The sequence below is a fragment of the Lepeophtheirus salmonis genome, chromosome 8, assembly GCF_016086655.4.
Source record: "Lepeophtheirus salmonis chromosome 8, UVic_Lsal_1.4, whole genome shotgun sequence".
NCBI lineage: Eukaryota > Metazoa > Arthropoda > Copepoda > Siphonostomatoida > Caligidae > Lepeophtheirus > Lepeophtheirus salmonis.
In genome coordinates, this window is record NC_052138.2 from 34,269,177 (window position 1) to 34,413,355 (window position 144,179).

A 144,179-nucleotide genomic window follows, 5' to 3' on the forward strand; every position below is an offset into this window, starting at 1 on the left:
GCAGTCTGCTGAGTGGTGTGCAGACGGAGAAAGCCGTCCAAAGACTCAAACATCAGCTGGGAAGGCCACTGTATTTTGGGATTCGGATAGAATTTTATTCATTGACTACTTGGAACATAACAGTGACTATTATACCGGTTTGTTGGATCGTTTGAAGGCCGAAATTACACAGAAAATACCTCATTTACAGAAGAAAAAGGTGCTCTTTCACCAAGACAATGAACCGTGTCACAAGTCAATAAAAACAGCCACAAAATTAGTCAAATTGGGTTTCGAATTGCTACCGCACCCACTATATTCTCCAGATCTGGCCCCCAGCGGCTACTGGCTCTTTGCAAAACTCAAAAGATGCTCTGTGGAAAGAGGTTTGGCTCAGTTGAGGAAGTGATTGTCGAAACGGAAGCATATTTTGAAGGTCTCGATAAATCGTTCTACCCCTTGGGATCGAAAAGCCAGAGAAATGTTGGAATCATTGTATCGTTCTAAAAGGAAAATATATTGATGAATAAAAATGAAATTGGAAGAAAAATGTTGTTTTCCTATCTAGGCCCGGGACTTATTAAAATAAAATATATAATAAAAGGTATTACAGGGATAAATTTTTAAGGCCTTTTATTTGTTGGTTCCATTTTGACATTCATTTTTGCTTATTATTTATGAACAAAAGGTTTGTATTCTTATAAAACCTGCTTATTTCGGCTTTCTAAATATGCGATATCGACACACATCATTTTTTAGTCCTTAATGGAGAATTATACGATGCTATCACACCTAGTAATAAATATTGCACAATTTCCATCTCTTTTACTGAAATCAGATTATCATTTTAAAATGGTACATTTCATAATAATCAATCAAATATGAACTTCTTATGTTTTCTCTTAACAAATATACATTATTCATGTCAATGATAAATGACTCTTATTAATGAATGTGCATATTCTATCCATTTACAATAAAAAAGATCACATAATCTCAAAAAGATGACATAAAAAGCATGAGTACGAAGTAATAGTTCTATTATATAATATTTGCTAAATATTTGCAAATAAATATTTCTATATATTTGCAATACTCAACTGACTCACTTCTAAATGATAATCATGATGTCAATTTATATATAAGCGTAAATCTTGAACAGTCATTGTATTATTAATCATGATCTCAGCAACAAATATGGGAGTCCTCTTCTGGTTCTTGATTAGACTAGGACAATAATCCGCGTGAATTAATTGCACAAATTTATATGTTTGTCTTTTCCCCGCTCTTTTTACTAATTGTTTATTTGATAGGAGTGAAAAAATATGTTCTAGAACAACTAATCCCACACAACTAAATAATAAATGCTTGCATCTTACTCTAAATATTATATTTTTGATAAGGTTTACAATAGTAGAGATTGATCTAATCGATATCGTGATAAAATGGAATGAAGATGTTCTTGTGACCTATTTATGTTTTCTGTAAAATATGTAAGCATATACAAAGTAACAAATAAGTTTTCCTCGTTTAAACTATTGGATATTTTTCGGATAACATAAACTTTTTTCATTTACTTTAAATATTTGAGAGAAAAAACATTAGATAAGTTCTACAAAAATATCTAAGAATAATTAAAAATGTATATTAAATAGTTGTACCTATATTTGAGTTAGGCATATTTTAGCATCGAAAGAAGCAAATATGCACATATTTTGTTATCATTAAAAAGTCTTATTATTACTTTTATTTTGTTATTTATCTCTAAAATCATTTAATTCCTTTCAAAATAAGCATAGCATGTAATACACCTCAAATACTGAATAAAATATATATTATTTATTTCGATAAAAACAAGGATATTAGTCAAATACGGTTTGTTTAATGTATGCAACTATATAATATAAAAAAAAAAGTTATAGCATACATTTGAATAATTAAGGTCATACTTTTTAATATTAAAAATTGTACTAAGATCATGATATCAGTATAATGCATGCGTTTTATGATCATTGGAGAAATATCAGAAGAGTTATCCTATAGGCTATTCTTGCCCATAAAACTGAGGGGTTGAACATTTTCTTGATTGGAGCAACCTATAAAAATAAATAAGTGTTTAAGTTAGTCAATTTGATATAATATAAAAGATGAATTGACTCTTTATATTCAACATTAATTTGTCAACTGAGGTAAGAAAAAGTATAACTATAATTATAATTATATCTATTATACACAATTTGATATTTTTATTTATAAATAAGCTACAATAATATCATGGATTACACGATACTTGGTAAGTGTGATGTTTTGAATAAAAAATGCTTGTTTTTACTTTATTCGAGGAGTTATAAACTCATTTTGGGGTATCTAACCTCAATTGGGCTAGAGCAGGGATGTCCCACCCGTTGCACGCGGGCAGCACTACGGCCCACTAATCATTCTCACTTCAAGTAGTATTGTTTAGCAACATTGACATAATATCATCAAAACGTGTAGAACGGGCATAATACGTACAAACCTTGAAAAGTATTTCCCAGTAAAGGAATATTTGAAAAATTATCTCTCTGGGTAAAAAATTTTTAATGGGAAAACAGAGAAAAAAAATTTATTTTTCAAAGCTGTTATTAATATTATTTGATTCTCGAAGATAGAATATTTAAGTATAAAGTAATGTTACTATAAAAACATACAATCAGTACTGCCACATGTAAAAATAACTTTAACTTGTGGTGCCCTTGTAATAGTTTACCAGATTAGATATCCTACTGCAGTTCGTCCTGAACGTGTTCAAGGGATGGTACATTGTTCATCCAGCGCCCGATATCCAAATTCATTAAGAAACTGGAGAAGCTGGAGACGGAATGTATTTGAAAAGGTCGAAAATTGTCCAAAAGCTGTGTCCCCTCAATTATAAATTGAGGGCATTCATACACCAGATGAAGTGGGTTTTCATCGCTTAAACCACACCCACGACATAGTGGACTAACTTCCTGGAGGATAAGGGGATATTATCGCCGTAGGAGACATGTATAAAGTAATAACTAGTGTTAGTGATCTTAAAAGACTGAGTGACATTGAAGGTTTTTCTCTAAAGTTATAAACGTAAGTCCTTGTTGGACTCTGGGGTAGAATTAGAGATGGACATCGGATTAATTTCCTCCTAAATGGAATAGAATTTGTGTTTATTTCCTTCCTCTTACGGCTACAAGCAGCTGTTATAATAAAACGTTATGACAGCTAAGCTGTTCTCCTCCCAAACATTCTCCAAATTTTCAGGGTTACCACATTAATTTACAGTTTCCTTTATTCTTACATACCGGCAGGGCATATTTTATGCATTTTTGCTTATAGATTATTCAAAATTATTATCAACAGCTGCCCCTCCCATTTGTTTCGCTACCTGAACTTTGAAAGGCAGTTGGAACTTTGTCAAGTGCTTCAAATACCTCCTTTATAATGAGCACTGGCAATAAAGTCAAGGGCCCAGAAACAGTAGATCCCTTCTGAAATTGATATAAAGACAAAAATAGTCAATCTAAATCACTAAAGTAAGGTCTTCTTAACTGCATTTTAGAATACAAACACTTCCAGGATACGGATTATAGGTCGTTATCAAAGATATTAGTTACTGTACTTATTCAATAGTTCTTTCATATTTTCCCCGCTTTAAAAATAGTAATATGTTTAAAATTGTTTAAAATAAATTGAAAAGGCATTAGATATGCAATGCAATGTCGATAAAACATCATCCATCTGAATTCATTAATAAGCATGTTCTTGCTATATTATATATACAGGGTGGTCCAGATAAATTGGGAAAAAATTTAAAGGCTTATAACAAACGAACTAGAAGGGGGAGAAACATAATTTTTTCAATATTTGAAAGCTACATTTAAGGACATATAATGAAATCCGCCTTCCTTTAAAACCTCGTCCACACGGCGCCGGAAGATTTGGCAGGTCCGGGCGACCTCGTGCGGATCCAGTTTTGCCATTCGATAAGACATTTTTATGTTAGTAGAACAACACTAAATAGGCAGCACATTGCCAGGTATAAAAAGTATTTTTTTTTACATTTTTTCTAATTATCAAATTTTTTTATAATTATCAAATTTGTGAAATTTAAAATTAGTATAATTAAAAATATTTTTTTGTTATAAATATTTAATTTTAGAGTACATTTATTTGCATATTATATAGAAAAATAGTGTTGGGGTCCGGTCTGAAAATCCTAGACCAGTCTTAGAGTATTCACAGGAGAATAAGAGCTTATTCTAATTCAACCAATCAACGTTTAAGACAATTATTACAGAAAAGAAGCAGAAACTTCGACAGCTAACAACAAAATACATTGTATATTGTTGTGTTAGTGAGTACTATGGGTTAAAATCAATTCTTTAGATGCACTGTTGATGATTTCAGTTGTGTTTTAAAATTCTGAACATCAATCTACAGTAACGTCACATAAAGTTAAATGTGTGGTATAAATCATATTCATCCGACTCATAAATCAAGAAAACAGGGTGGAAAATCAGCTCATAGATTGAAACTCAAGGAATCGGTTCACAATTTGAAAACGATTCATGTTCCGTCTTCGGTCTCAGATTGAGCTCAAGATCTAAATAAAAAATCGTAAATTTTACTTAAAACCGAACCGGAGGGAAAATTCGACCTTGGACCGAGTTTCAACACTTATAGATACATGAAGTAACTTTATTCCTTACAATTTAATTTACTCTCACACATATTCCTTTCGTCCTTACAAAAAAAATCAGGTGCATTTCTTTCTTGAAAAATCTTTTATCCTCTTATGTATTAGGTACAATGTACGTTACAGCTGACTATAATAAAGTACATAGTAAGTCATTTCATGTGTCTGTATTAAATATTTTGTTAAAAAAATAAAATAATATTACAAACATATTTATTTTTGTGCGTGTATTCTTCCTTTGAGCAAAAGCTGCATTTGATTGTATGTTCAAGTATGCAAATTTTGTTTGTAATTTAGAGTTAGTTTTTTTTTGTTTTTGTTTTTGCATTGAGCATCATATCAAATATCATACACCTACTATACCTAAGCTTTTAGAGTATTAGAAAGCTACGCAATATGATTGGAAGAAGAGTCCCAAAGAGTTACTTAATTGAAGGGATGGAGAAGAATACGTAGACGAAATAACAAATAACAGTTTACAGATTAGAAGCGAAGCACGGTATGTGTGTGTGGGTGTCAGGTAATTTGCCCTAATCTATTTCTCCTAATGACATTTTGACTTAAACCCTTTTACATTTTGCTTTAAATCCATTTTGCATCAGGATATTTTGCTTTAATCATCAGTTAGATCAAAATAATTTTTTTATTTTCGCTTTATTTCAATGCTTTATGGGAAGTGTTACAATCATCCGATTTAAGCCAAGTATGCCATCTTATTAATGCCCTGCTCATAGAAGCCCTTGTCCCAAAAAAACTCGGACAGCCAATTTTTACAGGCCTCTATTGAGGCCAAATTTGTACCTCTAAGTGTGTTGCCCATAGACAGGAACAGGTGGTAGTCAGTTGGTGACATGTTGGGAATGTAGGGTGGATACTTAAGAAGTTCCATCCCAGCTCCCAGTGCTTCTGACGCGTCATCAAAGATGTGTGCGGCCTTGCATTGTCTTTATGCTATCTTGTTGTCACCTATTCACCAATGCTGACCGCTTCTGTCCGATTACCAGCTTCAAACAGTCAAGTTATTCACAGAAGGTGATAGAATTGAGCAGAAAGAAAATCACTCAAACCACTGTTGTGCAAGACGAACCATAAGAGTATCGACCCTGTATGCATCGCAAATTTTCTTTGTCGCTTTCGACGCCTTTTTCCTTTTGAGATAGTAAAAATGTAAAATATGTCGAATTTCTTCCTATGAAACCTTCATACTCTACGCACAATAATTCACGACATAAACATCCAAGCGCAATACCGTCAAAAAGCGTTTGTAGTATACACTCACTTCTTTACAAGTCTTTGTCGTATGATTTGATGTGACAAATAATACCTGTTGCGACGAAACAATCTTTACACCTTAAATCTAGGACTTTATCAAGATATATTTCAGCAATCAGTTGTAATAGTGTATGTTGATAAAATAAAAATAACTACGCCAAGGTTGCCTTTATTTTTATATATGAAAGGATAAAATTTTAAATTAATTTTTCATGAGCATCACTGCTTCTACCTCCCCACATATCATCAGTGTTTCTCTTCATCTTCATGCTAATATGATGTCTTAGCTACCCTAATCATCGATGTAGCCCCCTCCCCCTTGGCATCAATGATCGCTTCTAGGCGGCCACAGAAGGCTTTGCACCCATTGCATATATAGTCCTCACAGCACCCAAAAAGTGAAGTCCAATGGGTTGGCATCTGGTGAGTAGGGGGCACATTTTCTTTGGCCAGAAAGTAAGTTGTCCTCCAAACACTTCTGGGCCTTTTTGGACTTTTTGAACACTACGTTCATGTCCAAGTAGTTGGTCGGATCCCCAACTGCTTTGAAATCTCTGTTGGTTTCTTGTCAGCGTCCAAAAATGCACGGACCAAAAAAATCCGTTGGTCAAGTTCAGATGATATTTTCTCAGCTTCTCAGACATTAAGAAAGATCTAGTTTTTCTTATTTGCTTATTTCATTATATTTTTTTTCTTTAGTATTTGAACAGAACTATTTTACAAAACCTTGACGTATGTAGTAACAACGAAATGTAATGATTTTTTCGCCACACCCGATACTTAGTTTTAAAAAAAGAGACGGGAGATACGAAATTATTTTTCCCTTATATAAGTATATGATTTTTTGTTTATTTTTGATTGAAATTGATTTTCATTTTGAATTTTTAAATCAAAATATGCAATATTTATTACCATAAAATGCATTACATGTTTGTTTTTTATTGTAATATTAATTATAGAATTATGCAACTTGCATCATATTATTATTGTTCGTCAATCCATTTGTATTTTTTTAGTATAATTCATTCATCATGTCTAACAATAATTAGGAATTAATTTATTTGTATCGTTGCCGTGTTTGTTTGTTTTTCCCTGCTTATAATACTAATTTTATTACATATTTTGTCTCTGGTTCGAATTCATGACATAGCGAGATTTTGTTGGTGTATGCATTGAAATATTAGAGCACAATTCTATCATTTTTCTATGAGAAAACAACCCCTTTAAAGCGTTTTATAGTTGCACACATTACATATTTTGATTACAAAATTCAAAGGAAAAATTAATTTTAACCAAAGAAAAACAAAAACGACGCATAAATCTCTTTTATTAATATATTAAGGCGAAATATCATTGAATCAAAATGGCTTAAAGGCAAAATTTCCTAAGGCCAAATTTACCATGCGCCGTGTGCGTCTGCTCTTTATTGTTTATTCTTTAATAGATCATTGATGTGTAGGGCTGGGCACAGGTGTTGAAAAAATAAGCAGCTATAGAATGAAACGTCATGACAAATAAGCTTCTCTATTCTCAAACATTCTTTAAATTGTTAGAATTAACCACATTGTTTTTTTAACATACCGTCATTTAATAATATTTGAATCTCTAGCTGGACATATAGGTAAGCATGAGGAGAGGGCTGGAGCGAAACATATGGTACTATTGATAAAAGTTTATTAAAAAAAAATACCGATTCCAATTCTTTCATATTAGAAATAATAGTTAAAAAATACAATTTTGCTATCAAGGCCTCCACAAGATTATATTTAGGGAAGGGCTTGTTTTTCAGATTTTTTTAAAGTTTAAAATATTAAATTTTCTTGTCAAAAGCAGAAAGTTCCTCAATTTTGGAGGGGAATTTTTTTTTTCATAACCTAGAAAAGTAATAAATAGTTACATACTAGTAATAAATGAGAATCAGAGTCAAAAATTAAACATTATTTTCCCCGATGCAGATCCCGATTCCAGAAAAAGAAAATACTATTCTCCGATTCAGATTAATTGCCCCATCACTAATTACAATTACTAGATCTGACTTAGGACAAGATACATATTTAATTTACATTTCCTACATTTGAAGCAATCCATGGAATTACAAATACATGGAATAATCACAAATGCAACTTACCTTGTTTTTCTTTATTTTACCTCATGAAGGAAAGAGTAAAAATTGAATTTGAATCTTTTTTTTTTCTTTTTTAAATCAAATCACTCCTTTTATGTATCAAGTAGGCTGTATGATTATTCCATGTTTCTAGAATTTCATGAGCGACCTAATTACATTTAATTAAAGAGAATAGTTTTTTTCGAACACGTAGTCCATTGAGCCATGTCTCTTTTTTATATAAATAAAATACATTATTTCAATTATTAAAATTGGTAAACATCACTTTAAATTTTTGACATTTTTTAATAATGTATTTCAAATTTTGGAGTTATTCCTCAATTTTAAACATATAGACAATTGATTTTTGACAACAATCACTGTTGTCAGAGTTGGGCCATTTCCACCTCCCCGCTGTGAATTATTTTTCCATTTAAAGGGAATAAGGAATTGTTCAAAGCTTAACAAGACATAATTCGAGTTCAGCCAAACAACTTTGTACTAATAAATTTGACACTTGACAAATGAATACGGTTTATTTTAATGTTGTGCCTGAACGTTGATTTGTTGAATTCGAATTAAATCCTTTAAAAGTGTGAATATATCTACTGTGAAATAGGGAATAGCCTAACTAGCTGTATTTACTAGCTACCCGTTAATTTTAGGTTTTTTTTATATCTTTTTAGAGTAACGGTTTAAAGATGCGATGATGTTTTGGTAATGTTTTTCGTTGTCTCAGAATTCAAACTATATCTTGTTCAACAGTGTTAATTGGTTAAATCCTTAATGTTATCTACTTAATAAATAATAGTGTGAAAGTATACGGCGTAATTGCAAGGGTGGGCTAGACGAGATGTATCCCCCCTTCGCCCAAATTAAGGAATTTTTGCTTTTTACAAGATATCTTTCATGGTTTTTCATAGGTATGAAGTTATTTTTATCAAAAACAACATCATTTAATTGGGTTTGCTATAATTTTCAATCTGATGTATTGTATCGACTGCTGGGTTAGACAGGCTGATTTTACAAAACACACAACGACTCTTAGTCTATGACGTTACTATTGCTAGAATTTTCAATTTAATGTATCGTACCGACTGTTAGTAAAGAAAAACAGATTTTGACAAAACACACAACTACTTATCTACTATGACGTCAATATTAAAAGCGTGGTGGAAGTCAAACATCAGTCGTACACGCGTTATGGTATAACTTTGTATTTCTATTAACCCAGGCTTATAATACATACTTTAAATACTGAAGTGTTTTAAACACCCCATCGACTCTAATGACTGTAGAGATGGGATTTGTTTAATAGCGCGAGGACAAGATGGTAGTGATACACATAGTATTACTGAATTAAAACTCTTTTACATATCAGCTGCCTGTTATATGTTTTTTTGGGGGAGAAAATAATTTACTGCTATAGAGAAGAGAACCTTCTAATTTAAAATAGCATTATTTCAGAGAAAATATTGATATTATATTCAATTCATCCATATTTATTTTATTATGCATTTTTGAAACAATTATCACCAAAGATTGACGAGAATGCTTACTTCAGAGGGAGAAGTTAACACACCCCACCTTCTTCTAGCCCTCTTACACAAATCCCATCTCTACAGTCATTAGTGCCTACTAATAAGTAATGATTAGGTTATTGTACGACATTACGTAGCCAAACAGGCTAGATACAGGCTACTAGCCCGACTGATTTTTTTACTAACTACGGGTTAGTTTGGCAATTATAAATACATAAAGTTAAAAAAAGTGTCAAAAACTGAAAACGCAGTCATCTTTATTATCCTCCTATTGCAAATTCTCAAATATGAACCAATTCCATTTAAGCAGTTTTATTTCCTCATAAAAACAAGCATTCATTTCCTTTTAACAACCAAAATTACAAATTTGATATTTAAATGCAAAACGGTCTAAACGAAGAAAGAAGGAAAATCCCTTAAAAATACTTTTTTCTTCATAATCGACAACAACAACGTCAGTATAAAAATAATATTTCAATTATCCCCCAAAGAAGAATCATGTTGAAAAATAAAAACTATTATAAAGCAAGGGGTTTTAATGCTACACCAACGTTTTAAGGAGACATTAAATCTACAGAATATTTTGCTTTACTTACCAATTGAGAATCGAGGCATTTCACATTCTTCACAATGATTAAGAGCAGGATGATTCAAAAATGTACATTCTGTACAGGCCCATTGAGCAATTATATTGTTCGAAGAAGATTCGGAGTCATTGATCGGTGAATTGTTATTATTATTATTATTGCCTTTATCCTGATCTAGAGAAGTAATTAGCTTTGATAAATTATTTAATGGTTCTTTCGCATCTAAAAAAAAAGTAGAGAAAATAAATTATGATTAATCAGTGAAATAACTTGTGAAATAAAGTAGATATATAATCTTTAAGTAATATATTGAATAGTAAAAATATATTGGTAGGATTCAGACAGGATTTATAGGCAAAAAAATATATTAGCCAAATTTTTGTTATAAGTAGTGGGAATAATATTTATATTTTATAGCTTTTATTTGATTATTATGAAAATAATTACGGAAGTTTGTTTCAAAACAATTAGTCTCACTCTTTTCACTTAGCATATGAGGCTCCTTGACCCTTAATAAAGTAATTTTGCAGGAGGTTTGATTGTTTTAGGGCTATCAAACTTATTTATAAACAGACAAAGAGTTTTGATCATAACTTCTGTATTTTTTTTTATTAATCAGACTTCAATGATGATTAGATATATCCACAAAGGGGTCTCAAATGTTGTTCAAGCAGGCCTTCGGGGAGGAAAATTTTTATTCCTTCTTTCTGGGATTTTAATATTTTCTTCATTTCTTTTTGGGTATTTTGACAGAAGTCTTATGGCCAGAGTTGAAATTTGAGAAGAACAGTGGTCACCTTTATGGGGCATAAAGGTAAGAGCTCGAATGATCCTCTTATTAAACACTTTTATTCTGTTAAGTTCAGGGACCCAATTTATCTGAAGCCATCACTTGTTGGTACATATCCCACTAACTTGAAAATTTACTCTAAATTCCTTTCTCAGCGTGTTTTTTTTACCCGCAAGCTCTTCAATAGTTTTCTGAACAACGTTGATTGGTTAAACTCGAATCAACTCTTGTTCACATTGAGCTATTTTACCCATTCTCAGCCTTGATTGTCAAAAGAGAAAAGAAAAAATAGAAAAAACATTTGCTAACTGGTCTTCTATATTTATCTTGCTACTAACAAATAAATATTATATACAAGCTCTAACTTGTACAAGCAAATTGTAATAGCTACAAACAAAAAATAAGATGGTTAATTTTAAATGAAGGATTTACAGTACGAAGAAATTGAAACTTTTAACATTTGCATCTACAAGTTGTAACTTATAAATGGATCACTTAAGTAGTTATTATTGTTAAGTAATCCATGCTATTAAAGACACTGCATATATTATATTATAATATATATGCTTCGTTCCAGAAGGACAAGAATACAATCTCTTGTTAATCCCTTGTAGTCATATATTTATATATATTGACCATTTTATTATTTATATAAATAAATTTTGGCTAACAAAAAGAAATGAATAACTACCCTTTTAATAAAATATTAAGACGATGATTAAGAGAAATAGCTCTTGGTATGATTGACTTATTTGGCTAACTGCAAGATGGTTTTGAGTCTTTATTTTCTTTTCGGAGGTAAGGCTGCGTTCCTTTTTCAGACTACCCACATAATACTAGAAACCTGTAAGGAAAGACTCAAGTTCTTGTTGATCCTTCGTCATTTATATATACGAGTATATTAACCAATTTATTATTTCTATGAATAAATATTGGCTATCATTCACAAATACGATTGTATAGTTAGACTTTTAATAAAATATTACTAATAGTCTGGGAGCCTGCCACGGAAGATTTCACCCCATAAGATACAGAAGGTTTGACCTGCTGGCATTACTGATGTCCCCTAGAAAATTATTATTATATTATTTTTTATTAGCCTGACCACCCCTACGAGTCTGGCCTCCAGACCCCCTCAAATATCCTCTGGAGACCCACGGAAAAAACTTACAGCAAAGTTTTTGTACAATGACAGGACATCATAAAAAACCAAGACTGACAAAAAAATTCGGTCAGAAACTTGAGGTCAACATTAATTCTTGTTCTGGAAATGCTCACAATCCAGAAGATCCCAATAGAGATTACTAATGACCTCAGGATCAGCTGGACGGCCGTGTATGGTATAAAAAGCGATTTTTATCACAATGAATAGCTAAGCTATCTTTTTTATTTTCTTCACTCATAGCTAGGATTAAAGAATATAGGAACCAAAAAAATAATGAATGATAGCTAGAAGGTACAATAATACGCTCTAGCCACACGCCTCCTACTTTTAACTTCAGATATCTTGTCTCTTTGAAGGAAGTTATGAATTAAGATGAAACTTGAGAGACGTACTTACTACTAAATACGTCATTTGAGCTTTTGTAGTTTCCATAAAAACCCGATAAGGACCGGTCCGAGGACTGCAGTCTTTGTAGTTTTTCTAGACCGATCCAATATTAATCGTGATATATCATTTAACATCTATTTCTGTATGTAATAATGGGATTTCTTTAGAGTTTATTATTGTCTCACACAAAGTCTCATGGACTGCCTACTCCTATACTAACATACAAAATATCTAATTCGTTTGAATAACCTTTCTATCTGTTGTTTATTTATCATAAATGGGGGGAAAATACATGATAAATGAGCTAGAACGAAACAAAATAAAAAGCCAAAGGCACACATTAGATATAATATATATTTCTTAGCGTGAGACAATCTTCACCCATCCAAGATAGAGAGATAGATGTAAAAAAATGATATGTTTTTTTGTTTTGTTTTTTGTGTAGTAATATATTTTTTCAATCAAAGAAAAGGGTCACATGTATATAGATTACAAACATCACATTTTACTCAAGGACAAAGAGAACAATGTAAGCTGTTGCTCTACATATTGTATTATACAGGGTGCACAAGCTATCTATCCCGTCACTTTGGGAACTCTCTTGGGCACACCCAGGCACTAAGGTCGATGATTATTTTTTTTTTTTTGTTCGATAGCTTTTTCAAACTTGCACCAGTTGGAATCTATTGACGAATTCTTTTTCCCACGACTATTTGGAAAAGGCACGGTATCCCTCCTTGGAATTCGCGCCGGTAGTGATAACATAACAATTGCTCGAACCCTGGTACTCAGTGAAACGTTTGTTCACAAGATTAGGATGGAATTTGACGCCTCTAAAGGTGATTTTGAGATAACAAAAATGTGGGATTAAGTTAAAGATCCGAAGGCGACGTCATACCTCATCATGTCTTCCCCCAAGACCTCAGGGTCAACACTGATCCCGACTTGGACGTACTAGAGACCAAGGTGAAGCCCTGGATCGACATGGTTGCCAATATGAGAACTTAATGAGGTAGCAGGACACATTTTATTTATAAATAAAATCAGAATCCATCAAGATATCTGGTTTTATTTTTTTAATCTGATAACTGGCTGGAAACAAAACTGCATTGGAGAAAAAAATCATTTTCACACCACATATACCTTGTGCACCCTGTATACTGTGTCCTAGTTATAGGAAGAAATAGGAACAGGAAAAATTCCAATTCAAATTTGTATGAACCTACATAATACATTCCATTTAATGTAGTAAAAAATATGTATTAAAATAAGTCAAGGACAAACTATTAAAACATGAGAATATTTGCACCATTCAAAAAGAATTTTGTATTTAACATATCAAAACATCAAAATCAATTTTCATCCTCTGTACCTGTGGGTCGTGACCCCGAATGGAGTCGCCTGACAATTTGCATCAGATCACCAATGGCCTTCTAAAAAGTTGGTCCATGACACCGAATGTCCTTTTTTATTACCGTGTTAATATCAATATTCTCTACTTGTAATCGTCAACTAAACTAAAATTTTATTTGTAAAATTTCAGATTGCCCATGATGAATCGAGAGACAAGTATTAGGGAAATAAATATAGTGAGGAATTTTTAAAGTATGGATTTAATTTTATAGTTAAAGCAGGAATTGAAAAACCATTATGTGCCAATTGCAAAATTATGAAATCAATGAAGTCCAGCACAATCAAATGCCATTTTAACGCTAAACCTACTAACCAGTACTTTAAGAACAAAGCTGATGGTGTCAAAAAACAGGCTTGATTTTGGCGGCAAATACAAACATCAAAATATGGCAGCCATTGAAACTTCATATTTGGTGGCTCTCAGAATCGCCAAAGCCAAGAAACCTCACACCATTACCGAGGAGCAACCAAAGACATTATTCAAGTTATGCTTGGAGCTGAATATGCTAACAAATTGAATAGCCTAATAAAACCGTCACTAGTTAGCTCCAAAAATACAGTGAAGGAGGATTAACTCAACTAATTTTGTTTTTTAAAGGCACCTCAACTGTGCAAATATTATCAAGGGGTCACAGTACCAGAAAGGTTGGGAACCGCTAGTCTATATAATAATAAAAAATGTGGAATTTGTACTATTTGAAAACTTTGGCCAAAACCGAGACAGATACAGACTTTATGCATAAAATAATAGTTTTGCAAAATTCTGAGTTACATCTAGTAGGCTAGATTTAATTCTGATCAGACCAAATTCCTGGGTTCTGGAGAGCAAACTAGTTTTTTTCTCAAATGAATTGATTTCTTTGATAAAACAAGATGCATTCCTGGTGTCTTAAAGTTTTTATTTAAAGTATGCGTTGTAGCTTCGAAAGTGCACCAAAAAATGTAATAAAAAGAAAGAAAAACTCTCAAACTACTATCAAAACTTAATTCTTAAAAAGTAAGTTATTACATTTTGTTATAGGTTTATGTCTTTTAAAATAGTGTACTTAAGATATTTAGCAACTAGGAATGTATTTTTGTAATTAAAGCTGTAAGTATCCGTTGAACAATTTTCATTCAAAAAGTAATGCTAAAATATATTTAAAATGAGAGAAGGAAATTAGGCAAATGACTACGACAACAAAAGCCAAAAAAGAAGATATAGAGATAGAAAGATAAACTCTCTCTAGTCAACTAATTAACAATAAATTAATTTGATTATGTAACATTGGCTTGCCTAGATCTAAGTAATCGTCTTATTAATAAAACATAGTTTTTCTGTGTGTATAAAAACAGTCACATGGTGCTCCCTCATGTATATTATATACCAATACATCATAAAAAACTCACATTAAAAAATGGAAGTACCTTATATAAATGAATGTCACTTTAGATGAGGTTTATCAATGAGCTAAAGTACTCCCTGTACTGATATTTAGTGTTGTATCGGTTCCTATTTAGGACGAAGGACCCCAGTCCAGTCCCACCAACTCCAGTCCTACTTGTCAGTCCTTAAAGAAGATAAAATTGATCTCTCGTGACGTCAATGAGAGTGTTTTCATATTTGTTTAGTTATTGTCTTATATATAGAATAAAGTATGTAACTAGGTAAGAATATAATATGCTCGTATTATATTGTATTACACTAAAAAAAATAATGCTTTTTTGCAAGATATGTGCAATAACCTTAATAAATATTTCATATATGTTATTTGGATTAATAATCCATCGATAGTTCCATGAAAAATTTCAAGAACCAACAGTTATGTATTGTTCTCACGGACCGGTCCCAATGAATTAAGACAACACTACAGTCATATTATTAAGCTGTGTTTATTATTTTCTTATTCTTGAGGGTAGAGGATTTGTTAGGGAGTTATCTTTTATATTATTAAGGCAAAATTTGTATGTTCGCCGACGTCTAACAAATCCAGACAGTTCCTGGTAATACTGTTAGTAGATACTGGTGGTGTGTTAGTCCTTATTTATTCGGTCTATTCCTGTTTTAGGACTGGTTCTATCGGTCCATTAGACTTTTCATCATTGGAGCCGGTTTTTGGAATATTTTACAAAAAATATCGATGGATTATTAAGACAAACAAGATCAATATATGAAATATGTATTAAGGCTATTGCAAATATTTTGCAAAAAATCTTATTTTTTTCATTTTAATAGTATTAAAATAATTTATCTGAGTGTGTTTGTGTGTGATGTACGTCCCACTTAGAAAAATATTACGACAGCTACATAAATTATAGATAAAATACAAGTTTTTCAGAATTTTGAGTTACGTACGTAACACATTGTTTGATACTGATCAGACCAGATTCCTTGGCTCATGAGGGCAAGTTTGATCTTTCTCTAATAATTTGATTTTGTTCATGAAACAATAACAATTCCCCGTGTCTCAAAGTTTTTTTTTGAGGTATGGGTTGTCGATTCAAAAATGCACCAAAAAACTTTTTAAAAAACCCCAAAAAAAGGAATTATTGTACAAACAGAAAAAGGGAGAACGTATATTACATACGAATTAAAAAAATGAATTAGGAATAGGATGAGCGAGTTGATCTTAGTATGTATCTTCGATCTTCATTATGGTTGAAGAAGAAACATGGCAAGTTAGCATTGGCAATGACATTAAATAAATCATATGGTGAAACATTTGAAAAAATTGCTTTCTTTTTACAAAAATCAGTATTTTCACATGAGCAATTAATTGTTGCATTTTCAAGAGTGACAAAGGGGATGCTGGGGAATAAAAATTAACCTATTATACAATTATAGTTTACAGTAAATCGTTTTCGTATAGAATTTTAACATAAATAAGCTAAATATAAAAATAATGGCTATCTTTAAGATAACGTGTTCATGCTTGTAGTCATAATAATTTATTTTATTAAACAACGGGGGGGAAAAGAAAAACGTCAAAAAGGATCGATTTTACTTTCTTTGAGGACGGACAAGTGGGACTGGACTGGATGGGACTTTACCGCTGTCCTCTGTTCTAAATAAGGGCCGACACAACACTCTACTATAAACCTCCAATGCAATTCCAAGAAGAAAAAAATGTCAAGGATCGGGAAATTGTGTAAATCTGTAATATAATGCAATGTTTACACATAGGCACCTCTTGTGAATATTGAGCCAAAACGCCACTGATTAGCATCATTCAATTAATAAATCAGTTATCATCCTCCTCAAAATTTAAAAAAATAATATGATGAACCCTTTGGAAGTGCTACAAATTACAAATCAAAGAACCTATATTTGAAATACTATTTATTCAAATATAAACGTTATACTAGAGGTTCTTTAACTTTTTAAATTTGGTACTAACTGACAAAATATCAATATCTCAAAAAACACCATTATTTAAAAATTGACTATTTTTGACAGAATGTTTTGGGAATAAAATTGAATCACCTCTTTTTTAAAGAAATTTTTTTATGATTTTTATTTTCAATCCGACACCTACAAGTGTCAAACCTTATTTATTCGATCCAATACAGTCCAATCTTCAGACAGATATTTAAGAATGTTGGTCCTTCGGACTGTCAGTACTAAAACTGATTAAAAAAAGAAATAGACTGAGACAACACTACCTACAGGGAGTTCACGTACCTGTTAGTGTGAGAGCTCCTGGTTTAACCAAATAGGTAAATTTCTAGTTTTTCTCGAACCAACACATAAATTTGAGTATACACCCATAATTGACAGTAACAGTCCTATATAAAATAATATAGGGCCATTTATATTTATGACTTTATGTTAATTTTTGTGGAAGACTGCTTTTAATTTGACGTATTATCTGTATACAATTCATTCAGTTCTATTATGTTCCAATTTAATCACCTGAACACACTTAAAAAAATGATCATGTCTGACGATTAAATATGTACGCACAACTGTTCACGTCATCAATATAAACTTAAATATTTATCTTTGAGTGTATACAAAGCAAATAAAGTCCAACGATATTTATAATATGTATAATGTATAGACAGAAACGAAGCAAAAATAAAAATACACCTGCATATGTACGTATATTTGAGTATACCGCATTTGAGTTAATATTTCCACAATAAAAAAAATTGACGTTAGCAAAGTTTGAGGTCCTTAGGCTATTTAAATTTGACTAAAAATGGAATTTTTTAGTCAAAATTAGTCCTTTTTAAGCCTTTTGTACCTTCTTTTTTATAAAGAGACGCAAATTAGCAAAATTTAACTAGAATTGAAATGATTGTATTGGAACAAAACGGAGGAATATCATCTCAAGATATAAAAATCTATTAAATGTAAATATCACAGTTGTTCAGCATGTAGAATAGCGCTCCCAGATATGTATATCATATTCATATTTTTGATCTAATAAAAACAACGTAGTCAAATTAATGAGATCTCGCAAGCGTTTTGCATGTAGCATCGAGCGTGTATATCGGATGCACTGTATATAGTGATCCCTTATATATATCATATACATATTTTTGATCAAAGAAATAACAATTTACTTGTATAAATAAAATATCCCAGGCGTTTTGCATGTAGCATCGAGAATGTATAAAGGGAAAACAATATATAGTGCTTCCTGATAAATATCCTATACATATTTTTGATCAAGAAAAAATAACAATATAATTGCATTAATGAAATATCGCAGGCGTTTTGCATGTAGTATCGAGTGCATATACAGGGAGAACTGATTTTATTAGTGAGCTCTCAGATGGATTATAGTACTCCCTGGCTCATTTGTCATCACATCCTATTATTATTTTTTTTCTTCAAGCACTTATTATTCATCTTTCATTCTCGAGGACAGAACACCTATAAATTAATATAAGTATTGAGTATTTACGTGTGAGCGCCCTCATCAAAAACAGAGAGTAACACAAATTATTTATTGGGGAGTTATCTTTTATATTATTAAAGCAAAATTAGTCTCTCAGCCGACGCCTAATTACTCTAGACAATGCCGAGTACTAGCACTATTCTTTGACAAAATAGGGAACCTGCAAATTATTGAGCACATAGTAGACCCTAATATGATTAAAAACATAATATATTTTACTGATATCCCGAATATTAATACTAGTAAAGAGTACCATTTTTGACTCATACTTGCATAATCATATTTGAGACGATACAACTGACTTGAAATTGACCCAAAAATCCCACTTTTTAAATTAAAATCCTATATTACACCAAAAATAGCCTGACTTTTCGAAAATCAGTTTTTTATTTTTCCCAGAAGGGAAAGGGGGAATATCTACCTGAAAAATAGATAATCTAAATAATGTATATCGTATAGGTATAAAGATACATAAAACTTTTAATTATTATGATGAATATAAAGAGACTATTATGCAAAACGTATTTATTAAGTTTTACATTAAATAAAACCTCAAAAGGCATGATGACATAACATAAAAATGACATTATTATTTTAAGGAGTTAATAATAAAAAAAACTGAATGGACTGTTAGTTGTAAAGGCAAAGTAACATTTGTAAGTCTAAACATAAATAGAAAACATCAAAGAAAATGATGAATCTATGAAAGATAATCTATTCACAAATTGTATTTCAACAAATTTTACTTTTTCTCAAATAATAAGTTGTTGACAATGTTTTGTCAGTATAAAAAATAAAAAATATATTCAGGCTGTTGTGTTTGAGCTAAATAAAAGCATACTTTATCAAGGTCAAATCTATCAAAAACATAATAGACAGAGCATGAATAAAGAAGATTCTAAGGTTCGCAATATATTTAACAAATAATGAATATCATATTATGTAGTTGAACAGTCGTAATAAATTGTAACACAATGTATCTACTAGTGTTGAGACTCGGCCCAGCACCGATTTTTTTTTCCAATTCGTTCTAAGTGATTTGGACTGATTTTTCGATCTCAGACGATGCACCTATTTTTTTCGGTCTGACTTTGTAGACCGATTTTGATTTGCTTTCACTTTATGGACCGATTTTTTTTGGTCTCAATTTATAGACCTTTTTTTTCGGTATCAAATGTTATGAGAGACCATTATTTTTTCTAGATCAACCATCATTTATTTTTTTCAAAAAAAAATCTCAAAAGTACACGATAAGTCCTATAAAAATACTGAATAAATATAAGAGACGGTGGGATCAAAATTAATCCGAGCTATCTCTGTTTAAACTTCGTATAACGTCATTGTACTTGAAAAAACACATATGATGTCATGTTATTAACAATTTATCTGGGCTAGAACGATGTTTTTGTGACCGAACTCGACCGAATTTTTCCATTGGAACGATCTAGAACGAATTTTTATATGAGACTGGTTCAACAAAAAATATAACGGTCTCAGACCGGTCTAGGATTTCAGACCCAAACCCAACACTAGTATCTACATAAATATATAGATTGAGAAATTTATTTCTTCTTTTTTTTTTTCAAAATACATAATTAATTGATTCTGCAAAGATTTAAACATTTAAAAAACAAAGGATTATGGACATTTTTTTTACAAACTTAATAAATTTGCAAGTTGCATACTTATACATTTGTAAAATAATAAATAGAAGTAAAAGCATGTCCTACCTTTAATTTGTAGTGAAGGTTTCTTATTATCTGACAATTTGGGGGATAGGAATCCATAAAACTCCACATTCGTTTCTCCTAATGGGACTGCAAAAAATATAAATATATATATAATTTGTATAAATTATGCGAATTATAAATTTTACCTCAATGTACATACCTTTTCCTTTTGTAATTTTTGTAACTTTTGCAGCCAATGTATCACAGGAGTATCTCAAACTCTTGATATCTTTTTCAATACCCTCATTTCTCTTGAGCTATGTATTAAACAAGATCCATATATTAATTATAATTATCGTGTAAAGGGAAACTTTCTTTCTTCCTGCGAAATTATTACCTGAGCATTTAGTTTTAAAAGGCGTTTTTTGTTCCGTCTTTCTTCAATGAGAGCTATCTCTTCACGAATGTTATTAAGTTTGCTTCTCTCGGAACGCAGCTCTTGATCCAATTTGAGACATTGCTCCATTTGATGAGTGAGTAAGGCTATAGAGAAAAAAATGTTATATGATTAGCATTTCGACTAGACATATGTATTATGTATGAATATTAGGGAGAAAACGGGATTTGAAGACATTATTAGTTTGGACACAAGATTCACTCATTTTTAAATAAAGTGAATACTCAAATGAAAATGAGTTAGAATAGTCACACAACATGCTTTTGGTATCTGATCATGAACAACACACGAGGAAATCATCCAGAGGAGAAAACAATGTTCAAACAAACAAACTAAATTTACCACGAGTATAAGCCAATCTTTTTTCCTCATCAGCTGGATTGGACTGAAACTCTTCAGGATAGTAACATGTAAGATGATTTAAACCATTCATATTGAGATTCGGCAATGAATTGTAGCGTGGAGAGACAATTGTAGGATTATTTAATTGCGTGCAGTATGCAGAAGATGGTCGGGCCACTACACCATGAGCAAAAAGGGAATTAAGATTTAATGAGGCAGGACGAGAAGTTTGAAATGAAGGACCATTGCCTCGTATAGGTTTTCGTCTCTTAGGATCAGGAGAATTATTAAAATTAGAAGTTATATTGAGAACTTTGCCTCCATCTTCATATTGTAGATGAAAAATGGAAGAGGATGAATTGGATAGATTATTAGTTAAATCCGTGTGAGTAGTAGTAATGAAGCTCTCAGTTTTACCAAGAGACACTTCGAGATGTGACTCGACTCCTTCTTCAGAGTTTATAGTGCTAGTAGCATAGTGAACCTTCCCACCGTCCACATTCATTTCCATCTTTAATCGTCGTGAAAAATGTAATTACATAGAGTGAAAGAAACATTTATGTATATGCAATGAACGGCCATGAATAATTAATAATATTGTCTTAAATTATGTAAATTCATATACTTCAAGAATAAAATTCTTAAGTTGAAAAGGATATTGATTCTCCTATCATGTTAAAATATGAAGAGCTGAATGACAAGCCCCAAGTATATGGATATATAAGTAAATGGATTAAGAAAATATACATAGTATTATTAAGACAATAAATCATGAAAACAGCTCTAACCTTGTCGCTATTGGCGCCTAAGCTACTCCCCATGGAGGAATGACCTGAACTATCATGATGAAGATGATTTAAGGAGTTTAATAGTGTGAGAGCTCCAGGCACTGCTCCCTCGGAATCATGCCGAATAATAAAGGGTGCAAAGGGTTGAATATTAGCATTAAGGGTAATAAAATTGGCATTTTTATCGGGAGCCTTTTTCTTCATGTTAAGTATCGAATGAGACTCTTCTCCACTTCCACCATTACCATCACAGAGTGAGCATTTTCTCCGCCAGACCAAATTGGAAGATGAGAAAAACCGACTATCCTCCTCTAAGCTGCCATTTGTTTCACAAAATTTTTGATAAAACATTTTCCTCCTGGCAAATATTTTACTATAAGGATTTTCTCGACAAGAGCGATTACATTTTGAAGTTTGTTGAACGATAGTTGCTTTAGCAGAGGTTGTAGTAGAAGTCAAAAATGTGGAACTTGATGACACAAGAATTGAACTTGAAGAGACCATGGCGGTAGTAGTCTTACCTCTTTGCGTTGAAAATTTTCCCTCCTTCATTGCTCTCTTGGAACGTGATAGAAACAGAGACTGGGCTGATAATTCCCGGATGCAAAGTTCCTTATCCCCACAATACTGAAGGAAAAATATATTATCTAATAGTAGAATTTGAATTTATGTATGACTTGAAAGTACCTTTATGATTGTGTCCTTTACAGCCTCATCTGGGACATTAGGATACTCTGCCTTGAGCTCATGCATAAGTTTCATATAGAAAATGACATTACTATTATCTGATGTCATTTTCTACTTCTCCTGATTTTCTTGCAGTGGTTTGGATTGAAGGAACATATGATACAAATGCAATGATTGATGGATGTTGAATATTCGCATATTTTCTTTCGTTTCTACATTTCAAAAAAGCAGATCCTTTTTAAGGGCGTAACCTACAAATTTAAAAAAAGGGGGGGTTATATTATATTTTAGAAAAGCATAATATAGTATAATAATTTTCCAAATAAGTACTAATCAAAGAATCACTTTTATTTAAACAGGTGCAACATCATGATAGAGTTGAAGAAAAATAATAAGACATAGAATAATCATAATAAATATCTAAATGTATACCTACGTATCCATTGTATCCTCAATTTTAGGGGGGGTTTGAGAGCAATCCTTGAAATTTTAACAAATGTGTACTTTACGAGAGAATCACTTTCTTTCTTTCACAACAGCAAATAATAAGTGGGGAAACTGGAGCATTAGTCCTAGTCCTTATTACAGATTTTTCTATCAAAAGAAATAGTTCATTACGTCATTATAAATGTGTACATTTGTATGAATGATTATATCATCATCAAAATACAATAGCATCCTTCTATGTACATCACCCAATCGAAATTTATTCAATGCAATTGATTGCAAAAAACAGTAGAGGTTAGTAAATCAGGCTATCAAATGTATTACTATCATTTATTATTACATTAAATCCGAATCACAAATACACACACTTGTCAAAATAACAAAAATAGTAGGTAGGTTGTTGCTACATATGAAGGCTCAAAGGTACACATAGTTTTTCCCCCCTAAAGATGAATGAGCAGGAGGAGATTACTCGAGAAGTGAAAATGCGCATCTCATATTCTGGCGTAATGGGTAGCAGCCTCCCTCTCTCCTCCTATTCTTTCTTCTTCTTTTTTTTCCCACCTATGATTTAAAAAGCAGAGCAAAAAAAACTCTCTAAAGCATGTAGTGCTAGGTTTTGCTTTCTAACGTCCAAATATGGGCCAAGAAATTAACTAACTAAGGGGAAAATGCATTTTACCGTACTAGAGTATGTCGTAGTACTTTACTGCCTAATTTATTCTAGAGAATATTTAATATGTAGAAGAAGATATATAATAGTAATATATCTTCGCAAACTCACTCCACTCCATAGCGTTTACTCTACTCCCTCCCACTTTTTCTGTACTATATACCGGGTGGAAACTTGAAACTTACACAATTGTATTATATTGATTTGAGATGTTCTGTGTGATGAAATTAGAAATGTCTATCATTGTATAGGTAGCCATGTACCTATCTCAAGCATGGCATCGCAGCGAGATTCAAGGCTTAAGGCATCAACCGTTCTTCGTGCGGTTCACACTCCAACAGAGGTGGTCAGACTGAGGGGAATGACTCGTACGACCATCTATAATATTAAAAAGGGGCTATAATAAATCAATTTGACATTGGCTATGTATCATAAAAAGATAGATAAAGATTTTTGTTAAATGTATAATTAAAGAATGGTGGAGTATTTCCTTTTTTATTTCCAATTGTGTAAGTTTCAAGTTTCCACCCGGTAGCATAGGTACTGCCTATATACAAATAGTAAATATATTTATCTGCTTCATCGTTTAAGCAAATTAAAATAAGACATAATGAATCAGGCGAAGGTCAATTTTGATAGTATTATTATTATTATGATATTTGTTCTTGGGGCTTGAGAAAGAGAGACAATGATCGATGGAAATTACAAAAGAGATTGTTACAAAAGAATAAAAGAAACTTAATTAATTGTATTATTTGCATATTATGTGATACGTCAACATAAACGCAATTTGTAACACTAATTCTCAATTTATTTATTTTTACTTCTTCAGTATTAACGACTCAATATTATTTAATAAGCTTATTTCCATTTATACACAAGAACTTAATAGTACGTATATTCATTTGTAAATAAAGCGAAAGAGAGTGGCTCCGTCTTGCCGCAAAATAATACAACTACTTGAATGATTATATTATTTAATAAAAAATAACATACGTAAAATTCCTCACAAAGACGGCCCTATTAAAATTCTTCTGAGCATAGGCCATTTTTTAAACAACAGGCTACAAACTGTCACACCACCTTACGGATAGTGTAGAAAGTGCGACAGGGAAAATTTTCACCGTCAAGAAGCAAAACCTAAGCCTTAATAACTTTTTATTAGAAAAGTATAATGAAAAATGTTATTGAAAAAACTTTTCCCAGTCAATATTGCATGAATTATTCAATATGACCGCCTCCATCCTCTATCACAGCATCCACACGAGGTCGAAACATGGCACAAGTTTTAACAATATAGTCGGCAAACATATTGGCCCATTGCTTATTCATGCTGGCCTTGATCTCCTGCACATTTCTGTGTTATGTCTTCCCAACCTTACTCTTTAAGACCCTCCACAAACTGAAGTCGAGGGAATTGAGATCAGAACTAGAAGAGTGTCAGATGATATCGTCCCAGAAATTAGGAAAGTGATCCTTGCAGAAGTTTTGTGTCTTCAAGCCATATAGCTGGGGGCACCGTCTTAGGTCCACACATATTTGTTCTCTGGATATTTAGCCTTCAGCCAGTGTAAGATTTTCACCTCATGACCTTATAGTGGAACTCAGCCCCAATTTTCTCATGGGGCTTGAGGAAGAAGGGATCCATTTTGATCTCCTCAGAGGTCAAGACTCCCAAGCACATTGTTTGGGCCGGATGTTTTGTCCTGAAGGTGTCCTGAACTTCCTCAAGTGATGCTTATATAAAACTGTCGTTTCTGGGGTTTAAAACCAGGTCGACTGTCAAGATCTTCACAGTCAACAGATTACTCTTCAAGTAATTAAGGACTGTTTTGCATCTCTCAAGCATAAAGACCTTCAACCTGTCGGTGAGGAGATGTCTTTAAGTCGTGAAACCCCTATAAAGACCAAGGTCATGATGAACTGCCCTCCTGATAGTGATCTCGTCACTCGTCAGCCAAGTGGCGCATTGATGCTGTTAGATCTTCCTTGATATTGGCCACCAGGAACTTAGGAAATGTTTCATTTCGGTTCACACAATTTCCTCCACATTCTGCCTTCCTTATAACTCTTTTCCCATTCTCCTTGACCACCTTGATGTTCCGGACTGTCCTCAGGGTCACGCCGACAATTTCTGCAATTCTTTTTGGCTTAACATCCGCGTCAAAAAGATCCGAAATCCTTCGCCTTTTTTATTCCTGTTCACTCATTTTTGTCCGATTTTGATTCTCAAGAAAAACATCACATGTATTGGATCATTGCTTGAGATGTCATTTGAAACCTTAATTAGCGCAAAAAAAATAAAATAATACTAATGACGCGGAAAATTTCACTGTCGTACTCTGTATGTTGTTTTTAGTTTGTTCATGTACTATTCAATAACATCACTAGCATCTTTTTGATGGGACTTTAGCCCCCCTCCCATAAAAAAAAGTCATATATTTCAAATACACCTATTATCTAAATAGCATTGTTGGACCCCCCGAAAAAAAAAAAAAGTTATGAAAGCTCGCAATACCCCTGCTCAAATTAATGTTGTAAATTGAGATATTCGAACATATATATTTAGCTAGGGATAGTTGATATTTATAGAGGCTTTACTTGTATTCTTTATGGTACTTAAACCATATAATCAATCATATTTTTTATACTTAAAATTGTGACATTCAAGCACAATTTGAGACAATCCTGAAGGCTTAATTAGAATGATGTATTTGATAGTAATTGAATAGAATAAACTTAAATATATATATATTTTATCCATAAGGTAATGTGAGTTTCTGTTGCCTGGGCTAATATAAGTATAGATTGTTTGTCACCTCTATGTGATAATGATCGTTATCATTCAGGAAGTTGTATTATTTTGTCACAATGCAGTGCCACTCACTCTCGCCGTGTTTACAAACTAATATAAGAAAACACAATCATGATCTATTCATTAATTCGTTGAAGAATGAAAATGTTTTGAGAAAAATGACACAAGTTTGCTTTTATCACTATAATTTAGTCTCATAATATGTTTAGAGAAAGATAATCTTATCCATTAATAGATCATTTTCACAGACGTCATAAATTGCATCATAATTGAAGGAAACGCCATCGCAGGGGCTCAAAGTTGTTATTTTTAATACGTTAAATTGACAAATTTCCAATAAACCTTAATAAAATTCCATAAAATGGCTTTTTGAATTAAAAAAAACTTAACACATGCACTGAATACTACATAATGCTTATGATAAACACTGATATTTAAATTTTATCAAAGTACTAGTTACTGAAAATCCCTAAAAATGGTCAGACTTGTACAATTTTTTAAAAAGTTTTGATAGATTAAGGACGAGAAAAAGATTGATAGTTATATAAAAATATATTATAATTTCCATTATAATATTTAATACATATCCAAAATATAGAAATAAGATTGTATAACGATGTATTAACATATTTTAAGGTCAGATATGTAATAAAACTAAGCATTCAAATGGTAAGATGTAGGTCCTATTATTCGTTGTTCTTATTTTGACATTCAATAGTTGACAATTTTTCTTAATATAAATGAAATAAGGGTTTCATTGCTATGAAACTAGATTGTTTAGGCCCCCGAAATTGTGACGTCGCACGAAAACGCACAATTCATGATTGACCTACTTCTTAAGTCTAATAGATTATAATTATAATATAATTAATAATAGAGTAGCCTAAGAAATAGGATTAAATCTGTGAAATTCCTTGTCGACTTTGCGAAATACATAAATAGATAACCATATAAATAATGTACTAAATTTCACATATTTTTTATCTTTTTTTTAAATTTACTTTAAGTAATTAACATTTTCCTAATTTCATTTCAAGTTGTTTTCTTTATAAGCAGAGAAAATATATATTTGTCTTAAATATGCCTCTGCACTCTACATAGAAAATAAAACCCACACAAAACAAAAAGACTATAATACAAAGACGTTTATGTCTTTATAAGGTTATAAATCAATAGAGAATAGACCCAATAGGATTTTTTTTTTAAATAAGTTTCTTTTATAAGGTTAAGTGAGAAAATTTGTAACCGATATTTGCAAATATCTATAAAATAAACAAAACTATAATTGTTTATATATAGTATTTATAATAATTATGAATTTATATAATAGCAAATCATGATAATCTAAATTATTAAGATTAATTATCATTACTCATTTACATTTTCGACGAGTAAATTAAGGGATGACCTTAAATAAATAGGATTATGTACACGACATAAGTAAGTAAGCAAATACATGTGTACTTTTCCAGTATTGAGTTAATATATTTTTTTTTCTACACAAGAACCTTTTCTGCTGGTGACAATAACAAACTGAGGACTCTCAGGCTATTTTTTGGTGTACAGGTAAATTCCTTTGAATTTGAAAAAATGGGGATTTTGTTTCCAAATTAGCCTGTTCCCCTGTTTTATCAAAGACTATGTTCCTCCTTTTGGTTCAACAACTATTATTGCAAGTAGGGTTTTTTTTATATATGTAATCTATATTAATAAATAAAAATTATATGTCTGCATGAAAAATAATAAAGGGGTCACTTTATATGGTGCTCTCTGATAAATAACATATACCAATACAATATAAAGAAAAAAAGGTGTATAAAATACAGGGAGCACTGTATAAAATGAATCAAATCTTGCAAGCGTTTAGTTCAACTCATATTAAAAATAGAAAAAAGAGAAGTACTTTATATGAAAAAATTTTAAATGCGACTTTAGATGAGGTTTAGCGACGAGCTAATGTACTCATTGGCTCATCAAATAGTATACATTAACAAAGTATACTGTATTAATGTCATATTTTATTAAAAGCGTAGCTATACATTTGTAAATCCTTTCTTTAAAAAAAATTATTTAGCTTTTGTTATGATTTTTTTATTCTTGCAGAGAGAACGTCTAAGTATTGGGTGAGTAGCTACGTGTGAGTGTACTCATGAATTGTGATGAAAATATTTCGTATAATGGGGATGTTAAAAAAAGAAAGCAAAAATCAACATGGTAACTCTGACAATTAGAAGAAGAATGTTTTGGACGAGATCACCTACAATTAGCTGTTACAAGGGAGGAGTTTAAGAAGGACATAAACAAAGAGATTGTTAAGAATAACTCCGATGTCGATCATCAATTCCACTCTGAATCCAACATACTTACAATTATAATTCTGCAACAAATCCTCAAGATTAATCTCCGTCTTTAATGAGCACACACGAACGTTTCATCAGGCTTGGAATAAAATTGAATCTATTTAGGAATGAAAGTTCAGTACTCAGAAGTTAAATAATAAAGAAAAAAAAATTCATTTTCCAGATTACCAATTCAAAAAAAACAAAAAACAGACCAGCTAAAAAATTCACATGATTTACATCACTGCTCATGAAAAACGGAGATAAATATCAAGGATTTGTTGGGGATTATATTTTATATTATTTAAGACAAACTTATTTGTTCGTCGATGCCTAATAACTCCGGAGAATGCTGGGTACTATCGCTATCGTGCTACCTTTTTTTTACTAATAAACCAAATACTAAATGCTATAAAAAGTGCAATTTTTGACTCATAGCATCATATTTAGGTGGTACATGAGAGTTTAAAATGGCCAATTTCGTCCTAAATTTCCTTTTCAAATTAAATGTTCTGTAATACACCAAAAATGGCCTGAAAGACTTCCAACTTCGGCAAATAGTTATTTTATTGTCTTTACAAGTAAATATCTGTGTCTACGAGGGGGGGGGAGGATTTACTAAGAAAACGGCACTAGATAATGTGTGTATAGAATCATTGTATGGCGAATAGTTATAAAACTATTAATAGCCTGAAAATCATGAATTAATCTTCAAAAAGTATGTAAGTACTTCTACTGTTCGTTACACAGCTACTTTTAATAATAGACTTTTCCTCTGTTCTCAATCACTACTAAAACAACTGTAATAAAAATTACACGAAATTATACCCATGTAACCGTATTTCATTATGCAATAATATATAATCTAACTCAATTACTTCAAAAGTGTATAAAAACACCTATCACGTCGTTATCTTTATTGCAGCATGCAACCTTTCTTCCGAAAAAAATCGGAAAAAAGGCTAAAAATCAGTTGTTATTTTGACAACTCTTTCTAACTATGGAGTTACTGTTCAATAATTTTTGGGTATTGTTTATAGCTACTTAACAAGCGATAATTCAACCAATCAACGTTCAGAACACTGATTAGAAGGGGAAAAGTAGAAACATAGAACAGCTGACACTAAAATACATATTATATTTTTGTGTTCGCGAGGTAACGCCGTGCTACATATTTATATTTAAATTGAACAAAAATAAGTGTAAATTATAAATATATAGAAAAAAATAAGTATATATTATGATATCATGTCTCGTGTAAAAAAAAGCGATTAAGAAGACTTGGATAAGTTTCATAAGAAGCTTTGTAAATAGATTTATCCATTTATAATCGGTTAATAAGAATCCAGATAATAAATAAGATTTTTTTTTTTTTCATTTAATTAAAATGGAGAAAGGATTACAGTTTTGTTCTCGAGGATTATTATTCATTATGTAATTAACCATAAGTTCTTCTTCCACTGCAAATGTATAGATATGTTTGGTGATAATCAGAGTACTTTTTATTTGATTCCAATAAATAAATCGTCAAAAATTAGGTAAATAACAAAGTTCATTATTATAGGTTATAATTTAGTTAAATAAAAGAAATTACAAATTAAGAGTTAGTTTATTCCATCATGAATATAAAACTAATCTACCTACTATTTTAATCATTTACATAGCTTTTAAACATAATGACATATATATGTTTTGAACAAGTTGCGATTTTGTAAGAGGAGCAGCTTGTATAAGCAAATTGTACAAGTTGTAGCCTAAAAATGAGATACACTTTTTTAAATGAAGGATTTACAGTACTTGGAATAAGGATAATTCAAATCCTGAATATTCCATGGATAATCGAGATATGGTGTCATTTTTGACTATTTTCTAATACATACAAATCACTAAAATATAAGAATTATGTGGCACATTATTAAGTTCAAATGTCAACAGTTACATTACTTGTAAATACATAATAGCCTTGTAATTTTAACAGATCAAAATGAAATGATAATATCATTAATAGTTGTAATTTTAAGTCGAAGAAATTGTATTGTGTTTATACATGTTGCAACTCGTACAGAACTCGCATTTTCCACAACATATATACCAAATCAAAATTTGGCATTCCTCAAAATAAAGGAGTCGTATTAAGGGAAATGAGCATTTCTTTTTTTAGAAGTCAATATTTTAAATTCAAATTATGTAAGACATTAGTTCTACAGTCAAATTTCTTATACTTTATTGGAGTTTTTATCTACACCAGAGACTGAAATATCCTTGTAATATCGTTTGTGTATCTTATTCTGCCTCCATCTATTATGTAAATTCATAATTTATCATATATCCATTCTTTTAGAATGGTACATCATTCGTTTCTGACCCATTAACAAATTTTGGAATTAGTTTTCGAGATTTCAAAGAATGAATTTTATCCATTCTTATTATTTATTTAACAATGAATATGAAAAAGATAGAGATGTCTTATTCCGTATAATATTTATTAGTTGAGAAATAGTCTTTTCTCAACAGTCTACTATTTTGGATTATGAATTCACAGGAATCAAATATAATATTAAAAAGTATTCAATTGGTGCAATGATGTTTATCGTACCATATGCAACAACTACTAAACGTAAATAAAGTTTTATATTGTTAAAATATTCATTTTAATATGGACATGAATAAACACCCATCCCAGGGAAGAAATCATGCTATATTTTAAAGAAAAGTAAAAAACGGTTAAGAGATACTTACCAACATATATGTAGGGGGCTATAAAATATAAATTAAACAAATGTATGATAATTTAAGTATCTCAGTCATGTTCCAACATCATATATTAAAGCAAATCAACTCATCTTTGTAATTATCTTATAACGCTCTAATGTTATCAGGAATAGCAATAATTGTTTTATCATACGAATAGACTCCCAAAAGGGAGAAGCTACAAACCCCCATTTGGTTTACAATTTAGTCACAACTTGGGGTTGTGATTATTTATGTTCTTTCATATAAAGGATAAATGCTTTGTTATTTTATTTACATATTAAAGAGTCAGAATAAAGATTAGTAAAAAGAAAAAGTTTGATAAAAACACAAAAAATAATTAATGTTCTTTACAAAATTACAACTAATAAGGTATATTGTAGGTAAGATATATTGAGACATAATAACAAATTAAAACAATAAAAAATGTTGTTTTATGATAATTAATTATGCAAATTTAGGAATTATTGTAATTTAGTGTTATAATGTATTGTCAAAACCCTATTTGTAATAACAATTTGGCTATTTATAGTCAAACGACTATTCAATTAATGAAATTATGAAATATTGTTGAGTTAATAATAAGTGTTATAATTCGATATTCGAATGAATTCCAGAGTGCTTATGATATAAATTTAAATTATTTTTTCAAAAAATGAAATAGGGATTATTAATTAAATGAAAAGAGTATGAAAATACTGCATGCAATAATGAAAATTAAATCTGTTTTTTGTTTCATATTTCAATTAAAAGGATTAATTATTGGCTAATAAGGTTATTTGACGGTTCTTAAAGTTAAAATTATAATTTCACTAGTTAACAACTTTATTTATCCTATAATTTATAATGTAACTGAATGAGAAAAAGGCGTAGAAATGAAAAAGATCGATCTCGATGACGATTTCTTACGTAAAGCCAAGAGCACTTAGTACATCATTATTTATTCATAAGACATATTGCTGTTACATATTTATTGTTTCAACTCTCTCTATCAAGATGAGAAAGATAAACGCTCATAATAATTAATATATAACTATTAATAATAAATATAATATATGGAATTATAACATAAAATAATTATTAATTTTTAAAGATATTGTAAGAAAATTGTATTACCTCGAATGAGTAAGAGATGAATTATATCTATTGACTGAGACGGAGCAGGGCTTTAGGACTCCTTAGTACTCAAATGGATCTGAATGGAATTATGAAGTTATGTTAATAAATATTATAATAGTACTAAAAAATTAATTGTTATGTTATTACTTATTATTTATTATGGAACAGTTGGAGGTTGCGAGGAAGTGTTTGTATAGGAATGAATTGACGTCATAGACTAAGGGAAAGAAAAGGAAAAAGGGGGAAGACTTGCAGCCTGTAGGCGAGGGAGGGCAAGAGGGATTGAGAGCAAGAACATGCGTGAACTGACAGCCAGCAGAGCTACTCGAGGCTGGAAGGCTGCACTGCTGCTCTGATGGAAGGAGACAAGAAAGAGAAAAAGGAAGTGAAAAAATAGAAGAAAAGTCCTAGAATAAAAAATTTAATGGATGAAGAGGAAAGAAAGAATCTGTCATTACTCATTAGACAGTTGAAGTTCCAAGTGGCAAGAAGACAGAAGAAATGGATTTCTCCTCCCTACTGGGCCTAGCTCAAGAGAAGCAGAGCAACAAGGTTGACATCAAGCGCTACTCCACCAAAGTGACAGGACCTAAGAAGCTGAACCCCAAGGAAAAGAAACTGTCTGAGAATGTTCGTCGATTCATGGAGAAGAAGGAGGATGAAGAGCGGAAGAAGAGGTTGGACGCAGCCGACAGGACGAAAGCCCTGCTGGCTAAGCGTTCCGAGGACAAGAAGTCAATGAAGACGATGAAATCCATGCTGCTACGTACCAAGTCCGCCAACAAAGCCGTGGTTCCCGTTGATAACAACAACACAGCTGCCACTTTGGCCGGAAGGAATCAGTGCGACGAAGACGACTACGGCTACGAGTCTGGATTCGCCAATAATTACTATGATAAGCTCATGAAGAAATATGAAGCCACTCAAGTGGACCCCATGGAAAAGTATAATCGCATTATGAAAACGCCCAAAGAATTACGATCCACTCTGAATCGCGTCAAGTCCGCGTTGGAGGAGCAAGAAGAGCCACATGTGAGGAAAAAAAGAAGTAGTAAAAGGGCTGGAGATCCTTCTCCTCCTCGCCCCAGTCCAGTGGAGTCTTGCAACACATCCTCCTCATCTACCAACAAAACACGTAAAGAGAAAGAATTGGAAGCTCGTAAAATCAGATTGAAAAATGCTTCCAAAATGCCTCCTTCCACCTCTTTTCATGACCTTATAAAAATGGCACAAGCCAAAGCCTCGGGTCAACCCATTAGTGACCCCCTGTCCAAAACAAAGTCATCAGCAGCCAAGGATTTTGAATTCCATCGCCCCATGACGAATAAAATGAAAGAAGAGTTCAAAAGAGAATATCTAAGTAAAATGCGAAAGGCAGGAAAGTTGCCCATGGCTGCTAAAAAAGAAACTCCTGAATCCAATGCCAAAAGTGTTCATCCTCCAGTTTCATCCCTCAAAAAGTCCAACGGGGCATCTGAATCTTCTTTATCAAGTTCATCCAAATCTTCCTCTGTTGACAAATCTAAGAAAGATGTTGAAACAAGAAAGACAGTTCCTAAAGAGCCTGTGAAACGAGACGTAAATAGTGTTAAAGCTCGTGAATTTATTGGAGAGAAGAGGATTCGACCACCTACACCGCCACCTACTACCTCAGTCCGGAAAAGTGCACCTTTTAATCCTAAGATGAAGCCTCAAAAACGTAATAGAATTGAATCTGAATCTGAGGAGGAGTATGACTCTGAAATGGATGACTTCATTGATGACACGGATACTGCTCTTGACATATCAGCTCAAATTCGTGGTATTTTCGGTTATGATCGTAGGAAATATGCTGATGAGGCTGATTTTGATGATCGTAGTATGGTTGCTAACTATTCTACCATAATGAAAGAGGAAGTTAGAAGTGCCAAAATTGGCAAAATGGAGGATCTTGAAGACATGAAGAGAGAAGAAGAAGAACTTCAAAGGAAAATGGCCAGAAAGAAAAAGCGTTATTAAATACAACTTTCTTCCAAGAAATACAAATTCATTCTGTTCGTTTATATATATATATTTATATTTTGTGTAATGCGTTTTGAAGTAATGATTTAATATGTAGCTTATTTATCAACCGAATGTTATTTGGATACCAATATCTCATGGAAACCCGTATCACAGTGCACACCCATTTTTTAAAAATGATTATATCTTATATATCCTTATATTAAGGGTGTATTCATGTACTTTGTGTCAATATTATTATTTATATCAGAAATTCCTAAACGGCATTTTAAATCTTTTTTTTTTTTTCATTTTGCCGTTTATCTTACACATGTATGTATACATTTATTGAACAAATATTTATTTACAGAAATTGCGGATGCTTGCAAATTAATTCCTATTCCAATTTTATGGCTATTTTTTAAATTATTTTTATAACTCAATTATGTAGTTAAGAACTGCAGTGTTTGTTTTTTTCTATATAATTTGCTATGAAGCAAAAAATCATCCACTTTTTCTGGGGGAAAAAAATATTTTTTGCCTTGCTTATGTATTTTGTATGTAATAAATATTATTTATCTTATTAAAATCAATTGGAGTTTTAATTGTTTTTTTTTAGGCTAGGTCTTTCTGAATTATCAAGTTTCATTTTCCCTATAAATAACTTAAATGTCTTTCTGAATTCTTTCGATTTCCAACGAAGTCCCAATGCTTTTTGTCGCTATTCTTTCTCTCCAAATCCTCGATATTGTGTTTAATTTTCCTTACAAATTTTCTGTCTCTTACAGATTTATTGCATATGGCGTACTATTTTTTGAAATATTTTGTTAACTCATGATGTTTAACATATTATCTTGCCACCTTTGAATATAAAAAGGCATGAATACTTATTTGAAGACATAATAAATAGGCATTTGTATGAATTATCTTGCAATGGTTTTCAGCATAAGTTCTTTTGTTCGGTCTAAATGACAAGTCAGAGAATTAATGTCTCTATGGAATTGTTTGATACTTTCTACCTTTATTTTTATTTCTGATGATCTGTCATCAATATTTGAAGTTAAATTTACTAATTTATCAGTGTATAAAGATCTAAATAATATGAAATTATGTGTGACACTCAATAAGATTGAATTGAACGTATCTAATTATCTGGGGGCTTCCTTTTTGATTTGATTATAATAGTCTATCTGACTTTTACTTAATGTAATAAGTTAACACAATATATGTTTTGCAAATCGTTATAGTAAAAATAGAGTGGGTGTATTTTAGTTTTTGGTTCATAATTCTTCATTTTCAGATATTATCAACTTTTCGATTCAATAATTAAACGTAGCCCCCCTATGGCCTATCAAACTTTAAGTTTTATCAAATTTATAACTTGAATGTATATCTTTTTGTTCACTATATAAATTTATATAATTAATGGAAAAAATTACATAAGTTTATGTTCTTGAAACTCAAAAAAGAAAATTAGATTTAACTTTTATATAAGCTAATTGAATAATTTAGTTTCAGGAACTATACGTATTTTTTTCTCTATCAAAATTAAGTTAACTAAGAAATCCCTTTTTCTAACGTGGAGTCAATATTAAAAATGAAATTAATATATGAACATGTCAAAAATACATAAGGTGTACCTCAAAGATGGATTCAAGCCCTTAACCAATTAGTTTTACTAATATCTGGAGTGGAACAAGGCTTAGTCACTCAACCTTGTGTATGAGGAAGTGTGTTTTTGTGGTTTAAAATCAAATGGCAAAACTTAACTGACTTTGTACAAAATTACTCACTTCTTATTTCATCACATCATGTGAGAATCAAACTGAAGTCACGTGCTACAATTAATATCTCTTCCACGAAGACAACATTTTTACATTATTGAAATAAAAAAGTTTTTGATTAAAAAAACTTGCGTAGAGTAACTTTTTCAATCTGAGAATGCTACAAATATTACCTATAACATTTTTTTACAAGTGAATTATAAAAAATTGGCAAAGGATTGACAATATATTTAACGTAAATCTTTAATATAGAATAAAGAAAGATCTAAACTACATTTTTGGTATTTTTTTTTTTTGTAATTGACTCGTAGAAAAATGTTATCCATCACCTCTTTCCTTAGATTATCTTTAGGGAACACGATCTACAGCAGTAGATGTTATACTTACTGCACTTTATTTTTAAGTGCAGCCCACTACTCATTCTCACAATAGCATCAAAACGCGTAGAACGCAAATTATTTCAAAAATAAAGGAATTTTTAAAAATTATCGCTCTGGGGAAAAAAACTAATGAGAAAACAGACAAAAATTTTAAAGATGATTTTAATTTTTTTTTTAAATATCAACAAAAAAATAACCCTGGGTGGGGTTATTTTTATTTTTGAAGCAGTTTTGTCTTGAGAAAATAGATTTGACCTAAATTTGAAATAAATGTGTATTTAAGTTTTGTTCTATGAGGCCATTTTTCATTCAATTTAATTTAATAGATTCTGTGGCCCATTGAAATATTTCAAGTGACAATCCGGCCCATTATATTAAATGGTTGGACATCTCTGGTATAAACTCTATTCATCCTCTTCAAGGACCTCCTGATTAATTGTAGAATGAAACACTTCTAAAACATGAAAATATCTGGTTCCCTTGAAGTAAAGTTGCGGAGATGTCAAAGTAGATCATTCTCAGAAGACTCCAATACATTTTATCTGATTACTGGACATAATTTATGACCCCAGTGGCAGTAAATCAACTCTAGCTATATCTTTATGAATACATACACCACGTTGTTATCTTTAGTGTATCACGCAAACTTTCCTCCAAAAGAAACAGAAAAAAGGCCCAAATTCATCTGGCAGTTAGCCAAACAAGTCAATCACACCAATTGTCATTTATATCTAATGTATTTCCAGACTATCACTGTCATATCATTTCTTTGTCATTCTTAAAATGAATTATATATTATTAAAATCTACATAGAATTTGATTCGATACTCTATTATAATATTGCCTTGTAATATTTTATTAAAATAATAGTATTCATTTGTGTTTGTGTATGATAGCCAAAATATCTTCATATAAATAATAAAGGGCCAATATGTATATATATATTATATAAACAATGAGGGATATACAAAAAATTGTATTCCTGTCCTTTTGAAAACGGAGCATAAGTATAGAATAACTTATTACTTTGTTTATTTATCAAAAAAATACATTATTAAATTGACATGACGTATCAAGAGAAGGGAGGGAATCCAGAGGTGACAACAAAATTGTTATGTATTCGTGACTCCTTTCCTATCTTCTCATCTTTTAGTTATTATTATTATTTAATAGATGTATTAAGTAGTATCCTCATTATTCTTCTTATAAATAGGCGTACATTTGTCAGAGTGGTAATGATTATGTATTCATAAGAATATATACGTGGTCTTATTAAATGACATTGTTGCCTTATTCCTCCACGTCTCTTTCTCTGCTCATTTCTATCGGTCGTCCTGGATTCCTTTATTGAATAGTCTCTTCAACCTCGTTAAGACCCAACAAAAATACATAGGGTATTTTTGTGTTAGCAAGGTAACGCCGTGACACGAATATATTCTAGCTAGTACCTACAGTTTTTATTTCTTGAATGTATAAATATTAGCAAAATATTGCCTCTAGCTAGCAAACAAAAAAATTAAATTTTGACTGATACATTTTTCAGCTATTGATCACGTGGGTTCTCGTTTCGCTACTTGGTTTAAAGGATGCAGATAATATAATTTATAAATGCAAATTGCAAAAGATAATAAATTGTGCAAGGTAGTTGTTCATTAATTTTGGGTTGATAATTAATTTGTAACTGACTCATTGGATTTCAAAGGTACTAAGATACAATACCTATTATATGTTCTCTGCACTCTTTTGCTATCGTTATGGGACATTTCGTAGCAAAGAAACAAGATCAGGGCTCCCATTGATTTAGCGTTACGGACAGTTTTTGATGTTATAATATTGTCATATTGTTGGAGCAATGTGCTAAAAAAGTTATTACTTCCTTACTTTATAATAGCCAATGATGAAAATCCAATATGTATAATGGGCATGTTAAAAAAAAAAGAAACCGAAAATCAACATGGTAACCCCAACAATTTTGAAGAATGTTTTGGAGGAGAGAAAGAATAATACTCATAATGTTTAATTAGATCAGCTACAATCAGCTGGGACAAGAGAGGAAGGAGAGAAGGAAATAAACAAGGACAACTTTGATAGAATTACTCCGATGTCGATCCCTAATTCTACTTTGAGTCCAACAAGGACTTACGATTATAACTCTGCAACAAATCCTCAGGGTTACTTTCTGTCTTTTATGAGTATACACGAGGTTTTGAATATAATTGAATATATTTAGGAAACGATGTTCTCTACACAGGAGATTAAAAAAAATGACAACTGCTAAGGAAAAGAAAATTACTTCATAATAATACCAATTACAAATTAACGGGCCAGCTAAAAAAACACACCGGATTTACATAATTGATAATAGTATTGTGATGTTGAATTTAAGTTCCGTATGAGTACAACAGTATATTCACATTTTTTATTATTATTATTTTAAACCACTCTCAACCCCTGGTCTGCAGTTAGAAAAAGGTAAGGGACCACAGGTGTAATGAAACAAAATTAGACTATGTTCCAGGAGTGTCTGCAGGGAGGGAGGGGGGAATTGCTAGAGGAGCGATACCCCCCATCAAGGAATTTATGTCTCATAAAAAATAATAGATTTATTTTCCAAAAAAAGGACATGTGACAAAATTCAGGGATCTCTTTAGTAAATAATAATTTAAAAAAAATATATAAACAATCTTGTGGATGCTCCAGCACTTCTTCATGTAACTATAAATTATTGTTTAGTTATTTTTGTTTCGAGTTTAGAAATTATATATAAAGAATTTTTCAAACACTTATTCATTATTTTCGACAATAAAAGACGTTTTTGCTATGATTAAAAATATATAAAAACCGTTTTTGTTGTACATGTATGTAAAGCCTGTTATTTTAATATGATTAGAAAGAAGGAGAGCACCTATATGCTCATCAGAATATAGTTAATGATGAAAATCATGTGTATTTTTGGCGGTTTCAAAAAAGAAAACGCAAATCAGTATGGTAACCCCGACAATTTGAAGAATGTTTTACACGGTGTTACCTGGCTCACACAAAAATACCCTAAGTATTTTGTTGTCAGCTGTCGATCCCCTTTTCTCCCTTGATACGTTATGGCTATTTCATAATTTACTCTTTTTGATACATAAACAAAATAATAAGCTGGTTTATACTTATACTCCGTTTCCAAAAGAACACTAATACAATTTCTTGTTGATCCCTCGTCGTGAATATAATATATATATATTGGCCATTTTTTTATTTCTATGAAGAAATTTTGGCTATTTCTCCAAAGAAATAATATAATAAAATATTTCTAAGCAATATTATAGTGCAGAATAAAATAAAATATATGTTGATTTTTATAATATGTAATCCATTTTTAAAAATTGTAAAGAAATAATATGACAGTAATAGTCTGCGATTATATAAGATATAAATAGCAGTTGGTATAATTGACTTATTTGGCTAACTACCAGATGATTTTGGGCCTTTTTTCTCTTTCTTTTTTGGAGGAAAGGCTGTATGATATAACAAAGGTAACGACTTGTTCAGAGGAGATCAGCTTGGCTATTATGATGCTTCATTAGATCAGATACAATCAACTGTGACGAAGGAGGAGGGGAAAAGGAAATAAACATGGACTTAGGCAAGAATTACTCCGATGTAGATCCTCAATTCTAATCTGAGTCCAACATTGACTTTCTATTATGAATCCTCCTTACCAATCCCCAAAGTTACTCTCCGTCTTTTATGGGCACACATTGGTGTTCTATCAAGTTTTGAATGTAGTTGAATGTCATAGGAAAGGAATTTCACTACTCAGGAGTTAAATAATAATGACAACAGCTGAGGAATAGAAAATTCATTCTTTAGATTACCAATCACAAAAAAAAAAATGGACAAGCTAAAAAATTCAAAAGATTTACATCACTAAATATAGTTATATTTTAACCCTTTATACGTGTACGTCGTAGTATATTGATGTTCTACCATCACCTTCTGGTCTTGTCTTCTATTCAAGTTCCTCACGATGCATCCCCGTGCTCATGGCACATCATCAAAGTGGTTATAAGAATATAATATAATTACGGGTATCTACTGCAGATATATTAAAATATACAATATCTTTCTTTTTGTTAAATAATACTTTAAGGATGTTTGTCTTGGTTGTAAGATCTACAAAATTCTTTTATGTACGAGAAAATACAGTAATTTTTTGAACAACAAATTGCCGTATATTGCGACTATGAATTATAGATTATTTATTCGCAAAATAACTATAAATACATTCCGTAAATTCGTAATCAGAAGAAAAAATTAACCAGTCTCCATGACGATTGAGGCCATTAAGTAGACTCCTACAACGCTTCATAGGGAATTATTGATGCTTTTGAGTCAAGAATTGCCTCTACTTAAAACTCTTTGAGCTCCGACCAGCAGCCTAGACTACCCTTGACACGGTATTGTTACTTTTACAAAATCTTGCCACTTTGTGAAAAAAAAAAATTGCCTAAATGCTGACAAACTTGGCTAAATCTTGCCAGAAATAGGTTAATTTGGCAATACTGTTGGAAGGAGCAACAGAGTACAAAAATTACCTACAGAACCTAAACATATTTAATACTGCCTCAGACGTTGTGTTGATTGACTAAGGGAACTGTTAGGTTTAGTATCATGGTGAAAAACATATTAAAACAGTTATTTAAATTTTTACTAAGACTCTGTTTATTAAAATATTCATATTGTATCAAAAGCAACTAACGGGTGTTGCGACATAACTTAGACCCGAGGCCCAAAGTTGGGTAACCACTGGTATAGAACATGATTGGTTCCTGATATTTTTTGTTTAATTACTTAAAAATGGGCATGATCAAGTTAGTCCCTGGCAGGTTTGGACATTGAACTGAAAAAAACGGTGTTCACCCATTCTGTTCATTTTTTGGATGAATGAACGATTAACAAAAAAAAAAAAAAAAAACGATTAAAGGGGGACAAATATGAACGGGTTCATTTTCTTATTTTCTAGACATACTAAGTAATGTAGTTCTTAACTGGCCGAGGCAGTGCATTCAGGTCGGGATGTTGCCTAAAATATAGAAAAGTGATTTGGGACTAATTTTATCTTTTCGCACGGCAAGCACCCCCACCCAAAAAGTCTTGCATTAATTTCTCTAGCAATAAAAAATTCAAAAAAACAAAGCCTTTCGGGAAAGGTTAACACTATAAACAAACTAAGATCACTGTAGGTATATGGAAGATGAGGTCACCGGATATTTAGAGCGTTTTGGAAAATGATGCAAAGTCATTTTAAACCAATCAGATGCCTCTACAGAAAATTCACCCAGAAAATGAAAAAATGAAATCCAAATGCGATTGACAGTTAAAAATTAAAGTCCACTCAGGCTTGAGTTTTATGAACCCAAGCTTTGGTCCAACTATCATGTTGGAAATATTGAGCCCCTCCCAAAAGTTGGGTTAGGATATGGCTCACTTTTTTTTCTTCGCGCCAATTATGGCAGCAACGGAATAAACGTCACTGTTAGCATTTGCCTATATTGTGTATGCCTTACTATTAAATAAGTTTACTCTGAAAAAATATGTATATTCAGCTGTTTTTTAGAGGAAGGAGGGTGTTGAAAATAAATTGGAGGTTGCCTTGAATAAAAGTACTGCCTCTAGACACTTTTTGAGGCTGCCCTAAAAACTGCCTGGAGGTTATTTTGAGGTTGTTAAAAAAACCTTTTAATACATGAGACACCATTTTAATAAGTGGGACACCATTTTAATAAGTGGGACGCCATTTTAATAAATGGGACACTATTTCATAAAGATTGAGAGTATATTATTTACATGTATATTATAGCCCTGTTCATTTCAGGACCCCTTGGATTGCCGGTTTGGCTTTTAGTTAGTTACACCCTTGAGGTTCATTTTGATGTATTGAGGAAAGACCTTAGTATATTAATGAGTATTTTGTAGGTCGGTCTTTTTGCACTTGATAAACAGGTACAATCTAGGTCCTTTGCCATAGTTAAACAATATCAGGAGTGGCGGAACGTTTTTGTAGTGAAAGGTGTAATGAAAAGAGATACTTTAATGGCGTCAGTAGGGGTAAGGATGTATGTTATTCCTTAAAATTGACTCGCTTCCTGAAACTCTTACTCTAAATTGTATTTTTTTCTAAATTTGAAAAAAAAAAAAAATGGGGACGACCCTATTATTTCAAGGATATAGGTTCAGAGGTCATTATTCGTTTTATAGACACCCTCATAGATTTTTTTAATATTTTCAAGCCTCAATTGTTCCGCTGAAACTTTGAAAAATGATACATTAAGGAGCCCTAAAAGATTAAAACCCCTCAAGCTATAAGCCATTAAATATATTTAGTGGATTTATTATTCTTTTGTTGTTTAATCTATCCTATTTTAGCATTATATATATCCTATTTTGCTTAAATCCAGCTGTCAACACTGTTTATTAAAAAAACCGTAATCTGTGTTGCAAAAGTTGTCGATAAAACAAGATCATTTTTAAAAATGTATATGATTCAATAGATAAAAAACGGTAAAATGTTGTTTGTTGTTAATCCAAATATGTTAGAAAGTATTACTGTGAATTTTTAAAAGTGTATTTACTTTTAAATTCACGTTTGAAGTAGTTGCGTACTTAAAAATAGAAGCTCTTTTTTATAGTATGATCTCTAAAAATAGAAGGCGCCACAAAAAAGTTATCATGCTTACCTTCAGCTCTCCTACATTTAAAAAGTTATCATGCTTTCCTTCAGCTCCTCTCCAACATTTAAAATCGACTTTTTATCATTCTTGCCTTTAAAAGTACTTGATTTTCCTTACCTTATGGTCTACCGGTCAAGAATGGGTAGTATTCGGTAAGTTTTAGTCTTTTCTATATAAGCTTGCAAAATCTCATAATATATTACATCAGTCACCAAAGGCAGTATTTTATAGCCAAAGTTGATAATCCTGTAGAGAAAAACGCGTGCAAGGAGAAGTGAGGGGGGGGGGAGAAAGACTTATAGTATAATTGTTTAAAATACTGATATAATTATCAGCTACCTGCTTTATTACGATTTTTGAGGTTATAACGTAAGTATTTATTAGCAAAATGTTTAATAAAGATATAATAGGTACAATTGACTTAGACGTTTTTTATCCGTTACAGTAGATTTGAAAACGTCAGACTCCATGAAATTGTAATTCATTATAAACAATGATCTCAGAATAATAACTAATGAAACGACAAAGTAGAGTATTTCGAAATATATTTGAAGTTCCAAGTTTAAAAAAGATGGCTTAAATTAAATATAATCTACATACTAAAAAATAAAGCATCATACATTTATGTTAAATATACAAAATTAAACAATTAGAATCATATAACTAATAATAACAATAAATTATAAATACAGAATATTGAAATAATAGATTGATCCAAACAATATTTTCTTGTTCTGACATCGGAATTCAGTTAAATATGTCACAACTTTAGGTTGCAAGACACAAGCGAGACGTGGAGTTTAATCAAAAAGATAATCACCCCTATTTCTTCTTGTGGAAGTTGCTATATACAATTGTACACAGGATAGACATATCTCTACTGATGAGATCTAACTAATTATTAATAATAAAGTAAATGTCAAAATCATAAAATTAGACAATAAATATATGTACTAATAAAAAAAATGTTAGAAATAAATCCATCTTAAAGATTTAGAGCAAAAGCTAATTATGTAGTAATGTCCGGCGATATTACTCCTTATTAAGAGCATCAAAAAAGATATTTTCCCCGTTATTTATGCTTATATAACAACCATACTATTATCATGAAGGATACACACAATTGCTAATTATAATGCTACACCCAATGCAACTACCCCCGTTGTTGTGACCATTTAAGCAGTTGTTTTTGCCTTTTATGAGTTTTTTGAACACCATTTCGTAGAGCTTATCAACCATAGCGAATCCTTAAGTGATAAAAACTAATATTTATTGAGTATGTAATATTGAAAAACCTAATGATCATACCCAAGGCTTTAAGTGAAGAAACTAGTGTCCGACAAACCAGTTGCAAACCATCCAAAGCTACTACCCCCGTTGTTGTGACCATTTAAGCAGGTTTTTTTTTTTTTGCCATTTAATGAGTTGTGTATCATAATTCTTGATATTTTTAGCTAAAATAGAATAATATTTTATGGTTAGATTTAAAAAAAAATGAATACTTACTGTTTGATGGTATAAAATTCAGAGTTCCATTTTAAAATTAGTAAATATTTTATACTTTTTAATGATAACTTTGATCGTAATTTGGTGTGGATGACTCAAAACATGCTGAAAATTATCTCAACTTCACAATTTACAATGGGGGTATTTCTATAAATGACATCATTACCAACATCCTCCATGAATTTAATAATGGTTCCTCGGGAAGGGATGGGTTTATCCTTATTTTTACACGTAGGATGATTAGCAATGGATAAGGTATATTACATCCAATAAACATTTTTGTGAGATCAGAGTTAAAGTCTGACTTGATGTATTCATCATTAACTTGATTTGATAGATAAATATCTATGCTCTTGATATGAGATGAGGATAATGAGTGGTGTTTAATTCTAGACAGGCGACTAAATGCACATTTATATCGACCAATCTGACAAGCCATCTGTTTCTCGTACGGTAAGTATTTCCAATTTCCTGGGTCTCCATTTCCAGAAATCCAGAAAGAAGGATACATTATTTTAGGAATTTTATTCAGTTCGTTATCGACTATCAGTATCTAATATTATATTAATATTGAATAATAAAGGCGGAATGGATAACATTCTTGATAGAGGAAGATGTTTATTATTTTAGTCAATGGACAATGATACCATAAGTATTTCTTCACTCCTCCTCGCAGACTTTTGTATCAACCTTACACATAATATATGTCCTGCTGGTATGTAAAAATAAAAGAAACGGAAAATTAACGTCGTCAGTTTAACAATTTGAAGAATGTTTGGGATGAGAGCAGCTTAGCTGCCATCACGTTTTATTAAATTAGGTGTAAGCAGACGTGAGAAGAAGGAAATAAACAAAAATCCCACTCCATATATATAGCAAGAACCAATGTTGTTGCCCCCCCCCCCTATTTTATGAGGTACATATAATATAAACTTGAAAATCAAGGAAAAAAACTAAAGAGAATTTATATAGCTTAATTTCCCCAACAACAACTGACGTGAACTTATGAGGTAACATACTTTTTAACACAAATTTTGTTCCTCTATGTATTCTATATGAGTTAATAATTCACACATAGACATACCTTGAATTCTATAAAGGCACTCTCTTCAGTTTCTCCAACTCTTAAGGATCCAAAAGATTATAAAAGGACATAATTTGAGAAATACTGTACTTACATCCGTTTCAAATTATGTATACTATTTCTTCAGTCCTAAGCATTTCATTCAAAATGATAATTGTGTATCTGTTGTTGTCAAGTTACTTTCAAAGAAGTTTTGGAATTAATATTCTATGTAAAAGTGAAAAAGATTGTCCAAAGCCATTCGCATGTTTTTTTCTCTTTTGACTCCAACTAAATGTAACCCACCCAAGGAAAGAAATATATCCTGCGGTAAGGATATCGATGGAAAAACAGTTCCGGATCATGAAGTTTGTATACAGGATCAAGTCAAAACTGTGAGTATTCAGATGCTAATTCGATTAGGAATTTGATGAGTTTGGCAATGATGTAAATATTTTCATGTTCTGTTTTGCAGGACAACTTGAAGGACCGGAGTCTCGCCGTGTATCGCTGTTACAATAGCAGGTAAAAGTATGATAACCAAAATATTTAATTACTTACTTAATTGATGAAGCTACTCGCAATATTTAATACAGTACCGTAATCAGGGTTTAGTTATTGGATAGGGTTATTTGAAGCGCTTATATGTACTAGGTGTATCAAAACTATTTCTCGATTAGGAACTCCGAACTTAATCCAGAACTATGTACTTATGACTCTAAAGTTGTTACGCCTTTTTTATTTGTTTACTTGTTTACATACAGTATTAGTTTATTACAGCTCAATACAATCTCCGTTAGCCTTAATGATGACCTCCAACCAGGACCTGAAGGCACAGTATGACTTTTTGACCAATCCTTTGTCCATATTGTCCCAAATATAATTGACAGAAGCTTTCAGGGCTTTAGTTTTGGGTTAGTGTTTGTCACAGCCCTTGCTCTCCAAATGCAGACATAAGGCAAAGTCCAACGGGTTCACGTCTGGTGAGTATGGTGGCCACATTGTCTTATCCTAAAAATACATGTTCTTCTGAAGAAAGGGCTGGGTCACTTTGGTGGTATGTGCGTACGCTACATCTTGTTGGACATAACCAATTAACGCATACCGCTTAACATGCATACAACAAGATTACAAGGAATACAAATAACCAAAGTTGGATTTTTTATACATATATGCATTTTCATCTGATATTAATTTGACGAAAATCAAATGTGATAATTTGCAATCACTATTGGACAAAATCTATGATCGTGACAACAAAAAAAAAAAGATAGGGAACTTCATTTGGCAAAGTTGAAGGTAGCTGCAGCTACATTTAAGTTGAATGAAATAAATGGGATATTTACTTCCTTTTTTATCCTGTCATTTCAATACTATAAAATTTAAATCATCGGAACTCAACCAATATTTATTTAGCAGCCTTTTTAATTACAAGCTTCTATAATAAGCAATATGCAAAAGTTTTAAGTCTAGGTATCAAGTCAGATACTAACAACACTATACAAAATTATACAATTCCATTATATGAATATATAGGCACAATATGAACAAACTCATCAACAACTCAAAAAAATTTATTAACTCAATTTATAGTTTTTTATAATTTATTATATTAATATAAAAAACCGCGATATCAAATAATTCCAAACACCGCATTATGCAAAATCTGCGTTATTTGAAACCACTTTATGCGGGGACCCTGCATATAAATATATTTAAAAAAAAACGTATTATATAAAAGTAACTACCAGAGGGTGCCGGCGTTGAAGTGCTGAATAGAGAGGATTAAAAACAAAAATTGAAGGTCAATCATAGAAGAAAAGAGACAGAGAGAAGGGATGGAGCATAAGACAAAGGGAGAAGAGGAGAAGGGAAAGACTGAGAGAAGGAGATAGATATAGAAAAGTTTCTGACCTCAACTTGACGATAGGTGCACTCGTAAATAAAAGCATCTAAATAGCATCTGTTGATAGTTACTCACCAAGTTACTAAATGATCCATTAAAATCTGAACACATGTGTGTCTGAGCTCTCTTAATCATTAATGTAGTTGCATTTAGTAGTAAATATGGCTTCCAGAAGCCCCGACACACGCTGCAGTTGTAGTCTTCTTTCATGGCGTCCAAGTGCTAGCAGACAGTGGCTTCGGCGTTTAGATCAAAGACACTGCAGGCCTTCTCCTTAACATGCATCCAAAACGTGTAGTCAAGGGATTGGTATCAGGGCTGTAGTGGGGGAGGGTGGCAAAAGTGTCAAAAAAGAGCGCAAAAGAATAACTAAAAAGAGTTTTTCGACGGAGGAGATGAGGTTCTTTCATTGTTGGTGTCAAAAGTGGCGTCTCCACCCTCACAAGGCTCTTTCCACCCACTTTTTTGACAGCTCTTTGATCAATCTAGTTCTTATAGTCTCAGTTTATTTGTCTCAAATCAATACAATCTCAAATCTCGAAAAGTTTTTCAAATATCTAAAGAAAATGTTTTCTCTGCGAAATACACTTCTCAAATAGATGATTTAATTATTGTTACTATTGAAATAATATGTTTTTGAAAGATTTATCAAATAATAGACACCAATGATTTAAGAACATCTAATGTTTAGAGTATTAAATACTGTTTTAAATAATTAATTATTATCAAATGGGTTTGATTTTCATGTGCATTTACTTATATACAAAATAATAATCACATCACACTCTAACTCAAAATTAATGAACCTTTGTCTTCTATATTATTATATTTTCAGAGGGTCTTACAAATGCCAGAACGCATACTCAAATTATTGTGTTACAGATTATTCTATGGAAGAACCCATCAAAGACGTATGTCCACCATATTTTGAGTAAAGGCAACATATCCAGTACCTACATGGCCGTCGCTAGGGCTTTTCTAGAGGGGATGTTAGATATTTTTTCCTTCAAATCGACTTATTTATCAGATAATAAAAAAACAAGAGTGTTTTAAAAAAAAAATTAGTAATACTTATGAATTAGATTCCATTTTATTTTTAGAAAATTATGCTTTATTTTATTTTTAAAATGACCTTTTCTAATAAATTGTGTACATATTTATTTTTATTTATAAAATAGTCTAATCTATAAAATAATGGTTAATTATATTTTTCCATTTTTATGTTAAAAGACCATTTTTTTCGACTCAAATATGAATGACATTTTTTAAGGATATATTTTTCATTTTTTACAATAATTACATTAAAAATCCTAATTTTCTGAATAAGGTCCTTGTTTTTGAGTCATATAATCCATGGAGGCGACGGCCTTGAGTACATAATATAAATAATAAACATGCAATTTGATAATTATGTGTCCATTTCAGCTGTGTAAATCGTGAATTCAAGAATGGAAGGGCAAAAGTGTGCATTCCACGCATGTTTTCTGGAGGTTATGGAGGATGTAGTAATGATTTTAGTTGTGGATTCTTCCTTTTATCTCAGACTTGGGCCACATGTGTAAATGGTGATTGTGATGGATTCATTCGAAAAAGACAGTAAAATTAAAAAATTTCCACGAAACAAAGTTTATATGATTGATAATTTTCCAAATATGTTGGCTAGGCCACTGGTGTCGCCAGCTCAGCTTTTTTTTTTGCGGGAGGGGGAGCCCCGTAAGGGGCTCCTTAAATTTCTAAAGTCCCCCTTCCTATTCTTTTTTAATATCATCATCTTTGATCATTTTCAAATTGAAGAAATATCAAAGGTTGCGTGGCTACAAATGAGAAATGTTTCGTAAGACAATGTTGTACTTTAAATAATGATTAGATAATATCTCTTTTAGACATTATGAACTTTTTAATATTTGTAAGTGTATCTGTTTTAATTAGTTTAATTATTGTTATGTCATTTCATATTTATTTTTTAGCAAAATACATCTTTTTCATATATCTCAAGAGGATTTTTATTCAATCTTATAAATATTTATTAGTATTTTTTTGATACTATCACATATGAAATCAAAAATGGTCGAACAGATCAGTCTTAAACTTACCAAGTAGACGTATAAAATAATCCAGCATGTCCCTATAATATTTTTTGGGCTTATTGGGTCATTAAAAGCCTGTTTTTGTTTTTACCCAAATAAAATCTCCTTTTCCATCTCTCTTTCTAGCTTACGGCGTGACCTTGCTAACGCAAAAATAATCTATGTAATCAATTGTTAGCTCTCGATTCCCTTACCTCACAAAGACATTTTTTACTTGTAAAATATGTCTTTGGATACCTCATGGCTATTTCATAATTTATTCTTTTTGATACATAAACTAAGTAATAAGACTTATACAACTATACTTAATTATACTCCGGGTTTATATGGGCAGGAATACAGTTTCTTGTTGATCCCCCGTCGTCGTTATATACTCTGGCCATTTTATTATTTATAAGAGGGTAATTCCAAGACAAATCACACACTCAAAACAGCATCATATTTGATCTTTTTTCAAATTTGGCAAATATTTTTTTATTGGAAAGAACTCAAAATTTCACACTTTTTTGTGCTGTACTTCAGGATTTAGAGGTTTCTAAAGTCTTGGTATCAACTCCAATATTTGAAAGTATTGATTTACTTTAAAAACCATTTAATAGATAATTGTTTTTTTCTTTATTATATTTTTATTTAAGTATGCAAGAAGAGCTAGTCAGGTTGGTTTTCTTAACTTCTCTGCTTTTATCAGTCAGAAACATCATTTCAAGTTCGTTTTTAAGAATCCAGACTCTTTTCAGGATATTTCGACGTGAAAGTTAACTCACTTCACTATTGAAAATAAGGTTTTAACATTCAGTCTCTCCATCTCAAATAAACTACTAAACATTCTTGAATTTATAGAATACCCCTTTACGGCATTAACAATCATAATTACATCATTCAAAAAAGATTCCTTTTTGGCTCCAAATTTTTCACAACTAATGCCAGATAATCATACAATTAATAACTTGAATATTTGGATTCTGTTGTTTTGACGGGTCCAAACATTATAGGAGCTCCATCAACTCATAGTGCAATCTTCCCCCTTTATATTAACACTTTGTTTTTTTAACTATTCATCAACCTTATTGAACACATCAATTCCAAAAGTTCTAAAGTCAAGAGGAGAACACAGCAACATTTCTTCTTAAATTTCATCCCAACCCCTGTATCGAAGATTTACTATAAGCTGCGAATTGCTCCTGACATATGTAGTTTCATCAAGTTGACTTACAAACTCTTTACACTTTTTACTAAAATAAATCAGTTGTTCTCTTACATTTTCTGGCAAGATAAAATTCTTATTTTAATAATTTTTGCAAAGAAAAACAATGTATTCAGTTGTTTATCTACTTTCAGTCCATACATTATTTCTACCATTTTCACAGCAGCAGGTTTGATAAAGTCTTCACAAGTAGGGTGGAGTTTCTTTTTTCGAGGAACCAACCATGCCACTTCAAAACTAACTTTTGCTGCTGAACGTTGTAAAAACGTTGCACCCTTGTTACTTTACAATTTTATTGACTGTTTGCTCCAGATTATCGAAGTATTCCCGAGGCTTGGAGGACAGATATGAATGAATATTGTACAAGTGCATTTTCAGTTGACTCATTTTGAAAGATTCGGCAGTAAGAACTTTCATACAGACAACACAACGAGGGTTCGTTTGTCCTTTTTTCTTTATTTCTGTAAGCCATAATTAAGAAACTATGCCTAAGACGTCCTTTTCCTTGCAGATACCGTTTGAAAATGAATGAATCTCTAAATATCAAATAAAAGGGAAAATGCTAAGGGAAACAGAGATATCGAAAGGGTACAAGTATCATACGTGAAGCTGATTGATGCAACAATTGCGTAATATATATACAATACACATAAATGTTATTCATTAATAATGTGTGATGTATAGTTTAGTTTATTGTCTCATGCACATTTCTCCATTCTCGAAGTTTGATAAGATCCTAGACTTTGCGATGCATTTTTTTTCTTCAAATTCGTTTCTTTCACTTAAAATCTCTACTCCCATTACCCCCAAAATTTTCTAAATTACCCCATTTGGGGTAATTTACACATTTTCTCCGACCATTGATACGACGAGAGATCCACAAGAAATTGTATTATTGTCCTTTTTGAAACGGAATATGTGTATAGAACAATTTATTACTTCGTTTATTTATCAAAAATAATAAATTATGAAATAGCCATGAGATGAGTGACAGCTGACACAAAATAGGTTGTGTATTTTTGTGTCAGTGAGTTAAAACCGTCACAATATTGAATAGAATACTATCTAGGATTTTAATATTACAAATATATATGTTACGGGCAATGTCGAAATTCGGGCATTTTCCTAAATGCCGGACAATCTATAAAATTTTCAATAGAGTGGCCAATGTTCATTTTAACTTCATTTATATTGTCAGGTGAAATGATTGTGGGTAATTTGATTATTAAGCAATTCATAGCAAGGGGGTAATAAAGGATTTGATTATGTGGGTTTTTTTTTCATTTCATTTTCATTGCTAGAAATTAGATACTCTTGTTTATTTTCATTGAAATTTATATTGTATTCACACAATCAAACTATTTTATAATAAGAAATTGTCACGAGAGACTCAATTCTATTTTATAGCTATACCTTGGCTGTGCAGGTCGACAGCTGGTCCCTGAGAGGGATCAAAAACTTTCTCCAGTATTATCCTGAGTATCAAGGACCAAATTTAATATCTGATTACACACCCCGGTCCAAAAGATGGATTATTAACCACCGCCACCACTTCCCTGATCATCTAGGACCCCTTTTGATATTCTATAAAACACCCTAACCCAAGGGTTATGCAAATGAAACGATTTTCCATAACGGGAATCAAAACCTATCACCCACTTCTATTCTGAGTATCAAGGATCCCTTCAAATATCCCATGATACTCCCTGGCCCACAGGTTGTACAAGTGAACCACTGGCCCAAAAGGTGTGAATCATTACCAACCACCACCGCTTCCCTGTGCATGAAGGACCCTTTTTGATATCTTATATTACTCCCCACCCACGGGTTGTGCAAAAGAACCGCAGTTTCAAGAAGTGAATCATTATCCATCGCCACTGCTTCTACAAGCATCAATTCTTGCCGTCGGACGCCACGACCCCACCATTGTTTGGGGCGGATGTTTTGTATAGAACCCCCCTTGACCTCCTCTGATGATCCACCAAGCCAACAGTCGTTCCAACGGTTGTATACCTTGTCACGGTGAAAATCTTCCCGCCAGAGAAATTTTTTACCGTGGATCCATTTGCCTTGCTGCATGCACGAACTTTCTTGCACCTCTCCAGTCTCCTTTCCATCAACAGGTGGGATGGAGTCCTTGTGTAAGAGGGCAACCCCAAGTCCTCCTTCACAGCCGTTCTGATTGTTTCCTCGTCTATGTCAAAATTGTTAGAGAGACGATTCATGGATTTTGTGGGATCTTCCTTGATCTTCTCCTTCTGGTCCCCCAGAAACTCAGAATCCCTTTTCAAGTTGTGTCTCCCACTTCCTTCTTTCCTTGAGAGGTCTTTTTCATCTTTGCCAAATTGAAAATGAGGCTACTGGAGCACTTCACAATGTTAATAATCTCTACCACCTCAATTTTGGCATAAAGAAGGCCTGAGATTCTCTGCCTTTTTGCTTCTTGCTCACTCATGATGAAAGATTTGAGAAATGTTTAATATTGTTTACATATGCAAAAAGAACAAGAGATTCGGAATATGCAGGGAAAAATCACAAAACTTCTCTATTTTAATTACATAATTAGCATTAATTAACAGTCCACGTTTTCCTTCCGAACCCTGTAGACATTGATAACTTATCTGAAAGATTAAAAGAAGAAATTATGTCGGCAAGGTGCCACAACATGGACGCTGAAGAACTTATTGGTATTTTTTCAGCAATAAAAAATAAATCTTTAAGTGCTACTATGGACTACATATCATGTCGATTAAGAGTTTCAAAGAATGGTACTATATATTATTTAGAAAAGATGGATACTCCAATTAGAGAAGACATGATAACAAAAAGTCTAAAATTTAAAAAGAGCATCTAATTAATTTAAAAATAGCATCTAATTATTTTAAAAATATCGAAGAATGAACTAAAAATGAGGTTTTAGATATTTTAAAAGGAAAAGTTATAGGAGAATATGCATGCCATTTATGGCTTGTAGATTCACAACTAGAAACCTTTAATGCCAAAGTGGAAGATTTTAATTTAGATAAAATGTGTTATAATATTTCATATTGGTCTCAAACCGAAAATTACGACAGCGCAGACGAAAGTGAAATATCAGCGATTGCTGACTTATATTTTAGTTGGAGATTTAAAAAAAAATTGATTAGCTTAATCTTACAATTCTTTCATTATTATAATTTGCAGAATTTATATAAATATTGTATAGTTATGCAATAAATTAGTATTTACTTTTTTGTAAATAGAGATTATTGCTTAATTAATCATGACTAAACTACATAAATAATATATTATTATTTTCTTAAGATTTAGATTTCTAAATTTTTTGGGTGCTTTCATCAAGTTTATTAGTTTATTTATTATTATTAATAACAAATATTATGATTTGTGACGTCATTTTCAAATTTGCAGCGCCAATTAGTGTTGAAATAGATGAAACATACACAAGTTGCTCAACAACAAAAGGAGAGGATTAAGAGAAAAGGTTTTAATTTTTTGCAAAGAAACATTGCAATTACTCGGGATATATCCAACAAATTAAGTTAATTTTGGTATCATTACATTATACAGCTAAAATTCCATAATTGATATTATATAACAAATACAAAAATATGCTATTTTGATTTTTTGTTAACATACCTACAAGTTGTCTTTGATACGTCACTTTCTCTTAATGTATTAGTCTATCCTTACCCTAGCCTATCCTTGTTTGTGAGGTACCGCCGCGATGAGGTTTTATAAACCATTTAAATAATCCATATGTTTAGTGATGGAAATCTAGTGTATTTTTTTATTTCCTCGTTTTTTTTATTGGTAATCCAAAGAATGAAGTTTATTTTTTAAGTAATGATTATTACTTAATTTCTGATTAGTGAACATCCTTTCACAAATCGATTCATTTGTGTGTGCTCATAAAAGATGTGGCGTAACTATGAGGATTTGTTGCGGAGTTTTAATTGTAAGTATTTGTTGGACTATTTGTATAGAATTGGGGATCCATAGAGGAGTCATTTCATCAAATGTCCTTGTTTATATCCCTCTCCTCTCTCGCCACAGCTGATTGTAGCTGATCTAATAAAACGCTATGACAGCTAAGCTGCTCCCCTCTAAAGCATCCATGTTGATTTTCGGTTTGTTTTGTTTTAAATTGCCATAATACAAACAATCTTCATCGGGAGATGTCCCAGTTGAGGTTTCTGTTCCTGAACATGACATGGCGTTACCTGCTAACATAAAACCTTTTTCACATTCTAAGGGTTACCATGTTTAAAACAACGGAAATATTATTATCACGTTACGTTGGTTAAAAAATAAAGATGAAACAACACTTGCACGTTTAATTAAAATTAGATCAACGACGCAAGGATAAGGTTTATTTTTTTAACAAGCCCAAAATACACGCTATTTTCATCACTACGTATGCTATTTTATATTATTGTACTGCTGACTAGAATTAGCCCTTATACCCCTCAATATATTAATTAAAATTCAATCTTGAACAATGAACAATATCATTCATGTAAAATGTTAATAGAAAATAGAATGAATAATGCTTTATTAATTCAAAGTAAGTATTTATTTAATTCAATTATAAACTTACCTTATTGGATCTCAAATATAATGTAATGTCTCGTTGTTATCTTTGATTTAACATTAAATTACATTCATTAATTTTGAAAGTTGAATATTTTAAAATTTTATATCCTACCAAAACTATCTCAAGTTTTAAATTCCTTTTTTATTAACTCTATATTTTGGTTTTTCAATTACTCTAATAAACATCATTTTTGTCCATCGGCTAAAACCCACATTTATTATTGATATTTAAGTCTTAGAACACGAATATGACCTATAAATACTTTTTTAAAAATTATGTTCTTAGAGTATAATTTCGATTCAAAGCCATATTTCTAAGTTAAATAACTGTCTAAATACAAATTAAAGCTTATAAAAAATAATAAAAATATTCAATTATTCAAAAGATTAAATATTTATTAAGTTATCCTGAATACTCTTCCTATAAAATGTGAATACTCATACAAAAATCAAGTAAAATGAAGGATCTTATTTGGAATCTAATATTTTTTCAAACTGTTTATTTTATAGCTAAAACTAAGAATAAACTTTATGTTATAACTTTGAAAGATTTTCCGCTAAAAAAAGTTCAATTGTTATAGATTTTTTTTGTGTTACTTTTAATTTTCTTATAGAAAATTTAAAAAATAAGGAATGAAAGGTTGCGTGAAAAAGTTCCGAAATTAAATCGATTATCTGACTAATGGTCACAAGTAATTCATATTTTAGAAGCAAAAAGATTAACTCCAAGATGTAAGTAATCTATTTGCCTTATTTATATTTAGTTTTGCAACTTCCCACTGAACCTTTTTTATTGCTTATTTATTCAATATTACGTAAGAAAATTATAAGTTAAACTGAAAAATCCATCAAAATTAAATTTTTTTTAACGATAAATCTTTTGTTTTAAAATTATTTTTTTGTTGTGTTCTCTTGACGTCATTAATGCCATCTATGCATATTATTCATATTTAAGCGGTTATAAGCTTCCTCTCTAAGTGAATATTGAATTTCCCTACAGATATATCGACACTTCATAAATGAATTACATCCAAATTTTTATATTTGTGTCCACGACTTATATTTTAATGCAAATGTTAGTTGTATTTTACATAAAAATACACAGTATTTTATTGTCAGCTGTCAATTTTTCTGCTTCTTTTTCCCTTATTAGTGTTCTAAACGTTGATTTGTTGAATTAAAAGGAGTTCTTGTTAAATTATAAATACTTCTAAACTATTATTTAATAAAAATTGCGAAGAATTGGCTGCTACCAACTTATTTTTTAAGGATTTTGGATCTTTCCTCCCGTTTTTTTCCTCATATTGAAGGTTGTGTGATACAATATAGATAATTCCAGTTATCATTATCAATAAAATAATAACGCCAAATATTAAATCATTTTGTTTAAATATATTTTTTCTACAAATATAAAATATCTATATAATTTTGAAGATGATATCAAAATATAAATTTATAACATTGAATAACAAAAAAATAATAAAGAGGTGAGGAGGACAGAGGAATAATATTTAATGGAATATAAATTTGTTTACAAAAGTATCACAGATTTAAAAAAAAAAAAATAAAAACATTATTTGTTAGAGAATTGCTGGCATTTTGGTTTTTTGTTTTTCTCAATCAATCTTATACTTAATAAAAAATCTAGGGTTTTTTCTTCTGCTTTTCTATCCTTTTGTTCATTCAGGCCAGTGTTTGCATAAAACGTATTTTAGCAAAGAAATTGAACATTTGAGCATGGAAGTATATGGACTTGTGTTTCAATGGAAAACGAAAGCCGTAGAAGGTATCATAAATATCAAAATAATGCCTCTCAAAATGAATAATGATGATACAACAACACACATATTATAAAATAAAAACCTCAGTTTTTTAATCTTCTTCCACCCAAACGACTATCTTTCCTTCCGTTCCGGGTAAAATCGTTTCATCATCACTTATCTACAATGAAAGAATAGAGATTAATATCATACATGTTAGAACATTTTACTATTTAAACTCGTGTTGTGTCGACTTACGTCGAGTCGATAAATGAGAAAAGAAAAATTAGATAGATATACAAAAATTAAGTAACTACTCATTATTTGTTTTCTATTTTGTTGAAATGTCGAAGTTGCCGGGTCAAAATCAAAATATAATTGGCAATTTTGGCAAAATTAAAAAAATGTTTAGAGGTTGCTCAACGGCCTTAAAGTAGTCATGTTTCGGTCCTTATTTAGAACCATAGTCCCATCCTGTCCAGTCTCACATGTCAGACCATAAAATCGATCACTCATGACGTCAATGGAGGTGTTTTCCCTCTTTTTGATTATTTTATGTAATAGAATCAATTATATAACTAAGGAACAATAATATATAATGAAAAATATAATATTTTTTGCAAGATATCCCCAAAAATCTTAATACATAGATCTTATTTGGCTTAATAAACCAGCAATATTTTTTTGAAAAATTCCCAGGACCGATAGTTAAGGACCGGTACCAGGGGCTGACAGTCCTAATACTGGACTGGATCGAATAAATAAGACCGAAACAACCCTACCTCAAAGTTATAAAAACTACTATTTTTTTTTTTACAAAAAAGTGTCCTCGATTATTATGAAAAAGAATCATGATACAGCTTATTATATTTTTTTTAAAAGTGTCTTAATTGTATTTTTTTATCAAAAGGAACAGATTCTGACATGGCATTTCCACAATATAAAAAATAAGAAGTTCACCTTACTACTCAAGCCCACTTCCCCTAATAAGCAATGCTTGTTTGTCTGTCTTTATGCAATACGTACATACATTTTTGATAAGAGAAATAACAATGCAGTCATATTAATGTAGTATGGCAGCCGTTTTGCATATTGACGTTTTTGCAATGAAAATGTGGGAGTGAAACTTACGGTATTCCTAACATAAGACCCTTATTAATATAAGCTGCTATTTATTTGATTTTGGGAGTAGAAAATGAATTTTTGATATAAAAAGGAGAACCTTCTCATTCAAAATAGCATTAATGCAGGGGAAATATAATAATTATATTTAAATTCACTTATACTGATTTTATTATGCATTTCTAAAACAAGTATGTCAAAGATAGGAGAGGATACTTATTTTACAAGGATAAGTTGACACCACGACGAGCAATTAAACAATGAACAAAAAGGAAGAAAAAGCAGGCGCAAAAACCGTTTTTCCTTTTCCAATCTCTAAACAAAGTTTTTTCCTTACAAAAATGTCAACTCCAATTATAACATCGAGCGTGCTGTAATATTGAAAAAAAGGGTGTATATTTGAGTTATATAAAATATGAGTTGAGGACACATTTTTATTTTTTTACACCTCTAACTGTTATCCTTATTTGTTCATTTTAGAAGAGAGAACATATAGCTGACTATGGAATAATTACGTATAAATGTGCTCGAGAAAAACGTAGAATAAAAATGTATAGTTATCACTTCTATATGAATAATATATTGTGCGTCTGTTTGTCAACCTATAATAATTCGCAGCAACGCCGGGTCCTACTGCTAGTATAGTTATAAAGCAAAGTGTGCCTGTCTGCCTGTCGATGTCTCTTTTTTGCGTGTGTGCTTAGTATTTTAGAACTGCATGACAACATGATCTAAAAAATAAAATGTAGCAACAAGCGTGTGTAGCTAAGGCTTAATGCGTCATATTAAAAAAGAACAGGAGAGTAGATATATATTTATAAAGCAAAGTTTGTCAATTGAAATTTTGTGATTTTTCGAATTTAAAAATCAAATCAGCATTTCAGCTGAGTCAACACAACACTAATTTAAATACTGATATAAATAAATTACCTCTTCCTTCACCATTCCAAACTCTTGATCCATTGTTTTGAAATGATAGCGATAAAAGCCCGGTCGGTCAAAAATATTTTTAAAATCTCTCAACACAATTTCTCCAATCCTTTTCGAGACTGTTGACATAAAAGGAGTCACAGACTTATTTGTGAAGTAGAGAATTTTGGTGGATGGAGGATGAGTAATATTACTGTTGTTGGTAGGGACATTGTTATTAATATTATTATTGGTATGGTTTGTACTAATGGTTTTTAAAGCATTGCCTATAAATAAACAAAAAAAAAAATTTAGAATGAATCATCTACGTCTTTTATTAAATACGTCAAGAAACTAGTTCATAAAATGGGAATTTTATTTGAAATGTTGGGAAGACATAGTCCAAAAATGAAGAAATATTAAGTTTGTGCCATATGAATCCTTTTGAAGTTGTAAATTTAACAAATTCTGACGTACAATGACTATTTCGAGGTTAGAATCCTATATGTTTAATTAAATTGTGAAATTTAATACTTAAGAGCCCAGTGTAACTTCTTATACATTGATTAATATGCCTCTAAACTTTATATTTAGCACAAATGGACATTTTTTGACTATGTCCTTGCAACATTTTGAAAAAAAAAAAACAGAACCCAATCGAAAAACCAGTATATGTAATATATAAAAATGAAACACTTGCCATCTATTGCAGGTTTCAAAATGGAATTCAGTCTATTGGACTGATTAACTCTATTAGACGACGGAAGAAGAGGAGGAGCCTTATCAGATACTATAGCTCCTCCATTGCCACTATCCAAATTTTGAATTTTTTCTATTATAACGGATATGCATTGTTCCAGAGTGTCCAGAATGTGCTGATTAGGATCTGCTTCACTATAAGTAAAGTAAAAAAAAAAATAATAGTTAATTATTTTTACAATAAAACTATTTTATGAATTCTCGCTCTTACTTGAAGCTAGTTCTAAGGTTTGCAATTGCATCCTTTGCAAAATTGAGTTCTTCATCATAAAAGGTCTTTAATTGATGATCGGACTATATAATACAAAATGTGTGATAAATTATTTTATTTTTTTCCAAGTATAAAAACCCCAATACTCACCAACATCATTTTTGCACTAAATCCGTTGTTTTGTTGTAGCTGGAGCTTTTGAATGGTTTTTTCTCTATCATTCACATCAGATCGGATACCATTGACTTCCTTTTCTAGATCTTCAATCTTACGAATTAGGTCACTTTTTTCAAATTCCAGATTTTGTTTTACTAACGTTGTGCGAACAAGATTTTGCTTGAGTTGTTTAATGTCAGAACTTTCGTTTAATCGACTTGAGCTATGTTTGGAAAATCCTCCGTCATAGGAACCATTATCCTAAATTATTAAAAAAATGACAAATTAAAAGAGGGAAATCAAATAGGACTTTAAAGAAAGGACAAAGAAGACAGTTACATAATAATATTAAGTATAAATGATCATAAGTCCTTACAAACCGTGCAAAAAATATTGTCTATGGATGATTGAATAGTTATACATATGCTCTACATTTTGTAAGTGTGCAAGTCCGCAAAAGTGAATAATTCTAAGTGACGTGAATTTTTAACAGACACAATTACCTAACTACTGACTCTAGAAACAGAAGGAAATGTAAAACCTTTCAAGCTACCCTTACCATCCCAAATAATATTCATTAAATTTTAGCAACTATCTTCCACTCAGAACTACACCTCAAATCAGGAGACATTAACATTTCTGATAGAGCAAAACCGTGAAACAAAAAATATTTAAGTGAAAGAGCAAAGTCTAGGGGAAAAAGTGAGTGCCTAATATACAAAAATATTTCATAATGTTTGTTAAGACCTGCTGAAGTAATTTATTTTCGGGTGATCGTAGCATTGAACAGCAATGGTTATCATCCCCTGAGATATTATTTTGACTACAGTGTAATAATTTTTTGTTTAAGTTATTAATATCCTCTACACATTGGGAGAACTCATCACATCCAGGGATGTTGGACGACGTAGTAATGATAAAATTATTTAACAGCTACAAATATAGTATGTAAAATAATTATAATGAGGACTTCAATAAAATATGTATTTAACAACGAAGCAAGGAATAAAACCTTACCAGACTATGTAATTCCATCAGCTGTCTTTTGGCTTGAGTAAGATCTTGTAATAATACATCGTAAGGAATTTGATGTCCAGATGACGACCCGTCTAGAGAAGAGCATTCACTCTGTCTTCCATCACCGACACGGCATGGATATTTTGGATTGTATTTATCAGACGAAAGTTCTTTGAGGTATTCCTGACTAACTGGAGAGGGAGCACTCCATTTATTACTTTGGCGATATGATGAAGACCAGGGCTGAGAAGGTTCTCCATTCCCAATAACACTTGTTGGCGGTGAGGCGTGATGGTCAGAACTTCCTTCAACTTCACCTCTCGAAGATGCTGAGGAGGTAGATTCTTCTTGGACGATGCCATCACCTGAGCTACCACCACTCTGCAAACTGCAACCATCTGCTGGTATTTTTTTCCTTGGAGTTGGAGGACTTACAAAGTCCTCCGACTTTTTGTCTGAATACCCATTGGAATCTAAAGAATATAACTTATCTTCCTCATAGTGTCTTATGTCAGCTCCTGACATGGACCTATCTAATGAATGGCATCGAACTGATGGAGGTTTAGGCAATATTCGTCTTCCCATAGACATCCGATGGATAGTGTTATATCTAAAATCACTTCGATCCATCGTTTCTTCAATAGATTCCCAAAATTCAAGCGCCTTTGGTTTACTTTTAAGTGGATCTCCCAATGGTTGTTTTTTGGATGGAGATACTTCATTGGAAGGGATTTTTGGAAGCTTTCGTCCAGATCCAGTCCTAACAAAACTCCCTTCTCTTTTCATGTTTGGTCTTAAAGGAGATTCAGCTTCAGTTTGTGTAGTGGCTGAAGCCATCGCCTCTTCCACTATCAACTTTTCTGTTTCGGTAGAGGAAGAGAGATTTTCGTAGATTTGACTTGGTTCTGGATCTGGTCCCAGACGATCCTTTGAAGAATGTGAATAATGGGATTCATTTAGACTTGGTGTTCGTTTGATTCCACTTCCTGGTTGGTTATTATTATTTGAAAGCCCATCAGAAACTGATTCTTGAGTATGATTCAAGGGAGAGTCTGTACCTGTCGATAACGGGACACTTGAATTTTGCATTGAGCCTATAATATAAAGATTTATAATTTATAAAAAGGTTTACCTAAAGATTTCGTCAGAAATGAATAATTACCTTTATAGTTTTGGACGGTACTCTTTGCTACATGCTTTTGTTCCTCTTCTTTGCGATGATTTCCGACTCCTCCATTTTGTTCATGGTGTCGAACACTCTGAGGTTTGTAATGTGCTGCTAACGCTAATATTAACCTCATAACTGCTTTTAAGTTACCCTCCAAAATCTCTTTGGAAGTAATTTGATGCATTCTTATTCGTTTAGAATGCATGAATTGAAGTATTCTATCAAGATTCTCCCGCATTCCCTGGAGACTCTCTGGGTTATATTGAATTCCAGCAATTTTTTCTCCAGCTATAATATATGATAAATTCAACTACTATTTATTTCAAATGTATTATAGATAGAATACTTACAAATAATATCAATAAGCTGAGCGAGGACTTCGCCACTTTGAAGATCACAACGTAAATCTTGAACAGGTTTGAGATCAGGCCTCTTTCTCAATTGTGAATTTACCCATGCAACATAAGCTTGGAGTTGTTGAGTCCATTCTAACCATGAAACAGAACCCCCAAGGCCCTTAGAGGATTGTAAATTACCACTTTTTTCTATATTATTAGGCTTAGGAGGGGGTGGAGGAGGCGCCGGGTAAGGAGGATATTGAAGTGTTTGCTGTTGGGGTCGAATATTTTCCTTCAACTTAGCACGAACATCTTGAGGAAGAGCTTTATCAGCGTGATATCGTGCGTCCACTGAGTAATATTTACTGGAATCTATTCTTTCTTCTTCTCCAGAATGTTTGGAGCGCATATCCGAAAATCCTCTCACAGAGAAATATTTCCTTTCACCGCCGTCTTCTACTTTACCATGGAATTGATTATTCACATGGGGAGGCAAACTTAAGGGTTGAGGCTGTTGTTGTTGACCCTTTTTAAAATTAGAGTTTTTTTGAACTTCGCTTTCGGTTTTGGGCAAATATCCATGGGAAGACCAATGAGCCATTCCTCCTCCTCCAGAACCATTGGTTCGCCTTTTACCATCATCTGCTGCAGAGTAAAGAGAATCACTAGGAAGAACAGATTCGAGATCTGCAGCTGAGTGCTGTTGTCGCCATCCGGATTTCATGGATGGAGGTTGTTGCTGTTTTGGATTAATATTATTGTTATTTGAACTAATGTTTTGTGTGGATGAGGAGGGATGATGATTAAAAGAAGAGTTTAAGCGATCTTGATGGTTGTTAGAGGAGGAATATATATGCTCTGTGGAGAGGTTAAGACGGCTTGGAGGAACATTGTTTGATCGTCTTGAATTGATTTGTGGTTGTTGTTGTTGAGAAATGGGAGCATTGCTGTTTGCCAATCTGTGCAAAAAATAAATAAATTGAATATCAGAAATACATATTAACTCAAGGAATGCACTCTCTTTTTTTTCTTCATTCATGAGACCAATTAAGGGCTCTTTTTTAGAGTAGAATAATAATCAAATGAAATAAGGAATTGAATTAAAACAGTCGTGCAATGAATTTCTTAAATCTCTGCGAACCAATGGGTACAATCCCACTCATCTAATCAGTACAAAAACAAAATTTATATATGCGAGAATTATGAACTTTGAGTCATCACTGTTTTTGAAATTTACGATATGTGCGAGTAAGTAAAAATTATGTAGTTATTTTTAACTGGAAAATCTTTGTTCCATTTTTTTCAAATGATCAATTCTTTGATTTTTTTTCTTTTGTTCCTCTCTTCGAATTACAAAAAGATTAGCCATTTTAAATAACACCAAAATACTAAAAATATATTACAGGTCGTTTTTTCTAATAACATTTAAAAAAATCAGGCCGGGAAGGCTTAAGGATCTTTTTTTTTTTTTTTTTTTTTTTTTTTTGACGTGATCTATTTTTTTACAGCCATTCATTTTTTTAAAGGGTTTCACCCAGAATCTCGCTACATCCCCAAAACCAAACATCCGTCTTCTGTAATGTTGTTGGGTATCGTGGCTTCGACAAGGGACTAATTGCTACAACTTTGGTTCGATATTGGGCACATACTTTCCCAAGTCCAAAATGATTCCATATATCACCAAGAAGTCGTTAAATCATATTATGTATTCCAGTAGGATGGTTTGCCAGCACACCCAGCCCATTTTGTGCAGACCTGGATGGCAGAAAATTAAAACTTCTCGCTACCTCATAGACCGTACCTCAACCCACTGGAATGAAGCATCCAAAACCTGCAGAGTCAACCACAGCAACATTGTCGACCTCAAATCCCCGTGAATAAGTAGCCGCAGCTACATACCTGATGTGCGCAAGGTCTTCCAGCCCACTTAGAAGCTAGCATTGCCGCAAATGGTGGGCAAGTTCTCAAATAATATTCCTGTATATATATTGAATAAATCTCTATATGATGTCTCTCATGTCTTAGTTCATTTGACACCGTCCAGATTCAAATAAAGTACAGTATGCAAGGTGGTGCTAGATTTTTTCACAACCTGGTATTCTACTAATAGAAAATTAGCTTTAAGGAGGTCAAAGAATTGAAGGGAAAAAAAGAGGTAACATTCCATATACCAATTATTTCTTGATTAAACCATCACAAGATTAACAGCAAAAAAAAAAGAAGTTATTATTACCTGGAGCCTATACGACTATTAAAAATGGGATCTTGGAGACCAGGAACATTGTGAGATGATGATGAAGAAGTCTGTTGTAGATTTGTAGAGGAACGCGCTAGATTATTATTATTGTTGTTGGTGCTACTAGTATTATTATTGACTTGAGAATGAGCTGACATTACATTCACATGAGATTGACCTCCTCCAACTCCAAAAAAACTTCTAATAGTCCTTTGTTGCTGCTGAGGAGCAGAGGATTGATTTCCCTCCGTTCCTGAAGATGGAATAATAACATCTCCGCCATTTCTAAAAATAAACGACAAAAATAAATGAAACTTCCCAGTCTTTTACAAATATGTACAAATATAAAGAAAAGAAAGAATGACGACAACTCAAAACAAAATCCTCAAATAACAGAACATGAAGCTCCCTCCATTTTGAAGAAAAATAATAAACGTAATCATAATACTATTCAAAAAAGAATAATGACATGGCAATATTTATTCCAAACCCTTCAAAAATATATATTTATATAAGACAACTTTCAAAATATTTATTCATATTCCACAATAAGAGTACAAAGAAAATGCACTTAATATGTGTTGTTCCTGCATTGATTCAAGATAATTACATTATATTATATTATCATAAGAAGGCAGAAAAGGTTTGCACATGTGACATGATATAGGTAATATCTAGGTACTTAATGTGAGCAATGAATGTTCCGGACAAATTTTTTCTCATCTAAAAATAAATCTATTAAGTTTTGAAGAATACACGCAGGGCATGTAAAATAAAAAGTCATGTTCAGTAGCGAAAAGCTGTTCAAAAAGTCTGGGAATATTATAATAATGACAATTTAAGAGGTTTTGTAGACACTTTTTTTGTAAACTTCCATTTCGAATTTTTGGTATAATAGTTATAGAAGTAAGGGCAGCTGTTTAGGTCAGATTAAATACTCCTAAGTGGAAAATGGAAGCTAAAGGAATGGAGGTTGCCGTTCTAGTTTGTCCCCCTCACACCAACATCATAAGGATGCACTCAGGCAGCAACCAGGTCGTCTGGCGGGTCAGGAAATGGGTTTCTCCCTCGTAACCCCTTTCTCCATGGATTTATGAAGGGTTTTATATCTTTTATTTTGCATGTTAATAACAGGATAAATAATGAGGATTTTTTCATCGCTCAAGAATATGACCCTTGTTTTCATAAGATAATTCAGGATGTGTTTACAGCACTGGAGAGGATGAGTGATACCTCTCGGGCAGCTTCTGGAGTTAATTTGGTTGTTTGACTACTTCAAAGTTTGTCTTTAATGTTATCTCATGCTTGAAGTTGTTTCCTGATCCTTCAGACTATCTGGTTAATGACTTAGAGTATGCCCATTATGTTAATGTGGATGGAGTGGACTACATTAGGCAACCTCCTTTACTTTAGTTTCCTTTTTCCACAAAAGAATATTTAATCTGATCTCATTTCTAAAAATATTCCACGAAAAAGTTCAAACCAGATGTTAAAAAAAAACCTCTTCAACTTTTATTTTAATAACATTCCGACAATTTTCGAACACTCAGTATATGATGAACAATGGGGTAAAATTCAGATACTAATACTTATCAAGGACTCTTATCTATAACATTTTAGACTATTTATCAAACAAGAAGTAAAAATCAGCTAAATTTATAAAATGGTATGGGTTATTCATATGGGACATAAAATAAGAAAATTGGATTTCTGAAATAAAAATCGGGGTCATTTTCATTGCGGCGGTAAAAATCATTATTAAAAAAAAAATCAAAAATGAGTACTTTTTCATGTATTTTAACAAGCTTTTATTACATATATTTTGCAATCAAAGAAATGGATAACAACACCAACCCTCCAGCCAATGAGGAAGACACAAATATCAATATAAGTTAGTGCGGATTTTGTGGTCAGCTATAGGTTAGAAACTTGATTTGATTTAAGGGCCTAATATTCACCCCAATATGGCCCGTTTCAAATCAAATCTATCAATTTCTCGTTCTTCTATTGTGACTATCAACTTTGGTTACTTTAATTACAATTTGTAACACACCCAAAGGGTTAATAAAAATAGTTTATTGATAGAAATTGACGATCACTCATCGAATAATACAAATATAATCCACGCTCAAAACCTTTTTTTTTGTTGAAACGTCTATGATTTGTTTATTCTCATGTAACAAACTGTTTTTCTTATTAAATAATAAAGGATACGTCTATCATAATTAAGATATAATATAAAGAACTCATATTCAAAGGAATCCTTGATAAAAAAATAATAAAAAAAGAATTATTACATCAAAATTTATACACTGGGAAGTCAGTGTATGTCGGTACAGTTAGAAAAACAATAATTTCGTTCCACTCCGCTGGTTTTATGGCAGAGTTTCAAGACTGTGTGTACAAGTGCATTGATTTTTGTAATTCATGTATATATATTTTTGCAACAATTAGAGGTTTTATACAAATAAACACGGTTTCGATATGTAGCCTCATATGTAAAAGTATGAGAAAAAAAAAATAACATTTGGTAGAGATGAACATTTATTGAACCACGAAGGGAAAGTACGTATTCAACTTTTAAAAAAACAGGAATGATGAATTTGAATTATTTGGCTACGTTTATCCACTCCCTACAATTATAATTATCATGAACGATACTGTATATGATTATTATATTCACATCAATTGATGAATATCCTTGCTGCAGACACATTCCTTCTAATAGAGGTTTCAAAAAACATCCCAAAGGTACAAAAACCCTCATCACCTCAAGCTAATTGTCCCTTTAAGAAAAGGAAAAAGATGTATTTGTTCAAATAATCATAGCAGCCTCTTCATTCACTAGCTGAATAATACATCAGGCAATGTTAAAGCAAACTAACCAAATTTTCAAAAATGCTAGAAGGCGAAGAGATCCTAAGTTGATAGGTATATAGAAAATAATAATATATAATATAGAAAAGGTGATAGCGAGAAAAAAAGTCTTTTTTTTCTTTATCCCGAGGGACGTCTGCAAAATTTCAAAAAATAATAATATTTTTTTGCAAAAAGTTTAATTTTCTACAAAACCTATAGATTTCTGAATTTTTTTTTCCAAAAAATTTATAGTTATGGACTTTTTTTAAGAAAAAATTTAATATTTGTAATATAATTTTTGAAATTTTCCCCCCATGAATTTTAAAATTAAACTCCCCAAAACCAAGGAAAAAGAATGAAAAACAAGTTACAAAACATTCGTGATTATTCCATGTGTCTAGAATTGCCTGGTCATACATAAAGCTCCATAAATTATACTTTTTGTAGATGGACCCTTATATTTTAAAGCTTTGATAATTACAATTTAATTTTTGAGAAGGAAACAACAATGTATAGAGTAATAAATAGTGGGCGTGCTCATAAAAGATGCGAGAGTAACAATGAGGGTTTGTTGAGAAGTTAAAAGTATAAGTCATGAGTATATTGTAGAATTTGAGGATCGACATTGAAGAAGTTACTTCATGACAGCTGATTACCTCGTACATTTACGATTTCTTATATTTTTACAAATCGACAGACCATAACCCACGTAAGGCTTAGTATTAACTAATGTTGTCCTTCATTCTGGAGATTCTACACCGATCTGAGACCGATTTAAAAACCAAACTAATTCGGTCCACACGAAGAAAAAATCGGTCTTCCTACTCATTGGTAAAACAACACATACACTAGATGGAGCAAAAATACTGAGTCTATTGAATCCAGAACTAATGATGAGTTTCCAAGGCTATCGACCCTGTACACGAAACGACATGTATGGGAAAATTCTACGAATGATGTGTATTAATTTTACCTTTAACCCTAAATAATTCTCATTTTCAAAATGAAGGGGTTTTATAATTTAAAAAAGCTCTTTGTTTCTAAGAGATGAAATGTCAAGAAAAAAATTATTTGGTAACACGTTGTTAGTAACTGTCGACGGGTTTCCAAAATTTCCATTACGTTCCATTTTCAACAGCTACAAACAAAAAACGTTTTTAATCACAGTACCTCTTCATTTTGAAAGGAAGAATTGTTTAGACTTGAAGATTATAATATTCCAAAATGACACATCCGATAGATGTGGGAACTCACCTTCAATAATCAACACTCATGCTTTTTTTTTTTGAGAAGAACAGTAATAATTTTAATTGAATTATCCTTCGATGGTTGTTGCCTTCGTCACAGTTGAAACTTATTTAAAGGAATGTACATATGTATATATAATATACATATGTGTAGTTGAAAGTTGTAGCCAACTCCCACTTTAAAAAAATCCCATTTCCATGCGTCCATATCGCTTCGCCTCCCGTGAAGAGGAAAAACTATAGAAATTAAATTCGTGATCATTTTTAAAGTTATGTATTTATTCGTGTTGAAACTCGGTCCAAGACAGAAATTAATCCTCAGTTCGGTTTGGTCTGATTTGGGTAGATATTTAAGTCCAGACTGCGATTGATTCCAAGACCGATTTCTTCCGTCTCAATCTATGAACTGATTATCTTTATTTATGAGTTGTACAAATCTGATTTATGAAACACTATTAACTTTATATGACGTTATTGTAAGTCAAAATTTTGAAACTCAACTGACATCATCAACAATTCATCTATAGAAACGCTCTAGAGAAAATAATATATATATATAACTAAATTAGCAGTCTTCTTTTGTAGTGCGTTAAACAGCTGAAATTGAGGTCAACAGCTGATTATAAAGTACGAATAAATATTAAAAAATATTTACTTTTATGTTTATAATTTATTCTTCTTTTCTGTATCTCGTTCCTTTCATTCTGCTGACGCGTTTCTCTTGTAGTTCTTTATATATTTTCTTAGATCTAGCAGATAATTATTTTTATTGTATCGCGCAACCTTTCTTCCAAAAAAGAAACCGAAAAGTACCACTATTTATATCTTTTATACTCGCAGACTATCACTGCTATATTATTTCTTCACCATTTTTAAAATAAATTACATATTATTAAAATCTACGTAGTATTTTATTCGATATTTATTCTGTATTATAATATGGCTTGGTAATATTTGATTAAAGAGAAGTTATTATGGTATTTCTATGAAGAAACAGCCAAAATTTCTTCATAGACATAATAAAATACCCAATATATGTATTATATAAACAACGAAGGATCAATAAGAAATTGTATTCCTATTCGGAAACGGAGCATATGTATAGATTAACTTATTACTTCGTGAATTTATGAAAAAGAATAAATTATGAAATAGCCATAACGTATCAATGGAATAGAGGGAATCGACAGCTGACCACAAAAATACATAGGGCATTTTTGTGTGAGCGAGGTAAGACTGAATTTTAAGTGTGCCCGATTTTTTTTAAAGATCGATACAGACCGACTTATTCTTTTAGACAGGTTGATCACTTTTATAGGGTTGTATTTATTTGTTATTTCTATTTTATTCTCAGTTCAGTCTTAATTAATTTTTTTCTAAACCAATTTGGACCGATATTTCGGCGCGATTTCAAACTATAGACCGAAATGATATCGTTTTCTAATCATAAAACAACTTTTCTGCCTTAATCCTTGGACAGATTATCTCCCCTATCTTGATTTATCTTGATTTATGAAACACATTTAGCTTCATATGACATCATCAAGATTCATCTATATAATCGTTTTAGACCGAATTTTAAATGAGACCGATTTATATTGAAGACCGATCCAGACCAATTTTTTCTTTGAGACACGTTGATCATATTTATAGATATCTATTTATTAGGTTGAGACTTACTCCAGGACAGATTTTATCCGATTCAATCTTATGTGATTTTTACTAGACTTATTTGAACCAATATTTCGGTCAAGACCACTTTATCAGAGGGAAATGTAATTATTTTCAAATCTTAAATTTTAAAGGACCAAATTAGTTGGGTCCGCTATGAATCATAACTGTCTTGGACCGGTCTATGATTTTCAGACCGAAACTCATAACAAATATTATGTATAAATCCCCTTTCTCACTGTCCATCTTTTGAAAGTAGGCCCTTCCATTTGCTCAAAGTTAATGTTTAAGGTACAATTATGGACCTTTTCATAAAGGAACAGATATAGTTTTTTTTTTTGTTTTTTTTGTCGTTTGCGAGAAATTACTGCATTTATTAATACTCATTAGTCATTACCTAAGATAAATAATAATTATTATTAACCCAAGAAGAGGGGATGAAGTATATATAGAACTTTTATCATAGAGGAGAATGTATAACTAAAATTGTTATTAGCCTTACCATTATTGAAATATCACGACTTTATTAATATACATTTACTTAGCGTATGCTGGGTATACCTAAATATATATATATATAAATAAAATCAATATCGTGAAGATAAAGGAAGATAATATGGTGAATTTCAATGGTAGCCCCAAATTTAACATTATATTATCCCATGATGATAACATAAATTTATTTTTCAAATACGAGTCATACATTTTCATGATTAATATATAATATACTTGAGATTGTAAATTATAAAGATTTTCAGTAAGTAAAACAGGAGAATCACTTAGCTGTCAAGACGTTTCATTAGATCCGCTTTAAGTAACTTTAAAAGGAAGCAAAATAACAAAAGTCTCAACCCGTATCAAGTAAAGATATCAGAGGAGGACTGGAGGGGATGTAGCTAGACCTCTCAAAATTTAATACCCACTTACTGTTAACATATACAATCTTCTTACAAAGTTTTACCCAAATCAGTTTCTAACTTTTTTCCCAATCCCACTTACAAATAAACAAACTGAGGATTTGTTGGGGTGTTATCTTCTATACTATTAAGCAAAGTTTATCTGTTTGTCGATGCCGAATTACTCAGGGCAATTCCGTGTACTACAGCTAGTAAAAACATATTAAAGCCTGATGTATTTATAATAAAGCCAGGCATAAGAGAGATATATCTCTTTATAAAAACACATGGGCTGAAAGTACACACCAGGGGAAATTCAACATTTTCTTAATCTAAAAGAAATAAACAGATGAATTCTTACAAAACCTAATTAATTAGATTCCCAAAAAACATAACTCACATCAACACAGATGACGTTAAATGAAAGCACTCTATAGAAGGAACATTAGGTGAGTTAAACTATTTGGTCGTTATAAACAAATGTTAATCTATATATACAATATTAAATACAATTTAAGTACAAAAGTGTGTAGATAAAATTTGTAGAATCCAAAACAATCCTTTAAGTATCTTTAAACACTAGGTCTTTTGTGTTTATTATCATAGTATCTATTATCACATAAAGTGGCTACAAGGTAGCTATAGGGGGACCTTGCAAATATCTGTTGTTATATCCCTCATTAAAATTCCAATCGATATTTCTATTTTCTTGAAGTAAGTAGAGCTTTTTTCATATTTTAGCAGATAAGATCCACTCCATCGAAAAACAACAAATCTGTTGTTGTTTAACGGACAAGCTACCTCTTACACCACCCAAGACAGAAATCTTTAATTTTATTGCTCCCTTTTCTTTTGACAGAATAAAAGTTTATAAACGTGATCTAATAACGTTGTACTTTTACAACTTTTAACGGTAATTATTACAACAACATGAGGATTGGATCATCTCTCTCTCTCTCTCTAATTCCTCCATTTTGAAATGCAATTTATCTCCTTTCAAAATATGACAAATAACAAATGGATTTTCAAAAAAATATTTTGTTTTTGTGTTTCAAAGTAAATGAAATATATATTATGTATGTTGTAAGTATTGATTGGTGCTATTATTTTTGTCGGTTCGGTCTGAACACGTCGAGCTTTTTTATTCCCTCTCAACCTTGAATGTCAAAAGGGAATGGTTAAATTAGATGAAACAAATTTATGATTAAGATAGTCTTTCTTTTTCAACATTATACATGGTGGGCAACGTAGCTTGCAGGATTCTGATATTAACAAGTTTCTTAATTCAGGTTTACCATATGTCTCGCTCCCCCTTTCTCCTCGCCCTCTTTTTTTTCCTTACAAACAAATTCAACTCTACTTATAAACTCCATTTGACCAATTAAAGGAATATAAAAAACAAAAATAAATAATTAGTCTCAGACCGGTCTATGATTTTCAGACCGAAATACAACACTAATCCCTATTTAAAAATTAATAGATATTACTTATATTACATATTACTTCAATTTTGAAACAAATACATAAATAACATAATTACATATTTATCACTTTAATTATTATGAAGTAAAAAAATAGGTTACACAAAATGAATCCCTATAAGGCATTGCCATTGAATTGTTTACAATTACCTACACACTATTTATAATAGTCTTACAGAGGTTGAATAGCTTGGTTCAAAGATATAAGTTTATTCGGATCTTTATTACGACTGGGCTGGTGCAGTTTTTTACTCGGATATTTGTCATATATAAGATGTAGTAAAAAAATCCATTATTTTTAATGGATTTTTTATTATTAGTTTTTTTCCCATTAACGTTTATCTCCTTGGCAATCAAAACAGTTCTGATATGACGTTCGGACTCGACAATTTCCATTATTTTATCCACACTTTCGATAATTGGCCTTCAAGAGTGTGGTGCATCTTTGACATAACAAAAAATGTAATAAGATGTGTATAAAATATGACCTAGAAAGCGGGAGTGGTTTTTTGTATTTGGCAATCTAAACATGATTTTTCTTTTCCAAAACTGTATTCATTATTATTTAATTCTTGAAAAGGGAACATGTAAGTATAAAGTAACAACTAGTGGATGTGCTCATGAAAGACGGAGAGTAAGAATGAGGATTTCCTGTGGAGATATAAGTTCTTGTTGGACTCGGAATAGAGTTGAGGATCGAAAACGGGGAATTCTTGTCCATATGTTTTTTCTGTACAAGGACTAAGAACATGTTTTATGCATCCCTGGATACAATTAAATTTTCATAGACAGTGCTACAAACTAACTTTTTATTCTTTTTGTATGCAAATGGTGGATTAAATTAAGGGACGCAAAAAAAAAAAAAAAAAAGTATTATTTTTCCATTACTTTTCTTTAATTACAGGTTAATTAGTCCTTTGTTATTGTACAAGGGAATGAAAATAGAATGTTATTTACTTCTTTGATCCTCTCTCCGCGACCCAGCTGTTGAGAAACAAACATCTTAATATGCAACCAATTGAATAAGTGAAATATAAGCACGGAACAACGACTCGAGAGATCATATTAATGTCTCTCTCCCTCAGAGGAAAAGGATGTTTTTTTCTTTAAAAAAGAAAAGAAAAAAGAAGTTGTTTATTCGACAGGAGGAAGGAAAAATCAATTACTGTAAAGGAACTTCATGACAGATCAAATAATGAATATTTTCTCTTCTTCAATCTAGGAGGAGTTTCACTTCAAATTAGGATATATTTTGACGGTGAAGAAATAGAAACGCAGTTTTAGATCTCATATATATATATGTAGAAATGGATAGATCTCATATGTTACATATTAAATCATTCAAAAACAATTAACATTTCCTTTCTAACATCATCATGACACAATATACTCAAACAACTCAATTGAAAATATGTACAAATATGATCATTACACTCACATAATTCATTGATTATGACGAATCAGAGTGTATTGTGTCACACAACCTATCTTTCAAAATGAGAAAGAAATACCTTTGTCTTTCTGTCAAAAACAGTTGGCAGATTGCCAATAATTCTCACTTTTCTTATTCAATATGGCGTTACCCTTCCTCAATAAAAAATAAATATATGGTTGTTTGCTTTCGATATTTTTCTATCTTTCTCCTTTATCAGTCTTTCAAATGCTGTTTATTGGTTCAATTTAATTTAACTCTTGTAAAACCCTTTACACCATGAATTAAATTTTAAATGAAAATAAGTAAAAATGGTCAATTGGTACCGTAGATGTGACTAAAAAGTCCTACGGATAAAAACTGTTGTACTTGTCTTAATCTCAACTTATAATTTGTTTTAGTGATACGAATTTCATAACCGTGCAATATTGTTTACTACTACTTAAATGCACCACCAATGTTTTTGTTTATACTGAAAAGTGGCGCCCTTTTCTAATGCAATACTAACTTAAAATGTAAACAGAACCTTTTATCTGCCAGCCTCGTTCTGTTTCTAAGCTCTACTTCTTTATTTATGCTTGATATATGATTTTTTTTAAAAATAGTATGACGAATTAGACACATTCATGCGTAAAGGGTTAAGCCGAGAACTAATGTCACAGTTATTAGTTGAGAAGAACTGGCTAACTCCCAACTGATTTTGGTTTTTCCCTGCATATTTATTTTTATTAAAAAGGTTGTAAGAATAGAAATCTAATAAAGGTCTGAGTCTTTGTAAGATCCAACTAATTCGATACATGTTGGAGTATGGATCAGTATCGTACTAAAATTATGTCTACTTACAAGTCAGTTTTGATTGGCGCCATAAAAAATACCGGTTTTATTAGGGCATTTATTCCCCCACCTCCGTATCACTGGGGGTTGGATGACATCGGATCACAATTTAAATTTTGAGATCCGCCATGCAATTATTGAGAAGTGGAATAATAACACAAAAATTTTATTCCCACATTAGGTGAAAAAAAAGAAAAATTAAGAAGTGACTGGTTAAAGATGAGTCAATGTAATTTTTTATTCATTTCCTTCAAAAGGGGAAATGGATCGACCAAGAAAAAATTATGTAAGATCAAAACGAAAAAAAAAATCCATCTCAGACAGAGTTTCAAGACTAATCAACAAATTTTTGCCTTAGGGTTCCTGATGGCTTTTACTTCAAGAAACATGAAAATAATCTTTTTAGTTCAAAATTTCTGGTTTTTTAGGATTGTCTTTTTCTAATCATGAAGTTGTATGTCTTCACTTTATGACAAATTATAATTTTTGTCATTGATAATCAAAATTAGGATTTTATGAGACTTTGGTCAAGCCAATAAAGGAATTTTTGCTTTTTACTACTAGTAGATGTAATATTCGAAATTTTTTGGTGACAGCTGTGGATTTTTGAAATGTTGTTCCAAAAATATTGAATTTTTATTTAGAGGTGATAATTTTTGAAGTTTTTTTGAAAAAATCTAATTTAAACAAATTATTTTCCAAAAATATATTTTTTTTTTTGGAAAACATTCCACCCCCCCCTCCCCACCAAAGTTATATATATAATCCTGCAGACGCCCCTGGGAACACACCATCACAATCAAAGGACAAAAAAAAGTTGAAACATGAGAGAAAAGTATAATGGAAAGTTGTCTACAGCTTAACAATTACTAATTCGAGTTTAACCAATCAACGTTCATACCATATATGTATACGTGGTAATATAAGAAAAGTAGAAAAATCAACAGCTGAATACATACATAGTAAAATTTTATAATAATGGTATAACGTCGAGTAATATTGTTCTACATTATACATCTAGGACAAATTAGACATTATTATGAAAAAAGACCATTTGTACGTGGTTAATTAATGACGTATTCGATAAAGCTACATATATATGGTTATGATCAACCATCCATATAAATATAAGTACATGTTCAAGAATGGTAATGATCATCACAGAAAAACATGTATACGAAAATTAGAACGTATTATATGTAGTGTCGATCAGGATCGTACACACGCTCTTTTCTTCAATTGAACACTTGATAAAGTAATTAAAATATTTTTGACTTAGAAATTTGTTACATAGTACTCAGCAATTCGTTACCTATATTTTATCACACAACCTTTCATCCAAAAATAAACAGAAAAAAGGCCCAAAATCAGTTGGTAGTTAGCCAAATAAGTCAATCATACCAACTGCTATTTATATTGTACGTACTCCCACATTATTATTGGCATATAATGTATACACAATATTTGAAATGAATTGAATATATATATACATTTCATAATATTATAATCCTACATGTTATTTTATTCGATACCGTAGTATAATAATAAATAGAAATACTATATTAAAAGTGTAGCTAGTATTTGTACAAGATAGCCAAAATGTCTTCATAAAAATAATAAAATGGCTAATATTTAGTATTAAACAACAGACGTTCATGATACCAGAAGGATTATATAATATTATTGACTGTTTAAACAATTATAATAATTCCTAATATATATAAAATATATTTACGGATAATAACTTTATGCTAATATTGTGAGATCACACCCATCTACAAATTTATGAGGGTGGTAAAAATCAAATCTATGTGTGTATTTCAAACTTGCCCTTGAAATATTATATTAAGTACAATTCATAATATATCCTTGAAATCGAATAATAGTAAATATTAGTGATGGATTTGAGTATTTAGTATCCGTCCCAAAATTTTAAGGACGCGTTAGAATAGGACGCCAAATCGTTTCAAAGAATAATCCTTGATAAATGATATTATTGTAGATACCTAGCAGTGATGTTATCATATATCAATCTTCTATAAATTTAATACAAATGGGTTGAAAAGTCCCGGGCTTAACAAAGAAAAAATGTTAGTTTTTTTTTCTCGTTCAAGATTGACTTTTTCAAAATTATTATTACTTATTTATTATTCGCTTAATGGAGCCCATAACACTTTTCAAGCCATTGCTTATCTTGAACGATATGTTGTCCCCCCCTCCCCTCAACAAGCAGTGTAAAATTATTACACAAAATTGTTTTTGATCTTTTGTTTATGAAACGACAAAAGTAGAGTCCCACTTAGCACAATATCTTACAAAATAAAAGACAGATCATCACGAAATTTTGACAACACTCATTTGAAGATTGATATTAATAGAAAATGAGGTGAAATAAAAAAATATATTGCCATCTATATATTAAGCCCGGAACTTTTCAGTCCATGTGTTATAATATTAGTGAAAATGATGTATTGGAGAGGGCTCTTTATAATTGGGACCGTCTTCAAGGACAGATAAAAAACTGGACTTTACTAAAGTCGATAATTTTCTAAAATTACTATATCTACCCTGAATATAATTTGAAAGGCTCAACACAACACAACTCAAATTCGAATGATTAAAACTCAAAATATTCGAATCTAAATACATTTTTATTAAGTCATTCCTTATTAATTTCGATTGTCATATTTTTGGCGGGAGATTATTTCTTTGTCTAATTGGTTTTTCTGCTATGTTATTTCTACAAGAAAAACCAAAAAAAAAAAAAAAACACACAACATATATCGCTATGAAATACTTATAAATTCCAGCAACTTCGATGCTGAGCCAGAGGTTTTTATGCTACTTCTCATTTACTCAACTGGCCAATCCAATAAAAACAAAAATAAAGCTCCCAATAACATAGCGCTGATTACGGCACTGCAAATATACTCAATTCTCATGTTCTCATTTTATCATTATCACTAATAGTTTTAGACCCAACAGGTCCCTTTTAAAAAAATTATGTAATCCACAAAAAAAAAACTTAAATTGTAAATTGTGAACAAACTAATTTTTGGTGGAGTTGGAGGTGTGTAATTTTAAAATACACACCCCAATCCGCGGGTTAAAAGTAAACTCGCTCATCACTAACATAATTAAATGCCAAATTTTCTAGGAATTTCTCGTTGGTGTAAAACCACGAGATGGAAACCTTAGTAGGTATCTATATATTTAAACCTTACGAGTATCAGAAAAACATTCTGTATTATTGTTTGAGGTCAAAAATCTTATCATGATGTTGATCATTCAAGTATTGGTAGAGTAAGTAAGACTTTTATGTGTATAAATGGAGTAGATGTTTTAATACTATCAGTCCATTTATCAATGGTTTTTTCTCTCTTCACGTGATAAAATTTGAACAGAAGCACATCTGAAGGACAGGAATCAACCATATATGGATCACTTTAAAATAAAATAATATGTACATATATGTAATATGTATATGAAGTTCCTACAAATATTGACATATAATTTTTATGAAGGGACCATTAGAACTTCTATAACCTATTTACCAGATAGCAACAAGGGATTCAGTAGAAGAAAAAAACATTTTTTTTTCATTTAACGATTTTCTAAAAATCATTTTATGGACGAATTATGTATCTCTTATTCTCTAGAGTGATATACTGACGTATCTTATAGAGATATGAAAATTATGGAAACTTGTGGAAGGCCCCTCTTGAAAAAGTAAAAAAAATAGTGGAATGTTGCAACAACAGGCCCTTTTCTCCAACATCAAAAAAACCAGAAAAGTTACATCACAATGGGGCATGAACAAACTAAATAATATATATATTATCCGCAAAGTGATGACGGTCTACATCAATCTAGAAAAATCACTTCATCCCGAACTTCCTCAACACTATCTTTCGAAATCTCATCCTACTTTAGCCAACTATAGAGTGTTTTCATGTAACGTCAGCATTATTGATAGCTGCCATTTTGGGAACAATCCAAATTTCAAGGAATAAAACCCATTTTTTCCATGAATATTAAGGAAACAAGATGTCAAATATTTCCCTCTAATGCCTAATTATATTATATATATGAACCTAAATCGTATTAAAAATATGTTATTAGATCATTGAACAATCTTATTTACTAGTACAATGGCAAGAATAAGGTATTTTTCTCTAATTATCCTACTTTTTTCTTCCCTAATCGATATAAAAAAAGAATTAATTGAAAAAATCTAGCCATTTTTATGGATTTTCAATATTCAAATATCAATGTTTAATCGTGTTAGATCCGTCTAACAAAACTACAGTCCTATCCGTCCAGTCTTAATACAATTTGTCAATCATAGGACCGGCACCTTTTAGTGAAATACATCAGCTGAAATGACGTAGTTACCATGCCCTTTTAGCTGTTCAACATAATATCTGATGTTTAAATTAGGAAGTCTGTGGCTAGAACTTATTATTATAGGTTCACTATGATAAATTATTTTCTTCCTCATTTATACGATTCAATCCAAGATAGGATTTAAAAAAAAAAAGATAATATAGCTAGGACCGGAGGATTGAAAGACCGAGGTATCGTTTCTTAGGCCATTGAATGATAACAAATATCGGACCTATAAAAAAATAAAATATTAGGCAATCAGTCCTTGGACCTATCCAACACTACTGTTTAACATTGGCATCAACTAGTATTCAATGCAGGTGTTACGTGTTTTTATATTCTTAAAACCATTTGATGGAGTTTAATCAAGATGTATAGGAAATTAGTGCGTTTTATGTAGAAAAAATATGAACTTTGAGCCACTAGATGGTGTCTCCTTCAATTATAATTCCTTCAATGAAAACGCTCTATATGTTAGCGTTGAGCATTGATATGTTAGTTGGGATATGTTGTAGTACCTACAATCACAACCTCATTAAGAGAAAACAAAAAGCAGATAGGTAGTAAGTCGTTTGATGTAAACTCATCCAATCCGAAAGTTAAATTCGTGTAAGAACAAAAAATAATAAAAAAAAACAAAATAGCATAGATACTACATACCCTCAAAAGAAAATCCCCGCAACAGAAAGATCAAAAAACAATTTGTAAGAAGCATTTCACTTTAGCAATGAATATAATACGTAGATAACATCAGCAACTTCGAAGGGGGAATTACATATACCATACGGTCTATTTGTGCAACCATTAATTTAAATCATCAAATTGATATGTTAAGTATATACCTATTTCCAATCCAACATTTCTTTGTGATTTTGTTTTTTTTAAAGAATTAATTCTTGAATATGTGGTGCATCAACATAAAAACAATCTTAAATAAAAATACGAAGAAAATCTTTTTTTTTTTAACGTCATAAATACATATGTCCCATAACCGATTTACCTATTTGAGTCAATAGTAAGCCTTGTGTTCAAAATTGTGGGATGAGTAAAGATACTCACGAATTTTAGCTATAGTTTATTCCTTTATCTGATTTAAGAAACTTATATTGGCCCGATAAAGCCCCTTTGGCAGCTTTAAGTGCAATTGGTGGCACTTTCGAAGGGATAATAAAAATAATTTGTTCATAGAAATTGAGGATAATTCATCCAAGAATATAAATGTAATCCACATTCCATTTGTACAAAAACCCTTATAGGTTGCTTGTGTGTTGACGGGTCCAAAATAGATACAGCAAATACTATTGAAGTCACTTTTCTGTACTTTAGTAGCAAAAAATATTTAAAAAAAGTCGTTGCACTTACAGAGATGAATTTATTTATTTATAGAATTTTTTTTATTATTGCTCTTTTGCAAACACGTCGTTACTTTTAGTGTATAACGCAACCTTTCATCCAAAAATGAACAGAAAAAAACATAAAACTCTTTTCAACTACGGAATTATTATTCAATAACTATTGGGAATTGTTTCCTGCATAAAATGAGCTAATTATAATACGACGAATCAATGTTCAGAACACTTTTTCGGAGAAAAGAAGCAGAAACATCGACAACAAGATACTCTGTATATTCTTGTGTTAGCGAGATAAAGCCGTATTATACGGTCTTATACTTTATAGAAATACGTCTACTTGGGCCAATTAGACCTGAAGGGGCTTCGAAGCTGACCAACTATAACCCCCTAGACGACTACTTTTTTCATGCCAATGTTCAGCATGAATATTTATGTAATTTTTGGTTATTTAAGGATGACTTTTTGTAAGTAACCCGCTCTACAGCTCATGTGTACATAAAAAGAAATAACTCTAAGCGGATTATTATACTAAGTCATTAATGAAAACTTATGATGGATGTCTTAATGAAGTAAGTTGAGATGCGAATCATTAAATAAATAACAAAAAATAATCTCTATTATAATGTTTAAATATATTTAGATATAGACATTAATTAAGAGGGGAAATTCATGGAAATGCATTGGAATTATGAGGAAAGTCATATAATTATGTATTGGTACATGCTAAAGAGAGAGTAGGGATGGATTTACGGACGCTTTTTTAAGCGGATTAGAATGAAATAATAAGTATATGTATATTATATAGCTGATAGACTCCCCTTCCCCCATCTCATTTGTCTTCTTGGGTGATAATGACTTATGAGGATTTAACTCATTTATAAATAAAAAAATCAGCAGCAGTTGTTGGAATAGTGACAAAAACAGTAATGCCGTAGTTTGGCTTGCATATAATTATCCGTTCAGATTATATAAGTATCCAATAAAGTTATCTTTACTAAATCTTGCAACCTTTCCTCCAAAAATAGAAAGAGAACGAGGGTTGAGTTGAGTCGATCATTTTTCAACTCGACTTAAATCGTTAGTCGATTTTTACATTCGAAAAAGAAATGCAATTAAATTCATATTATTTTATTGAGTTGGTTTGATTTATATCTATCAAGACAGTAATGGCGTAGTTGGGTCAATTTCATATAATTAGTAGTGTGTTGAGACTCGGTCCTAAAGGTTCGGTTTTAAGTGCAGGGGCGTCCGCAAGATTATACATATATATATATCTTTGCTCTACTGCGTAATTTAATCCTTGATTTAGGGGGGAAGGGCTGAATACCCCCCCCATATATGAAATAAAAGCTCATACACCAAGACACTTAAGTTCATGACCTTTTTTTTCCGCCGAATTTTACTAGGAGAACAGTCTAGACCGAACATGAATTCGGTCTTTAAATTTTTTGTTCGGTTCTAGACCGAACCACAACAATAACACTTACATATTCAGATACTTCAAGTATTATAAGATGAAATTTTCATTAGTATATCTCGTAACCTTTCCTCCAAAAATAGGATCCAGGAAAGAAGGTGTCCCAAAATCAGTTGGTATTATTATTTAATAAAATTATTCCCAGCTATGGGACTATTATTAAATAACAATAATAGGGAATCAATAGTTAATCAATCAACGTTTAGAAGTCCGAACATAATTGTAAGGAACAAGATTAGTAGAAAATTCAACGGTTAGTCAGTTTTAAATCATAAGTAAATTTTAATGTTAGGTATAACACCGTGATAAATGCAGTTTTTTTATCTTTTAAGAAGTATTTTGTACCTCAAATTCTAAATACTATCCACTTATTAGAAAAGTAAATGATTGATATGAAATACATCATCAGTCATATATATACAGCTAAAATTATTTCACATTGTTTAGCTTTGAATGAAGGAGAATGATTACATATTATGTGACCCATCACCACAAAAGCAAAGTGACAATATTTTTCTCAAAAGTAAATCTGAACTACATCTATATTCTGAAGCTAATTAACTTACATTTTTATAAGTAAATTATTTTGATACATCCTTCGGAAGTACTGAAAATTGCACATAAAGGACGTACTAATTCCCTGAACAGTTAGAGAAATAGGATAAGATATGATATTTAAAATGTCAAATCGGAGCTAAACAAAGTATATAGACATATTATGTGTATCTCAAACCATCCCAGAAATTCGAATATAAAGCCCATATTTGACCGAAATAAGTCAATTTAACAATATTAATGCATTCATATTTAAGATGTAAAAAAATAGATTAGGAATCTCTCATTTTTTAAATTTATGTTTCTGATTGCTTTTGAGAATATAACGGCCTAGTACATACATAAAAAGTCCCATAAATCCTTTAAAAGTATCATATATATTGAGTCGTATGCAAAAAGGGGCCAAATTATTGGGAAAAGGTGATAATTAGTAGTGGCTTGAAAGAGCAGATAAATTATGTATTAGATATTATTATCATGAACCGACGAAACCATTATTTATTTTTAATCACTCATTTACTCATCCATAAAAATATAGACCATTAGTATAGAAGGTAGATGGGTATATACTAAGGTTGTCATGATATCAAGATCTTTGTACCAGTCCTGGTACTGACAGGGGCGATATCAGGATTTTTGGTTTGGGGTGGAGGCTAACTCAGAAAATGGGAGGATACCGTCAATAGCGGGCCATATTTTATAACTTATTGAACATGCAAGTACCGGTTCTAATATCAATTTGGTATTGTACCGTTTTACATGCGTGAGTATCCCGCTAAAACTTTAGTATCAGAATACCGAAAAAAACAGCTACATACATTAAAATTTCTTCCAAAAGTAACATAAATATTACTCCTATCCTAAGCGAAGAAAATCCTCATTTTTTTAATTGCTAAAGGGGAAATGAAACCAGACAATTTGCTATTAATTTCAAGGCATAAGTATATGGTTTATATGGTCAGTTATTTTTTTCCCGAGGAAGGTTTTCTGAAAGGGTGGATTATCAATCCCATCATTACAATGAACGAATCTTCTTACAACATTATAATAGAGTAATTCTTGAGATATTTGAAGCTTTATATCTATGAATTTCGAAAAAATTTCTACGGGTAGACTATTTACAAAAGTCTCACCTTTTAGCATTTAAGCAAATTAATTTATTGAATAAATAATTTGTGTTACTCAAAAAGTTGCTGTTAGTTGAAGTTTTCTATTGTCCAGACAATTTCTTAAACATTTTATCAACATTCACAAATGTAACACACTAAATGCATTTATCTCTTACTTGTTACTATGATCGATATTCTGTTTCACAGATTCCGCATCCTTGATTCTCTGTAATTGCTGTAATTCTTTATTCTTATTGCTTTTTTGAGATTCCAACGCAGAGATTGAGGATGGAGAGGGTTGTCGTGTCTGTTGAGGATTACTCACGACTGTGGAGGGATTCGTGGAAGTGGAACTGTTATTCAATATCGTTCCGACAGACGTGGATTTGTTCTTTTTGGAACCTCCTCCGAGGCCACTTACTTTCCACTTAAACATTCTCAACTATCCCTCACTGTTGACTCCTTCTAAATTGCTCTGTTTAAACCATCTGAAAGATATGTAAATAGGAATGACTTCTAGTACTACAAGGAGTAATTCGTCTTCTAGAATCAAGTGTCAAAGTAACAATTCCCTTGCTTAGAAGAACAAGAGAGAGAGAGAAAAGGAACAAGGAAGGATCCTTACCAGCAGTCAAAAGTACAAGGAGTCGAAACGTGTGATAATAAGTTTATCAAACGATAAAATCACGAAAAAATAAATTAAAAAATGTGAAATGAACTGAGAATATATTTAAATATAAAATTGTTTTATGAGCCACACAGCGCACACCTCAACATCTTTACTTTAACTAAATAACCAATTGAGGAAAGAAAGAGAGAGAGAGAAAAAAAGAGAAAAAGGTTGCCTCGCATCTTACTACTTTGATGATGTTCTTAAAGCGCATATCGTACACACGCCTGTAAGAATCCGACGGAGGAAGGGAAAAAAGCCAACCCGTGGTCCGGTATTATTCGTTTTTTTATTATTATTGTATTGTTGCTTCTACTCGCTTCCTTTGCTCAACATTATAAATGTATATTATATGATTATATTATTTGCATGAAAAATAATGCACAATCATTTATATTCTTAAGGTAATTTACCTCCCCCCCCCCTCCTCCTTTCTCCCAAAGGTATCGATCATATTATCTTGATTGTCATTTTGTATTGTTAAATCATCAATCCATCATGGGATTAATAATACTTACTATTAATATAAAGTTACTTATAAATAATACGGATTTGATTACGCTCTTCATAACCAAATAAATATTAATATAATTTATAAAAGAATACATCTGTCTATTTAGTAGGGATGTGACGGTCCTTTCAGAATTTTGATGTACCGTCCGGTCCTATTTTAAACCTAAGGGATATCCCGAATCGGACTCCAAAGCTGTCCCATCGATTAATATTTTAAAAATAACTTCATGAAATATGTTTGCTATTAACGTCATCATTTATCACCAATTTTTATAAGAGTAATATTAATAAAATACTTCAGTTAGACCTAAATACCAGAGATAGAGATTTGGTTCCGAGACTCTCACAATCAAAGACTCATGAATTGAATTTGAATCGGTAGATAAGACTCGCGACTCAACTTAGACTAATGACTTTTTTCCACCTTTGAATGAAAGATACTAAATAGCCTGATTGCACCACTCGGCTTAAATTAAAAAAGGAACTGTTTACGTCACTAAATTTATGTGGATAGTTTTAAATTTAAGTAGAGATAGTGTAACGGAGGTTAAAAAAATTCTTAACTAATTCAATAGTATTATAGACAGTGACTCCCAATCTTTTCATTACTACGTAGACCCTGATACTAGGATATTTTTTGAACATTTCTTTATGACCTTTTTTATATTATAGGAAATATTTTTTGATGATCGTTATATCCTCGCGGAGCCCTGAGCGATGCATTATAGGAGTCCCTCATCGGAAATGACAGGTAAAACTATATACCAACTGACTTAGCTTAGCTTGAGAATATTCATGGGCTATGTGAAATATTTTTTCCAACGCAAAATATTGCAAAGGACTTTACATTATCATTTTCCTAGATTCATGACTCATGACTCAGGATTATTATTTTTGTTTTTTTGGGGGGGGGAAGTTTAGTTTTTGGATTTTATTTTAAAAAAAAATAATTTAATTTTTTCGACTTTTTCTTCCATTTGCAGAAGTCACCTTGTTAATTTACTTAAAAGACTGAATTCAAGGAGATTGCAATGTTAGTCATAGAGTATTATAGAATATTCAAATATATTTGAGGCCCTCCGACGAACAAAAAGAAACAATTTTTATTTAGACAAAAATTGATCACGTGGTCTTTGTTTCACTACTTGGTTTACAGAGCGTTATTCATTTGACAATAGCTTTCTTGATGTTAGCCGTGTTAACAATCAACTTTTATAACAATAAATATTTTATTAATATTTTTGAAAATAGGGAATTATTGGATGGTAAAATGTAACTCAAAAATAAATACATATTATATATTTATATAGTTTATACATTATAAAATGATTGAATTCAAATATCACTATTTATCATTGACATCAAGCAGGGATGGGGCAAAGTACTAATTAATAATAAGTCAAGCACAAGTACTTCAGTAAAATTTTAAATACATGTACTAGGCTGATTTTTTGGTATTTGAGTAATTTTTAAGGACCTGCAACGTATTTTAGTGCAAGTACTATGAAGAATATATTTATATATTGCTTTGTCTCAATCTCATTTTATGAGTTAGTCTATATTTGAAGGAAGTAAATGACTGGAAGTTAGCTGTTTCCTCCTTGCAATGAGTACAATTTATTGTATGAAATGGAGTGGACAGATTTAATCATCTTAAGCTGATAATTCCATCTTGTTATATTGTCAGATTGAAGCGTCTTTTCATCTTTAAGAAATCAGCAGTAAATGGAGATTTCCTAACCGACGCAATTAAATAAAATGTTCGGAGTCAACGACTCCTTATATCAACATTTATTACTTACAAGTAAATCTTGAGTGGTCCATTAAAATCTGAATACTTTGGATTTTAAACTTAAACGAAATATAATTCAGTAATTAACAATAGAATTTCAACAAAATTAATTCTATGAATAGATGTGTATCTGAGCTCTCAAATCATTAATGTAGCCGCCCTTAGCGGCAATGATGGGTTCCAGGTGGTGGTAGAAGGCCTGTCACCTGCTACGGATGTAGACCTCTCTATATTTGTATAACGGAAACTACAGGCCTTCCCTGCAGAGGTTGGTATCAGGGTTGTAGAGCCCCAAAGTGTCAAAAAAGAATTCGACAGAACTCAAAAGAGTCTAGTAACGAAGGAGCTGTTTTTTTTTTTTTTCATTGCTGGTGTCAAAAATGGCCTCTCCAATCTCAAAATACTCTTTCCACACCCTTTTTTGATGGCTTTTTGACGGCTTTTTTTGATAGTCTGCTGTGAAACCCCGAGATCTCTTGCATGGACCCTCAAAGACTTGAGGGGATTAGCCTAGGCTGTTTTCTTGAACTCCTCTGGGTCGAGTTTGGTTTTTTTGACAGAGACATTATTCCTCTCCAACTTGCTGACGGTGTAGACTATACTCCTGGAAACGCCCAACGGCTTGGAGTGTGCGAATGGAAATTCGTCGATTACGTTCAAATGTCATTTTCTCGAATGGTACTTAAGCTTTTGAGCTCATTTTTTTTTGTAACTAATTGTTTATGTTTTAATGTATCAAAATATAAATTAATTTTAATCACTCAACCTTCATTATTTATTGAAGTAAGTATACAGATTTCAATGGACCTCCCGGTATTACAATTGATTAAAACTGTATTTTAAAACACTTTTATACGAAATAATTTAACTATTCACACGTACTACCTCTTAAACCAATATTAGTACTCGTGTTTTATGAATACATAAGTATTAAATTATCAATGTGCTTTCTACCATCCCGGGAATCAAGTTGTATTCAATGCAAGTATTCTGTATTTTGATTCTTCAAACCATTTGAGGGAGTTTAATGAAGATGTATTGCAATTTTGTCCTTTTATGTTGTAAAAATATAACCTTTGACCTCCCAAGTTGGAGTTCTCCTTCAGCTATGATACCATTGACGACATTAATCAAATCACTATATAAGGAGTGTTTTCACGTGACGTCAGCATTGTTGATGCCGCCCTTTTATGGGCCTAAACAACCAAGTTTTATACAAATGACAACCTTTGTTCCATTATAGTAAGGAAAATAGGGAACCATTCGATGTCAAAATTGTACCAACATATAAAATAACTTTAATTTTACCCTAACTTTAACTTTTTTATTCCTGCAATCCTTAAAGGAGGCGTCCGCAGGATTATATTTGGAGGGGGGGGGGAGGAAAGCTTGGCTTTTGGATTATTTTTTTTGAATTTTTTTTCAAAAATCCATAGATATTGACAAAAAATTAGAAAAATTTAATTTCTTTGCAAAAATGAGATTTCAAATATTGAAGTTTTTCGAAAACTTATAAAAATCCACAGCTATTCACTTAAAATTAAATTTAGAAAAAAAAAAAAAATCAAACTCCACAGATATTTAAGAAAAAATTTAATTTTCTCAGAAATTTTTTTTCAAATATTACATTTCATGTAATTAACTTTTTAGATTTTTTTTTCAAAAATCCATAGCTATTTACAAAAAAATTAAATTTTCTCGAAAAACATTTTATTTTTTTTAAAAGGTAATTAACTGTTTGGAAAAAAATTTAAAAAACCCATATGTATTATTAAAAAGTGAAATTTTTTTGGAAAAAATTTAAAAAATCAAATATTTTGGGAAAATGTTTTTTACCCTAAAATTTATTAAAATTATAATATTAGATTTTTATACAATATCATTGTTATATTGTAAATATAAATTTACTATTACAATGGAAAAACTAAAAAAAAATTCTCCTATTAATATACTTTTTTTTTTATCACTTATCGATCAGAAAGTTCAAATTGTTCAGATATAAAAAAATTTATTGATTTTTGTAGATAGTTCTTTGATTTAATTACAATATCAGTGTTTATTATAGGCATCAAGTAGTATTCAATGAAGACGTTAAGTATTTTTTTCTTTATTCCTAATGGTATTTGATGAAGCTACATCAAAATTTACAGAAAATTTGCTCATTTTATATGCTTAAAAATTTCAAATTTCAGGGCCCAAAATGGCATGGCGTCTCCATTTGTTGTGATGCAATTTATGAGGTTAGTGAAAACACTCCTGATAGTATATAATCAGTAATGCAAATCCGGTGTATTTGTTAGCTGGCCCGTTTTTTTTTGGAATTAGTATTCTGAAGAAGAATAGATTTTCTTTTCCTGAGTTGTTGTCATTATTATTTAATTTCTGAGCAGTGAACATTCTTTCCTAAATAGATTTAAAAGATGATTGAACCATCATCTGTGTTCATAAAAGACGGGAAGTAACCTAGAGGAGTGGTTGCAGATTTATAATTATAAGTCCTTGATAGACTCATAGTAGAAATGGGGATCGGCATCGGAGTAATTCGAGCAAATGTCCGTGTTTATATAATTTTCTCCTTCCTCCCTTGTCCCAGCTGATTGTAGCTGATTTAATGAAACGTCATGATATTATTTTTCTTTCCTCCAAAATATTCTTCAAATTGTCAGTGTTACCATGTTGATATTATGTTTCTTTTTTTTAACACGCCCCTTCAACACTGGATTTTCATCAGAGTATATAATTCTCTCAAAAAGTTGAGTGAATTATGATCCAATAACCCCAAATGGTCTTCTTCAACGTATAAAATGAACTCTAAATTAATTTTCCGGATATATTTATATTATATAAAATATATTCATGTATATTATTATGATTAAAATATGTTGAAGCTTAGGTATATTATACGAATATATGTATATAAAAAAGTCCGTTGGACGAAATAAAACGAAAAATATAATATTTAATCGTTTTTGTTCACTTCTTGAATTATTCATTAAAAAACGTATTTTTATTTTATTTTTCATAACTAGAGAGAAAAAGATATTTGTATGTATATAAAGGGTTCTTGATTACATCTTTTTTCATATTATATGTTGAATTATATATTTCTCAAAAAAAAAAAAAAAAAAAAGATATTGCATGAGGAAAGTCGTATTTCTAACGAAATCCTTCTTAGAATTGGATTTTTCCTTATATTTTGACAATGATGATTTCATAAAAATTATCTAACATACTATTTAAGCATTAATTTATATTTTGCTAAAGATACTTCCTAATTCGTAGTTTATTTTAATAAAGCATTTTCCCCGGCGTTATAAATTGTATCATAATTGAAGGATACAAAATCTTGGGGGATCATGGTTGATATTTTAATTTGTATTGCATAAAATGTACAAATTTACAAAAAAAAAAAAACCAGGATACAAACTTAATCAAGTGGCTTTAGTGAGACTTATGGTATTAAAACCCTTGCTAATATCAGCAGCCTGTTATAAGATTTATGGGAGGGAAAATGAATAACTGCTATAAAGTGGAAAATTTTCTAAATTTAAAATAGTATTAGTATAAAACACATTTATTTATTTGATAATACATTTGAAACACTTTTTATACCAAATATAGGCAAAAATACTTGTTTCAGAGGAAGAAGTTAACTCCTTCATGACCTAATAGAGATTGAATTTTTGAAAGAGCGCGAGGAGAAAGCGGGAGCGAGACTTATGGTTAATCTGAATTAAGACCCTTATTAATATAAAAAAGCATGTTTAATGATTTTGAAGCGAGAAAATTAATTATTACAACTATTAAAGAGGTAACTCTCCTACATTTAAAATAACATTACTCCAGGGGAAAATATTGTAATTATATTTAAATTCATATATATTCATTTTATTGTGTATTTTTATATCAATTTACACCATAAATAGGCTTGATGAAGTGCTTACTTCAGAGAGAGAGAGAGAGAGAAGTTAACACTGCGATGACAAATTAATATTGATACAAATTGTGTGTATTTTAGGCAAAAGACAAAAGCAAAAAAAAAAAAAAAAAAATCAACATGGTAACCCTGATAATTTGAAGAATGTTTATGAGGAGAGCAGCGTAGCTGTGATGACGTTTTATTATGTAAGTAACAAACAGCTGTGACGAAGGAGGAGGGGGAAAAGAGAAAAAACATTGTCTATAATATTTCCCATGTCAATCCTCAATTCTACTCCAACAAGGTCCAACAATTATAACCACAAAAACCATTTCGAGGTTTACTCTGCGTCTTTTATGAGCACAAAAAACACTTCAATCAGGTTTGGAGTATAATTGCATGTAGAAGGAAAGTAAGTTCACTTCTCAGGAGTTAAATAATAATGACAAGAGTTAAGGAAAATAAAATTCAATCTTCAGATTACCCATTCCAAAACAACGAGTTACTTAAAAAGTTCAGACGATTTACATCACTACCTATTAAATAATGAAGGAAAAAGAATAAAGAGCACATACAACAACCGTTTTTCCTTTTCTAATTTCTAAACTTAGTTTTTTTATTACAAAAGTTACATCCTTACCCATAGCCAATGGGCTATGGAACATATACCGCATACGATTATAAAATACCATATTATATATAAAATATTGAGGCTAATTAGGCCTCTTTATCTGAGGATGGCGATTGTATGTCTTACAGCATTGATAATGACTGATGGTGTAGTCACATAAAGCGTATTGTGCCATACACAAAGTATATACGCAAGTTTGCCCCCCCCCATCTTTATATGTGCATTCGGTACACATTTATTTTATCCCTTTGTGCAATCCCTAATAAAATCTAGAAATGGTTACATGTATCGGCTTGTACATGTTACAACTTGTACAAAAATAACAAATATTTAAGTGTTATTTACATTCCTATGGTGTTATGAGCATTTATATTTATTTTAATTATTTTCTGACCAGGAGGAAAAAGGTTCCTTAGCTTCATGTGATTTATGAACTAATGATACTGTATACTTCAAGACGAAAAGAAGGATTTTCACTTCAAAACAAAATAATCTTTTTAAATTGAATTCACTCCAGGATGCTTCTCAGCAAAAAAATAATTAAATAGCAGTCACTTCACACCATTTATTACCCAACTTTTATTTTGACTCGAGTAGGAACATTGGGGATTATTTAATCCTAGGATTCATTATCTATTCAAATGATTACAGGATCCTCATGTTTATAAATAAGTAAGGTGTGAGATTTTTAATCTGACTACGTGATTAGTAATCTCTGATTACTATGACGTCATTCAACTGTACCTCCTGAGTTTTAAATAAGTTATGATAAATAAAGATTAGTGCATGCAAACAAATACATTTATTGACTTCAGATTATACATGAAGTGGCGTTTACGGCTTGTTTTGAAGCGTGTATTACGAAGATAGGTTCCTTCCACTTGAATCATTGTAACTTTTTATTAGATCCTTTGAACTGTTTTGATTCATAACGCATGGAGATGCAATTTGTGGCGTCAGAGTGTGAGATTGATTGGAAATGCATAATGACTTGAGAGCCTTGGAATACCATATTTATATACATATTATGTAATTAAAGCCAGGGGTATCAAGTTTTGAAATTACATGGGTAGTATATTTTTACGTGACATAATTATTTTTATGACGTCAATGAACTGTGTTTCAAAGTTTTAAAAATATCTTCAGATAACAAAATATGAATAAAATTTCAAACAAAATTATTCATGGACTTTTGATAAAAAATGCACTTTATGCATACTTTAAGGAATTTATGACAGAAACAAGGTGATATCAAATCATCTATGTGTACTGTCATGTTTGCAGGGTAGGTTTTAGCGTGAGCAGGACTAGGGATAAAGGTTAATATACGTCCTTTTTTTCCTTTTATAAAATTTGATTTTGTTAACAAATTAAATAATTGCCCCTTTTTGATAATAAAATGTGATATCCTATTTTGTCAAATGACTTTTCCTTCTCTATTGCCCTTTTTCAAATAAAAGGTATACATATTTTATAAAATGACTTTTTTTTATAAACAATATTAATTATTTTAACTCTGACACAAATATTTAAAAAATAGTCATTATCTATTTTTGTGGCCTTTTTTAGAGACAATTTTCTCACAAGTCCTTAGTCTTATTCTATCACAGAACCTTTCATGCAAAAAAAAACAACAACGACAGAAGAAGGCCCGACATCAGTTGGTAGTTAGCCAATTCTGAGAAAATAATCAAACTATGGAATTATTATTCAATAAATATTGAAAAGTGTTTACTGCATAACATGGAGTACTTCTATTTCAACCAATCAATATTCAGAAAACTGATTAGCAGAAGAAAAGCAGAAAAATCGACAGCCTACAACAAACTAAAGTCTATATTTTTGGATAAGGGAAGCAATTAATATATTTTTAGCCTTTTTCTCAAGAGAAAGGTGAGTCCTTTTTTATTTTGAGGGACTTTTTTTTTATAAATTCATTCTCAGTGTATACAAATCTGGAGGTCGGGTGCCGTGGGGCTGTAGGAATAGCCGAACTTGATGATACCTTTCAAAATATAAATATTGTTTGCTTAGAACGTACCTTATGAGTCTTTTGTGTCGAAAGTACTCCTGAAGCACTTTTAGCCCATGCCCCCTCATCTATAAGTAGAGTCGGTAAAAATGGGATGTCTCTTGGAAAACTTGGATTAATTATATAATGACTTGAAAAAAATATTAAATGTCGCTTGTAAACAAAATGTTATTTCATGTATTAGTTGGAAAAATAAATTTATTTTATGAAAAAGGCCCCAAAAAATCGTTCACTTAATTTATTTAAAGATCTCCCTCCAAATAAAAGTGATATTTAACCTTTACCATAAATATTAAAAAGGATATTTATAAAACCTGCAGAAAATGTGTTTTTTTATAAACTTTTAGATGTAGATTTGTTTATCTATACCTATATTTAATGCAATATTTTTGTGTGGATTAGTGTGTGTGAGTCAAGGAATTACGTCCAAAGCAATGGATGGGCTTTCCTGAAATTTTTAATGTAGCTTCTTAAGGCTCAACAGATGGTTCTGGCATTGTTTTGTTAATGTACCGGACAACACCGGGCAAACCTACTCTAGTAATGATAATAAAAATATCCCCCCAAAAATGCTTTGTTTCTTCTAAATAAAGGTCATTCAAAAATAAAACAATATTTCCCTTAAAAATTCATCATTAGATAAATATTACCTAGAATTTTATTAAGAAAGGCGTATAATTTTGTAGGTAGAAATGGAAGGACCCATTTTTTGTTTTTCCAAAATTTGATCCTCCTAAAACAAAAAGAACATTTTCAGTACCGGTCCTGTAAATGTGTGAGGAAACCGTGTGAGGGCATGATATTTAATGGAAATGCTTGATACTCGAGAGTCATATGTAATCTATAGCATGTATTTCATTTTTTTCAAACCATGATAGAGCGACCGTTATTGCTTCTTTGTTGGCAACAACCGCACAGTAAGTGCTAACAAAAAGATATGTAGATGTTAAAAGAAATACATGAGAAACTTCTTTTTAATAGCCATAACCATCCTCTAATTTGGAAATAATTTAATTCCAAGACTGAACAAAAACAACAATAATACCAACATTACCTGGATATGAACATATGTTTTTTTTTATTAAATAAATAATGACCGGAGATTTGATTGAATGCTTCTTTCTTTTTGAATGTTTGACTTCCCCAAACGAGTTTAATTATAATCTTTATGTTATGTACATAATTCCAATGTGATTTTACAATTTCCTACTTTGGAATTCAAAAGTAAGTTTAGATACTTTCGACACAATACAAATTATTATCGTACAGGTTTGGGTACTAAAATTAGTATCGATCAGTTATATCTCAATACCAATTTTTTCGAGCTGGTTCTTCTACGTAATTGATAAAGGCATTTTGATACTTTTTGGCTAAATATAAGAGCTCAAAAATGGCATGAGAAAAGTATAATAAAATGGTCGTCTATTATTACCACACACAATTCAATCCGGTTTTCGTATATATCAATGATATGTTGTAATTAGTAGAAAAGGATGTTGTTCACTTCTGAGGAATTAAATGATAATGACAACAGCTAAGGATAAGAAATTCACTCTTCAGGGTGAGTAAGAGAATACACCTGATTTTCATCACTAATGATGACTGACCAGTAGTGATAAAAATCAGGATAATTTTTTAAGTTCGGCAGTTTGTTTGGAATTGGTAATATTTTCTTAAGCTACTGTTATGATTATTTAACTCCTGAGTAGGAATGTTCTTTTCTACTACATTTATTATATTCAAAAGTTGATTGATCATTCGTGTGTGCTCAGGAAGCGTAACTTTGAGGATCTTTGGCGGATTATAAGTCTTTGTTGGACTCAGAGTAGAATTGAGGATCTACATTGGAGTACAGGGTGAGGATTCAAAAAATTAGAATCCTCTTTGAGACCGCTAACGAAGTTAACGGATCTAATGTTTTTGCTTCGGGTTGTTTGTAAGAAAGATTACGGAAAAATTTCAAAACGATTTAGGTAAAACGTTATTGAAAGATAATATATGTCAACAATAAGTGATCAATTAATTTTGAGAGGTCAAAGTCACGCAAAAGGGTAAAAAAATTCAACATTCCAAACTTTTGACAAACAACATACATCAGAAATGAATATTAATTTTTAGGAAAAATAATTCAATGATTTAATATAAACAGGGCTCTGATTTGTTCTTGACTATTAATTAATCACATAACTACGGCGCTTTTCTATTCCTTCTTTGGGAACTTAATCTCAGGTAGCTCCGAGTATAGTTCTTCCATTATAACAAAATTAGACTGAATGAATATTCATGTTTTTGAATGTTTTTACAAGGGATTAAAAAAAAGTGATATAAAGTTGACATCTAATTCCAAGACGACCCAAAGAGGATGTGGATTTTATCTTCGAGCCCTGTAAATTACGTAAATGGGATCAATTTTTTAATTAAGTAATGAAGGTGTTAGAGCCAGTTCAATTAAAATTCAGTATGGCACTGTTCATAAAGGTCAGTATCCTGGTTATCATTACAATACCATTATACCGAACAAAATCAGTTGAAGATAACTACAGCATATATTTTCAACATTTACCTAATTTATGAATCCATTGTCGTATTTTTATACTCATCCCTCCATAAAAAGAACACCAGGGTTGCTATTTATGGCTTTCATGGCCCCTCTGGACGATGGAATATCTGAATAGATAATATTGAATACATTATAATAATTTGTTTTCTAGATCCGCAATAAGTAATTTCTTAACAAATAATATATAGCTGCATTGATATTGAATTTTAAATAATACAATGTCTACGCATATTATACAGAGTGACTCACATTTGTGTGAAGAAGGGGGCCACAAGTAGCCTTGTGGCCACATAAGAAACTAAAATATTTTTTCTCTAAATGGATTTTGTATTCTTTGACGAATTATCCTCAATTTTTATTAACAAATAATTCTTATTAACCCTTTTGCAGGTTCTAAAATAGCAGTCAAAGTAGCCCAAATTGATTGTGATAGATTTTATTTGAAAGGCTATTTTGGGCCAATATAAGTTTCTTAATGCAATTATTTTTTTTTTGTTTCTAAGCTCATTACAAAATCTTGAATAAAGAGCCTATAATTGTAACTTACATATGTCCATAAAATAAATGGCTGTATATATAAAGTAAAAAAATTAATTAATTGGGATGTTCTTGTCTTGTGTGTTATTGCTTCAAATAGTTTTTGTTGTTGACGGACCACACTTTTTCTTGCTTCAAATTTGATAAAAGCAACAAAGTCCCTTCGCTAAATGTCCTCCGAGGCCAAAGTTTCAAGGGAAACTATGACGAAAGTTGTTCGTAATAACCTCAGGATGTTTCCATAGCACTGTGACCTATAGTTGTTTCGGTAAATCTTCATCCCTGTTGCATTTTTGGAGCAAGGAAGTGTGGTCACCTTCTTTCCAGTCTTAAATGTAATTTACTTAACTATATAGTGCATGACGGAATCTCGTTAGTAAATAATGAATACCTTCAAAATCTAAGTTTTTTCTATTCATATTTTAAGAAGCAATAGTAAGTTTTAAGCTAGTCCTATCCATAATATTTTCAAAATTCAAAGGTTCTTCATTTGTATCATAATGGCAAATAGAGCGTGGTTTTTTTAGAGCCAGTGAGTCCAGCTTGTTAGAATTATGTAGCTCAATCCAAACCGCAACAAAAACTATAAAATAAGTAATGAGCAAGCTTATTTGAGTACATTATATATGACATGTCCGCATAAAAGCAGGTAGGCTTAAAAAGAAGAACTTGAGTAAAACTGATTTTTTTCTAGCTATTTACTTCATAAGATAGAATCATGTCATTTTTTACGTATCATTACGTACTTCAATATCAGAAAACTATTATTTATTGGTCTGGGGTTATAAAGGCTAAGGCTTTGAGCTTTTTCATAATGCTTTCATTCAAAATTTAAGGCCTTAGGAGTCACAATTTGTATATACAAAATCAATCTATTTCTATGTTTAACATTCTATGTATATTGAATTTTGGTCACACGTAAAGCAGCAGTTAAAAATCGCGCGACGAATATAAAAAAGTCATATAATTTAAAAAACACAACTTAACTGGTTATTTAACGTAATAATCGATTTTCCTGGAAACCAAATTCCAGGCAGCTTTTATGTTGATATGTCATATATGTAATTAAATTAAACTGATATTATGAAATAATGAAATGCCGTACTTCCGGGGAATTTTCTGTATATGTAAAAGTCTGAGGAATTCCGGAAAACAAGATACAAAGAGAGAAATCCTAGTAGTAACAAGAGGAACCTGAATTAGCACAAGGATGATATCCAACATGTAAAAGAAAATAATTAGGGTACATTGTATATGTTTGCCCACACGTAATACTTTCTCTTTCTATCTCCAAATTGGGGACTGCTACAGCGGAGAGTTGAAATTCAATTATCACAAACTTTTAATATTATAGAAATGACTTGCAGGATCATGGATAAGTATGGAATAAGGGGTCATTCATAAACCACGTGGGTCTTTTCTTCAACCCTCCCAAGAACCACGTTTTTTTGTAAATATTTTCAAGTGGCCTTCCTTACTACACTTTTCCCATATTTTATTTTGTATAATTTTTGTTAAAAAAATAACTTGAAATTGAATTACGTGATTTTATGTTAACGTCTCTCCCTCGCCCAAACGAGGATTCCCGGGCTTTTAGGCCGAATCTTTCCTCCTTGTTGGCCACATGGTTTATCATCAATTTTTTGTTTGACCGACAACCACTTTGTAGTTTTAATCCCTTTGAGTTCTTCAAACACCAATGAACGACCCTGTAGTATAAGAAAAGTATAAACAAACTGAAAAAAACAAGACTGACTGTATTCCTAGTCAAGATTATATTTTCATCAACACTTTTGCATATATTATTTAATTCAATTCATGCTGCCAAAATAATAATAAAAAAAGTGCTATGCGTTAAAAATTTGAATTAAGAATTAATGGACACGGAAGTTCCTAATGTGTTTTAATCAATATACCTACAATTTTCATTAATGAAGACTCACGAATACGGAATTAATAAACTATTTTGACACATTTCATTTCATTTTATGTTATTATTTCTTTGCTTTTTTTATTAATAAGACCATTAACAGATTGTTTGGTGATTATAATATGTAGATCCTCTATAATGAACTTAACTTAAGAACATAATAATAGAAATGAATGTATGTACATCGTTTTAGATCTCAGATTTCATGAAGGGTAAAATTTTATTACATTTTTATCGTTATTAAAGGGTCTTGACATGTAACCTTATTTATAACTAATTAAACCTTTGCATATATTAAATAAACTTGCAGTTGCATAACTAAATTACGATTAATGATATTTTTATAGAACAAGAAAAAAAAACTCAAAACCAATTTGTCATAAATTTCAATCCTATGTTTTTTACTCAATATGTCCTACCTTACAAGCAATAACAGCCTCGACACGCTGGAGAGCAGATTGACAGTTCTTGATATTGAAGGTCGTGTCCATGGCGTAACACGCTGTTCTGATGGCAGCTCGGAGCGGATCCAAATTTGGATTGGAGGTACAAGAAGCATTCTTCTCTAAGACACCTCAAAATACAAATTCCAGGGGCTTAAGGAAGGCCACATAGAGGCAGACAAGAAGTCAGCCATATTATTCCTGCATGATTTTTGGTTCTTCATGGCTGTAAGGAGATGTAATTGACTTCCTGATGTTATTGACAGTCTGGATGGAGATACCAACAGGATTGTAGCCTTTCCGGCACAGACACCGGCACACGGGTTGCCTTTTTGTTTCTGCTGGGACAATTTTAAACTTAGAGACATGGGATCAAAAAAAATATTTTTTTTGTTTCAACTGTCGTTTGTCTGCGTAAATAAACCTCTTATTTAAAATAACGGGAGAAACATCGTAATTAAATGCTTCTGCTATTTTTGGGTCCCCACTTTGTATATTTCTGTCTCTCAGAATAACCACATTGTAGAACTCAGTTTAAAAAAAAAAAAGATTTGAGTCCGAAAGACTCTAGTCATATCTTTATGGACTAAGATTAGACTTGGATTCGGTACCATATGGACTCGGACTCCTATATGGACTTTATTTGTTGAACCGACAACATCTTCCGAGTTTATTTATTTTCGATTACGAATCAGATCTGCGTCAGTTGGTCTCCCACTTAAAAATTAACAATACATCACTCAAAATTCCAAAAAAAGAGTACTTGTAACCTGATCAATTGTAGGGAGGATATATTTTCAAAAAAATCTTTTTATTTCATAAAACTTATAAAGATTCTTATAGAATAATTAAAAAGGTTGCTGCGTTTTTAATTTTTTTGTTCCATGTTCTCTATGACGTCATTTTTATTATCATGTCGTATTATTCAAGTCTGCTTGTTTTTGAGTGTGACCCTCCCCCTCATCAACAAGGATTGATGTGGTATACTAGAACTTAATGGCTTCTAGTCTCCATTCTTACATATTTTACGGAAGCCTATGGCTATAGAGTAGCTCTCCCATATGGTTCCATGTCAAGTTCAAGTTAGGGGGACCAATATATGTCTTGATTTCCCAAAAAGAGAACACGTAGTCTGATCAGTGACGATTTTAGGGGAAGATATTTTTATATTGAATATAATCTTCTTTTTTTTGGATAAGGCAATTTAAAAAAAAGTTGCGCCATATTTCATTTAATGGCGTTTTTATATATAAAACAATATATATATTTAATTTTTTTGTGCCATGTTCCTTATGTCGTCATGTATGCCATTATGTCACGTTTTTGAAGTCAATATGGTTTTAAATTACACCCTCCCAAACGAGGATATATGTTGTTACAAGTTCAACATGGGGATGGGTTCATCCTCAAGTTGACCTAAGATAAAGACAAGACCAAAAATTTGGCAAGCCTAGACTATAACTTGAAGTGATTGAAATCAAAACGATATCAGACTTCAAGGGATGAAAACCAGGCGTAATTTTTTTTTTAGAAAAGGAAGATTTTAATCTAGTTGCTTTGGTCTTCACGCCTACACTGATCTCGAGAAACACATCTCTAGGGAGGACCTAATTATCAATAAGATATTGGAAGACTCCATGGGATCGATTGTATCGTCTCACACCAAGGATCACGTTTTACTCTTTTATGAGACGGGTTTGGAACGAAGTATATAGGATTTCATGCGAAATGTTGTGGAAGATACAAGGGGGAGGGACCTTAGATTTTTTCTTTTGTTTTTTCTTCTTCTTTATTTATCCTGATAAGTTTCATCTTACAGATATAAATAAACATCTTAGTTCGAAATTACTTTCCTATAAACAAGGACAACAAAATACTACAATACACTCAAACGAACGTGTTTAAAACAATGACAAAAATGAACTAAAAACAAGTTTAGGAAAATTGAAAAAAATATTTTTTGTATCCCTTAATAAAGTGCTGAATGATTAGATCATCCATCATTAGATATTTACAGAAGCCCATGGCTATAGAGTATCTGTGTCATATGTTTATAAGTTAAGTCTACGTTATGGTGACTAATATACGTAGTCTGATCAGTTTAGATTTTGAAAAATAAAATATTTTTTATATAAAAAATATTTTATTTTTCAAAAATTTTGTCCTGTGTCCCTATGACGTCATTTAATCCATATTAAACAATTTTACAGTGTTTTTGGACCTCTCCCCAGAGATTAGACGTGGTATGAGGCTGGATACCCCATCCTTTCTAAACGTTTATGTGGTTTGTGACGTGTTTAATGATGTATCTTATATCTGTGTACAACTTTTCCTTCAACCTGGTCATTTCCAAAAAATAATGATAATTGTTATCTATTTCTCTATAAATATATTTAAATAATATAGGTAAATTTATTTACTTATCCCCCCTCCCATTTGCATTCCTTGAGTTCTCTTCAAAATATTTTGAAAGCAATAACAAAAAAAACCACCGCACTTTAAAGTGTCCAATAAAGAAAAATTTTAAGGTGAGAGTTTCTGATGATAATAATATATAGTGTTTTTTTATTTCATAATATTCCTATATCGTATACATGTATTTTATTTCGCCCTACAACTTTTTTGAGAAAATTGTATATATACTGTTGCGATAGGATGAACTCCTTGAGGGCGTAAGAACGGAAACATTTCCATAATTGGCTACATTTCATATACTTCATTGTAGAAATATATGTTTTTTTTTTCACACAGAGCCATTCCCTCACAGTTAAGTTAATGCCCTTCTCCCCCCCCCCCCAGAAAGGACCATCTTTATACCTAGCTAGTGATATATATATATAATAGTGATGCCACGTATCCGAACCAGTTATCTAAGCTACGAAAAGTAGGTTATCCGTGAGTCATACCTATTACAAAATACGTAAAAGAACCGATTTGTAAACCATAGTGAATTTGTACTAACCGACTAAAAACAATTAAAGGTCCTCATCATAAGGTGTGGAAAAGTTCTCAGTGATTGTAATAACTACGTCTGTGAAAATGTCATAAAAAATGATGACTCTGAGAGATCCTATATCTGTTGACAGAGATCACTATATAAACTATAGTATTCCGTGCTCGCTGACCCGTTAGAATTTTCTAAATAGGTTGGAATATTTATTAAAGTATTTTGCCATTATCAAATAATAAATTTTACTTACTTTCATTCTGATTACCAGTCATTTTGATCTAATGTGTGCTCTTGTTCATTCAGGCAAAAGTGAACCAGCTCAAACACCTTTTACCCAGTGGAAAACCGTAGTTTTTTTGACACCCTTGGTAATATCTTAAGTTTATCTTCTAAATATGAGGAGAAAATAACATATTATTCAATTGGCAAAGATTTTTTGCTACCCCTCCATGATATAAAGTGTGGGGACCCAAATATTGGAGTAGCATTTAATTTATCTCGTTTTATTTCATTAAAATATTTCATTACGGCACCAAACAACAGCTGAAACAAAATAAACAAATTTAGTTTATTCCCCATGTCTCTAAGTGTACAACAGTCAGAATACTAACATAAAAGGGAATGGGTGTGCGATCTCCTCCGCGCCAGTGCCAATGACGAGAAATCTGCAGAAACCACTGGTATCTCCATCCGGACTGACTACAATATCAAGAAGTCCATTAAAGCGAAAAAAACCAAAATTTCTGCAACAACAAAGTGGCTGACTACAGGTCTACCTCCCTCCTCCGGCCAAACTTTTGAGTTTGAAGTTTCTTGGAGAAGAGTATACGTTGCATCTCTCATCCAAATTTGGATTCTATCCGAGATGCCATCATGACAGCGTGTTATACAATGGACATAACCTTCATCGTCAAGAGCTACCAGTCTGTTTGCCGGCGTATCGAGGCTGTTATTGTTTGTGAAGGCTGACATATTGAATATAAAATATGGCATAAATATAGAAATTAAACGCATCACAAATGAGATTTGAGTTTTCTTTTCTTGATTCAATACGAATCATGTTTTTGGGCCCTCACTTTGTAACTATATGGAAGGAACTGGATCTCCTTCTAATCAATGAACCGGATAGGGACCACTAAAATTTTGATAATGATCTGTTCAGAGGGCAAAAGTGTTATAGCAAAGAATGGCCTAGAACGCGCAGCCTCTATTTCTATGATGATCTGTTAAGAACTAGAAACCAATAGAGAAAATATGAGTATAGGATCCGGAACAGCAATTTAAGGGTTCATTGCATCACTAATAGAACATACAGAGTATGTTGTAAGCTAAAATGAATCATTTTCGGTACCCTAAGAACAAAAACGTTTTTAATTAAGACTATAATAAAACTTCATGTTTAATTTACATGAAAGAGCAGGTGTACGCTGAAAAGTATAGGCATTATATACTTTTGATAGCAAAAAGAAAGAGAAATAGGATCTTTAGTGGCTCTCAGATCTAAGTCTATATAACACCTACCCATAATATATATATATATAAGTATTAACGCATGAATGGACAATAAATTTGGACTGATTTATATGTATGTCTTATGTTTAAATATTGCTGCAGAAGGAAAACCGTATACTTCACATTGAACTTATCCATGTTCCTACTAGCCTTTTTATAGGTAGTAATGTGAGATTTTGTGTCCTTTTAAGACAATCTAAGCATATTCCATTTCTTATTAATACCAAACAAGGGAAAGGAACGAAATAAACTTGATCAAGATGTGATTTACTTATTAAATCTCTAAGGAAATGAAAGTTTCTTTACGAGCAAGGGAGTAGGAAGGGTGTTATTTATTCATATATCGATAGCTTAGTTAACTACTTATAAGTATATTTGTAAAAAATATGACCTATCGGTTATTTAAAAAAACTAAACCCTGACAATTTGAAGAATATTTAGGAGGAGAGCAGCTTGGCTGTTACCACATTTCATTGGACTAGCTGCTTGCGTAGTATATAGGAAGAAAATATAGGCTGGAATTATTTCGATGTCGATTCTCAATTCTAATCATAGTTCAACAAGGAATTAGAATGATAACCAGCTATGCTAATCACATATTGGCCATGTCAAAAAAACAACCACTGAAAGTCAACATGCTAATCCTAACAATTGGAAGAATTTTAGCTGCAAAGCCGCTTATTGTCATAACATTTCATTAGATCAGCTACAAATAGTAAGGAGAGCAAAGGAAATTAACAATAAATCCCACTCCTTATTTAACAAAGAATTATAGGCTGGAATTACAGCAACTATAATGTTTACTTTTACTTAATCACTGCAACTCTATCTGACCAATTAAAGGAACATTAAAAAAAAATAGAAATCCTTCCAATCATACAGTCGGAATGGATAATATATGCTGGTAATAAGTAATGTGTAAAAAAGGAAGGATTCAACTTATTTTGAAAATTCAAACGCATTAGTGAACAAGGAGCACTTTAGTCTTATATGGTCATCTCTTTCAGTAGATATATTGTCTATCAAACTGGCCAACATATACTGATCTTTTTATTTACATTCACAAATTTTACATGTCTACTTTGAGGTGTTTGTGTATATATATTGCAAGGAGAGTCAACTGGCGGCCCATGGTCTGAATTTGGACCTTCTGAGTGTTATCAGGAGCGTCTGCAAGATTATATAAATATATATTTTTTTTGGTTGGGGTGCTTGGTTTTTTTAAAATTTGTTGTAAATAATTTCAATAATTATAATTTCTGCTTTGTTGCATAATTTGGTCGAATGACTTTACAAAAAAAATGTAAACAAAGATTTTTAACACCTATTTTCTCATTAAATAGAGCGATAATTTTTCATTGTCCAAAATAAAAATCCTCAATAGGGGAGGGGTACATCCCCTCAAGCACACACCTAAGGACTCCGTTATGTGTAGTTTAGGGCAATAGACGTAACACTTAGTAAAGGAAAACCTATTAATATTTGGAATATAAAAAAATATATTTCTATAAAAGCGTAAATAAAGCTTTAAAACAAGGTACAGCGAAAAACACCTGTGACTTTGCGTGGAGATATTTTTTTCCCATGCAAGAAGTATTTTAATAATATACCATCTAGATGACGTCAAAGGATTATTTTTGTCATTTTCCCTTATACCGTATCCAAATTTTTTCTACCCTTTGCAGAATTTATTTTGTTAATTCAGTTAAAAGAAGGAAATAATTGAGGCTGCACATTTAGTTATGGATTAATATTCAAGCACATCCTAGCGGGCACTACTTTGTAGAACGTGGTCGTTTGTTTTAGAGCTTTAGGTATAAGTAAACCTCTACTTATTAGGCACATTAAATTAATTGAAAATACATGCCTACAAATTAATCTTGGATTTGCTTAAAGTGGGTCATTTATTTTCCCTCAATATACTATTATTATATTTTCTTTTTTGAATGGAAAACTTTTTCAATTAATAATTTATTTCTTAAAAAGTTTATTGATTATAGGAAATGATTGATGATGTACCATTCAACACTCAGTAAAAAAAAAATCAACCATAACCAAAGAGCCACCATCCCTCCTTCTCATCTCTTCCCATAATGATGGGGTTTAATTAATGAACCTAAAAGTTTTTTTTATAAATATCTCTTAACCAATCACTTAGTGATTGTTTTTTTTTGTTTTTTTTTTCATTACTAAAAGGCTAAACGGTGACAACAAAAAAATTAAAAGGTCTAGTTTTTTTTTGTTAGTCAATGAAATATTTATTAATCTTTTTTTTCTTTTTTACTTTGAATTGTACTATCATTTGAAGTTGATATTCTACGAATGTGTCATTTGTCAATACGTAGAAATAAACATTTAATGAATAAACAGAAAAGTGCCTGGTCGTCCTGGATATAATGAAAATAGAGGATATGCCTGTGGAAAAGATTAGATTCTAATCTCAAATACATATAATATAAATATAAAACAAAGGCCCAATTAAGTTCAATGACGATTTACAGCTCCTAAAATAATATGGGATAACATCAAAAAAATTAGATGTTTCCAATTAGAATTCAAATACAGGAATAGTATTGTGGATAATATAACCTAACCCAAGAATAATACAAGAATTTCAGGCAGATATTCTGAACAGGCAGTCTGCACGCCAAGTTCGTCCTGCAAGTGCATTTCTTACGGCCTGATACAATAATAATAAATAAAAAAATCATTTAATATTGGTGGTACATTAAAATCTGAACACTAACTAATTCAATAATTAATCAAGGTTGAGTGATTGAAATTAATTCATATTTCGATATATTTAACCATAAAAAATTTGTTACAAAACAAAACAAATTTGAGATCAAAAGCTTAAGTACTAGTCCAGGAAATTACACTTGAACATGATCGTCGAATTTCCGTTAACGCACTCCAAGAAGTTTGGCGTCTCCAGAACCATCGTCTACGCCGTTAGCTAGTCCAAAACGTTGGAGATAAAGAAGGACTTTGTCAAAAAGGCCAAACTGGATCCGGAGGAGCTAAGGAAAACAGCCCAGTCTAATCTCTTCAAGTCCATGAAGGCCATGCAAGATATCTCAGGATTTTACATTAGACTGCCCAGAGAGCTATAAAAAGTAGGTGGAAAGAGCTTTGTTATGGTGGAGAGGCTACTTTTGACACCAACAATGAAAGAAGACTCTTTTTAATGATTTTGTTGACTTTTTTCGTCACTCCACAGCCCTGATGCCAACATACTTGACTATATCTTTTGGGTTCATATCCAGGGGGAGACCTGCAGTTTCTGTTATTTAAACTAAGATCCCCTCAATGCCACTGTCAGCTAGCAATGGGGCACCATGACAGAGGACTACATCTGCAGCCTTATGCCGCCACCCGGAAGCCTTCATTGCCGCTAAGGGCGGCTACATTAATGATAAAGAGAGCTCAGATAGATATCTATTTCAAGTTGAAGTTTAAAATCCAAAGTATTTGATTTTTAATGCACCACTCTGTACTTTTGCCTCTAAAACCTATTATTGAAAAGTTATTGAAAGAGAAACAAACAATAAGAAAATCACCGCGTAAAAAATACAAAAGTTTGATATATTCAACAATGGGGGGACGATCTTCAAAACATTGTAAAACAAAATTTAAAATGTGTACTATCATTATGGAACATAAACAATATATTTCTGATTGATACAACTTGTTTTCTTGCCTTTTAGAAAAATGAAGTTATCAAGATATCTTTGATATTATCAGTACCATTAATTTGTGCACTCATTTTTAGTTGTATAAACCAATTTTCAATGTACATATATTATTTATTGGGAGTACCCCAACATTTTGCAATGGCTTCCATTTAAAGAGAACAAAAAAGTGGAGGAGTGTTTTAAGATCTGATAAGAATTTAAGAGCTCAATAACATGATAACCCAAAACTATCCCTGTCCTAACTGCGTTGTAACTCCTTAAAATTTATTGTAAGGAATCATAGACGTACCAGAAGGACGTCAGTTATTTGACGTGACGTCCCTGGAGAAGTCAGTCTCATTTTCAAAAGGGAAAAATAGGGAAGAAAGAAAAATAGAAGAAAAATGGAATTTTATGTTTTGATTTTATCAATAAAACTGATTCATATTTAACAAGAAACGAACTCAGGGGGTGGGCTGAAAGGACTGTAGTCCCTCCTCAAATTAAGAAATTATTGTTTTTACAATATTTTTTTCCAAAAAAAATTCATTTCATGGATTTTTGAAATTTTTTTCTAAAAAAAATATAATATTAGAAATTAAATTTTTGAAATTTGTCTCAAAAATTGTTTTTTTTCCCGTCAATATCAGTGAATTTTTGAATTGTTTTTTGAAAAATGAGATTATTTATTGATTTTTTTTTCAAAAAATTTAATTTTTTGAATAGAAATTCTCAAAAAAATTTAATTTTTGCAATTTTTCTCCAAAACTTTCATTTTTTGTCCATACATATATTTGTAAAATTTTTTTCCAGAAAATAATTTTTTAATTTTTTTTTCGAAAAACTTAATCATTTATTACATAAATGTGGTTTTTTGATTTTTTTAAGAAAAATTAAGTATTTAAAATTTTATTTTATCAATTTTCCTCCCAAAAATTTCCTTTTATGTCTATCTATAACTATAGATGTTTGACTTTTTTTTCTAAAAATTTTAATTTTAAATTTTTTTACAAAACAATCAATTATTTTTTAAATTATTGTGAATTTTTGATTATTTTTTCATAAAATTAACATTTTTGTAATTAATTATGGATTTTTGGATTTTTTTTATAACAAAATTTAATATTTAAATTTTTGGAATTTTTTTCTGAATAGCTATAGATTAAAAAATTCAAAAAACAAGTTATTTTTGTAATTTGAACACATACATATACTGAGTGATTATAAACTTATTTCATTTTAACCCCCCCCAATGTATTATCGGGCTTGAAATAGGAAATAGGCTGTGACGCCCCTAATGTGAGAGCTCCGCGCTACGTCTATGTATGGAATAAGAAGTGCATTGAAATAGGTAATAATAATTAAATAATCTCAAATTTCTCTTTATATGAAGCTCGTAAAGTAATTCTTTCTAAATGAGAAGAGCCTCCCCAAAGGATTTCATTTCATTGCATGTTTATCTCATATTAAAGTAAAAAAAACTCATTGAATGTACAAAGTCGTAATTTTTTTTTGTTGAAATTAAACTTATGAATGAAATGAGTTACAGTTGTAACCATAACAACAAGTAAAAAAGTCAAAAATTGTAATCATTACTGAATAGTAGAATAACATTCATTTAAGAGATTCGTCACGGAAGTATGTAACATAGATGATGATGTTATTTTCTTCTTTTCTAAATAAATCCATTAAGATGTAAAGGGTTGTATCCCTAGAAGAAGGGGTTTGTACATATAGATGATAGAACTGACTTTTAAAATAAATTAAATTCTTGCTCTCATAGGGATGAGGCTAATCCTTGAAATGTGCTTGTGTTTATGTTTTGATGAATCAAGTAAAGTTAACAAAAATACATAGCATACGTATATACTCTAAGCATACGTATGTTTTCTTTCATTTAACAAAATCCTTAATTACTGAAGTAATTTTCATCACTTTTTCATTTATGAATCAAGTCAAGTAAAAAAATACTAAGCCAGTGGTGGTGTCCGTAGGGTTAATATGTATATATATATATATTTTTTTTTTTTTTTTGGGGTTGAGGATTAAGTCTTTTGAAGAAAAAACATCAAAAATTAAATTTTTTTCTTTAAAATATGAAAAATTAAACTATTTTGTTAAAACATTTCAAAAATCAAATTTCAAATATTAAATTTCGAAAAAAATAATTAAAAATCTACAGCTGAATACAAAAAATTAAGTTTAAAAAAAAGAAATCAAAAATCTATATCTATATACACAAATAGTCCACAAATAGCTATAATAAAATTAGATTTGAAAAATTAAATTTTTTGGGAAAAAATTTAAAAATCCATAGTTATTTACAAAAATTAAAATATTTGAAATTTAATTTTTATTAATATATATTTGGATTTTTGAAATTTGTCTCCAAAAAGTTAGATATTTGAACTTTTTTTTCAAAAAATCTGATTTTAAAAGTTCTATTTTGAGCGACAAGCTGTGGATTTTAGAATTTTTTTTTCAAAAAGTATAAATTTGTTAATAGCTAAAAGTTTGAGTTTTTTTTCAAAAAATATTCAATTTTGTATAAATATTTATGGATACAAAAAAATTTTAATATCATATTTGATATTGGAATTTTTTTCCAAAAATTTAATATTTGAAATTTAATTTTTCAAATATTGTTTTTTTTTCAAAAAAATTCAAAACAAAAGTCCCCCCCACCCCCCTCCCCTCCTAAAATTAAATCCTGGCCCCTGATAGCAAAATGGTATTTTTTAACTATTATTCAAAATATTAAAGAATCGAAATTTAGGAATTTTTATTAGATTCATTTCAGAATCGGTAAAGGGATTTTTTTTAATGGTCCCATTACTAATTTTTAGCTTACATTGCTGTGATTTCTTTCAAATATCAGCTTTTATCATTGCCATCAAGAAGTATACAATAAAAATATTAAGTCATTTTGTGTTATTCAAGGCATTTGATGAAGTTTCATCAAGATTTCCTGGGATTTCGTTGACTTTATGTAGTAAAAATGTCAACTTTGAGTTCTTAAAATGGTATCTCCTTAATTTATAACGTCAGTGTAAACGCTCTGCTACACAAATAATGAAAAAATAAAAATGAAGAGGACACGCAACATCTGTTTTTCTTGTCTAATTTCAAAATAGTTATTTATCCATACTTTTTGCTCAGCTTTATTTGTATTTTAACAAAGAACTCTAAGCAATGCTGGAGTTCTCCCCATAGTATTGAATAAAGTTATAATCAAATACACACATCCATTGATTTTTTAACAAAGAAGCTCTTTAGAGCCATCAACGACACCTAAAGACTCTATGACTATTTGAATGTCTTGTTATCTGTTTTATATATGTATATTGATAAAACTATTTTGCTTTTTTGCACTCTATGAATAATTATTATATTTTATGGTTGTACGTGTTAATGCCACTTCAATTTTTTATTGGTATATAATGTTATTGTAAATCTTTCATTACAAGATTTCAATAGTTCTTCTATTACCTATGAATAGAACATATTCTATATTCAAAGAACGTCAGTCTTTTGTGATAATAATAACACCCATAAAAAATCGGGAAAATAATTGAATGAAAATTAGCGCAGGTTATTTCCTTTCTTATTTTTGAAGAAAGGATTTTTATTGTTCATTTTGACGTATGCTCATTTTTATGTTTTTTTCATTTTTTGAGAAATGATATTTTCTTCACATACAATTGAAAATGATTTTTTTCTTTTTCTATCTAATGGGGGAGCCGGAGGGGGGGGGAGCAGATATGAAATAAATCATTTTTTTCATTATTTTTAATACGATGTGACTAATTTATTGTTCAGAAAAACGTTTTTGCAGTTACAAACAACTAATTAAGGCGCTCAATCATCATGCAGCCATCACTTATTTTGTTAATACTTTCCACATAAAAGAAACGATGGATTAAGTTAGAAGATCAATATCACGTGTATAACTATAGTTTAGGGTGGTTTGACTTTCAACTTTTTTCGAACTTCTATTACACATAGTGGGGAAAAGTTAAAAACACTAGTAGCTGAACTGAAAGCTTAGGCTCTAATGCAAGATAATTACGATAGAGCTTACATTGGACTTCTATTCTGTAGGACAATATCCGACATCATGCATACCGTATATGCAGTAATAACACTTTATGCCAAGTTCAAAATCGTTTGGCCCTCGGACAAAGCCTTAAAAATAAGAATAAAAATGGCAAACTATTGGAGCCCTTTGAAGAACTTGCTATGAAGTTTGACGAGAAGAAAAATGTGGACCGTTGAAAAGGTTGGTACATGGTACTTATGTAAAATACATTCATTGTGGATCTTGTATAAAACAAGCAAAATGAACTTGTAGTTTGCCTTGGTAAATTATTAAAAATGTCAGGTTGCCCAAATAGACAACCTCTGTGACGATGTTAGAGATTAGAGCCTCAATGAGAAAACAAATCTTGGTCTTGCTGTTGTGGATTATAACGCCAATATAAACAATTTTTTCTTACCTCGTGATTGTCTTGGTTTTTTTGATTCAGTTTATCAAATGAAATATGAGAACCTAAGCTTTAAGTGAAGTGACTGAATATTATTAAACTAAACTCAATTAACCTATCAAAAAATGCGGTTGAAAATCTTTGTTAAATTTAAGGAAAGATATTAAGAAAAAAAATGTCTATTGATCAAATTAATAAAACCAACCATTTTATTGATCTATAAAAAATTCCCAAAATGCCCCAAGCAGGGGTAAAGAGGAGAAAGTTGGTCATTCTATTTTTTACTGAGTCTACAACAATAAATATGAAGGAAAATATATGAGGCAAAAATATCAGTCCCGTTTTTAATCTGATAATCGGTATAGGCCTAAAAAAATCGACATCGGTTGGTGCCAAGATCGGAAAGTCTTCATGAGTTTTGACTGGGAATTAATTATCTTGAAATGGTGGCTTCGAAATATGTATGGATATAATCTATTAATAAAATATTCTAATGTATCCTTTGGAAAAATAATACTCGTATTCTATTTGAAAAGTCATATTTGAGCCAAATTAAGTCCAACAAATCGAGTTCAGACTCATAACAATAGTTCAGAACATTGGGTGTTTCAACTCATCCAATAAATTTTTATATTATTCCTATAATTCACAGAAATATGTTTATTGACATATTAGGCTGTATGCATATACGATGTAAAAAATAACTCAGGGGTTTCTCCTTTTCTTGACTTTTGCTCAAGATTGTCTTTGTGTTGACACACAACATTTATAAATTCATTTAAAATAACATCAGATAATAAACACGTTGAATGTCTATGTTTCTCTCCAAGAGAAGAACTTCATTCCTTTGCAAGAATGCCCCATAAATTATTAGGTACATTTATGTATATATTACCTAGGTACTCAAACAGCCCTTTTCTCCTTAATACTCTCATTTGTTTATGTATCTGCGTTGAATAATTTCTTGACCGTTAAATAAACGAATTCGACTCGAATACTAACTAAAAGTTCTTTCCATAAATTAACAGAAAATGATGAAAATATATAAATATATACCTTCAAGTGTATATATACGAATATAGTATTTTTTTTTTCGTCTTTCTTCCCAATTTAAAATTATATTTTTTCTTTCTCTCTTTCAAAATATGTAGTAATAAAATAGAATCTTTACGAATAATTTCACATAAAATATAACATATTAGACAGTGTAGTTTTTGATATTTGAATAAAATCACAGGCATTTTAAAAATATACGCGTTGTAAATATATACCTATTTCCAATTCCTTTGTGGAGATAGGGTATATATTCTTTTTATACCTAATAAATTAGTACAAATTATGATTTGCTGATAACCAGTGGTGCATAAATGATTTTAAATAATGGGAGGGGGGTCATTCTGGAAATATATAGAGAGATTTTAAGAATGGAAAGGGGTGGAAATAGTATTAACCCTAATACGCCCACCGGTACACCGGGTGGAAACTTACACAATTGGAAAGAAAATACCCAGCCATTCTTTACCTATACATTAAAAAGAAGCAATCATTGATATTTTTCTGATACAAAGCCAATGTCGATTTTTTTAATTCTCATATATGGCGAAAAGTCCATTGCGAAAAGACTTACAAGTATTGCAAATGAATTTCGGGTGCATGGCAACCCACTTCTCGTCAATATCATGGCTTGAACGTTCCGGTGAAGAATGCTAAAGGCCCTCTTCTCGATGTGCTTCCAAAATAAAAGGGGATTGACATCCAGACTGTATGGCGGCCACATTCTCAAGTCCCAGAAAGTGATGTTGCTTCCTAAGAAGGTCTGAGTAAGTTTCACAGTGAGAATGGAAACACAATGGTTCTATCAGAAAAATTTGATTGGACCTAGAGGAGAAGTTGTGACTGAAAACGTCGACGTACTTGGCTACCGTGAGCCTTTAACCTTCCAGGAAGCATATAAAGGGGGGTGCTCGAGGGTATCCGCATATATGATGGGTTTTTAGGAACCCTTCTTTCTCTCTATGGCATCGTTGTGTTCTAGCCTCTTCTTAGCATTGTATATGTTCTTACAAACCATTCCCCTTAGCCTGACCACCTCTGTTTGAGTGTGACCCGCACGAAGAAGAGTTGATACCCTAACCCTTGAATCTCGCTGCAATGACATTTTCCGTCCGATTTAAAAAAATTAAAAAGCAGCTGGGTGCTTGTGATACATGGCTACCTATACAATTTCAGACTGCTCTAATTTCCTTGTACATAAACTCTCAAATCAATATAATATAAGTGTGTAAGATTCAACTTTCCACCCGGTGTTAATTTGCCTGCAGCTCATACTTTCTCTTTCTATCTTTAAATTGGAAACAGTTACAACGGAAAGTTGAAATTCTTTCAAGTTTTGTATTCCAGATAAATTCCAGTTGACGCGTTGATCACGCATCTGTAATTACTCTTATACAATCAAATCTGGTTTTCCAATTTTTTGTGTTTATTTTTAACACTTTTATAAGTTTGAGTAAATTTTTGAAAACCCCAAAAATTCATATAAAAATTATTTTATTTTTTTCTAAATTTTATGCTTATTTGAAATATGTGTATTGTGTATGATCGTTACTGAGATAAAAAATGAAGTGCTCATTTCCAACGACAACCAATGTCGTGTCGGTCCTTAATTAGGACCAAAGAACGCGGTCCCGTCCAGTCTCATCCAGTCCAGTCCCACTTGTCGTTCTTTAAAGAAGGTAAAATCGATCCTTGTATGTCAATGAGGGTGTTTTTCCTCCTTTTAATTATTCTGTTAAATAACAGAATCAATTATATCACTAAGTAACAATATAATATGTCCATATATATGTATTATAATGACAAATATATAATTTTTTTTTGCAAGATATGTGCAATAATCCTAATACATATTTCATATATCTTATTTGGCTTAATAAACCATCGATATTTCTATGAAAAATTCTAAGGAGCAACAGTGAAGGACAGGTCCCAAGGACTGACGGTCCTAAGGACCAATAGGATCGTTCCTAAGACTGAACTTGAGTGAACGGAATAAATAAGGACCGATACAACGCAAACACAGCCACCTAAATAGTTCCTATTAACAGTTAAAATTTCTTAGATATTGTAAAACTATTTATGATTAAAATTTTGAGGGAAGGATCTATTGTGGGGATTTCTAGAAATTCAAAGGGAATACTGAATTTGTTCAAAGAAAAAACCATTTTTAATATGACCATCCCTCTATCAAAACATTGTACAAAATAACAATTTGTATGGTTCATTTATTCATATTTACACCACACCATATATATAGGAAGTAAAAAAACAAATTAAATTATATTCAGAAAAAGTTTATTTGTGGTTCTATGAGTTCGTACATATCTGGAGATCGTTCGTTTACTTCAACTTTATGATGGGGACTGAACTTAACAAACGTCCAAGCAGTATGGAAGTCTCATAACTTCCACTCAAGATTCGATAATGACTAATAACTCGTATTTAAAAAGTTTGCAAGTCCATATTAAAACTAATATGATCAGTAAGGATCAGTTCCACCAAATAGTAATTATTAAAAAATGGGTGGTCTTCAAATATTAAGTATTTTGGACACTAAAATCTTTATTACAACCATTTATTTGTATGTTAATACCAATTGGATTTTTATGTTGCCTTTAAATATTCAATGGGGAACTCCTAGGCACATATTATCAAAGAAGAATAAATATTGGCTCGTTTTTTGTTATTTTTTGCAATCAAATATTTGATAGATAATAGCATACAAATTGGATACTTTGAGCATTGATGCGTAGAATATGAATGCCTTTTTGAAAATGTATTGTATAAAATGATGAGACAATTTTTGACAAATTTATTTAATTGATGGTGAATAATCTACTTCGAAGAGGTTTGTATGTATTACATAATTAGGTACAAGTTGCAAAAAAAGATTTTAACTTTTGAGTAAGGTACGGTAAATTAATTTTTGGTGAAATGATACCTATTCAAATGCTTTATGGACATACGGAGTGCAGTAGGTAATTTGTATGATCAGTTTGATCTAAAAAGGTGGAAGAAAAACAAATACAATTAACTGACCTGTTGGGCCTTTCTTTCAGCATTATATTCAGACAAGCATACGAAAATTGAATGCAAAGGAAGCCATACGACATCTGCTAAAATTTTATCAGGTAAGACGATCTTCAAATTGGAGCAGGCTCAAAACTGCCGAAATGACAGATTCGTTACAAGATTTTATGCTTCATAAAATAACATCGAATGGCTCAGATCATTTGTAGCGTTTAATGTCAAAAGAAGAACTAATATTTCTTCAATACCAAGGAAAATGTTGATGCTGAGGCCTGCTACATGATTTAAGGGTGGACTGTCTTGCTGAGGTTGAAGTATATGTATGGAATCGAAATGAGGCTACATTTCATACATCTCCAAAAGTTTTGCCTGCCTACATTTACCTCTTTCTAAGGCAAATACTTCTGGTTCCAACCTCACAGGATTTCAATCCTCTGCACTAAAGTGTGTGAATCGTTTTGGAGAACAGGGATGTAAAGATCTTTCCCTGCATTGTGGCTGAATTTAAGGCTGGAATCATGAAGCACTGGAAACAGTAAAAAGATGAATTATTTAATTAACAACATATCTTATTTAATAATTCTGGATTGTTAGTTGATTAAGTCATAAGTCATTCACAATTCTCCAAAGATCTTTAAAATATCGAGTATTCCAGAAAAACACGTTTCATGTTAACAGATTTAGATAATTTGCAACTTATCTAAAATATGGCATTACACCAAATCTGATGAAAATAATTTTAGTTCTATAACGGAATTATACGTGGAGTCATTCGTGTTCAATGAATTTTGTGAATTTCAAATTATGAAAATGAATTAAAAGATCGTTCTTAGTATATTAGAAATTTAAGCAATTTACTGATATTCATAAACCCCACAAATCAAAACTCAGGAACTAAATTGTAATTATTCTATTGTTTAAATATATTCTGTTAAACTATTTTTTTCAATAATAATTTTTGACGGCAAGCACACGTTCCACACTACTTCAACGGATGATAGCGACAGACTGTATTTCCATGAAGGCTTTAGAATTAAACCACACCCACCCACTACTGCATTTACACCCTTATAAAAAATGAGGATATGTTGGGTCAACTTGTACAGGGAATACATCTAGACGACCAAATTGAGGTGTTTCAGTTATTACACAGATAAACAGCTTTTGTTGAAAGAGTTTTTCTATAAAAAGGGCGTATGTTTACATAACCCCTTTACACTGTTTTTTAAATTATTAAATTTCTGAAAAATTTGTACCCGAACCCTGTTGGTATAAAATCAAAGCTTGGAACACTACCAAACATATTTTGATTCTCTGTATTTGTGCCATGATCATTGGATGTAATCTGCATAACTTTGCATTTTATTTATTTTAACTCCTACGGAAAATAAAACTCTTTTCTTCGTTCCGAAATATGAATATAAGGCGGCAAATTGCACCTATCATAACAATCAATTAGGCTCAGAATGCATTAATATTCAATATGAATCCATCGATAAAGATATGTACATAGCCAATTCTTGAAGGAGTTGATTTTAGTTTTGTTTCGACTAGGTTTGACTCGAATTGAGTGCATGATTTTTTGACTCGACTCAAATGCTGAGTCTATTTACAAATTTAAAAAAAAACCCAAGCCGACTTAATATTTTATTGAGTCGGTTTAATTTTTAGTACTAAATCTCATTCAATGTATTGCATTTCGATGCGTTATAGTTATTTTCTAATAAGTCTCCATTTTGAATAAGATTAGTTTAATATTTGAGGAGACAAGCCAGAAATACAAAGTGGGTACCCAAAACTGACAAGAACATTTAATTACAATTTCATTCCATTATTTTAAATTACAAGGTTACATTACACAACCAAAAAAAAGGTGATGTTTGATATGTCTTGAAAAAGAATGTCTGTTGCACCTCGCATCTCAATTTGGATTCACTCTAAGCTGCCATCATGACATCGTGGTAAGTAATGGACACGGCTTTCATTGTCAAGAGCTCCCATGTCAGTGCCGAGAAGAGAGGCAGATACCATTGACTTATCCATCCAGACTGTCTAAAACATCAAGGAGTCCATTAAGGAACAACCCCTCCCATACAGTCAGGAAGAACCAAAAACTACTGCAGCAACAAAATGGCTGACTTTAGGACCTATTCTAGAACTGACCATACTTTGCAGTTTGGAGGAACTTGGATAAGAATGAAAAAAGTGAAAAAATGACGGAGCAACAAACAAAATTTGGCGATGTGTGTCCATCTCCTCCGAGCCAATGTCAGTGCCGAGACGGCAGCAGAGACCGTTGACGTTTTTATCCGGACTGCCTAAAACATCAAGAAGAACATTTGAGGAACACCACTCCAGCCAGGAAGAACCAAAACTTCTGGAGCAACAATATGGCTGACTTATAGCCTAACCCCAATTAGCGCTCTTCCAGAACTGACCTCAAGCCCATGAACTTTGACGTTTGCAGGAAATTACATAAAAATGTCTACCGCACCTCTCATTATAAATTGTGACTCGCTCATCATGGGGGTATAGTACGCCATGGACAATCTGTAAATCTGTTCGCCGGCGTGTCGAGTGTGTTATTGCTTGTGAAAGAGAATATATTTAATAACCAATATAACCAAATATAGTATTTAAATATATTGCAATTTTTTTTTAGTTGTGTTTTCTTGATTCCATAGAAATCACGTTTTTCGTAATTTAGTTATGCTCCTCTAAGTTTAGAGTCCCTACTCTCTAGCCCACGGTTTTGTAACAAATTGCAGTAGCTCATGATTACTAAAAAAATGGTAGCTACATAATTAGTCTAATGTATGCACTTGACTAAATCGATTCAAGTCGACACAACTCTAATGGAGTTTTAATATACATACATGCTATTTTTGGATTTATTCGAGTGATAATTAGCAGTTCTCATTCACCTAGATATAATTACAAAATATATGCACCGAGATTACATATTAGTTATTATTACATATAGCCGGTATTTACTATTTACCCATTGCGAATAATGAATGCAGATAAAATAAATCCCGTCAATTATATGTCGATATACGCACTAAAGGGTAGGCTTTGATTCCCTATTCCACGCATTACATAAATAATTAATTATATATAGGGAAGACAACAAGGAAACATTGCAATCCTTTTTGTTTCGGTTGAATTAAAAAAGTTGGTATGACTAGGAGGTATCTTCTTGGTACATCCCCTTATTTATGTTTATTTAAAACTCCTTAACTTATCTTAGACTCCTCCGTCTAAAATAGAATACTTTTGGAAAATTACAAAAAAATGTTTTGGCAAATTTAATCCATAAAGACAATCAAGGGACACTTGATTGATATTTTCAATAGCCGTATTTTACCTTAATCACCAGTTCCATCCTGGTGCAGAACTTTGCACAGCAGTTATTTAGATTGCTTGGTGTAGGTTGGCTTAAGCAATTATGAGGGCGGCCTATAGTTGGTCCTTTGTTGTGGATTAGAAAGCTTCTCCTATAGGTACCCAAAAATCACAAAGTCCAGGGGTAAACAGTCAGGATGTGGGGAGGCAAAGAGTCTTTTTCTTCAGGTTGTTGAGGAGGATTCTAAAACGGGTCACACCCTTTACTCTATTTAAAGGCTTCAAACCCTAATGAGGAGTTCTTTTGTAGGAATTAAAGGTTCAACCTTGCTTCACAAAGCGGCGCATGGGGTCTTGCTGCTCTCAATTTCATGATCAAGGCCATAGACAGTCAACTTGCCTCTTCTGCCTTCAATGGTGCCTGTTACTGCCTCAACCAATTATTTTGGCCTATTTGGCCTTGATTTGAACCGTGTGGAAGCTTTTGGTGTGTCGGGTGCGGTCACACGGGAAACAGTAGAGTGGTTTCAGCCCATCCCTTTAATGACTTCTGATTGTGATTTTCCAGGAGCAGATTGCTCCAGAATTTGAGCTCTACATTGTACCATGTTTTGGATTATGTCAGTTCTTATTTCTCGGTTGACTTTGCATATTTTTTATTTTACAGTTTTTTTAGAAAATTGTTTAAAATAAGTTATAAGGGTTAAACATCGAAATATAACAAATAGGGCAAAGGCCCACCATGTAAAAAAAATTTGAAGTTAGACGAAGGGACCTGCAGTAATCAGTAGATTTTCAAAAATTTGCATGTGAATGGTAACCCTCAAGTGTTGAATCTATCCCTGTAGTCGAAGACAGATGCAACAGTTAAAAAGTTAAAGTAAGAAATTAAGAAAAAACGAACAATTTTTGCTTGTGGAATAAACAGGAGATTAAGATAAGATAATTTTAATATTTCAGATCACTGATCAGTTTTACAGATAGGAGAAAAAATCTTGAACTCAAAATCCGTAGGTTGGATTTGGGGTTGTTCCTAGAGAAGGAAATATACTTAATGCAAATGGGCTTCAATGTCAATTCCTACGTCAGATGAAATAAATGTAATATTATCATGTCCACTTATACTGAATCAATGCAATTTCATCTGTCTAGTGAAAGGAATCTTAAAAGACCTATCTTTAGACCCCTGCCCTGACTTACAAATAGGGTTACTGAGAAGTCTTAATGCAGGGAATTCCTACCGATGCTGTCACAAGAGCTACACTGTGCATTGTCTAGGATTCTGCAAAATTATCAAGGTTATTTAGAAGTGTACTTTCTAAAAAAGCACATGAAAAAATTACTTTTACCTCTCAACAACAGCTTTTATCAAATATTTCGAAGAAAAACAGTCAAAAATGATTGATTTTTCCGTAACAACAGTCTGCATTTTATTATACAACTAGCAGTAGTACTCGGCATTACCTAGAGTTATTAGGCGTTGACGAACAGACAAACATTACTTAAATAATATAGAAGATAACTTGCAAAGAATTCCTTAGTGTTACGTTTCATATTTCATGAGCACACTCAGACGTAAATACTCATTACTCAGATGTTCTCTCCTCAAAAATAAAATAATTACGTACTGGTTAAGAAATATATTTTAATATGACGCGAGGATCCATGGAGTACTTTAGTGGTGATACCAAAGTTATCCTAAACGCTTGTGAGATTTTCTTCAATTTTATATACCGTTTTTATATAAAAAACTATACTCGGGGGTGAAAATTGGTAGCAATTGGGCATGTTAAAAAAAAAAAAAAGAAACACTCAAAATTATTATTGTAACTCGGACAATTAGAATATTTCATTGGATCAACCCAAAGAAGCTTTGACGAGGAAGGAGGGAGAGAAAGAATGAAACAAGAACACACCCAAGAATTAATCCATTGTCGATTCTCAATTTAAATTGAGTCCAACAAGGAATGACTTTTTTTATTAATTTTTGTAAGAATATTTATTGAAGGACGTCGATTAGTTTTGTATCAAAATTATAGCCAGAACAGATCCCAATCCAGAGCTTCCCTACTTCTTCATCGAATAAGTCCTGATTATACACCCCATGCTCAATATTTATGTTAATACTTAAATATCAGCTCACAGCTCGAGTTTTGATATGATTTTTTTTACAATAGTGAGGTTTTGTTATATTCTAATAATCATTTGCAGTTTTATTTATATATAAGTATTGGTTGTATTTTCAAACACGACAAAAGATCCCAACCGAAAATGCCAATGTCCTCAAAATCAGACAAACGGTCGTGTATGGCATTAAAAAGCTATTTAAAACCTTAGGAACAGTCATTAGAAACTCTGGGCAAAGTCAGAAAACAAACAGTCAGAAAAAGGACCATGATTATGAGTGAAAAAAACTGCCTTGCTAGAAATCCAATGAAGATGATTCCATATATGGCTAAGAAGATGAATGTGAACAAGGTTACACTCCAAAGCATAATTAAATATGAATTGGGAGTAGATTTCAAAGCAAGGAGGAAGAAACATCTCATCGGCCACAAAGAAATATTGTGTCCTCGAGCATGTGGCTTCCCACCTCTGCTGATCCCAATATTTAGAATTATTCCATCTAGCAAAGGCCGAGAGAGCTTCCTACAACAAGCCTTAACGGTTTGTGAGATCTTTGGACTCCACAACTAGGACCATATTGGGTGACTTGTCAGAAGACTATATCTGTTAGGTGTATGCAGCCTTCAGGAAAATGCTGGATGTCGTCATTGAGACAGAGGGAGCCCAAATTGAATAAAAAATGTGGAATTAAGTTATAATCCATTGGAAATAACTCACTTTTGTTCTCTCTGTCTTCATAAATTAGTTTTTAATACAGTTTGAAAAACAATTTTCAGTAATGATAACTGTAATATGGCGATTGATAGTTTCCAAAGAATTGAGAGAGGCAATTGTCTCCCTATCTCGTATGTGTATGATTGTACAAACATATTATACATATTTGAATGTATAGTGTTGCCTTTTTAAAGAACCTGACAATTAGTTTTGCTAGAGGGCCTTTTCTTACCTTCCCTCTTTTACCTACATAAATCTTCTTTACAATTCAATTAGGAATGAATAAGAATTATTTAAATATCTTTACATCTACACATGATATGCCTATTGTTATGATAATTTATTCATCTTAAACTATTAAAAATGAAGGAAAAAAAACAAGAATCATGTATTTGGGGTTTCACATTTTTATTTTATTTATTTTTAACCAATTAGAGTCATAAATCCTTCTCTCTAAATGAGGGGGAAATGACTACCACTTTAATCAAGCAACTATGTAATTGAAAGAGGCATTAATCATTTAATTACTCTTCAAACCCATTATTAAAGCATTTACTTACATAATTATTATTCTACCTTATTTTTTCATAGGCTTTTTATACTACGGGACAATCTATGACTCATCTTAATAAAATTTTTGAGTTGTTTCAAGTTATATGTACAGTAGAGTGGTTTGATTTTTAACTTTTTTCGAATTTCGATTACGGTTAGTGCGGAAAAGTTGTCATACGGTATTCAAATTACCTATGCATAATTACATTGTCCTACAAGATCATCTTTAGGTGATACATCTCGATCAAATTATGAAAAGAACAAAATATCTTACTTAATCAATATAGATACTAAAGACATTTTTTTAACCTATAAAAAGTGTATTTAAAGTTATTTTTTAAAAATTGGATGATCCACATATAGTATGCATACTTTTGATATAAATTATCTTATGTTATTCCCTTTTTTTGATCTGAAGGGTAGCTTCAGAAAAAAAAAACATAATTAATAAATGCAAAATAATGATTAAAGCTGTATTTTAATATTTCTTGATGAAAGAAATAACTTTTGTCTCAGTTGAATAATTAATTGAGATGCAACTTTTCAGAAATAGCCGTAATTCGAAAAAAGTTGATTAACTAAAACACCCAAATGTAAATTTTGGTACTAAATTTAGATTGTGTTCCTTCTTTATGTATTTTTATTTCAGTTGATTTTCGACATTTTGTTATATCCCACATCAGACCAGACATATAACAAATTTGTGAAAAAAACTCTGCAAAATCAGAACCCAAATATCTTTTGCTATGAGTCTATATGGTACCAAGTCAGTGGCGCTTGACCCATAGGGTCCAAAGGCTAATTGTCCCCTCCCATTTTGAAAACTTGGTGTGATATTTACCTTCGCTAACGAAGTTGAACAGATTTTATATTTTCCCCCCTCTTTCTTTGTTAGTCACCCGGATTAAAGCAAAAGTTACAGATTGCTTTTGATTAGACTTAGATTATAAAGTTGTCCATCAGGAAGGCCTGTGTCTGAGCGGCGCAATGACACAGAGTTCCATCTTGAGTGAAAACAAAGTAATTAGCGAATTTTTCTCCGGCTCAAGGTATCACTTTCTATTCCAGAAATTCGATATAAGAATCCGCATTGATCTGCTCTTTCCTCTTGAAAAAATGGGAGAGCAAACTCCTCAAGGCCCAAGACCATGGTTCCGGCTAGATTTTTTTTTCTGAAGACATGTCTCACTGAAGCTGAGACATTATCTGGATTTTCGTTTTCTGTTCTGCTTATTGACAATTGCATTTTCCATCAGAAAAGAGCAAAACTTTGCCCAATTTTTTGTTGGCCTTGAGAAAATTTAGATTCTTCTTTGCTCTTTCCGACGTCTCAACCTGCTCTGTTTCAGAGATCTTCTTGTCCTTCTTCATGATCTTGCACCAATTTCATTCCGGATTAAAAATAACAAAATATGTGTCACTAGATAAGATCAACCCTGTATATAGTTTGGCCTCTCCACTCGTTAATACATTCTGGCAAATCTGTAGCAAGTCCATATAAAATGGACTCAATTCAAAACTCGAGTACTACTACACCTCTACTTTTGATAATATGATTCATCAATCAATAAATAATAATCAAATAAGATTTACTTAACTTAATTACTTTTTTGATGAGCCTCACATTAGTTTTAATTCGTTAACGGGTTATTTACATACCAAAGAATAATTTCTTGAAGTAAACGTCTGTATTTGAACCTTTTGTCATGTTGGCCCTAACACATGTTTAATAATATAGTTCCACTGTTTCTACAGGACCAATTATAATATTATACAATCATTCAACTCACCATAGAGAGCTTTTTTTTCTCTATTATGTATACCCATAAATACACAGAAAAATTCCAACTATTTGACCTTGAGTACCTTGTAGGTACTTTAAGGGACTCATAAATATTCGTTAAGGAGTCAAAGATGGCCCTTGACTTATGCATTCTAATCATGCAATCCTGATTAACCCTTCATTGAATGTTGTTAGGAGGTGAATAGTCTTATTAGATAGAATTTAATAGGGGAGACTGTGCTCATTTGCAACAGTGAATGGTTGCAAAAGTCTCTGTTTTTCAAACATCAAATTATGTTTTACATTATAATTGTATAATTTATTAGGGATGTGAAAATGCACGTATTTTTAGGCGTGCGAGGATACAATCGACAAATTAAAATATCCCTGAAATAATTTGTACAATTGTAGTCCTACACACATAAAATGAGGCATTTCCCCATCTCTAAATATAATGAAGATTATTGGCCAAAAACATCGATAATTATTGTTGTCAAAATTTTTCCAAATATTGGATAAAAATATTTCTTTGAGGATCATGCTTTTTTGTATTAGTAAATTCAGTATATCCATGTAACTGTTATTTTTCTACTAGTTCAAAATTAAAATTAAAAATTATAAGCTCATTCATTGAGGATGAATTTGAAATATTGTAACGCTTAGTTTAAAGGGAGAGAATTGTAACAAGTGGTCCAATTTTTGAAAATGTTAATAATTCTTTATTATTTTATACAGTGAGCGCCAACATAATTTCCTTTTTTATAATGTCTGACAATCAAATTGTAAAAGTAGTAGGGAAATGAGCATGGTTTCATTCTAAAGGACAGATTCTAAAGTTTTCCTGGAAATATTGTCAGTTGCTATCATAGCTTGGAGTAGCGAGGAACGTGCGTTTCACGTTGAAAACAATATTGCCGAAAATTGTTTGTCATAATCTACTATAATAGAATGTTATAGTTGTAAGTATGTCCACTAATTCGAAAATCCACAAAAAGAAATCCAAACAAACAAATTATAATACAAACGGAAAAAGGGAGAACGTATTTTGAATACGAATTAAAAAAGGGCATTAGGAAGAGGATTAACGTGTTAGTCTTAGTAAGTATCTTCATTATGGCTGAAGGAGGAACATATTTCTAATTATTCTAATAATAATGGCCAAAGGGATGTAAGATGTTGTCTATCACCAAGTTTTACTAAATTCTGGAGTTGTTTAAAACATTAATTAAATAATTCGAAATAAAATTTGTTACACGGGTACGTGTTTTTTTAAATTAAACTAATTATAATTCAGCTCTTGAGTTTTTATTAATGCAATTGATGACAATCCGTTGATTGCTTCAAATTCTAATATACGACAAAATATTTTTTCAATTTATTTTCATAATTTGAAACTTTCAAAATTCTTTAACCATAAATAACTGCATGGATAATGATGTTTCAATTAATTGTAGACATATGTAGGTATGTTCTGATAATAATAGGCGTTAAAAATTGGAATCCATTATTTTTAATTGTCTTTTTTAGTTTAATTTTTTCTATTAATGTTCATCTCATTAGAAATTAAGACGCCCCTTACAGGACGATCGGACTCGACGATTTCTATTATTTTATGCACATTTGCGACAATTGGCCTTCCAGAGTGTGGTGCAATTTTGACATACAAATTACAGGAAACAGAATCGACGAAACTAAAATACCACTTGATTGGCTACTATAGTATCAGGACGATAAACAGTATTCACACTTTCAGCTGCCTGGCTTGCATTTACGCCATTTTTGAAGAAAATCTGTAAAATATGGAGTATTTTCTCATTGCTGGTGTCCATTTTTGACGTGTGCTCAAGCAAACCATTGTCAACCAATCACAAAACTGTATAATAATTATTACTTGTACGAAATCTTATCTTTCTAACACCTTTCAAGCGTAAGCCAATGACACTTATACAACACGAAATACGTATTACTTAAGCCATCCATTGAAAAAATATTGGATTTCTAAACCTTTTAAATATGGAGTCCATATTTAAACAGCTTCGGAGTAATTGAAGCTGAATACAAAAATGTTTGTTAAGACTGTTTGTACTAGAACTGTTTAAATAATAAGAAATAAAGTTAAATGACGTGATCATAGACATACTTTTTAAGTTTTAGAAATGATATACAAGACATAACTATAAGGGACAGAGACTAAATTGGGCAGGAGTGCAATAAATAAATAAGGACCGACACCCGGGCTCTCCACAGGGACAGACAGGAGGGGCTGTAGCCCTCCCCAAATTAAGGAATTTTACTTTTTAATATAAACTTTTTGGAAAGGATGATAAAAATTTACGCGAAAATAGGAGTAAAATTTCTTTTTTGACAGATTTATTCTCTTAAAAAAACGGTAAATCGGGTAAATTATGCAGCAAAACAAAAAATTTAATTTTTGCATTGTTTTCCAAAAACTTAATTCGCAATTTTACCTTTGAACTTTGTTTTCAAAAAATGTAATTATTTATGATTGGAAAAATTTGATTTTCTTTGAATAGCTATAGATTTTTGAATTTTTTCTCCAAAAAATTTAATATTTGTAATGTAATTTTTCATTTTTTCATTTTTTATGAATTTTTGGAGTTTTTTCCCCAATTCTTTATTTTTTGAAATTTTTTTTTTTTTTGTATAGCTATAGATTTTTGAATTTTTTTTCCAAAATTTAAATATTTGAAATGAAATTTTTCAAATTTAATTTTCAAAAGTTTAATTTTTTCATTTTTTTTCCAAAAATTTTATTTACTATGAATAGCTATGAATTTTTGTATTTTCCCAATTTAAACTATAGATTTTTGATTTTTTTACAAAAATTTAATATCTCAGATGAAATTTTTCAATTTTTTTTTTCAAAAAATTTCCTTAACAATTTAATTTACTATGAATAGCTGTGAATTTTAGTAATTTTTTTCTCAAAAAAATAATCCAAAAACTGCCCCCTCTATAAAATAAATGTATAAATATAATCCTGCGGACTCCCCTGGACACAATTCTTTTTGCAATTATTTATGACCTTCCCTACATTAAACCCATGTAAAGGTGAATAACATCGTACAGAATATCGAATACGCATTTCGTTCTATCTGAAATTAAATCATGCACTCATAACATGAACATTATTGGTGGATACATATTATATTTTTGTCAATCCCTTTTTCCTTAAAAGTAATTTATAGCCATGTACTCGTGGGTATCCTTCCAACTGTAAAAATGGTTCTATAATTAAAGTGAAAAAGATGAGATCTAGATGTGTGATAATTATGTTTAAAGCTTGTTATTATTTCCATTCCATTTATCAATTTTGAAAGGAATCTCCTCCTCCTTATTGCATCAGGAGAGATGATTCAATTAATACGTTTTTTGTTCTTTTGACATTATCTTTTAACAAAAAATAAATTGGATATTTTTGATACAAAAATTATATACGGGGAATGCATTTATAAGTATAATTGTTAGTGTTGAAACACGGTTCAAGATCGATTTTTTTTATATTAAGTCTAATATGATTTGTTGATCAATTTTGGACCGATAATTTGCCTTAGACCGTTGTCTCACACCGACAACCGAGAATTAATCGTTTTCAAATCGTGAATCGTTTTTGTCGGTCTCTTTCTGTACACCAAATTTCCCCCCATCCACTGGCGGCGGGCAGAATGCATTTTCAAGTATATAATTTTGACATCATCAGGGGCCTCAGTTTTTTTTTTTTTTTTTTTTTTTTGAGTGGTGTCATTGCCTTTAAGCTTTTATAAAAAATGTTGCCTTAATTATAATATTAAGTATTATAGTATTACATTGGATCCATCTGACCTAGGAATCTTCATTAAAGTCTAAACCGACTTACATTATGTATATTTCTTTCTCTAGGAACGACCATGGCACGAACCTACCCACATTGAGATCAAGAAAATAAATTCTCCTGAGCGTGTTGTCCATTGATCTACGTCGTTCCAGTCCTGTTAAACTTTTTTTTTATAATTTTATTTGAATTTGTAAGATATTTTTTGGGGAAGAGACTAAACAATTTTTTGAAAATTTTTAAAGTTGAATTGTTTTGAAAAGGATTAAAGTTTAACGAAAACCGTTTTTTTTATTTTTAGATGATTTTAGATAACCTTTAAAAAATTTTAGTATTCGCTTGTGAAGACAAATGGGCTATTGAATGTTTATTTATAATATTTATTTTCGGGTTCCCTCTTAATTTTAAAATTAAATCATTATACTATATATTTTTGCTACGCAAATGGAAAATAAATTAGCTTCTTTAAAAAAAAAAAAAAAAAAAAAAAAAAAAAAAATGAAATTTTGACATTGTAATGTGGCAAAAGACAATTTTTGATTTCGATCACAATAAATTTCTTGCAAAATTTGGAGGGCCAATGGCCCTTTAGTCCCATGGTTCTGGTGCCATTGACCTTACCACATTATGTGAGTTGAATACTGTGTACATAAGAAATATGAGAAAATCCATATGACGTCATCAACAATTCATCCATTAAATCGCTTTAAACTATTTTAATGTTAGAATGATTTTGTTGTTGGACCGATATCAAGGGAATTTTTCTATGAGACGGATTCAGACCGAATTTTCTATGTTACCGGATCAGACTGAACTATTTTGATGGGCTGAATTAGTTTGGAATAAAAAAAAGTTATGACCATTCACGGTTGTTAGATATAAGTTATAGTTCTTGTAGTACACGAGTCCAGACTTACGTCATTTTTTAATGGACTTGGACTTACATTGGAGTCAGTGCCATGAGGTCTCGGACTTTGCAAAGACTCAAACTCAGAACAATATGGACTTTACTCTAAAAAGATGGACTCGAAATCAGCTCGGCCGAACTCAACACAAATAATTTTACGAATGTTCAATTTAAATGAAGAAGCTGGTTACTATGAAAAAAGTCAAATTTAAGGACAGATTATTTTTTTTTATGAATGTCGAACACGTTTTGTATGATTATTTTACATTGTCCATGCATCAGTTAAATGTTTTTTTTAACATTTTTTTGTATGAGTAAGTGAGAATTGAATAACAATGTTGTTAAATATAGACTTTCCATCCATTCATATTCAGGTAGAGCATACAATGTCTACCTATTCTATAATATTCATGATTGATATTAAAATAGGGAATCAATTAGGTTTCAATAATATCCTAAGGGATTCATATATCAATCAGTGTAAAAAAATCAGAGATATGTTGTTATTTATACCGGTGCTATAGGGTGGTCCAGATCAAATGGGAATATCTTTAAGGACTTGAGGTAGAAACATACATTTTCTATTATTTGATAACTACTTGTAATGCCATTTAATTATTTATAACAAAAACCATATCTCTTGATAAGCTCGACCACACGGCGCCAGAAGCTTTGGCCGGGCCAGGGGGCCTTGTGCGGATTCGCCATTGTACGGGTTATGTACTTCTTCAGGATCTCCACACACGAATGATACTTGCCACAGGACTCCTGCTCGATCCTCAACCAGAGGTAGGAATCGCAAGGGTTCAGGTCCGGTCTGGTTGCAGGACAAATCCAAGCTCCAAAAATGTAGCCAAGACATTCTACACTCTTTTGGTCCACTGTCTTGTCGGAAGGGTTAATTTCTTCCTAAGGCTATTCCATCCATCCAGGGAATGTGAATTAAAATTTGAAACCCAGGACCTAGCACAATAGCAAAGCTGGATCTGCACAAGGTTTAATTATTTCACGATTGTCTGACAGTAAGCCATGTTGCTCTTGGTTTTCAGCAGCAATGTTCAAATACTGATTGGCTGGTGATGTCCTCCCCTTTCTATAAAAACTTCCACAAATCAATTCAGAATTCATACTTGTCTTCCACTATGCACGTTAAAATATGTCCAGGAATTCTACTGGCTTCTATTCGTTTGTCAGAAAAGAACTTCATATTTGGTAAAGTTTTGTTTGGGTAAAAGGGAAGCTTTTGTTTTGTTAACAAATATACTTAATGGTCAACCTGCTGCATAGTCCTTGCTTCTGCTTAGTATCAAAGGTTTGAGCTAGTTTTTTTTTTTTGACATGATCTACAACTAAAAACAACTATTCATTTATAAAGTTTTGTTTTTGACAGAAACGATGTTTAGTTGTGTGTTTTAAGCGTTTTGTTCGTTATGCTCAAAATTATGCTATTTCAGAAGTGTTGTAATAAATTATTAATAATTTAGAAATATTAATATCATTTTTTTGGGTAATAATTCAATTGTTGTAATTTGCTCCAAAAAATTTAATATTTAAAATTTTTTCGTGAATAGCCACTGGGTTTTTAAATTTTTTTGCAAAAAATTTAAATTTTCGTGAATGGCTATAAATTTTTGATTTTTTTTTATAAAAATTTAATTTATTTGTGAATAGCTGTTGATTTTTGAAGTTTTCTACTAAAAAATTTAATATTTTAAAAATTTCATTTTTGAATTTTTTTTGCAAAAATGTAATTTTTCGGTTAATGGCTTTAAATTTTCGAATTTTTCTACTAAAAAATTTAAATTTTTGAGTATAGCTATGGACTTTTGAAATTGTTTTCCCTAAAAATTAATTTTTCTATATAACTATGCACTTAAAATAATCTTCCAAAAAATTTTATTTTCAAATTTTTTTCTTTAAAAATCCAAAAACCAAGCCAGTTCAAAAAAAAAAAAATATATATATATAATCCTGCGGACGCCCCTGGTTGTAAATATTTAGTAAAAAATATCAAAAACCTATACTAATTTTGTTGCATGAATGAGTACAATAATATTGGTATCGTGACAACATTTTGACAGACATATATTTAAATATATCTATATTAAATGTTCATATTCGCAAATATCCTATTTTACAAAATTACAAACTTTCATTTTGTAACCATTAGTGATAATTACTTTTGTTTCCTTAATTTAATTTTTTGTATATATACTCCTATGTATAGTGTCTTAGAAAAACTATTTTTTATTATTTTTGCACAAGGTTACTTACGTATTTATTGTTCATTTTGAGATAGACAAAAAACTTTTTTATATAGTCCTTTTCTCTTATTACAAAAACAATATAACAATATAAAGGAAGGGAAATTATGAAGGACAAGATGTTTATAGGTATTGGAAAGATTTTTAAATTTACCTGCCAAAGATCATGTGGAATAAGCAAAGGATCAAATTGAAGGATGTTTACACGAAGATTGGAATAATAAGAAGGGTTCATTTTGGTTCCTTTAATTCTTTTTTCTTATTATTCGTTTTGTATTTATTGATGAAGAGATGGATTGGTAATCTGTGGATAAGGTGTGTGCCAATAACTTATCAAATAGGGTTGCCCACAGGGGTTTTTAAGGAAATTTTATTTATACTAGTTTTTTTTGGTCCGAATGAATAAATTTAAGCGAAAATTGGGAGTTTTTCTTAAAAAAATTATTTTCTAGTTTTTACTTTTTTTTAAATTTTAGTCATCTGTTGAAAGACTCTTTTAAACTCTTTTTATCATTTTTTGCACCCTTACAGACCTGATACCAACCCTACACCTTTTTGTTAATAAAAAAAACAACACATTCCATAAAGAATAACCTCAATTATTTATGAAGAAGTGTGTTTTATTTTGTTTGTCAAAAATGAAAAGGCCCATAACTTAGTTAAAAAAGGACACTCATCTTAGAGTCAGAAAGAAAATAGATGTCAGTAGCAAAATTTAAAAGGATATAACCCCCCCCCCCAAAGAAAAACCCTTATACTGAAATGGTACAACTTTTTTTATTTTTTCTACATTTTTGCTTCGACTGAAGCCAAGATTTCACTGAGAATCCAACTCTCAAACGGTCAACTTTTATCGAGTGTGATTCCTTTTTTTGCTGGTCTATTCCCAACTCATGTCACATTTCGATTTAACATTGATTTTCTTAAAATCATTCTTCATTTCATGGTCTCAGTTGATGTTCAACACTCACTTGAAATGAGGCTTCAAGAGGAAAAAGTCAAGTATTCAGTTTAATAGGCTTGATTAATAAATCAATTTATGGAGAAAAATGATGATGAAGGAATTGAGTTGAGGAAAGGAGTCTTTGGAAATAATCATAAGAAGACATGCTCAATTATATCATGTTGAATAATTGATTCTGTTTTCAGCAATTAAGGTTCTATAACAATGGGTCCCAACCTTACAAATATAACAACCCATTTTAGAACAAGTAATCAAAAAACAACCCCAATTCTTAAAATAACATATAATATACATAAATTTTTTGAACGAAGAAATTGCCATATATTGTAATTATGAATTGTAGATGATTTATTCGTAAAGTAACTATAATTCTGTAAATTATTCATTGGTGAAGAAAATCATCCGGTCGCCATGATGTTTGAGGTCATTAAAGAGACCTATAATGTTTAATAGAGAACTGTTTATGCTTTTGGATATAGAATATTCTCTAAGACAAACTTTTTTGAGTTCCTTACTTTTATTAAGAAAAATCTAAACACGAAATATATAAAAAAACAAATCTGACAGATACTATCAAATTTGGCTAAATATTGCCAGAAATTGGCCATTTTTTGCAAACCTGATGAAAGGAGTAACAGTTGTTCCGTGACCAAAACAAAATAGAAACCAAATACGTTCAATACTGGCTCAGGGGTTGTGTTGAGTGACTTATAGAGCTTTTACATTTAGTTTCATAGTATGAATTTATATAACTGATTCTCGACGGTTTTTCTATTTTATGTTGACATGTTAATAAACCAATATGCTATAAAGAAAAAAATCATATCCCCGGGTTTCCTATGACAATTATAATTGTGGGGACTATTTTTTTTTTTTTAAGTTTAAATAAAAAAAAAAATTATCGAAAAAAAAATTCCCATAGGAGGGATCCCATTTTTTCACTTTAAAGTACATGAACAAGGCAAAGTTGTTTTTATAATGACGGGGAAAAAAAAAAAAAAATACACTGACCTTTTTTTGTTTTATCTCTTTGAATTCGGTTTTTTTAGAACAGACATTAATGAGATACTTTGGAAAAAAAAGATACTTTAAAAAATCACTTAAAAAAAAAGATTATCCATAACTTTCCGTCACGGTCATTTTGTATTAAAAATATATACAACGTGAAAAGCCCCTATTTTTTACAATCGAGTGCAGGACCTAAGGCAAAGTCCCATCCCCATAAAACCAACACTGCTAATTATAGCAGCTAATTGCTATGAACCATTTTATTAATAATCAACCTTCCTTTAGATAATACATAGTTTTTTGAAGAGAGGTTCTTAAAAAGAAATGATATCGTATAAGATTTAATCTTCTTCAATGAGTAGTATCAAAGTGCATTCTGCAAATCTTCTCCAAAAATTACAATGGTTTTAAGGCCAAATATTTATGTATCTACGCACACATTATAATCCATGTTTTTTACAAATTTTTTTTGATCCACCTGCTCAAATTGGATTCAATTCTCACCATTTCGTGACAAATGTGTTTTAAGCTCCCACTAAAATAACAAATCATACCCCCACCCCCAATAAATCAATGGACTGTTGTGAGTGTTTCTCAGTGTCTAAAGAAATAAACAGTGTAATAATACCTACATACACCCAACTTAATCCAGGTCATGGTGGGATGATAATAAGCTTCATTCCTCAGCAGATTAAAATTCTCTATATATTTTTTACATTTGTTCACTTTTTTTTGTTGGTACTTTGAGTGTCCACTCTCGTCCATACGCAGTTTGTTTAATATAGGGAATTATAGGTTACAAAAATTTAGACGTGCTAAATCTTAACGACGCGTATAGATTGGACGCAAAAAGTGTTTATCACAGAACAATCATAGCTAAATAATGTAATCATATACTGTGCGGGTACCCAAAACTTGCAGTAGCATTTAATTACTATTTTATTCCCGTTATTTTTTAATGCAATGTTTCATTACGCAACCAAACGACAGCTGAAACAAAAATAAACAAGTTTTGGCTTTGTTCCATGTCTCTAATTGTAAAAAATGTCGGAGTAATTTCAAAAAGATAAAGGGTGTTCGATCTTCTCCGTACCGGTGTCAGTGCCGGGAAGGCTTCAGCGACCGCTAATATACACATCCATACTACCTAAAACATCAGGATGAAAACCCCTCTCCTATACAGCTAGGAAGAACCAAAACTTCTGCAGCGAACTTCTTCAAAGTAAGCCTTTTCCAGAACTGACCTTAACCCCTTGAACTTTGTAGTTTAGAGGGACTTTGATCAAAATGTCTGCCGAACCTCTCATTCAAATTTTGATTTGCTCCGCGATGACATCATATCAGCGTAGTATACCATGGGCACGGCCTTAATCATCAAGAGCTGCTAATTTATTTGCCGGCATATCAGGACGGTGTTGCTTGCGAAGAAGTCCAAATTCTATAAAAAAATATAGTTACATATAGTATTTAGAGATATCACAAAATGGTTTTGAGTTGTCTGTTCTTGATTCCATTAAAATCCCGTTTTTCGTAATTAGATAGTGCTACAACAAGTTTTTGATCCCCATTATTCATATGAGACTATGACATCATGGTCATTCACCGATTTTTATACAAGTATTCAGCACTTTAATTATGCTTTAATTAACAATTAATTCATACTATTGTCATGTATGATATATAAATCTAAGTTTTACTAAACTAATTCAATTCCACCTTATTTAATCATTTAGTTATTCTACAAAGAAGTAACTTTCATAAATACAATATCTGTCTACGAATCATAATGAATTAAAACATTCAAAGATTCTTTAAATAATGACAAAATTGCGCAATTTTTTTGAATGAAATATACATATTCTAAATGTTTCACTTAGTGACCAAAACAAAGCCATGGAGTCAGCAACACAAGATTTCAAGCAAATTACATTTTCAGAGGCAGAATGTAGGTGTACTGCTGCTATGATGGTTTTGATGAAAACCTGTACACCAACAAGATCTGGACATTTGCTAGGAGGTCTTTGGAGAACGTCTATGGTTCTTGCAGAAGGACTCTCCCCTTGCATACCTCCAAAAAGACACTAAAGTTGCTCCAGGAGCACAACTACGACTGTGTGTTGACGATCTTTTGACCTCCCAGCTCCCCTGAACTGAATCTGATGGATGATTTTATCTGGAGCTGCCTTGAGACAAAGGCCAATAGATGTCCTCTCCCCACCAAGAAGTCTCTGATCAACTCCATCGTCCTGGAATAAAAGAGTGTAGATCATGCTCTTGTTTTCAGAACGTGCGCGCGCTTCAGGACCAGTCACAGGTCGTTATTGAGATCAATCGAGGCTACGTTGAGTGAAGTCTACTCTGAATGATTATGTTTGCTGTTCATTTTTTTTAATTATTATGATTAATTCTTAATAGATGACCATTTTATGTTAATTTAAAGTAGATGGATCAAAAGCTCCGGATTTCGTTGTTAAACCCTCTATATGACATTATAAAATTTGGGACATTTTTCATAAACCGATAACAACGAAGGAACGGGATTGATTTTAAGTCCTATATTAAGGACCAATACAACCCTATTTTAAAGTATTTCTATTTAGGTGTGCCATGAATAGTCCTTTAGCCTTGGGCACGGGACTTAAAAAAAAAGAAGATCATTACACTTCTCCACTCTTTTTTTCACATTTATTTCATTCCATAGATATTTCACCAGTATTTTTGAAACAAAAGACAAAAAGTTTTGGGCTCAAATTGATTGTAGTCATGCAACCAAGCAGACGGTTGAATGTTGAACTAGAACCCCTTACATACGTGGTTAGTTGATTCCTTTCTCTATCTCTCTGCGGTTTCATAACCACTTTTTATAATAATTATAGTTCTTTGTGCGAAAATGAAGTGACTATTGAATTTAAAACAATGAAATAGTTATCTTCTTGGAACTCTTGTTTTTCAAAATACCGAACCATTTCAACGTATTGTTAGGAGATATTTTTTGAATCTATCGAAATGTTGAGTCTTGACAGGTACACATTTTTTTTTTGGGTCTAAAAAATAACCCTTGCTCAACTGCTCAAAAGTTGGGGAAATCTACTCTTTTTTTTTTAGAAAAAAAACACATTACATATTTTTGATTAAAATAACAAATTTAGCTACATAAAATTGCTTTATAAATTTATATAAGAATTTAGCATTTATTTGTACAAAACATCGACAGTTGTAGTTATAAAAAGATATTATCTGCGAAGTGGTGTGACAGTCTAGTCTGTTGTTTAATAAGTGAGTATCATACACGTATATTTTATACTAAATAATATGACTTTTCAGGGAGTTGCATTATTTTACTGCATGGTAGCAAATGTTTCTGTCGCTTTGTTTAGTAACTAATAATAGTAAATAGGGCAGATGTCACATTGTAGCTTTCTGCCTTATCATTGTTTTATAAGTTGATCGGTTGAATATTTGAATAAGCTCATGTAAAGTTACTGTGAAACATTTCCAGAAATTATTGAGTAAGAATTCAATTGTTGCAAAGATTACTACCTACTGATTTTGGATTTTTTTTCTTCTGTTGAGAGATACATTGAAGATAACAACGTGATATGTAAACTGAATTAAATGACAGGGTTGCTCTTATCTAGTGGTACTCTTACCTTGCGATTTTATTTCTCCTGTTAGTAATTATTGTTTCAAAGAACTTATTTATATCCTGTTAAAACGACTACACTGTTTTCTTCTATGACATAGTGTTAACCCCTCAAATTTTTTAGCACAAATATGTCCTTAAATATAATAACAGCATAAAAGAGGAAGAAAATTGCAAAAAAACTGCAGTTCCGCAAGGTATAAATCCACATTCAGATCTTTTTCGTTGCCAGATTATCGTCAAAACCTTTTAATAAAAAAATAACAACAGCATTATTCTATTTGAATTTCTCTTTGACAGAGATACAATATACATATATATATGTATACAGAGATACTTAAGAAGTAAAAGTTTCCATTAGAGATGAATCTTAACTGTCCAAGAATGACAAATCAATCTTTCTAATGGAATGTTTATCGACTTTCTGTATTGTTTTTTTTTGTCTTACTTTTAGGTTTGTATTGTTTTTATCCATATATTATTTTTATGTTTTATTAAGACAATCATATAACAGAGGCGTAATTCTATTTTTTTTTCTCTTTTTTGAAGGGATTCTCAGGAAAGAAAAACATCATCTCATGGGAGAATTATTAAACTCTACCCAAGTATTCTTTGGGAAACCGAAACAACAAAGACTCACGTTTGTCTTAAACATATAAAACTAAACTTACCTTTATGACTTTTGAAAATATTTTTTCAAAATATAACAAAAAAAAAAAAAAAAAAAACCTGCATTATATAGCATCTACGATCTACATAGGGTAGTTTTTTGTTAGTTGGAAATACTTTTGAGTAAAAGCTATATATATTACAGAGGGTGGGAATTATAATTTATTACTATTTCATGAGAATGTAGGTATATTACAATTTATCGTCCATAATTAATTCAGCAATTCCAAATCTTTTGCACCTACATGATGGGGTTCATAGTGAACTATATCATTCAAATTATCAACCTCCAGCTTCAACCACAGTCTCCAACCTGGCCTTGAACCTAGCACAGGCCTTGATGAAGAACTCATTGTCCATGTTGGCCACTTTCTCGAGAATTGATGCCTACAAAGAGTCAACAGTGTGAAGTGCACGTGTTTTGGACTCTCTCTCTTTCTCTCCAGATTACCCCCGACATAGTAGTCCTAAGCGTTCAGATCAAGAGATATAAGAGGCCCCATTTCCTCTCCAAAAAATGTGTCCAAATTATCTGAACACAAATTTTGTACATGTGTGGTCGAAATCCTATCTTGCTGGACGACACATGTCTTTCCTGCAGCCACTAGATACATCCAGACTTTGCATACTTCCCTTGTGATGTTTTACCCCTTAGTAAAGAAGTGCAGTTTCATGACATCCCTCTCGCTGGAAAGAAGGAGGAGGACGTGAAACCATGCGGGAAACTTGGTTCTTCCTATGATTAGGACATCATCAGAGTCGCACGCAATCTACCTATCGTTCCTCCTATTGAACTTGGTATCAAACAAAATATCTTCTTGTCAGAGAAGTATCAAACCCTTACAGCTGTTTAATACTTTAGATAAATTAGGAGCTTAACTCTCTTAAGTTCATAGCCAAAGGTCACAGTGGATGGCAGTCCTGACGGTTTGTGGATTCACTTTCATTCTGCCAGTTAGGTTCCTTATGGAGATAATGGAGTCGCTGTGGATCATGTTCTGCAGGGCCTTCAAGTAGTCTGAATTGTGCATTTTGCTCTCAGAATGATCATGAGTCTTTTTTGCAGGTATTCCTCAACCATTAGACTCCTTGAAAGCCTTGGCAACATCGTAAATAGTTGATTTGGGCAGCTTTGTGAACACAATAATCTCTTTAAGCGTGCGTCCGGCATGGATGCACAAAATAATGGCTGCACAGCGTTCGTATTCAGAGGATATATCAAAGATGTAGAATCAATGCTTAAACAGTTTTATACGCTGAATCTGATAAGTACACTTTTATAAGCATCAGGATTACCAATATATTGAAGTTTGAACTTGTTCTGTATTTAAAATCCCCTTCCTGCACAATATATAGATACACCCTAGATATACCCTGATTAATCTTTCAGCTACCCAGAGATCACTTTCAACATATGTACAATATCCAGTTCATTTTAATACTAATAGTCCTCCCTTCATTGAACTTAATTATAGAAAATATTTTACCATTTGGGAGCCTTGCTACTTTTCTTTTTGTAGGGATATGGTTTTTTGTAGGACTTAAGTACAAATGAATGACTTTGGAGACAGTTAAATGGATCTAATAGTTGTTGTTTTTTTTGTCAAAATATTCATAAAATTTGAGCTGATGGAACATTTTAAGCCAGAAAATAACCTCGGGATATTTAGAAAAGGAGAAGGATCCTGATAGGAGTTGAGTTTTGTTTTTACAAGATACTTCTTTTGGAGGTTTTGGTAGCATTTTTTTAGATTATAGTATTCGTAAATGAATTGGTTGTTTAATTAGTGGTGAATAAGATTTATTTGTAAATCTTGAAAAATTAGGTTCAGTAAAAAGTTCCGACCATTGTTCGTTCGACGTCTTTAGTGAGTTAAAGCTCACGATTAATTAATTGTATATAGAAAAACTTTATAAGTAGGCTTAAAGATTAATCGTACACCTTAAAAAAAGTTCATCAACAGTTGTGGGTTTCGTGAAACCAGTTGTGTGTTACAGCGTTTCCAAATGGCCTTAAAAAAAGAGCAAATTTGATACATGCTTTAGTATAACTTCGACCTAGGTTAAAAAGCTGAGCAGGCTTTTTTTTGTGCTGTTTATGGGTCCAATATCGAATGCAACGGCAAAGCGGTGGTTCTAATGATAATTTCTGTTAATACAGACGTCGAAACTGTCGATAAAATAAGGGATATCGTTGGACCGGCATGTGGGCATTTATTCCATTGTCCAGGGACTGAAGATTAGCCCAAAAATCGTATGGGACCATTTAAATAGGATATTAGTAACTATATGTTAATTTTATTGTGAAAAAAACAAACATCGAAAAAACATTCAAATCTGTTAACTTCACCTATTATAAACGTTGTTCAAGAGGATTTTTATTTACTAACTATCTTATAAACACTTTGTATTGTGGATTTTCCTTACATCCTTTAATAAAAACACGAGGTTCCTGGAAGGGGGTGAATGAAAGGACAATGAAAGTACACATGGGGGTAGGGGGGTTATAATTATGAGGAAAAAAAAAAACATGTGGCTTATGAATGCTCCCTTACATACTATTGAGTATTCCTTGAAAACAAAAGTAAAAATAGGGGGAGGATTCAAACAATCCCTCAACTTTTATATTTACCTATTTATTTGTATAAAAAGTGTTATAAACACCTTTATAATTCTATGCAATTACACCACCAAGGAATAAAATAAAAATCTAGGTTATAACTTATATTTATCCTAATAAATACCCATTTCAAGGCAACAAACAATTCCATATTATATACATATGTATTTCCGCTCAACGGGGTGAAAATTGTCCTTGAGGCGAGTTGGAATAGGGGTTTACATACCTATGATTATCATTATTAAACATATTTTTTTGATGAATTTAAGGGAAGTAGCTCAAAAAAATAACAATCCAAAAACACATCATTAGAACTGGACCAATAAAAATGGGTTTTATTAAGGTAAAAAAGATGTTTTGAAACAATTAGACGGAATGTAATAATATATATGCACATGTCCTTTGTAATTCATTATTTTTTTAACTGGAATAACTTGAAAAGAGGTCATTCTAATTCAATTTGGAATGTGATGCATTCTTATTCAATGAATTTTGTTTCTTAAAATCATGAATTCAAACCTTGTTTTTAATCCTATGGATACTTTAGTTGAGGGAAGGGAGGAAGACAGAACGCAATCAAATACATTTGAATAAAGATAGTCAGTACTGCAACTTCAATTTTGTGACTCCTATTTTGTGTAAAAACTTCATAAACCTGCCAGGGAGACTAAGGCCACGTCACTCTTAAAGGAGTTGAAATACAGCTCGGGTTAGTTGCTTTGTTTTCTCTTTTACGGGATCAACAAAGATGCTCCCGTGGCACAGCACACGTTTTCCTCTTCCGTCATGGCCTTCAGCGTCATCTCTGCTGTGTTCCTTAAGTTATTGTATTGTATAAACTATATTTGAGAATATATATTTTTGCTATAATATATATATTGGGGGAAAGTATCCTAGAACCGGAGCCAAGTACATTTAAGTCTACTTAAGTTAGGTACAAGTACTTGATTGGCATTTTAAGTGCCAGTATTAAGCTGATTTCCTAAAAACTATTTAAGTAATTTACAAGTACTTGTGACTTATTTAAGTACAATCAATACAAATGGTCTCAATCTCATTTTACGATTTAATCTACTTTTTTTTCTTTTTTAATGACGTTTATTTATATCGTAGAGGGATATATATACAGATTTATAAAAAAACCATAAAATACGATATTATTAATTGATAGGAGGAATTGTGTTGTATTAACATGAATAAGCACTTTACCGTAAAAACTTCTTGACATCTAATCAGCCTAAGACTTGAGTTCATAATTATATCTTACTATATTGTCAGATTTAACCCCCTTTTCATCTTTCACCAAGTCAGGGGCCATTGTATTTACTCTCTAACCAACGCTACAAAATAATACGTTTAAGATACAATTGATTAAAATATTTATTGATTTCAATTCATAATTTTAGTTTTCTGCAAGTTTTGGGTCCCCACTCTGTAATATATATGGAGGATCAGGGGCCCGTCCCCAAGGCCCTCCCTCAAACTCCATCTATGCATTTGCATTATATCGGTTTTGGATGTAGCAGTCCCAAAATTTTGACGTCCCGTCGTCCGTTCCTATAACTTAAATACGTATCCAAAGATTGAATCGAAAAAAATTGATCTCGAACCGAATTTTATCAGTAGTTATACCTCAATTTTTAATAATCATAAACAGTTTTTCTATATTATGTGTATATGAATTGAAAAAATGCCAAAAGATATCATGTAAACAATTTTATTATTCTATTACCTTCTATTCCTACATACATAGGTCACAGCAGTTTTTTACACTTTTTATTATTTTTAATAGTTCATCATCAATTATAGTCTATGTTGTAGTTAGTTTTTTGTTCTTATGATATATGAAGCATAAAAATAATACTTACAATGGCAAGGTAAATTTTGTTCAGCTCCTCTGATCTCTCATGTTTATATATTAATATAATTTCCCTTTTGATGGTTCCATGTTGGATAATACATAATGTCCATAATAAATTATAATACAACCTCATAAAAGTACATCCATTTAGATGATACGTACATATGAGCAGTACTTAAACATAAGCAAAGATAAATTTAGTCTAATATTACATATTATTATGTATTAAGTATTTTAAACACAAAAACTGCTTTTTAGAGCTCATAGAGACTACATAGGGTTAGAGCTAACCATCAAAAAGTGACTGGCGTCTCAAAAAAACAAAAACAAACTAAACGAATACAGATGTTTTCTTAATTTATTCAAAATTAAAGAAATTATGGCTGAAAAAAAAAAAAAAAAAAAAAAATCAGTGAAAATAACTGTTTCGTATTTTTCAGATCCAAAAAATAGATTTCCTATGAAATATTGGTAGATGAAGTAAAGTTTACAGAAGCTTGTCTAGAAATTCTTTTGCATACAAATTTGACACATAAAAATGGATATTATTGAACTGCAATATCCATCATTTTCTGAATAATTTTTTTATTCTTTTTATCCTTTTTCATCAAACGTGAATTTGCAATTTTTATAAAAAAAAATGCCACAAAATGGTAAATTTTGTAAATAAAATTGTAGACTCAAACAATATAATATCTATTTTAAATTTACAGAAGATTTTTATACATAATTTTTGCAATACTCGCAAAAATGAACCAGTTATGAAGAGATATTTCATTGACGACATTATTTTCCATAACTTTTTGTTTTAGTATGCACGAAAAAGAATCTAGGAAGGTGTGTGTTCCTCTTTACAATTCCAATAAATCCTATTTACTACTTTTTTTTTTGTAAAGTTAGTAGAAAAAAGTTTTTTACAATTTCCTTCCCGAATTTTGATTTGATAATTTTTTTTACAAAAGTTAAAGATGGATTTCTCATCTAGAAATTTTTTATGATACATATATGTTGGTATTTTATTTGAAGTTTATAAC

At 31.3% G+C, this 144,179-nt stretch overlaps 4 protein-coding genes across 18 annotated transcripts; 2 read left to right on the plus strand and 2 right to left on the minus strand.

The window, feature by feature from the left end:
* Nucleotides 1-1,796: 1,796 nt before the first annotated feature.
* Nucleotides 1,797-33,145, minus strand: LOC121123722 (uncharacterized). Of its 14 annotated transcripts, none has more exons than XM_071890727.1 (11): nucleotides 33,071-33,127; nucleotides 32,921-32,999; nucleotides 23,212-23,373; nucleotides 22,780-23,030; nucleotides 22,093-22,719; nucleotides 21,305-21,815; nucleotides 20,903-21,048; nucleotides 20,726-20,822; nucleotides 20,566-20,652; nucleotides 10,204-10,416; nucleotides 1,797-2,075 (listed from the first exon to the last, which is right to left on the minus strand). In XM_071890727.1, the coding sequence occupies exons 4-11, from the start codon at nucleotides 22,885-22,887 to the stop codon at nucleotides 2,017-2,019; spliced, it is 1,848 nt and encodes a 615-aa protein (XP_071746828.1). In that variant the 5' UTR covers nucleotides 22,888-23,030; nucleotides 23,212-23,373; nucleotides 32,921-32,999; nucleotides 33,071-33,127; the 3' UTR covers nucleotides 1,797-2,016. The 14 variants fall into 14 exon arrangements, 10 of the variants coding, with proteins under 10 accessions (XP_071746828.1, XP_071746836.1, XP_071746831.1 ...); XM_071890735.1 differs by lacking the exon at nucleotides 23,212-23,373 and adding an exon at nucleotides 31,793-31,810; XR_011781606.1 differs by lacking the exon at nucleotides 23,212-23,373 and having other exon boundaries at nucleotides 20,712-20,822; nucleotides 33,071-33,145.
* Nucleotides 33,073-35,496, plus strand: LOC121123723 (uncharacterized). The gene has a single exon (XM_040718848.2). The coding sequence runs from the start codon at nucleotides 33,425-33,427 to the stop codon at nucleotides 34,919-34,921; it is 1,497 nt and encodes a 498-aa protein (XP_040574782.1). The 5' UTR covers nucleotides 33,073-33,424; the 3' UTR covers nucleotides 34,922-35,496.
* Nucleotides 35,497-46,343: 10,847 nt separating this feature from the next.
* LOC121123519 (uncharacterized) lies at nucleotides 46,344-50,253 on the plus strand. The gene is made up of 4 exons (XM_040718646.2): nucleotides 46,344-46,753; nucleotides 46,834-46,883; nucleotides 49,100-49,195; nucleotides 49,690-50,253. The coding sequence occupies exons 1-4, from the start codon at nucleotides 46,625-46,627 to the stop codon at nucleotides 49,862-49,864; spliced, it is 450 nt and encodes a 149-aa protein (XP_040574580.1). The 5' UTR covers nucleotides 46,344-46,624; the 3' UTR covers nucleotides 49,865-50,253.
* A 7,267-nt stretch (nucleotides 50,254-57,520) lies between these two features.
* LOC121122649 (dixin) lies at nucleotides 57,521-85,998 on the minus strand. Of its 2 annotated transcripts, XM_040717684.2 has the most exons (11): nucleotides 85,749-85,998; nucleotides 85,300-85,611; nucleotides 65,822-66,109; nucleotides 63,601-64,547; nucleotides 63,245-63,538; nucleotides 62,083-63,176; nucleotides 61,060-61,326; nucleotides 60,910-60,992; nucleotides 60,640-60,833; nucleotides 59,961-60,226; nucleotides 57,521-58,089 (listed from the first exon to the last, which is right to left on the minus strand). In XM_040717684.2, the coding sequence occupies exons 2-11, from the start codon at nucleotides 85,557-85,559 to the stop codon at nucleotides 58,021-58,023; spliced, it is 3,762 nt and encodes a 1,253-aa protein (XP_040573618.1). In that variant the 5' UTR covers nucleotides 85,560-85,611; nucleotides 85,749-85,998; the 3' UTR covers nucleotides 57,521-58,020. The 2 variants fall into 2 exon arrangements, with proteins under 2 accessions (XP_040573618.1, XP_071746404.1); XM_071890303.1 differs by lacking the exons at nucleotides 85,300-85,611; nucleotides 85,749-85,998 and adding an exon at nucleotides 69,938-70,428.
* Between the last annotated feature and the right edge of the window lie 58,181 nt (nucleotides 85,999-144,179).

Bases quoted from the DNA above. Each gene is read 5' to 3' on its own strand.
- LOC121123722 (XM_071890730.1), bottom strand. From the start codon at position 22,887: ATGACATCAGATAATAGTAATGTCATTTTCTATATGAAACTTATGCAT. The intron at 20,653-20,725 runs GTATGTACATTG...TATTTTTTGCAG, and splicing joins AAAAATTACAAAAGGAAAAG to TCCCATTAGGAGAAACGAAT. The intron at 10,417-20,565 runs GTAGGACATGCT...CTTTTTTTTTAG, and splicing joins ACCTTCACTACAAATTAAAG to ATGCGAAAGAACCATTAAAT.
- LOC121123723 (XM_040718848.2), top strand. From the start codon at position 33,425: ATGGATTTCTCCTCCCTACTGGGCCTAGCTCAAGAGAAGCAGAGCAAC.
- LOC121123519 (XM_040718646.2), top strand. From the start codon at position 46,625: ATGTTTTTTTCTCTTTTGACTCCAACTAAATGTAACCCACCCAAGGAA. The intron at 46,754-46,833 runs GTGAGTATTCAG...TCTGTTTTGCAG, and splicing joins TACAGGATCAAGTCAAAACT to GACAACTTGAAGGACCGGAG. The intron at 49,196-49,689 runs GTAAAGGCAACA...TGTCCATTTCAG, and splicing joins GTATGTCCACCATATTTTGA to CTGTGTAAATCGTGAATTCA.
- LOC121122649 (XM_040717684.2), bottom strand. From the start codon at position 85,559: ATGTTTAAGTGGAAAGTAAGTGGCCTCGGAGGAGGTTCCAAAAAGAAC. The intron at 66,110-85,299 runs GTAAGAGATAAA...GTTTATTTTTAG, and splicing joins AATATCGATCATAGTAACAA to AAATGGCGGAGATGTTATTA. The intron at 60,993-61,059 runs GTGAGTATTGGG...TGTATTATATAG, and splicing joins TTAGTGCAAAAATGATGTTG to TCCGATCATCAATTAAAGAC.